The 144,179-nt window shown below is 30.8% G+C and overlaps 1 protein-coding gene across 1 annotated transcript; it reads right to left on the bottom strand.

Annotated features, from left to right (window-relative positions):
• Nucleotides 1–6,412: 6,412 nt before the first annotated feature.
• On the bottom strand, nt 6,413–117,291 carry LOC119616482 (alpha-N-acetylglucosaminidase). The gene is made up of 4 exons (XM_037972843.1): nt 117,225–117,291; nt 49,888–50,042; nt 26,358–26,758; nt 6,413–9,234 (listed from the first exon to the last, which is right to left on the bottom strand). The coding sequence occupies exons 1-4, from the start codon at nt 117,280–117,282 to the stop codon at nt 7,566–7,568; spliced, it is 2,283 nt and encodes a 760-aa protein (XP_037828771.1). The 5' UTR covers nt 117,283–117,291; the 3' UTR covers nt 6,413–7,565.
• Nucleotides 117,292–144,179: the final 26,888 nt, after the last annotated feature.

The raw sequence follows: 144,179 nt of genomic DNA on the forward strand, positions 1-144,179 counted from the left end.
GCTCTAATGGCTAAAATTAACACAGGTAAATTACATATAGCTTTAATCCAGGAACCTTGGACGATTTGCAACAAGGTTTCTGGATTAAATTACGTAAATTTCCAACTTTTCTACGCTGACACAGGGTCTCGCCCGAGAACATGTATCTTATGTCACAAGAACTTATGTTTTCTCCTTTCAACAGGATTATCAACATCGGATGCAACGGTGCTGAAGCAAGGTCGTGGCAACATATTCCTTGCATCTGTTTACCTGCCCTTCGATTCTCCGACACTACCACCAACGTCGGATCTGATGAAACTGGTTGAAGAGGCACAAAGGAATAATAAGAAAATTGTAATAGGTTGTGATGCCAACTCCCACCATGTAGCTTGGGGTAGTACAAACACCAATCGCAGGGGACAAGCCCTCATGGATTTCCTTAATACTAAAGACTTGATAACATTGAACTTAGGTAATAAAGCTACCTTCGTCAATAGAATCAGAGAAGAAGTATTAGATATAACTATATGTTCAAAGAGCTTATAAACGAAATTCAAGATTGGAGAGTTTCGGACGAGCACTCCTTTTCTGGCCATCGGTACATAAGATTCAAAATACTAAGGCCACCACCAAAGCCGATAAAGTTTCGGAATAAGTCTAAAACTAATTGGACAATGTTCGGGACCTTACTAAAGAACCGTTTAGGTCAGGACACTTTTCAATGTCGAAATAAAGAGGATATAGATGCCAAAGTGGAAACGTTCACAAGCGCCTTGGTTGAATCGTTCGAGGACAGCTGCCCTCTGCGAGAGCGAAGATCTGCCCAGGAGAAACCCTGGGTAACTGGGGAGATCCGGAACGGCGTAAAAAGACCGCAGTATACTGGGATGAATATCGTAATAATCTTGATGAATATAAGAAAATCGTTCGAAAAGCCAAACGAGACTCCTGGAAACTTTTCTGTGAACAGGTAGACAGCGTAAATGACGTATCGAAGATAAAAAATTCCTATCCAAAACTCATATCCAACCGGAATCTATGATCAATGACACGGGCAGGAGGCTGGAGGATATGGAGGAGACAATGAAACTCCTAATGGACTCTCATTTCCCACCCGGTATATCGAATAACATAGATGAACCGATATTGGTGGAAGGGGAGGGTAACACGGAAATAGTTATTACATCTGACATGGTTAAAGGGGCAATCAAGAGCTTTGCTCCCTATAAAGCTGCAGGGACGGATGGCATTTTCCCGGCACTCTTACAGATGGAGGCGGGACTGGTTTCCGTACATCTGTCACAGATATTTACTGCATGCTTAAAATTGACATATACCCCAGTTAAATGGCAGGATGCAAGGGTAATATTTATACCCAAACCAGGGAAACCTAGCTATGCGACACCTAAGACCTATCGACCGATAAGTCTTACGTCCTTCCTACTTAAAACCTTGGAACGGATAGTCGATAGCACGGTTAAAAGCAGTATACCAAAGACCTTAAATATAAGCAGCATGCTTATGTAAAGGGACGATCGGTGGAAACCGCTTTAAACGAAGTCGTCCACTACATAGGTGAATCTTTCGATAGCAAACTGTATACACTGGTGGTATGCATTGACATCGAAGGCGCCTTCAATAACGTGCACACTGATACCCTTATCCAATCCCTAGACCAGTTTTATGTTGACCGGGTGCTCCGTAACTGGATCAACTACATGCTAAGGAACAGATGGATAAGCTGCGAGATGTACGATATAACTATCAGGAAAAAGGTATTCCGCGGTATACCACAGGGTGGCATTTTGTCACCTTTACTTTGGGTTACCACGATTATTAGCCTCCTAAGGACCCTAACCGAGAAAGGACTTAGACCTGTCTGCTATGCAGACGATGTCGTAATACTTTTAAAGGGAAAGGATCCAAATTACTTGTGTAGAAGAGCTGAGGAGGCTCTGAATACGGCCTGGAGCTGGGCTCAACCGAGAGGCCTCAATGTCAACCCGGCAAAAATGTAAATCTGTCTTTTCACAAGAAAGACAAAAATTTCTACGTATACTGAACCTTGCTTCCTGGGCAAGAAGATACCGGTGACAGACAAAGTTAAGTACTTAGGTGTAATACTTGACCGGAAATTAAAATGGAGACACCACATAGAGGATAGGATCAACAAGGCACATCGGTGCTGGGCGATATGTAGGAGAACCATAGGCATAAAATGGGGTCTTAGTCCTACTATGACAAATTGGCTTTATAAAAGTGTAATTAGACCAATTCTAGCTTATGCTTCAATAATCTGGTGGACTGCTTTGGACAAAAAGTGTAATATCAAACTACTACAGAGAGTTCAGCGTACATGCTGCTTAGTTATAAGTGGTGCCATGTGTACTACTTCAACCAAGGCTCTGGAAACGTTGCTAGATATTCCACCCATTGAAACATATATAAGATATGAGGCTGCGCTTACAGCCGAACGGCTCTTTACTTTAGGCGAACTGGCCAAAAACGGTTATAGGACACGTCATCAATGTATACTGGACACATTGGAAGGTTATACACATTCATCGGACGTGCCTGATCGCATACCAGACACAGAATATGTCGGAAACTTTGAAACGCTAATCCCAGATAAAATGTCTTGGTCAAGCGGAACATTGGAGCAAACCAGTAGGAATCCGTTGCTACACGGGTGGCTCTAAATTAGGGGACAAAGTGGGCCTGCGGTTCTATATTGAAGACACAGAAACAAATATACCACCGTTTACCTAATCATAACACAAGCTTCCAGGCAGAAGTTCGAGCAATAACGGAATGTGTAAATTGGTTTTGAATAAATATGGCGCCCACAGGGCTTAATATATTTACCGACAGCCAGAAGGCAATTAGGGCGATATCACGTGATAGAATTAAATCTAAGACCGTATTGGATTGTAAGAAAGCTTTAACTGAATACTCTTCCAGAGGTAAGGTTTACATCATATGGGTACCAGCCCAGTCGGGAGTAGTCGGCAACGAAAGGGCGAATGTAATAGCTTTAAAGGGAAGGGAGCTCGATGTAGTTAACCTGACAAACGCAAAACCATTCGACGCAACAAAAGCTGAATTAAAAATATGGATGAGAGAATCCCATAAGGCCTCTTGGAATAATGAAACGGTGGGTAGAACCACAAAATTCTATGGAGTGACCCTGATGAGAGCAAGACGAGAAATCTCCTGAAAATGAGCAAGTCTGAGGTTAGTATGATGGTACGTATTCTGAGAGGACACACAAGATTACGTGCACATCTATACAAAATTGGACGTGCTGATCCAGACGAATGTAGAGCATGTGGAGAGGACAGTGAAACTCTGGAGCACTTTCTTTGCCACTGTCAGGCATTCGTCGAAGTTAGATCCAAGTATCTTGGAAGTGATGTTATTCCTGAAATAATTCCGGTATTCGGTTAATATTATAGCACTTTTTAGCTGAGGGGACATGTCGCAGGGTTTTTTCTCCATTTTTTTTTTTTTAAATAATAAAAATAATGAACGTTTAGATGGAGACTCAAAAGTAGGGTTCTATAGTTGAAACGAAAAGTCGACTTTTTTCAGTTAGTTAAAAGTCGACTTTTTTCATTTAATTAAAAGTCGACTTTTAGACTTTTCGACAATAAGTATTTTATATATTTTTTTTGCTTTTTGACTATTTTCGACTATTTTTTGACTTTTTTCGAGTTTTTCCGACTATTTTAGAGTTTTTGCCTTTTTTTCCACTTTTTTAAAATTTCGACTATTTTTGTACAATTTTCGATTTTTCGACTTTTTTCGACTTTTCGATTTTTTTCGATTTTATTGTCGTGTGCACCCTGTAGTTAAGCTACCAAGTAAAAGAAGAAGCAGGGTAAACAGGTGGCAACTAAATAGAAAGGGGAATTTTTAGTTTAGGAAGAAAAGGATGAAAATAAACAAAAACAAAACAATTATAGAAAAAAAAATAAATGTAAAGAATTCAGTTGCTGAAAATATAAGGGCACCATATTGGCAACCGAGGTTTCTCGGTCTCTAATGACCAAAATGTCGGTCCTTTTTTTTTATTTTCTGAGTCTACTGAAGAAGGTGGAGTCCGTGGCCATCGCCTACGTAAAAAAAAGAAAACAAGAAAACCTTTTCATTGTGAAACTGTTTTATTTTTATTAAAGAAAAAATTTAAAGAATTTTTAAAAACTTAAAGCTTAAAACTAAATTAAAGTATATTTAAAACTAAAATAAAGTAAACGTAAAACTAAATAAAATCCAACTTAAACTCAATCAGCCAACGCCTAGCCACGCCATCGCCAGCTCCACTCAACGGGGAACTTCTTCGGCAGATTATCACCAACAATCCGGTGGTGCTTCAGGTACCGGGTTTTCGACTAGGAAAATTTACTTTATTGTGAGTGGGTAGGGATAGTTAGGGGCAACTAGGCTGATTAGGTTGCTACGGTTGTAGGTTTAGGCCCCTGGGAGGGAAATTACATATTGACTACTCCATCCGCCAATAATGATTATTCTTGGCCTGTAAAGGAAAAATTTAGGTAAATGTTTGGTGTATTCATCTTGTAAAAGTTTTGCTCACTTCGGGTCCCTTTCAATTTAAATACTTTTCTTTTTTTAACTTAAAAGTAAAGCTGGTATTTTATAGAATTTTTGTACCCAGGAAAAGTTGCAGTGTCGGCAAGAACCACCCCATCCGGCGAGCATCAGCCCGGCCGACCCACAACAGATGTTTCGGCATTTGTTTTGTTATCATTTTTCTCAATCCTGGCCAGTACATTATTCGATGTTGTGTTAAATATGTTTAACAAATATACTTTAATAATTTATACAAATTTGGTGAAATAACGACCAATTCATTATTAAAATATGAGTAGTTGAGAAATATTGTTATTTTTATAGTTATTTATTTAATTATTTATATTCTTTATAAAAATAACAAAAATTTAACAAGCAAATATCTAAAATTTTATTATTTTTGAATTAAATGTATTGTAAATAAAATTCAAAATATTGCAAGTGCAACACTGATTCAAGCATTCTTTATCGCACACGATCTTCACTCTTTAAGTGCAGAATTAAAATAAAGCAACTGCCAAAAATACGAACGCTTAACAAAAGAGATACCAAAAAACCCCTCAAATTACGAATCGTGCGTCTTTTGCTACTTCCCTTTCGTCTTTACCCCCTTTGCCAACAAACTCGTGTCGCATGGCTCGTGTCGCACGTTGGTGTTCCCTCAGCTAAAAGTGGTCTTACATCCTACACCCTATATATGTACAGTGAATCAATTAAGTAATTTGCCTATGTAAAATTTTATAAATTTTAAGAAAAAACTTTATCTGAACAATTATTTTTAGCAAAATAAAGCAATTTGTTTGTTGTACTTTTAAAGAATATCTTATATTTTAATTTTCTACCATAAAAATCAAAATCGTGATATTAATTAACGAGATTTTTGATAAAATGTGAACGTATTGTTAATTTTTAAGGTCAATAAAGTATTTAGCTTTTTTAGGTTTTTTATAAAATTTAATATTTTTATTACTCCTATGTATTAGAATAACATTTTTTAGATATTTTAGTAGTGCAACGACTAAGTTTGGACATTTCTTAACCGATTTAATATCCTATATACCTATAAGAATTTTTCAATATTTGACTTAACATGAAATCTATCGTTTCTTTGATTTTATTTCGAAAATAATAAGTAATTTTGAATTGGATACATGATATATTAGGAAATCAATGGATTTGGACCTAGAAAAAAATTTCAGAGGGGTATAAATATATAGATTATAACAAAAATAATCTGGGTTTTTGGTCATTTTGTATTGATAAACAAAAACTACATTACGGAAACCCCATCTATTTGGGGAGTACTGTGTGTATTTCATTTAGAATTGTATAATATTGATTCTTTTTCAATAAAGCTAACACTAAGTACCATTCTAGCCACTCTAAGTATGGGGATATCACCGTATACCACTATAGAACTATTACATGCTAGAATCTTGATATTCTACCTCATATTTTGAATGCATTATTTTATGATTAAAATACAGTAGGCGTAGTTGGATTTGGATAGTTATTTTTGATTTGAGTTCTAACTATATATAATTGTATGTATTAGCTGAAAAGTATTGCTTTTGTGGATCTTAGGTGATGAGAACCGCCTCTATTTGCAAATATCTAAATTAAGTATTTTTCTCGTACCACACGATAGTTCACTTTATATAGTTTCCAAGCAACCTAAGGTCTGTTTAGGGATCTAAATTTAAACATAGTGTTCTTTTAAGTTCGTATATGGACTTTAGGGAAGAAAAATGAGGACTTCAATGGTTTTTCCTTGGATACAAGTCGCTCTCCTTTGGCAGTTAAAGATTTTGAAAGACAACTCAATGCGTTTTTTTTTATTAATTCTTTGTGTTATTTCATCAATTTATATATTTTATATTTTTTAATGATTGATTAAACATCTCATAATTGAATTTCATTAATTTATACTTGTCCTAAAAATCTAAACAAATTTTTTATATTGGAATTGCCTCATTATTTCCCTTTAAACATTTTTGACGCAAATAACTACACAGTTTCACACAATAAGGATATTATTTTTGAAAATTACAATTGAAAAATACTTAACACGTGTCCTTTTAACAATAAAACAATAAATTCCAAAAAGCAATTAAAAAATAATTTTGAAAACCCAACGATATTAACTGGAAATTTCAATATGCAAAATACTTTATTGACGTGCAAATTCTGATGAAAAATTATAAAATGCAACAACAAATGCACCAAAATTTTTATTTTAATATTTTTTTCTTGGTTTTCCCATTCTACATAATCTCTATTTTCAATTGGAAAACATAAATTTACTTTTTACCTGTTTTTTTGAATTTTATTTATGAACAAAAAACAAAATTCTCTTAAAAAAGGTAGGCAAAAAACTTAGTTGATTCACTGTATGTAGGGTCCCCTTCAACAAAAAAAAAAAATTATGACATCTCGGCCGGATTCGGATTCAGCGCTACTCAGTGTTGAGAAAAGTATACTTTGTTCTGTGGGTTCAAATTTCTTAAATATTTGTGATGCTACGTTGTTTTGCTAAAATATTGCTTTTGATGATATATAGACACATAAAATTTTGTAATACATCTTATATTATCATTTAGTTAATCATAATAAATCAAAAATATTTTTTTTTGTTTTTCTGATGATCAACCCTAATATACATATGTATGCATTTTGAGGAGTTTAGTTGTAACGACTTTTTAAAACGGGGTTGACAATATTATTCCTGAACTTTGAGGTTTCTTTTAATAAAGTAATAAAAGATTTGGGAAAAATTCAAAATTTTGCAGCAAATTTAAATTTTTTTTCAAGTATGATCATTAGAATATTTTTTATTTTGGTCTTAAGAAAAAGTTCACTTTAAAAACTATAATTGTAAAGTAAACAATTTTTAGACATCACATTGTCCTTTAAAAAATTTTAGTCTGTATTTAAAGTTTTCCTTATTTTATTAACATTTGTTACCTTTTATATACAAGCATTACATAGTCATATTAGTCCTTTAATTGTTTTACAACGACAGGTAACAAATAATTGACATAATTCTCGTTAAGGAAAAATTCAGACCACATCGTAAAAATACGTTGTGAAATTTTATAAGTGTTGCCACTTGGTAGCGTGTGATATCTCTTTTTGTCGTAGCTAAATGGTTTCTCTATCTCTGTCAGTACTGTCTGAATAAACATTGTATTGTTGAAGGGTATGTTGTTGTTTAGACTTATATTTAACTGCTTTATGAAAAGTTGCCATCGAGGTTTGAAAAAATCTCTGACTATACCAGACCATTGTTTTGTTGCATAATCTACTATTTGTCCAGAGGGTCCCCAGAGAGTTATTTGATTTCTTGCATTAAACTCAAATTGTTCCCTTTCATTGGTTGAAGTTGCTATATTTTTCGCACTTTCTAGCCAAGGACCCAAAAGAAAGTTTTCGTGTGTGGACAGTATCAAATCCAAATCATCGAAGATACTTATCATTATTTGGGAGAGTTGGAGGAATTTATCGTTTTGTTTTTTCTTAAATGATTGAATTAAGTTGACATATATACGCTCTGCAGTTACTTGTAAAAATTGTCTTGTAATGTCTACCAGGTCGTTTTTATATATGTTATAGTGAGTATTTGGAATTGTTCCATTCAACTGAAGTAATTTAGACCAGGATTCATAAATATCAGAAGAATTATACCATGTCCACACGTTAATGCGTGTTGAGGGCCGGCGTGCTATCACATATTTACCGCGAATTTTTTTAAAGCTATAATAAGAGTATACTGAGTTCCTAAGTAATTGCCAAGCATTCCGCAACTCATTATTCACAATTCCATATTGTACATCCGCATATGAGTTAAACCACGCAGTCAGATTTATGTCGTCTTTAAGCCATGCTCGCTCCAATGCCAAAGCGTACATAACGTAGTTTTGGTTAATACCTTCCGGTGTAATTCCAACTCCAATCATAGAACTGTTTGTCATTGTGCGTGCTGTTCTTATTCCTTGATTGATAACGTTCACTGAGCCGTGCATCCCTAAAGTTCCACCGAAGTTGTGAAGCATACACCAAATAAAATAATGGCCATAAAACGAGTGTGTTCTTTCGTATTGGGGAAATTGTTCGCTTTGTAAGTCTAATACCAAAAGTCCACCCGTCGGAACTGCCGTGAGAAATGCTTCAATTAGTTTATCGGACCAAAATATATTTTTGACAAACATCCATCCTTGTAGCAACCAAATTGCTTCATTATCTACTATGTGCATAGAGTTATATATGTGATAGGCTGTCATATTTAGATATGAGGCGTCGGCGATACGAGGCTGTATTTCATTAAACGGATCTGCAAAGTAAATGTGATCGGTGCCGTAGTTGATTATAACCTTTTTTAAAAACATATTAGTTATATTTTTAAATAAAGGATCGATTGGATCTAAGAAAAGTCCGCAACAGAACGCGATTGGAAATTTATTCCAACGATCAGTAATAGAAAAGTTTGCTGTTGGATATATTTTTTTCATTGCAACTGGTAAATGTCCCGAAAAGGATGGTAATGCAACAATCATACCAAGGCTTCGTTGCTGCTGAATAATTTTTTGTTGTAAAATCATTTGCATCCTTCTGTATGCTGGCCCTAAAGGTCCGCCCCATCCACGAATATTTCCCATACGTAACCTGCAGATAAAAAAATAAATATTAAATGTATGTATTTGAATGATTTTATTTTATGTAGCTTCCTGACGTCATTAGTTCTAAAGATAAATCACTTTAAATATAAATACAAACAGTGATGTTAGGATATTTTATTCAGAAATCCCTACATTTTTTCCCCTACACTTCTTTTCTCCAGTTTTTTTATTATTAAATTTTATTTTAAATTAGCTATACCCAGTGTGCTTTGCTACCCTAAAAGCAATATGTATAAATAAAAAACCCACTTAACGATTTTGAAGATTCTTACTACAATAGTTTCCCAGATTTATAATATGTTACATATGAGATATGTCAAGCAAATTATTTCTATCTATCACCAATTTCTATCAATCTATGAAAAATTTGAATGATATAAAGTTTCCAATATACACGAAATTTTGTATTTAATTCATATATACTGTGACAAACCACCCATTGAAAGTCCGCCCGTTATGCTCTAAATGTTTACATGAATGTCAAAGTTCTTCATGTAAAATTTTAAGATATACGATATACGAATTTTTCTATTTGATTCATGTGGGGGCTTCAAGCTCCCCAGATGAAAGTCCGCACTTTTTCCTCCAAAATGTTTAGATGAATATTTAAGTTCTTCGTGCAAAATTTGAAGAATTTAGTTTCATTAGTTTCCTAGATAAACGAATTTTTATATTTAATTAATATGGGAGGTGCCGCTCCCGTTATGGGTAGTCCGCCAATTTTTTCTCAAAATGTTTAAATGGATGTTAAAGTTATTAGTGCAAAAATTGAAGATTATAACTGTAATAGTTTCCAAGATAAACGAATTTTTGTATTTAATTTATATGGGAGTTGCCACGCCCCCTAATGCTATTCCGCCTACTTTTTGTCCTAAAAAAATCATAAATAGTTTGGCATTTGGTTTAGTCCATTTCAAAATTACGGAATTTTTGACACCTATTTCGAAAAGATTGCACAAAATTATTTTTGAACATATTGTACTGAGATCAAGATTTTCAATCGAAGGTAGGCAACTGAACTGGTATTCATCCAAAAAACAAGCAGAGCTACTACAGAAAGCATTTGTTGTTGTTTTCATTACAAAAATTAGTATTTTTCGACATTATTTTCATCAGTAGTTTCCGATTTTGGAGCCCCGATGATATCTGCTAAATCTAAATATGGGGAGCAAAATTATATTGTGGAAATTGACCAATATCTAATAATAAACTTAAAACTGATTTTATTTTTAATTTCAAAGGAAAAACATGTTTTTAATTGCTAAGACCTGGTTCACACTGGAAAACTTTTGTTGAGAAACTTTTGATTTTGTGTGTGAGAGAAAGAGATCGTTGATATTTGTTTCTCTTTCTCTGACACACAAAAATCAAAAGTTTGCCAGTGTGAACCAAGTCAAAAAGATATGAAATTGAAAAAAATCCTACAATTTGACAAAAATCTTTCCTTTTTTCCTGCATGTGAAATAAAAAATAAAATCTTTACACTTGGCATCACAGCATGCAAGTCAGGGATATTGAAACAAATGCAGCAATTTTCAATGGAAATTGCTGTTTTTTTTTTGTTATGCCCATTTTTGGAGATTGATGATTTTGTTATAAATTGAAATGCATGAAAACAATTTGTTTCGATTATATTTCGTCCCTATTACATCCTGTAAAATTTTTTGAAAAACACACGGAACTCGTTACACATGAAACTAAAGTCTATTACTATTGGTACACTCAGTTCTTCATAAGCAGCTCTTATGTCCTAGACTTTAAAGTTTAAACAATAATCTATTAAAAAAGAAGAAATCTTGTATGCGATTTATACCAACCAAAAACTAGTAGATTTTGGCTTTACCTATTTGGTTTTTGTTTGAAAAGCTACTAAAATTGCTATGGTTTTCCATAAAAATTTATAACTACTTTCTAATAGTTTTTGTTAAAAACTCAATCAAAATCCAATAAAAACAAGTAAGAAGTATATATTCACTTTTGCCGAATCTTATATACCCTTCACCATAGTGTATTTAAAAAATATAAATTTTATAAAATTTCAATTTATTTAATTTTCCCGACTATATTATTATTTTAGCAATAAACAAAATAAAACACATGAAATACATAAAAAACAAAATACTCAACACAATGAAACCAATAGACATCCAAACATATGAAACGAAACAGAAAAACAAAATACACAACGCAATGAAACCAACATACATACATCCAAACACACATCTCTTTTCCAAAGCATGCAAAAAATTGTCTTTTTTTGATGAAATTTTCAGAGGTGGTCTCAGATTTTTGCTCATATCTCCGCTATTTATGGTCCGATTGTGCTGATTTTAAATAGCGTTCTTGCCGGTCGTATTTCCGATAGAATTATTAATAATTTGGATCTTGCCGATATCTGGGGTCCTCTAAAAACTGATTTCAACAAAATTACAGACGGACAGACAGAAAGACGGACATAGCTATATCAACTCCGCTACCTATAAGGATCCGGAATATATATACATACTTTATGGGGTCGGAAAATTATATTATAGAAATTACAAACGGAATGACAAACTTATATATACCCTTCTCACGAAGTTGAAGGGTATAAAAACAAAAACTAGCTCTTTTTTTATAAAAATGGATAAAATGTCAAAAAGAATGAAAGAAATTATTTTAATATTACATATTTAAATGTGTACGAATTATACTGAAAAGAAAAAAGTATATGAAGAATTTTGAGTCAAGTGACCCAACTTTAAAAATCGATGTCTTCCGATTTGAATGAAATTTGCACCAAGGTTGGTACCATATAGTAGCATATAGGAGAAAGGGATTGTCAAAGACCTAAGTCCCCTGTCAAAAACCTAACTGGTAAGAATGTATTAGTAGAAGCACGAAAATAAACACAGTTGTTCGAAAGGTACTATATAATTAAATGTATTTTTGATACGTTATTTTTTGTATGTTATTACAGGGAGTTCATATACTAGTGAATGAAAATATTAGTTAATTAATTTTTTTCAGAAGATATTTCATCTTAAAACATATTATAAACACGACTTTTTGTTATTTTTTCTGCACTAATGGAAAAAGAAAAAAAATTATGTGAAATATTTTTTTTCATTTTCAATACGAAAATAAAATAATAAATATTAAGTTTAAGTGATAAGAAAAACTATTAAGTGCTAATATCCTCGCAATTTCGCGAAGAAAATTTGAAGTTTTGTGAGTACATTTAGTTCTCTCAAGTGTGTTTTATTCTCTCAGAACTCGTCTGTGTGAAGATAATAACAAATTTTGTTTGACAACCCCTTCAGTTTCGCCTATATCCCTACTATATGGTTGGTACTATGGGATAGTAGACTAGACACAAACTTTCAGCTCTATCTCAAGAACTGCCGGAGTTGGACATTTTGTATGACCAAAAGGGTTTTATTTATTTTTATTTTTTTACATATTGGTCCTAGCAAAAATTGTCCAAAGGAGTTCAGATAGCTATTAAAATTAAAATTAAATTAAATTAAAAAATTTTGGAACGAATGTGTTACACTCATTTGAATAAAACCCTGTATGACCAAAATGTCTGACCTATCCAATAATCCAATCAACTTAAAGTTTATTTCACAAAAAATAAAAAGCGTTTGTGCTTTTTAATTCATTTTATTATCTTCAATGTTCAGAAATCCAGTTTACTAGACGTAATTCGTAATAATTTTCCAGTGTTCGTGAGGAATGTTATATCCGGAATAATATCACTCCAAAGATATTTGCATCTCACTTCGACTGTAGCAAAGAAAGTGCTACAGAGTTTCACTGTCCTCTACACATGCTCTACATTCGTCTGAATCTTGTATATGTTTCTACTCTTGCTCTCATTAGGCTCACCCTATAGGGATCTTGTGGTTCTACCCACCGTTTCATTATTCCAAGAGGCCTTATGAGATTTTCTCACCCATATTTTTAATTCAGCCTTCATTGCGTCGAATGGTTTTGCGATCGCCAGGTTAACTATCTCGAGCTCCCTTCCTATTTAAGCCCTTTCGTTGCCGACTAATCCCGAGTGGTCTGGTACCTATATGATGTAAATCTCACCTCTGGGAGAGTATTTATTTAAATTTACGCATTCCGTTATTGCTCGGACATCTGCCTGCAAGCTTGTGTTGTGATTAGGTAAACGGTGGTATATTTCTGTTTCTGGGTCTTCAATATAGAACACCAGCCACACATTGTTCCCCAATTTAGAACCATTCGTGTAGTAACGGGTATGTGCTCTAATGTTATGCTTGACCAAGACATTGTATCTGGGATCGGTGTTTCAACTTTTCTGACATATTCTGTATCTGGTATGCGATCGGACACGTCCGGTGATTGTTCATAACCTTACAATTTATACAGTATAACCGCTTTTGGCCAGTTCGCCTGAAGTTATAAGCCGTTCGGCTGGAAGTGTCGCCTCATATCTCATGGCACCGCTTATTACCCAAGCAGCATATACGCTGATCTCCCCGTAGTAGTTTGATATAACACTTTTTGTCCAAAAAAGTCCTCCTACATATCGCCCTATCTATGTGGTGTCTCCATTTTGAGTTCCGGTCAAGGATTACACCAAAGAACTTAACTCCGTCTGTCACAGGAATCTTCTTGCCCAGAAAACAGGGTTCAGTATACTTAGAAATTTTTGTCTCTCTTGTGAAAAGACAGATTTCCATCTTCGCCGGGTTAGCCATACAGTAGCATATAGGCGAAAGGGAATTTCAAAGACCTAAGTCCCCTGTCAAAAACCTAACTGGTGAGAAAATTTTAGTAGAAGCACAAAAATAAACGCAGTTGTTCAAAAGGTACTAAATAATAAATGTATTTTTACAACTTTTCCTTTTTCAGTTTTAATTAAAATGAAATGTCAAAGAATAAAAAATATTTTTTTCGTTTGTAAGAGAACAATAAATTTTGTTTGACAACCCTTTCGGTTTCGCCTATATAGCTACTATATGATTGAGGCCTTTCGGTTGAGCTCAAGGACGTATTCAGAACCTCCCAGCTGTTCTACACAAGTAATTTTGATCCTTTCCCTGTTTAATGTCGAAGGATTCACCTATGTAGTGGGCAACTTCATTTAACGCAGTTTCCACCGATCGTCCCTTTACATCCGCGATCGGCAGACATATACTACCACATTTTGCACTTGTATAAGTGTAAGAGCGAAAAAAACAAGTTGTACTCTCATCTTCACAACAAGGCATGCGTGGAAAACTGAAAATTAGAAATAATATTAATCTAAAACGAAACTAATATTTTTTAGTTTAATAGTAGCAAATACTTTTTTGGTCTTATTTGCACATATTTATTTTAAATATTGAAATAGAAATATGAGCTTTTTAACTAAGTTAAAAAAATACACCTATTAAGGGTAAAGATTTAACATAATTACATATATGTATATTTTGGTAAATTATTGTAATTTGATACTTAAGTTATAAGAAAAAACATTTAAAAAAGTTTATAATTCTAAAAACTACTTAATATGTAGTGTAGGTGCTAAAAAAGTACAATAATTAGAATTATCCATCCCTGCATTAATATATTTTCGTTCATTTTCATTGCAAAAGCAGGAAACGAGCAACAACACATCCTTCTTCAATAACAGCTCATATGAGACTGAATTATATTTTCTATGCGTATGAGTAGTCTGTGTTGCCGATCGTGGCTTTACATTAACCATGCCAGATGTAATAACTATTTCTGTGTTAGCCTCCCCTTCCTCCAATATCGGCCCATCTATGGTACTCGATATACCAGATTGGAAATGAGAGTCCATTAGGAGTTTCATTCTCTCCTTCTTATCCACCTGCCCGTGTGATAGATTCCGATTGGAGATGAGATTTGGATAGGAATTTTTTATCTTCGATACGTTATTTAGTATACTGAGGCCGAGTCCGGTTAAATAGTTTGCAATGTCTTTCCAAGGTTCCGGATCTTCCCTGTTACTCAGGGTTTCTCCTGGGCAGATCTCCGCTCACGGAGAGGAGTTTCTATTTTGGCGTCTATATGCTCTTTATTTCGACATTGAAAAAAATTTCTTTTAATAATATGCGTTATTTTATAATTTTATTAAATATTTTATTGATAAGCGATATAAGTTAATCCAGTAAGTCCACCATTATCAGTGATAGAGGTTTGTCATTCCGTGTGTAACACCAAGAAATATTCATCTAAGACCCTACAAAGTATATATATTCTAGGTCCTTCTCAAATTCTATATCGATTCAGCTATGTCCGTCCGTCTGTCTGTGTAAAACACGCTAAGCAAAGGAATTTAACCAAATTCATCGAAAATATTCATTATTGTTCTAAGCAGTTTGGTATTGAAAATGAGAAAAATCGGTTCAAAGCAAAAAGTTATGAGCAAAACTTTCACACTACCTCGAAAAAATACCTTTTTTACCTAATTCTTGAGTAATTTCTTTCCTCAGACTACCAAAGATAATTCGATCAATTTTGGCACACGTTATTTGTTTTGCCCAAGGATCAATTATGTTCAAACTCAAAACAATCGGTCCAAAATTTCACATAGCCCCCACACAAAGGTACATATCAGAGACCGAAAATAATTATTATCCATTTTTTGCTTAAAAAAATCAGTATGAAAGAATCGTCTTAGAAATGTTTTGAATGTACCAAAATATTTCCCAGGGCTTTTTCAATCGATTTCTTTAATAATTTTTTTTTCTTGATTTTTATAATAAAAATTTAAAATAAAAATTGATTTTTATTTTTATTCTATTTGTTTCAATAAAAAATTATTTATGTTTTTTAATAATACTCACCCAGTAATATTTATTTATTCAAACAAAAAATATAAATCAATCAATGATTTTTATTTTTCAAAACAAAGAATAAAAATCACCTGAAGAATTTTAATTTTCCAATTTTCGAATCTAATTTCTGCACAATTTCAGCAAATTTGGTCGATGATATCAGTGATAAAGAAATTTTACCAATTTTCTATTAATCTCTGTTTAAACCCGTTCATTTTTAATGTGTTTTAAAGGTAAATATCGCATAATGAGTTTTATAATTAATTTCAAAAAATAAAAATCATTGCCTGATTTTTATTTGTGCCTTATGGTTTAAAAATTAATTTTTACGAAAAAATATAAAAAATACAAATCAAAAGCACCTAGCCCCCATACAACTGAACCCGACGAATAGGGATTTTAAGTTCATAATTATGTTTATTATACACGTATCTCTACAAAAAGCTGCAAAACCAAGTTCTATACTAGCCTTGATGACTCTCATGAATTTTTAATTATAGGGTCTCATTTGACCATAGCCCCTATACAAATGTCCACAATTCTGTTCAACAATAAATGGCTTAAGTATAATTCAAGGCAAGGTACAATTCAACTTAAATGCTTTAATGAAAACTAAATCACATGTTATTTTTGTAACAGGTGTAGGGTGTTATATGGTCCGCCTCGCCCGACTATAATTTCTTACTTGTTTAATAAAAAATTCATTTTCCATTGCACTATGGTTCAAACTACCAGTTTTCCTGTTCGAAATTCAAATTTTGGAACAGTGAATATAAATAATTTTGTGATATCATCCTATTACCAATATATTCAAATTCGTAATTGATTTTTGCGAAATGCTAAACACTGTTCTACTGCACGCAGTCAAAGTCATCGTTTCAAAACATTTTTATACCCACCATCAAAAAAGATGGTGGGTATATTGATATTGTCATTCCGTTTGTAACACATCGAAAATTGGTCATAGACCCACAAAAGTATATATATTCTGGGTCCTTATTAAATTCTAAGACGATCTAGCCATGTCCGTCCGTCTGTAGGTCTGTTGAAAGCACGATAGAGTCCGAACGGAATGAACTAGGAGGTTGAAATTTTCAACAAGTACTATCTATAGATAAGATTTGTTTGGTATTGAAAATGGGCAATATTGGTCCACGTTTTCGGATAGCCCCCATACAAGAAGACCCCCGAAAAACAGCATTAACGGGCATATCTGTTTTAAAAGTACGAGTATAGCGATGAAATTCTACATAAATAAGTTTCATATGAGCCAAAATCTACCTACAAAATTTTATGAGGATCGGGCAATAATTTACCCTACCCCCTATATAAGGTCCCCTTCGGAAAATCACTATAACGCTCATTACTGGGTTAAAAATAGGAATATAGCGGTGAAATTCGACACACATAATTTTCATGCGAGTCAAAATCTCTCTACCAAATTTTATATGGATCGGTCAATAATTGACCCTACCCCCCATATAAGATCCCCTTCAGAAAATTACTTTAACGCTCATTACTGACCTAAAACTACAAGTATAGCGATGAAATTCGACATACATAAGTTCCATGCGAGCCAAAATCTGTCTATCAGATTTTATGTGGATCGGTCCATAATTGACCTTACCCCCCATATAAGGTCCCTGTCAGAAAGTGACTTTAACGCTAATTACTGATTTAAAAGTACGAGTATAGCGATGAAATTCGACACACATAAGTTCCATGCGAGCCAAAATCTCTCTATAAAATTTTATGTGGATCGCTCCATAATTGACCCTACCCCCCATATAAGGTCTCTTTCACAAAGCAACTTTAACGCTCATTACTGGCTTAGAAATACGAGTATAGCAATGACATTTTACATAAGTTAGTCTCTTACGAGCAAAATCCTCTTTAGCAAATTTTACGTGGTTAGGTCTATAACTGACCCTACATCCATATAAGGTCCCCTCAGATAATTACTTTAAAATTTTACGTGGTTAGGTCTATAACTGACCCTACATCCATATAAGGTCCCCTCAGATAATTACTTTAAAAGTAGGAGTGTAGATATGAAATTTGACATAAGTAAGTTTCTTACGAGCCAAAACCTAAAAAAACTTTTATAAGAACGTAAATCTTCCTACCGAATTAAATGCGGAAAGTGTAAACATGTTTTTTATGAAACATGTAAACATGTTTTATATGAAACAAAAAAGGTCTAAAAAATTATGAAAAACTTTCAACAATTCACCATACCTCTCATATAAGGAGAGGTTTGATGGTGGGTATATTAGATTCGGCATAGCCGAACAAAGCACTCGTACTTGTTAAAATTTTTTTCGTAGAGTCTATATTTTATCGTTATTTTTAAACGTTAATTCTGGAACGTGTGTAAATAATACTCAATAACTTAGAGGTGATAGTAGTTTATATACATATATTCTAGAAAATGATTGGAAATAATATCCCTTTACTTCAAAAAAGTCAATATTTAAAATAACCTTAAAGAAATTTAATTTGATTTTAAAATGTTAACTTCATGAAAGTTTTTAAAAAATGTTAACGTTTGTTAAACCTGAAATAAAAAGAAATGAATAACCTGAAATGTTCTAAATTAGTTTCACTTTACCCCGAATTGCGCATTTTTCGCGTTTTGAGCAATTTTATATTTTTCAGGGTGCTACCTAAGGAGCATTTTGAAATTTTATTAAAGGATGATGTCCTTATCAGACATGTGTTTATGATATCCTGATATCCATGGTGTTTGCAAGGAATTATTGAATTTAAATATCCGCATTTACGTAATTTCTTAGCAACAAAATGGAAAATTGCAGAAGGAAGGAAGCAAAATTTTAAATTAAAACTGAATTATTAATTCGGGCAGTAGAAACAGCAGCTCCTGATATCCATGGTGTTTGCAAGAAATTATTGAATTTAAAGATCCGCATTTACGTAATTTCTTAGCAAAAAAAGGGAAAATTGCAGAAGGAAGGAAGCAAAATTTTAAATTAAAACTGAATTATTAATTCGGGCAGTAGAAACAGCAGCTCGGAAGCAAAGAACCTCACGAAGCAAGAACCTCACCTAGTTATAAAAAAAATTTCGCGAGTCAGACGAGTCCTTCCAAAATGAAGAAAGTTGTGTTATATAACTGCCGGTCCACACTAGGAAACTTTTGATTTTGCGTGAGAGAGAAAGAGAAAGAATATCATTCATCTCTCTCGCGGTACGGAGTTTCTCGTACTCGGAAACTTGTTTTGTTTTGTTATTCTTCTCAATCGTACAACAGCAAATCAATGCAATTAATACGTAGTTTCTGAAACAAAAGTTTCTATGTGTGGACATTAAGGAAACTTCAAAAGAGAATTAGAAAAAGTTTCTCAACAAAAGTTTCCTAGTGTGGACCAGGTCTAAGTGTTCTTAATTGTAGTCAATGGGGTAATGCCACCAAAGGTCAATACAAAAAATAGTTTGACAAATTTGTTATGAGTTTCTATTTCATTTTTTATTTAAATTTTTTTTTAAATGTTTGTTCATTTCCTTGATCATTTTTGAGTTACTTTGAAGCTAGCCATAATATGTTAGCAAAAAGTTAACTTGTTTTTTAGTTAACTCACAAAATCTTACAAGGTACATATGTACATACATACACATTCATATATCATTCATTCAAAATTGCATAAATGTCAACTTACCACAAAACTGAGATATCGAAATTTGCATTTATTCGTTTTTATTTCGATTATTTACCAAAATTTTTACCAAAAATTAATTGATTTTATTTTAATATTCGTTTTAGTTTTCTTGTGTTATTTAAAAGTTTTTTATTTATGTAAATTATTTTTATGTTTGAAGTTTTTCAAACGATTGTATTTTCTTAATTACATCATTATCGTTTTCAATCATGAAATATATCATAATCGCCCTTTAAAATAATATATTGGTACATCGCGGAGTCAACATTATTTACATGTAATGTCATCTCAAAGTTCAATCGTTTGGCTTTAAAATAAAGGTAACCTCTGTTACATTTTCTTTGATTTTCGAGATATCAAAAATTTTATCACTTCATACTTTTTTCAGTCAGTTGTGAAGGTTAAAGCCATTTTCTGAAGGGTAGGATATAATATGACCCGGGGGTAGAATATAATATGACACGATGTAAGTCATACTTTAAAATATAATTTCTGAGTACATAAAACTATCTAAATTTCATAACGATTGCTTTCTAATCAACAAATTTAAGACTGTTCAAACCAAATTCATAGGGCGACTCTAGGTTTTCAATACCAGCCTTAAGGTCCAAACACATACAATACTTTACGAAAAACTGCGACTGACAGCTACGCAACGTAAAAATAGTGATACCTAAAAAAATATTTAATTTAAAAATGGTGCACACACAAATCACAATTATACACAACAAAAAATACAAACAATAATTTCGACAGTTTTGTTTTTGTTTTCATTTTCTCTTCTCTTTCGTACGCCAAACTTGAAGATTTTTCAACTTTTTTACTTCGTGCACAAGTTTGACGTATTGATTGTGACCGCTATCATTTAAATACAAAGTACAAAAAAATTGCATTGATGACGTATCAAAAAATGTTGTTTAAGCCCCCTTCACACGAGTACACAAGTAATATGATCTGTCAAAATTTTGTGTAGAAGAGAACGGATGGGATCGTCTAAACGCAATATGTAACGAAACCATCACACATTGAGAGAGAATACGGATGGAAAATTTGACAGTCGTATGGCTCTCTTCATTTTTTAAAATGATTCAAAAAACGAGCAAGTCGCATTAGATCAGGGATGTATTTTTATGTAAACACATAAAAAAGTGAAACAGTTGTTTCATTTTACTTTGTTATTGTTTTATACCAATCGTGTAAACACAAAAAATATGTGTTTTATTTTATTTTACTTTCTCGTCTGAAGGGCCCTTTAAAAAGTATACAGTACTTTTCGCTTATAGTCACAACCCTTAATTGCACACAAATTGAGGACTATATCGCTAAAGCCGCATGGCCACACGTCTACATTTGATCAAAACTTGTTTATGTGTTAGTAATTTATTCCAGCAATCATTGAGGAAGAAGAAGCATAAATTTCATTTTTATTTAGATTTTGCGACGGCAACATCGTTTTTTTACGCATGCTGATAAAAAGTGCATGAAAAAATTTTATGCGTTGTGTCAACACTGAAAATTTTTACCATTAATATAAATGTCATTTTTTTATTTTTTGAAATTATTTTCTTATTAATAAAAATTTTTTTTATTAAAAACCTTCGAGATAATATGTCCAAAAAAATTAATTTTTGCATAGCTATAAAATATATAAAAAAAGAAGCAAAAGGACGTAAAGCGTCTGTGCATGAAAGAGTGGTACAAGAAAAGGAATGTATTTTCGCACAAAAATTTGCTCAATGAGCTCAAATTGAGTTCTCCAAATGATTTTCGAAATTATTTACGCATGGATGGAGATACATACGATAAAATTTTAAGTTTGGTTGCCCCGAAAATTCAAAATCGAGTATGAATTTTTTTCATCCATATTTCATTTACTTGCGGCAAAAAAATGTGATGTTGTCTCACCAAAAACTAAATAAAAATGAATTTATGATTCTTCTTCTTCAATGTATGCTTCTTCTGCTTCAATTTCTGTTGAAAATCAAAAGTGTTTTGATTTTCATCAAACCAGTGCGTGTGAGTTTTTTTTCACTAACACAATCCAAAAAAATCGTGTGTGTGTAAATTTGTTTGATAGTTGCCATCACCCTTAAAGTGATTATAAACAAAATTTTTTGTATATGCCACAATTTGCTTATAAAAAAAGTCTTATATATTAATTTTTTGTGAATATAAAAAATTTTAAAATTAATGTTTGAGTGTGTGCCAAACAATAGCAATTTACTGGTAAAAGTAAATTTTTCATAGATATGAGGCGAATAAAATTTTACTAGCTCTTTGGGCTACATAAATTTCTGACAAATGAAAATAAAAAATTTACAAAACAAAACATAAATAAATGAAAAACAACAATTTTTAAATTTACAATTTGATTTTTAAATCCATTTTATATTCAAGAGAGATTTATTTATAAGTGCCGGTTTAGATTGAGACTTCTGCTCTCACAGAGTAAAGATCGTGTGCGAATATTCTCACGCATGAATTAGTGTTTGCAATAATTTAATTTTTTACATATTTCAATTAATTTAAAAATAATTTATTTTTTCGAATGTTATGAGTATTAAAATGTTATTATATCTTTAATAAAAAATATATAACTATAAGATGAACTTAAACATACAGCTTATAGTAGTAGCAAAAATATGTATTTAAAAGTATTTTAGTATTTTTTCATAAATTTTTTATATAAATATTTACTTAAATAATTGAAACAATATTTAATATAACAAATATTAAAAAAATAGATTTATTCATTTATAAAATATTTAAAACAATAAATTAAGAATTATAAAAATGGCAACTCTTACACTCATAATTTCAAAAAGCAGGCATGCCTTAAAAGTCTCAATGTAAACATTTAAGATTTTACGAAGGGCATTTAAAAGAAAATTGAGAAAGTCCATTGAAAAAGTCCTCAATGTAAAAGAGGAGTAAAATTCATAAAGGACGTAAAAAATGTTTATTTTTACTGGAAGTGTTAAATTTTCGGGATTAATCAGCGAAAATTTGCAAAATTTATCACAGCAAGAAAAGATATCGCTTGGCACAGCAAATGCTAACACCATAGGAAAATTACAATCGACCATAGAACTTTGCTATCACACGATCTTTATTAAAGAAATAAATATTATTTTCATAAATTCATTACATTAAAAAATATTGCTAATATTATTTAAAAAATCAATAATGTTTTAGCTTGAATAAAATAAAAAAAATTTGAATTTGCATCTTGTTCTAAGTCACAACGTCGCAAAATATCTACCGCATTTATTTTTTTTTTTTTTTATTTATTATTGACATTTATTGTTGTGTGGTAAAATTTTAATTTAGAAGCAGATTTACATTTTTTGTATTGAAAATTCCAACGAATTAAATTATATGAATTTTTATAAAACTCTGTATGTCTGGTGAAAATTTTAAATGCTGAAATACCTGTTCATTTTTGTTATTAATACAAATTTAGAGTTAACACATGCTTAGAGTTAGGTACTGCTGTCAAAGAGTCGGACTACTTTGGTATGTAGTTTCCAAAGTATGTATATGGTACTAGCATACCCTGGGTTCTTCGCTACCCTAACCGAAATTAAATACATACAAAATTTTGTTTACTTTTATAGAAAATTAAAATTGATTAAAAATATTTTTAATGTTTCAGTTTTTTACGTTCAATATCATGTGAATAAATTCACATTCAGTAAGAAGCTTGTATTTTTAGTTTCACTCGTTTAGCTTCCACATTATAGAAAATTTGGAAAGTTCTATTTAAAAAAAAGTACTATAAAATACATCTTATAGATTCTCATTTCATCAAAAATTTTATGTTTCTGTATTCAATATTATATAGAATTCAAAAAATTTAATTTGATGAATGAAAAAGTCCCTTTCAGTAGATTCTCATTCACTAAGGTCCCTACATTTTATATATTATATTTCTATGTTCAATATCGTAAAAATATCAAAAAGTACCATCGGAAAAACGAAAAAGTACAAAATCTCTCTCAATAAATTCTCATTTAATAAGGACCGTGTGTCATGTTACCATTATAGAGAATCCAAAAGGTACCATTTGAAGAATGTACCAAAGAATATTACTCAGTCAAGGCCATGTATGCTAATATTTATGTTCCTAGGTTGAATATTTTAGAAAATTCAAAAAGTACCATTTATGGGATAAAAAGTCTTATTCAATGAGGACCGTGTATGTGCTTTCAAAAAGTACCAAACAATTTACTTGAACTTGGTTCTATATAGGCCTTAGTACTCGAACTCCAAAATAACATATCAATAGCTTATTTTGTGCGAGTAAATAAACTACTTTTTCAAATTTTATAAAATTGGCTCAATGAGTTTGAATAAAATGAAATTTCCCATTTTTCCCTTTTTTTGTACTTTTTTTTTCCAGTGAAATAACAAAAATTTTGTTTCAACAAATATAACAGAGTTAGTCCGTAATTTAATAGGAATACTTCAATAAATCGAAAAAGTTGTCTTAATGTGCTAAAAAAAGAACCAAAAATACAGTTTTCTCCCTTTTGCACCCAAAAAGGATCGAATTTTAAAAAAGTACGAAACAGGTGTCTCCTAATTTTGGGAGATATATTCAAAATATTTACAAAAATGTATAATCCTTTTTAATTACCTACTTATTCGTAATAAAAGTAAAATTTAATTTTTAACATAAAAACAATTTAGTTTGATTAAAAATAATAAATAGTATTTTTTTAATGCAAATTTTAATGTTTTTATTAAAAAATCACGTATTTATTTTTATACATTTTTTTTGCGGATGATACCGCATACATGAAAACCCTTCAATGTTTCTGAAAAACTCCAGTCTCACATCGGCGAATTGGAAAAATGGCTTGGCAAATGGAAAATAAAAGCCAATGTAACAAAATATACTCACGTCACATTTACTTTAAGGCGAGAAAATTGATAAATATATTGGTATCTATCTTGATCGCCGTTTAACATGGACCCAAAATATTGAAGCCAATGTTACACAAATAAAATTAAAGGCTGCTCAATTGTACTGGTTGTACAATCTTCTTTTGTACAAAACATGTGGAAACAGCCGCCTCGTCTAATGTTGAAAAATGGCAAGGAATAATAATATTCGTAGGGATCTTAAATCCCTATAATACGTGAAGAGATCAAACTCTCCAGTTTCCAGGGAATCATGAACGATTGAGAAGAATGGAAACACTGGGTTTTTCCAGATAATCAAATTATTGGCTTTTGTGTTGAAATTGCAGGGGCAGTTACAACCTTTGGTTAGGTTAAGATTTTAAAACTACTTTAAATTTCTACATAAAAAAGCTTCAATAAAGTATAAATAAAATGAAAAAAATATTTAAGACTATTTCAACGAAATTTTTAATATTTTTGTGACATAAAAACCAATTGCTTATATAAATATATATAACTTTAACCCCCATTATCTCAATGTATCTCGTTAGGTTAAATTGACAGTTTTCATACAAAAAATATTTTAACCGGTAGAATATATACGGGTTAAACGATAACCGGAGTTGGAGTTAATGGGGCTAAATATTATTTTTTTTGCCAATGTTGTATAAGTAGTGAAAATTATTTTTTATGTCATTTGAAAGAAACATCACCAATTTTCTAATACTAAAAATATGACGCTACACAAGAAAAAAGAGAAACACCAAAAGCAAACAAAAAATATTAAAATGTCGGTAGAATTTTTATAAATTGAAAAACATGAATAAAAAGTTAATTTAAAATAAAAGGTAATGCTATATTTAAATATATATTTTTATTATAAATAAAATTTTAATAAATATCCCATTTTTCCTTCTTATTTTTCACATCACATACATTTCCGGGAAATATTAGAAAAAGTGAAATCTTCCTAAATGTCAAGAAGAGTAAGTGTAAACGGTCTAGATTTGCAAAAAGATTTCAAACGAAATCTACTAATCTACTTCGTGTATGTGTAAATGGGGTATTAAAACATTTTCAAACATTAGTTTGAATTTTCAGATTTTCTTTTTTAGATTCAGAGATTATTTTAGAATCATAAACATTTTTTCGAATAATTTCAAATAAGTGACTACCAAATTCAGCTTTGAAAGTTTTTGTCACCAGTAAAATACACATCAACACTTCTGTAGAATTTTCCATTAAAATACGGCATACATAATACCATATTCTGTAATAGATTTTCAACATAGTCATAGTAAGGTTGAATGGAAAATTTAAAAAATGAAGTCTTAGACTTTTTCCAATAATTTTTCTAAATAATAACCCATATACATACTTAGGTTTTATATCATAAGAAAAATCGTTTTAAACTAGTGTAATTCATAGCTGAATGTTATATTCCAGATAATTTGTTAAAATTCATTTAAGAAGAAGAGGAAGCTACCGGAAGAATGCGCATAAGAACCAGCTTTTTCCCAATAACATTTTAACATCATTTAATCTTAGTATTAAAAGATGAATATTATATTTTGTCGCAAAATTTTCCAAAGCGAAAAAAGTTTTTACAATTACTATTATTTTTTTTATAATTAGTTTAAGGTAAAGAGTAATTAATATTCGGCATAGCCGAATGTAGCACTCTAACTTGTTATTAGTTAAAATTATAATTATTAATATCTTACCATGGTAGAAATGCGGGTCCTGATATATGCGTATCAATTTCATCCTCGGTTAAACCCATTTCTAAATAGGTTTCATACCATAATTGCTCTTGTATTGGTGCTATTGTAAAACTTATACCCATCATTGCCATCCAATCAATGTGCTCAACCCACTTCGACCAATTCCACCATACGAAGCTATAACCCCACGTACAGACATTTTGATAATAAATAACAGAACTAAATGATTTTGATGTTATATTAACATAAGGCAATTCGATGTCATCTTCGATATTTATATGCTTATTGTACCAATAAATTGTTTTATGAAGATAGTACTTCAGATAGTGATGGAATCCTTTAGCTGCAGACACTGCATCGTATCCAATAATGACAATTTTATTGGTTGTTGTTTTATATATCTATTATGGAAATAAAAAGAGATACAAATATGTTACACATATTATTAAGACATACTAAAAAACGTTTTTTTGTCCACATATTCCCAATGTTATCTAGCTAAAAATCTGAAACCGGAAACCGTTTTGTTCTTTTTTTTTCAACCGACGGATTTCAAATGGTTTGTATTTACGAACTATTCGACTGGACGGTATTTTGTGTTGATAGGTATATTATCTATGAAATTTTTTATAAAATTCGAAAAGAAATAACATTCTTATATACAAGCTTTTTGTAGGTAAGCTTTATTAAAATTTAATAATTATAATAAATTTTATTTTTTTAATATAAACTTATATACATATGTATATATGTTAATGGCATAAATTTGAGTAGAAACAACGGTATTATTCACTGTATCATAATTATTTTCTCAACAACTAAAGAATGATAATTATGCAAACATATGTTAATTACAACCATTTCAAGTTGCAAATAACCATTAAATGTTATAAACGGCCCTATCTAATATTTTGAAAATTTTACAGAAGAAGTAAATAACCATTTTAACTAAAAAGTTAGAATCAATCAGCGCGACATATTTTCTTAAATTAAAATTTAGTGTCCGACCAACCGAACGTTCAGGCTCTGAAAACTTTTAAATGTGTAAAACAGAAGGTGTGCATCGTTTCCAGAGAAATTCACACAGTTTGGTTGTGTATAAAATCAAATAGAAATTTATGCATGATATTTTCAAATTTTAATATTTTTAACTCCAACACAGATAATTTCACTTATATTTTTAGTATTAGTATTAGTTTATATATTTTTAATATTAGCTAAAAATACATAATTTATGTTACATCCCTTATCACAGCATCACTCTCTGGCCCATAGTGCAATGTCCAATTATGAATAAAATTTGAAAAAAATTAGTCGACATGTACTATGAGACATAGAGCGAGTTGGAGCTAAAACGTGTAACAGCGTATAAGCGGCGTCATGAAATAACTCCCCAAAACAAAAATGAAATAAGTCCTCAAATTTGGGGACTTATTTCATTATGAAATAATTCCCCAATTTAAAAATGAAACAAGTTAGAGTGCTATATTCGGCTGAGTCGAATCTTAAATACCCTCCACCAGCTACTTTTATATTAATACTTTTTTAATTGATCAAATATTTGTAGAAATAAGTTTTCTCATGTCTTAAATAGAAGAACCCCAATTAAACAGCTTAAATCTGTTACAATTCCAAGATTTCTTGAACATTACAAACCCCATTTTCTTTTATAATTTTATAGCGCCCTAATGTATACATGTGTGTGAAAGATTTAAGGATTTTCAAAATACATATATATAATTTTGTTCTACACAAATTAATAATACAACTAGTTAAATACGGTTAAATTGCATTTAGGGGCAGGACCTAGTATGGGAGATATGACCAATTATAGACCGATCGTAAAAAATTCTTTAAGCTAAATTTCTGTACATAAAAGCTATATTTCAGTCAAATTTTGTATCTATATCGTAATTTAGTAGTAAGTAATGTGTGTTCAAGTGATTTTCTGAAGCACTGTTGCCAACTTTTTTCCCAAAAATATCGCTAAAGTCGACTGAAAAATAGCTAGAAAATAGCTAAATTCAAGACATTTTGAAAAATTTAGCGATAAATCGTCAAAATAATATTTATTATATGATTCTGAAAAGAAATAGCTAAAAAAACTAGCTAAATTTTTCAGATTTTTTATATTATTCTAAAAAGTCAGCGATTTATCGCTAAAATCTATATACATACGTAGGAATGGGATAGTGATACAAACACATCTTATAACAAACACATAAGATAATCTTTTTTTATGTTAAATATTTTCACTTTGGGTTAGGAAAAATGTCAAGTTGAGGTTAATTTCGATATGCGACCCTATACAGATTGCTTTAGAAATGTTGTAAAGATAAATTGAATTTCGAAATGCTGGCCTTTATGGATCGATCCTTTATTTTCGGCATAAGAGTAATTTTTATTTTTCCATTACAATACAATTACAAATTATATTCTAACCTAATTTACCGAGCAGGGTGACGATAACCATACGACCGTTGTAGTGTAGCAGACCAGGATCTCTGCTGGGAATCGAACCCACAACACAGGGTATACAGAGGCGTCACGAGCAAAAAACTATTTCCCTCTCTTTCGCACAAAACGAATTCAATAATTTTTTTTAGCTGTATTTTATATACCTCTTCTCACCAAACAATTTCAAAATCAAACAAAAGCTGATTTTAGACTTTTTTAAATGTCAAAAGTGACACCTCTGTATACTTTGTGCCCACAACCCCCAGACTGACAGGCTAGCACACTACCAACTAGCCTACCGGGGCACCCAAGATTATTATTATACACTCCTTTTGTGGGAAGTTTATCTGCAATATCGATATGCGGCCCTATACGCCTTAGAAATGTTGTAAATTTTTAGGACTTTATGGATCGATCCTTTCGTCACTTTTTTCCAATGTTCGCTAATTTTTAGAATTATGGTAAATTTTATTATCATATCACTCATTTACTAAAAGACTAGAATAATTAAATATTCGTTTTTTAATTGAGTACAACAAAATATACCCCTTTTAAAGTTTTTCGTATAACTTTACCTGTACGCACAAATATTTGCTCCTAATTATGTTCTTCAGAGCATTCAAAATAAGTATAATACACACAGCTAAAACTCAAATAATTTACATTGAATGCATATTTTTATATACATACATACATACATACATACATATATGTAAATATCGTCATTCGTAGCAACTTTTAAGCGATATTATCAATATATAAATGAATAAAAACTCCTTAAAATCTAAAGAAAAATCGCTAGATTTCCCGCTAATAGCTAAATCATATTTTTCCCCGCAAAATGGGATTAAAAATCGCTAGATTTGACGAGAAAATAGCTAAATTGGCAACAGTGTTCTGAAGGAACCTTGCATTAGTTTGTATACTAAACTAATATTTGTGCCAAATTTTGTATATTTGGTAATGAGTAATGTGCGTTTAAGAGATTTTCGTAAAAGGAGCTATGAACAATTATGTATATAAAGACAAAATTTCAAAATTCTGTATCTATATCATTATTTGGTAATGAATATTGTGCATTAAAGTGATTTTCTGTAGGGGACCTAGTATGAGAGCAATGATCAAATATGGAACGATCGTAAAACTATTTTATAGTGCAATTTATGTATATAAGAACAATATTTGTGCTAAATGTATGGATATCAATATTTTGTAATGAGTTATGTGCGTTGAAGTGATTTTAGGAGGAGGGAGGGAACCTTGTAAGGGAGCTATGACCAAAGATGAACCGATCGTGAAAAAATTTTGAAATAACATTTCTGTGTACAAAAATAGTATGTATGCCAAGTTTTTTATGGGTATCACTATTTGGTAATGAGTTATGTGCCTTTAAGTGTTTTTCTGAAAGAGACCTTGCATGGGAGCTATGATCAATTATGGACCGATAGGAAAACAATTTCACAGTAATATTTCTGTGTATGTGAGCAATACTTATTCCAAATTTTATATGGATATTATAATTTAGTAATGAGTTATGTGCGTTTAAGTAATTTTCGGGAGGGGACCTTGTATGATAATATTTCCATGCATATGAGCAATATTTGTACCAAATTTTATATGGATATCTTAATTTAGTAATGAGTTATGCGCGTTTAAGTGATTTTCGGGAAGGGTCCTTGTATGGGAGCTATGACCAATTATGGACCGATCCGAAAAAATTTCATAATAATATTTCTGTGCATATGAGCAATACTTATTCCGAATTTTATATGGATATCTTAATTTAGTAATGAGTTATGCGCGTTTAAGTGATTTTCGGGAAGGGTTCTTGTATGGGAGCTATGACCAATTATGGGCCGATCGGAAAAAAAAGTTCATAGTAATATTTCTGTATGTGAGAGCAATACTTGTACCAAATTTTATATGGATCTCTTAATTTAGTAATGAGTTATGTGCGTTTAAGTGATTTTCGGGAGGGGACCTTGTATGGGAGCTATGACCAATTAAAAAAAAAAAGCTTTCACAGTAATATTTCTGTGCATATGAGCAATACTTATTTCAAATTTTATATAGATGACTTAATTTAGTAATGAGTTATGCGCGTTTAAATGATTTTCGTGAAGGGTCCTTATACTTATAATACAATACTTATTCCAAATTTTATATGGATATCTTAATTTAGTAATGAGTTATGCGCGTTTAAGTGATTTTCGGGAGGGGACCTCGTTTGGGAGCTATGTCCAATTATGGACCGATCCAGAAAATTTTTTCTCTCAATGAATTCCATTGACATAAGATTTTAATTTGTAAAATTTTGTGAAGATATCGACATTCTGACGGAAGTTATTAACAAAAAACTCATTTTCCGGAAATATGTACTTTTGTATGGGAGGTATATGAAATTATGGACCGATTCTGGCAATTTTCAGCAGGAATCAAGATCTTGTGTAGAAACGAATGTGTGATGACTTTCATGAAATTATCTTGACAGACGGACGGACATAGATAAATCGACTCAGAATTTCATAAGGACCCAGAATATATATACTTTGTTCGGTCTCAGATGAATATTTCTTGGTGTTACACACGGAATGACAAACTTATATATTTTTTAAACAAATAAGATCGTAATTTAAAAACTAATTGAAATTATGGCTCAAAAAAGAAAATAATTTTTTTTTTTAACAAATCCCAGGATTAATTTTAAAAATCCCGAGTTTCTGGATATAATGTTTAATTTACATTTTCAACAATTTTTGATGATGTTATTCGCGGATTTACTTTTACCATATTGATTATTTTGCGCTCTTCTCGTTCTGATAGTCTTCTTGGTCGATCAGATCGTGGCTTGGACGTTAAAATTCCGGTTTCTTTGAAGTTGTTAATTACTCGCTTGAAAGACGAATACGTTCTTCCAATAATTTGGCCAATTTTTATTAAGATTTTCCCTTCATTCCACAATTTAATAATAACACAGACCAACGATGAAGAAACCTTGCAAATAATTTTTACTAATCCCAGTATTATTTCGTGTGCTGATCACGAATAAATAAAATATAAATGAGTAATGTTTGCTCGTAATCGATAAACTCAAAAACTACTGGACGAAACGTGACCAAATGTATATATTATATAGGGCGTGAGGAGTGTTCCTGTAAAGTTTAGTTATTGTCCGATATATAGCGAATTAGTATTAGATTTTCGCATATTACATCTTAAATACATACATATTTTTTTTTAATTTTACAGATATTAAGATTCTCATTTAGACAGTACTATAAGATATTTATTTCTGAAATTTTTTGCGTAGAACACCAAAAAGAGTGAAAAAGGAGGAACATTTTGTTACATTTGTACCAAAAATACATTTATTTCATATATTTCTTTATTAACACAATATCGCGAATAATTGTCCAAGATCTTCGCAGCACATATAAATGTAGAATATTGCAATTCTGTCAAATCTATTAAATACATTTGTAAATATGTAAACAAAGGCAGTGAATCACTGCCAGTGATATGGCTATTTTTGGAGTAGCTCCTGAAAATAATATTGACGAAATTCGTCAATATCAGATCGGGAGATACATCAGCAGCAATGAAGCTATTTAGCGCATATTTTCGTATCCGATACATGAAAGATATCCGACTGTAATGCATTTGGCTGTTCACTTAGAAAATGGACAAATAGTGTATTTTACATCAGAAAATGTTATCCAAAGATCCGCACAACCACCAGTATCAACATTAACAACATTTTTTCATTGTGTCAAAGTGATTATTTTGCAAAAACGTTATTGTATTCAGAGGTTCCACGATATTATACTTGGAACACGTCAAGTAAAGAAATCAAACGTCTTAGAAAAGGAAAAACTGTAAATGACCATACAGACATATCGAACTATGCTCCCGGAGGTACAAGAAAAACATTTTTAATTTCCCTAATATTAGCAATCGCTTCTTCTGGAATTGCAGCCACTTTATTAGATGGAGGACGAACAGCTCATTCTGCTTTAAAATTAAATCTTAAAATACATCTTGAAGACACGCCAACATGCAATATTTCAAAATCATCTGGAATGGGAAAGGTTTTCCAACAATGCACAATTATTATTTGGGATGAATGCAAAATGTCGCACAAAAAGGCTTTGGAGGCATTGGATCGAACGTTGAGAGATTTGCGTAGTAATGAAAAAATTGTTGGGGATGCTCTTATTTTATTATCAGGCGACTTTAAGCAAACATTACCTGTGATAACGCAATCAACACCAGCGGACGAGGTAAACGCATGTTTGAAAGCATCTTATTTATGGCGGTTCTCTTACTGAAAATATGGGAGTAAACTTACAAAATGATCAATCAACCCATTTATTTGCAAAACAGTTGTTGAACATTGGAAATGGAAAAGTTCCTATAGACGGAACAACAGGCTTAATAACATTACCTGTTGACTTTTGTGTTACTATTGAATCTATAGAAAATTTAATTTCAAAGGTATATCCTAAAATAATACGTAATTATACCAATCATCAATGACTCAGTGCTCGCGATATATTAGCTGCAAAAAACATAGGCGTCAATGAAATCAACCTCGAAATTCAAAACAAGATTAATGGTCAAGCTAAAAAATACAAATCAGTTGATGGCGTTGTGGATTCCAATCAAATTGTAAATTATCCAATGGAATTTTTAAATTCGCTTGATTTGCCTGGTACACCGCCTCATATTTTGGAATTAAAAATTGGTGTACCAATTATTCTTTTACGATATATGAATGTAAATCCACCACGTCTATGTAATGGGACTAGATTGGTTGTAAAACAATTGTTAAGCAATATTATTGAAGCAACTATATTAACTGGTAAATACAAAGGAGAAAACGTACTAATTCCACGTATACCAATTACATCGTCTGATATGGAATTCGAATTTAAACGTATTCAGATTCCAGTGCGTCTAGATTTTGCTATGACCATAAATAATTCGCAAGGTCAGTCGTTGGAAGTCTGTGGGTTAAATCTTGAAACTCCATGTTTTTCGCATGGTCAGCTATACGTTGGATGTTCACGTGTTGGAAAACCATCAGCACTATTCATACTGACCAATGAGGGTAAAACCAAAAATGTTGTTTATCATAAAGCATTGCAATAAATTTTAGAAAAATACAAAAGAATGACATAATTTAAAAACATTGTTGGTTTAAATATTATATTACTAAAATAAAAGTTATATTACTTAATAACAGGGCACAGCTAGTAATTAAATAAATAACTATAGAAATAACATTATTTCTCAGCTAAACTCATATTTCAATATTCAATTGGGTATTATTTCGCCAAATTTGTATAAATTATTAAAGTACATATATTTGTTAAACATTTTTAACACAATATTTAATTAACAAATATTTTAAATATAAACATATTTATTGTTAAACAAAATAATAGAAACAACATTTAAGAACCATAAATATGGCAACACTAACAAAAAAATGTCGCACGCCTTTTGAGTCTCCATCTAAACTTTCATTATTTTACGAAGAGCATTTAAAAGGGAATTAAGAAAAAACCCTGCGACATGTCCCCTCACACATCCCTTTCATATTAACAAAATATTCACTTCTAAAAATAAAATTTTTTGTCCAATTTTTAAACCATGAACATATATGGGCGCTTAATCGGGGTCGATTGTAAAATTCGGTAGAGAGATTTTGGCTTGTACAAAACTTTCTTCTGTATATCGAATTTCATAACTATACTCGCATTATTAAGCCAGTAATGTGCGTTAAAGTCATTTTCTGAAGGGGCCTAATATGGGGGGTAGGGTCAATTATGGACCGATTCTCATAACTTTCAATAGAGAGATTTATGAAACTTACTTATGTATGAATTTCAGCACTATACTCGTATTTTTAAGACAGTAGTGAGCTTTAGTCATAGAGGGGTACCTTATATGGGGAGTAGAGTCAATTATGGACGGACCGAATTTCAGCGCTAGTCTCGTATTTTTAAGCCAGTAATGAGCGTTAGTCATTTTTTTGGGGAGATCATATATCATTTATGGACCGATCCTCATAAAACTTGTTATGTATGTCTGTTAAAGCAGTTTTTCGGAGGGCCACTTGTATGGGGGCTATGCGAAAACATGAACCGATATTACTCATTTTCAATACCAAACAAACCTTAACCATAAAATTTCTGTGGAAAATTTTAACTCTCTAGCTTTTTCCGTTCGGACTCTATCGTGCTTTCAACAGACAGACGGACGGACAGACATGGCTAGATCGTCTTAGAATTTAATAAGGACCCAGAATATATATATACTTTTGTTATTCTATGATCAATATTTCGTGTGTTACAATCGGAATGACAAAATCAATATACCCCCCATCTTTTTTGATGGGGGTATATATACATATCGTCAGGTTTGACCCATACGCCAAACACTTGTTATTGAGAAAAACAAATAAGAAGGTTTATATAAACTTTTCTCAAAATTTACGTAATCGATTTTTTTTTTAATTTTCACACTTGATTTCGACATATGTTTTGAACAAAATTATAAATTTACACACCGTTATGTAAAATTGGAAAAAAGTTATTAAGATTTTAATGAAAACAAAAATTCGTGTTTTATGGTCTATATCAATTTTTTATTTTTGTTTTCCTTTTTTAGGGTCTATATCCATACAAAATGAGTATTTTTTATGCCCACCATCGAAAAAGATCCGAACGAAAATAGCTAGAAGGCTGAAATTTTTCACAAATATTTATACCCTACACCACTTTAGTGGGGAGGGTATATTGGAATTGTGCTGATGTTTGTAACATACAAAAATATTCGTCCTAGACCCACCTTAAAGTATACCAATCGGCTTAGAATCGTTTTCTGAGTCGATTAAACTTTGTGCGCAAGGTACAGGTCGCAATTTTCAAGATAATTGGATGAAATTTGGCACGTACGTTTTATTTGACCCAAGGACGAAGATATTGGTTAAAATCGGTCCATTATTTCAACTAGCCCCCATAGAACAGAACCCCCTGAAAAGGGCTTCTGAGCTCATAATTATGTTAAATATACAGATATATCGATAAAATGCGGCACAACTAAGTTTTATAGAAGTCTTGATGACCCTGCCAAATTTCATAAAGATCGGGCCCCATTTGACCCTAGCTCCCATACAAAGTCCCCTTCAGAAAATTTCTTGAATGTTCCAAATTAACTTATAAACACAAATATTGCGATGAAATTCAGCACAATAAAATATTATGTAAATATAAATATATTCACAAAATGTTATCGGGCTTGGTCCATATTTGCCCCTAGCCCCCATATAAAGCCTCTTTTAGAAAATTAATTTTTCATCCATAAATTGCTTAAATGTATCGGAACAAGGGAATATTGAAGATAAATGCTTTATTATGAAAAATAAATCACATTTAATATTCATAACTGGTGTAGGGTATCATATGGTCGGCCACGCCCGACTATACTTTCTTACTTGTTTTTATTGATGTAGGTTGCTTGGTATTGAAAATGGACAGTATCGGACAACAATTTCACCCATAGCCCCATATACATACATAAGTGTCCGCCCAGAATACAGGTTAAATAGTCAAACCTGGCTTAGAAATACCAGTATAGCGATGAAATTCAACAAAAACTAGTTTTATAGGAAGCACAAACACTCTACAAAATTTTATGAGGATCGGCCCATAAGTGACCCTGCCCTCATATATATAACAAAATGTCAGAAAAACAATTAAATACCACTTAATTAATAATTTCTTCAAAAAAAAAAACGGAGTTGGTGATGAAAATTGCATTTTTTACTTCGGCACTCAAATTATTTATGAATTGTTGTTGTTTATGTGCAAAATTTTCACTAAATTTGTAAGATGGTGTTACCAGACCAGCACATATTTTATATGTATACAAAAACTGCCAAATTATGTATGCTGAAAAATAACAATCAGTGTAATAGATCTGTCAAAATCCATATACAAATTAGGGTTCTATAAATCGACTTTCGAATAATCGAACAATCGACTTTTTGTCGAAAAAAGTCGAAAAGTCGAAGTCGACTATTTTGTTCCAAAAAAGTCGATAACTCGACTATCGTCTATGAAAAAAGTCGAAAAGTCGACTTTGTAAATAAAAGTCGAAAAGTCGAAAAGTCGGAAAGTCGAAAAAAGTCGAAAAGTCGAAAAAAGTCGAAAAGTCGAAAAAAATCGATAAGTCGAAAAAAGTCGAAGAAAGTCGAAAAAAGTCGAAAAGTCGAAAAAAGTCGAAAAATCGGAAAAAGTCGAAAAGTCGGAAAAAGTCGAAAAGTCGAAAAGTCGAAAATAGTCGAAAATTTTAAAAAAGTGGAAAAGAGGTCAAAAACTCTAAAATAGTCGGAAAAACTCGAAAAAAGTAAAAAAATAGTTGAAAAAAGTCGAAAAAAAGTCGAAATAAGTCGAAAATAGTCAAAAAGTCGTAAAAAATCGAAAAGTCGAAAAGTCGGAAAAAGTCGAAAAGTCGAAAAAAGTCGGAAAAAGTCGAAAAAGTCGAAAAAAGTCGAAAAGTCGAAAAAAGTCGGAAAAAGTCGAAAAGTCGAAAAAAGTCGGAAAAAGTCGAAAAGTCGAAAAAAGTCGGAAAAAGTCGAAAAGTCGAAAAAAGTCGGAAAAAGTCGAAAAGTCGGAAAAAGTCGAAAGGTCGAAAAGTCGACCATTTATAAAATACTAAAAGTCGAAAAGTCTAAAAGTCGACTTTTAAATAAATGAAAAAGGTCGAAAAGTCGAAAAATCGACTTTTCATAAAATGGAAAAAGTCGAAAGGTCGAAAAGTCGACTTTTAACTAAATGCAAAAAGTCTAAAAGTCGAAAAGTCGACTTTTCGTTTCAACTATAGAACCCTAATACAAATAATGTAAACAAGAGTTTTAAAAACACCTTGTTATGTGTGCTTTGATCTACGTTTTTGTTATGGCAGTGACGCAAAACAATAGTGATTAATTTGTTTTCAATTTTTGTATGAAAATTGTGGTCTATACGCCAAACAATGGCATATGGAGCAAAACAATATTTATTTAGTCTTAAAATTGTGTATATAGACCAAAGTTAACACCTGATATCTCGGAAATCGTATCAAATTTTGAAAAATGGGTTTCGGAATATGAAAGAGGATGTCCAAATTATATATAATCCACTCCTAACTCAATTTTTTTAAAAATGGTCGGTGGGTCAAACCAATAATATACTGACGATATTTTTTTTACTATTAGCTGTAAATTTTATATCTTTTTGTAGTAATTTATTTTTTATTAAAAAAATTTCATTTTAATAAGCTAACAGATGAAAAAATAATTTTCTTTTGAAAAAAATAAAAAAACAAAATTATTGGAAGTGGCTACACTTATACCTGTGTGATAGTAATAGCATACGATCTTTATGCTGTGAGAGCAGAGTAGAAATAAAGCAACTACCAAAATTACGAACGTGTGACAAAAGCAATATTGAAACAAGAAAGAACGTATAGTCGGGCGTGACCGACCATATGATACTCTACACCAGTTATGAATATTAAATGTGATTTATTTTTCATAATAAAGCATTTCCTTGTTCCGATATATTTAAGCAATTTATGGATGAAGAACTAATTTTCTGAAAGAGGCTTTATATGGGGGCTAGAGGCAAATATGGACCAAACCCGATAAAATTTTGTTTAATATTTATTTGTGCTGAATTTCATCGCGATAATTGTGTTTATAAGTTAATTTTGGACATTCAAGTAATTTTCTGAAGGGGACTTTGTATGGGAGCTAGGGTCAAATGAGGCCTGATCTTTATGAAATTTGGCAAGGTCATCAAGGATTGCATAAAACTTAGTTTTCGATATACATACATTTTGTATGGAGAGCAAAATATCGTCTTGTGCAAAGCGAATTCAGATAAGGTGGTGGCAGTTCTGCAACAACAACATTTTACATGTATTTTGTTTTTGCATTTGATTTACGTAGATGTCAAAAACCATAAGTACGGCGAATTCATTTGATGAAAAATTTTTGTAAAATGTTTATATTTTATTAAAAAATAATGATAAAGATATTAAAATTTGTGAGGAAAATATATTCTGAATTGAATAATGTTTGTTTCAAACGAAAAATTCTATTCCGGCAGATTAATTTGCAAAATTTAAGTGAGTGCCTGAAGTTAAGTAAAACTTAATTTTTTGTGAAAAATAAATATAAAAAAGTACATATTCATGAAAATATATTACGAATGAATGAATATTTGATGCGAATGGATAATTCTACTCCGGCGGAGTAATTTTCAATTTTTGGCCATAATGTAGCAGTCGCCAGATGGGTAAATACCTCATATGGGTTTTGTTATATAAAGCGTTCCGGAACAGACTTTTTTTAGTTAATCTCTTTAATTTGTTAACATTTAATAGATTTCAAAATTAAGCCATAACGTAGAAGTCAGCTGCCGCCAGCCGGGTAAATACTTCATATGCGTTTCTTAATATTAAGTGTTCCGGAAGAGATTTTTTTAATTAATCACGTTATCTACACAATTTTAATATAAAATATAAAACAATATTGTGTAATATGTTAATATTTAATAGAAAAAATATTTTTCTTAAATAACATATTTGTATACATACCAATTATGCCATTATTTAAATAAAATGATATTTGTTTACGTGATGCTTGGTATTTTCAGATTTTTTACATAAATAATTGAAAATATTATCGAAGTTTTTCTCCGTTTAACGGAAATTTTTAAATATAAAAATGTAACCAATAACAAACTTTGACAGCTACGTAAACCAGGAGAATTAAGAAAAAAATTATCAGCTGATTGAATAACACCACCTTATATGAATTCGCCTTGGTCTTGTGTTTGGCGACATTGTGGTTGAGATAGATCAAGATTAGGGTTCTATAGTTGAAACGAAAAGTCGACTTTTCGACTTTTTGCATTTAGTTAAAAGTCGACTTTTCGACCTTTCGACTTTTTCCATTTTATGAAAAGTCGATTTTTCGACTTTTCGACCTTTTTCATTTATTTAAAAGTCGACTTTTAGACTTTTCGACTTTTAGTATTTTATAAATGGTCGACTTTTCGACTTTTTCCGACTTTTCGACTTTTTCCGACTTTTCGACTTTTTCCGACTTTTTTCGACTTTTTTCGACTTTTCGACTTTTTTCGACTTTTCGACTTTTTTCGACTTTTTCCGACTTTTCGACTTTTTCCGACTTTTTGATTTTTTACGACTTTTTGACTATTTTCGATTTATTTCGACTTTTTTTCGACTATTTTTTTTCCTTTTTTCGAGTTTTTCCGACTATTTTAGAGTTTTTGACCTCTTTTCCACTTTTTTAAAATTTTCGACTCTTTTCGACTCTTTTCGACTTTTCGACTTTTTCCGACTTTTCGACTTTTTCCGACTTTTTTCGACTTTCTTCGACTTTTTTCAACTTATCGACTTTTTTCGACTTTTCAACTTTTTTCGACTTTTCGACTTTTTTCGACTTTCCGATTTTTTGACTTTTCGACTTTTATTTACAAAGTCGACTTTTCGACTTTTTTCATAGACGATAGTCGAGTTATCGACTTTTTTGGAACAAAATAGTCGACTTCGACTTTTCGACTTTTTTCGACAAAAAGTCGATTGTTCGATTATTCGAAAGTCGATTTATAGAACCCTAATCAAGATATATTAATTATAAGGTAGTGTCGTCGGCGAATTCAGAAATACAGAGCGAATTCATTTTATTTTTTATATATGGAGTTTGCCAGCACGCTGTCAAAATACATGTAAAAAAATCAAAAGTGTATTAGCAAAAAACAATCAGCTACTCCGTTAAACTACCTTATAATTAGAGTAATCGGCCCGGTTTTTAATAACCGGTTTTTTGGTTAAGTCGGTTTCGATTTTTCTGAAAAGCTCACATTTCGAATATTGAAGAAACCGGGTTTTTCTCCTCAAATAGCCGGTTTTTTTTCTAAATGTGTGTTTTCATGGATTTTAGTGTATTAAAAACTTAAAAAATATTTTCTTTTAATGTATAATTTTCTTATTTGTTTGTTCATCTGGCAAAAGCTGTTTTAAAAAAAGCTGTTTTAAAAGCCAATTACACAGTAGAATGATACTAGATCAGCCAAGCGCAGAAAGAGAGATGCTAAGAAACTGTTATTGTAGTGGTGAGCAGTGTGACCATTTTGGCATTTTTGCAGCTAGATTTAGCATTTTTTATTTTGATTTAGCTGTAAAATTTTAATTTAGCATTTTTATAAAATATTTTTAGCATTTTAAGCTTTTTTTGCAATTTTAGTATATAAACAAAAAAAGACAAATTTTTGCAAACATGATTTATATTGGAAATAGGTTTAACCGGAAAAAATCAGAATTAAATGTCTACCCAAACACAAGCAACAAGAAATATGAGAAATGTAATAATTTAGACTGTAATTCAAAATAATGCAAAAAGATTCATGAAGATAAATAACTTAAAATTACGCCAATACAAGTGAATACTTTAAAATGTTGTATTCTAAAATATTTTTCTGGAACCCAATGCTTCTTTAAATTCGAGGTGATAGAAATAATTCAAGATATTTCATATATTTTTACAAATACGTTCAGTACGCTATTTTACAAACTAATACTTTTTTTTGCTCATGGAATGAAACATATAATTTTGGAAAAGGCTATGTATGACGGTTAATTAACAAATTTTATTTTTTCCTATACGAAATAAAGAGGTTTTAATTTTTATCATCCTTCAGGAGTTCTTGTTAATTTATTGAAAATAAGTACTGAAAAAAATCAATAATATATAATTAAGACTTTCTCATCCTACTTTCTGTTCTTTTTATTTTTACCAAATTTTTAGTAATTTTGTTGTCACGTTTTTTTTTTTTTTAATTAAAAAAAAATACATAAATTTCGAAAATATTATTGACAATTTATTCCAGAATTACAAACTTACGGATTTGAATATATCTCTCAATTCATTTTATACATTCTCATATATATTTTTCCGAAAAAATCTTGGAAGTATGAGTTATAAACCTGACATCTATTCACCGAGATTTAAAATTATTTCAACGGAATTTTCAATATTTTTGTGACATGAAAAACATTTTTAAAGTGTTTTGAGGAAGACAAATAAAATTGTTTATATAAAAAAGTAAAACTAGAAATATTATACTTTTCCTTCCGAAAACACATATAGGTTTTATACCATGAGCAACTAGTGTAATTAATAGAGTTTTAATGCAATTTTTGCATTCAGAAAAATTTTAAAGTTAGAGACATTACATATTGCTAAATTTACAAAAATTTTGAAATAATTTTTAGCATTTCTGTTTATCTTAATACCACGGAACTTAATTTTTTACCCTACTCCACTATACTACGTTTGAGTATACTAATCGGTTAAGAATCATTTTCTGAATCGATTAAGCCATGTAAGTCTGACCGTCTGGTAGAGGTTGAAATTTTCAAAACAATAAGCACGTATGCTTTTTGATCCAATGACAAAACCTTTTAAAAATGGTTAAAGTCCGTCCTTTATTTTACCTAGCCCCCATACATATACAAATGTATAAAGCCTTTCTCAGAAAATTAGTTTAAATATATCGGAACCAAGGTTCAATTCAACATAAATGCTTTATTACGAAAAATAAATCAAATTTTATACTCATATGGTCAACTACGGCAGAATATACTTTCTTACTTGATATAAATTACAATGAATTTCAGTTACAAATTAATATGAATTGTTCATAAAAACATTTAAAAAATTTTAGCATTTTTTTTGGCATTTTAAAATCAATTTAGCATTTTTTCTAGCATTATTTTGGATGGGATTTAGCCGCAACATTTTTTGAGACCTGGTCACACTGGTGGTGAGAAAATACTAAAAAACACTTAGAAAAAATATTGCCTAATTACGCTTGTTATGATGAAATTTCATAACAAGTAGAATGGCAAATTTTACAGATAAAACATATTCAAAGAAAAGAAAAATGTATATCTCTTCACAAAGATAAAGTTTTTTATTTAAAATGTGTAAAAAAAGTATTTAAAATACTGTTTTTATGTGTTTTCATTCTTATGCATTAGTGAAATTTTTTGGAGTGTACGAGTTTTTGCAAGTAATTCTCTTGTTTACAAAATGTGTTGTTGTTTTTACAAATTGTTTTTGCAATTTTTGAAACAAAGCGACGTCAACCTACATTGTTGAATGCTGTTAGGCAACTGAAGATAATTTTTTGTATTTTTACGCTGTTGCTGTGAGTTTTGTTTTCGATCGGGTAGTGTACGTGTGAATTGCCGAAAATCTTCGTAATTTGAACAATATGAACGCGCAACGCTGTACTAGATAGATTAATAGGTTCTCCACAAAATTAACTTTGTTGCATTACAAAATGTTTGTCATATTTTTTATTAAACAATGGAGATAAAAAAGTACCAACTTTTTCCTGAACAAAATTATTGGTACACTTACCAACTATCTTAAAAATTTATGGTCCTAAATTTTTTTGTGAAATCGCAAATAACCAATATCAAATAGTTTTAATGAAGTGTGCCAATAATTTTGTTCAACCTAATTGGACCTTTTTTCCTTATTTTTTAAATAAATAGTAATATGATGTTAATTCTAAAATGCAACAATCTGAATTTAATGGAAAACTAGTCCCTCTATCCAGTGAAACCATTTCTTTATTAAAAATCTCTTCAGTATGACCAATAAAACAAACAAAAGTTTAATGTACTTTCTGTGCCATTAATTTAGTTTGTCAGTGTATATTCGTTATCATAATTATATGATCTCATTTCTGTTCGGTTTAGTTATGTTTTTCAATTAACTGTTTTTAGTAAATAAAAATGTTTTCTTATTATTTCTAGGCGTGTTAATATTTTTCCAAAAAACCGAAACCGGTTTATATTAAATTGCAATTTTTCGAAGAAATATTATAAACGAAATGAGAATTAAATCAACTCATTTTAGGCCACACAAAAGAGACCAACGTACATAAATTAAATACTTTATTTTATTTATTACTAGCTTTACCCAGTGTGCTTTGCTACCCTAAAAGGAATATGTATAAATAAATACCAGATTTATTATATGTTACATATGAAAGATGTCAAGCAAATTATTGCAAGTTCGCCAGTTTCTATCTATCGCCAATTTCTATCTATCTATAAAAAATTTGAATAATATAAGAGTTTCCAAGATGCACGAAATTTTGTATTTAATTCATATATGTTGTGCCAAGCCACCCGCCCGTTATGCTCTAAATGTTCACATGAATTTCAAAGTTCTCCATGTAAAATTTGAAGATTCTAGCTCTAATAGTTTCTCAGATATACGATTTTTTCTATTTGATTCATGTGGGGGCTTCAAGACCCCCCAGATGAAAGTCCGCTTTTTTTTCCTCCAAAATGTTCAGATGAATATTTAAGTTCTTCATGCGAAATTTGAAGAATTTATTTTGTAATTACTTCACGTGAGAGGCTCCAAAATTGGGGACTCTAGCTGTTATAGTTTTCTAGATATACATATTTTAATAATTAGATTTTAGTATTTACTTCATATGGGAGGTGCCACGCCCGCTTTTGCTGAACTCCCTATTTTTGTCCAAAATATTTGTATTTAAACAAAAGTTACTTGTACAAAATTTGGGGACTCTATACGTGGGACCTCGCTCATTTGAAATTTCAACATAAAAAGCAGTTATAACTCCTTCCAGACATACAGGAAGATATTGTGAAAATTTCACGAAAATCAGTTTAGCCGTTTAAACTGATTAAATAAAAAACCCACTTAACGATTTTGAAAATTCTAACTACAATATTTTTCCAGATTAACAATATGTTACATATGAGAGATGCCAAACAAATTATTGCAATTTCGCCAATTTCTATCTATCTATGAAAAATTTGTATTTAATTCATATATGTGGTGCCAAGCGCCCCATTGAAAGTCCGCCCGTTATTCTCTAAATGTTCACATGAATGTCAAAGTTCTTCATGTAAAATTTTAAGATTCTAGCTCTAATAGTTTCTCAGATATACGAATTTAATTCATGTGGGGGCTTCATGCTCCCCGGATGAAAGTCCGCCCTTTTGCCTCCAAAATATTCAGATGAATATTAAAATAATTTGTTCAAAATTTTAAGAATCTAGTTCTATTAGTTTCCCAGTTAAACGAAATTTTGTATTTAATTCATATGGGAGGTACCAAGTACTCCATTGGAAGTCCGCCCGTTATACTCTAAATGTTCAGATGAATGTCAAAGTTCTTCAAGTAAAATTTAAAGATTCTAGCTCTAATAGTTTCTCAGATATACGAATTTTTCTATTTTATTCATATGGGGGCTCTAAGCCCCCCAGATGAAGGTCCGCTCTTTTTTCTTTAAAAATGTTCAGATGAATATTAAAGTTCTTCGTGCAAAGTTTTAACGCTTGTATTTATAAAAAAATCTTATTTTGCTTTTAATGCACTCAATAGTTAAAGCACACTCTAGCCTTAAAAACCATTAATAAAATTATGATATTCATAAACTAATAATAAACGTATATTAACTATTGTGCTGATTTATGTTTAAGTTGGCAGCACTGTACAATATGGCTGTCATTTTATGTGTTAGAGTTGCGTACAATTAGGATAAAATATTCGTTGATTCGGTTTTCTTAATTTCATATTTTTGTTTATAATAGATTTTTGACAATAAAAACAAACTTTTAAGAAAAATAAATATATGTATAAATATAACATATATTTTTTATTAATATTAAAATATCCGAATAACGGATATTTTGCGACAAAATATACATCACTATGACACATTTTCTTATTTTAACTTATTTTCCTTGTAATTTTTGATAAATTTTTGCAAATATTGATAAATTTCTTTGATATTTGACTAATTTTAATGCCGGCGAATATATTTTGCATTAGTATAACACTAATCAATATAATTTACATGGTTAATTACTTTATGGCATTATATTTAACCAACAAACTTTGAAAAAGCCAAATCAAATGATTTTGTCCATCATTTGGTTGACAGACGGGCATTTCCAAATTGCCTAAAAATAGTGCTGGACAATTGGAATATTGTCAAATATTCATGCATTAATCCAATAATGCCTAGATTTGAGTTTTTTCCTCAAAATATAATCGTTTAAAAATTTTCTGGGATTTTATTTACAAATTTGTAAACGTTAAAATTAGAATTTTTAGATTTTATTTTAAAGGAAACCATAATTAGTTTTCGAAATCAACCTAAAATTACCGGAAAAATCTTTATCTGAGAAAAAAATTGTTAAAAATCAACTTATTGTTGGCTTAAAGAAGGGTCGAGCCTATAATAAAATTCTTCTAATTGTCAATGGTTTATTGAAGGTGTTTTAAGCTATTTCACGTTTATAAATACGATTTTCCTGAATTTTGCCTAAAATTGTTTAATAAACCTAAAATAAGTTTTTATAAATACAGCCGTAAGAATTTAGTTCTATTAGTTTCCCAGATAAACGAATTTTTGTATTTAATTTATATGGGAGGTACCACGCCCCCTAATGCTAGTCCGCCTACTTTTTGTCCTAAATGATCATATTGACACTAAAGTGGCTCCGACAAAATTTGAGGACTCTAACTGTTATATTATCTCAAATATACGGATTTTATATTTTCTTAATGTGGGCGTGGCTCATCGCCCACTTGAAATTTCGAAACAAAAAGTAGCCTATTACCTATTCCAGACATGCAGAAATACGCTGTGAAAATTTCAAGAAAATCGGTTCAGCCGTTTAGTAGTCTATAACGTTCAAACATACAAACAAACACACATTCATTTTTATATATATAGATAATTGACGACGTAGCCACACAGATTTTGGTTCCAACTTAGGCGCAATTTACATGAAGACTTTTCAGACGTCTGTTTTTTCCAATTCTCTTTTGAGAATCTTCCAAAAAATCATGAACATTTATACGGTGATTTTTTACATGCAACTATGCATGTCTTTTTTTGATGTTTAATTGTATAATCCTTTTTAATTACTTATTCGTAATAAAAATAAAATGAAATTTTTAACATAAAAACCATTTAATTTGATTTAAAAAAATTTAATTACACGCTATAGTATTTTTTTAATGCAAATTTTAATGTTTTCATGTAAAAAAAGACATAATTATTTTTTTACATGAGCATAATATCAACAGTACGAATGAGTTTAAAGAGGAATGTCAAAAACAATCATGAAAATCCCAAATCATGTTTCACCCAATTTACATGATGATTTTTTTCATGTTTGCCCAGACGTCTGTTTTCATGTTTGTCGATGATTGGTGGTGAGCGGGGTAGAGAAGAATGGGGGGTAAGAAAACAAACATGATTTGGGATTTTCATGATTGTTTTTGACATTCCTCTTTAAACTCATTCGTACTGTTGATATTATGCTCATGTAAAAAAATAATTATGTCTTTTTTTTACATGAAAACATTAAAATTTGCATTAAAAAAATACTATAGCGTGTTATTAAATTTTTTTTAATCAAATTAAATGGTTTTTATGTTAAAAATTTAATTTTGTTTTTATTACGAATAAGGCGCAATTTACATGAAGACTTTTCAGACGTCTGTTTTTTCCAATTCTCTTTTGAGAATCTTCCAAAAAATCATGAACATTTATACGGTGATTTTTTACATGCAACTATGCATGTCTTTTTTTGATGTTTAATTGTATGATCCTTTTTAATTACTTATTCGTAATAAAAATAAAATGAAATTTTTAACATAAAAACCATTTAATTTGATTTAAAAAAAATTTAATTACACGCTATAGTATTTTTTTAATGCAAATTTTAATGTTTTCATGTAAAAAAAAGACATAATTATTTTTTTACATGAGCATAATATCAACAGTACGAATGAGTTTAAAGAGGAATGTCAAAAACAATCATGAAAATCCCAAATCATGTTTGTTTTCTTACCCCCCATTCTTCTCTACCCCGCTCACCAGCAATCATCGACAAACATGAAAACAGACGTCTGGGCAAACATGAAAAAAATCATCGTGTAAATTGGGTGTAAGTAATTAAAAAGGATTATACAATTAAACATCAAAAAAAGACATGCATAGTTGCATGTAAAAAATCACCGTATAAATGTTGATGATTTTTTGGAAGATTCTCAAAAGAGAATTGGAAAAAACAGACATCTGAAAAGTCTTCATGTAAATTGCGCCTTTGTTTTCTTACCCCCCATTCTTCTCTACCCCGCTCACCAGCAATCATCGACAAACATGAAAACAGACGTCTGGGCAAACATGAAAAAAAATCATCGTGTAAATTGGGTGTTATAAAACTTCATTATGTCGAATTATACTGGTATTTTTAAGCGATGCAATAAAAAAGTTTGTAAGAACGTAAAGTAAAACATAAAAGTACTGTTATGACATAACTGACTTACTTATTTTATATCAATAAATAATATAAAAAGGCGAATAATATATTTATTTAAATATAATAGTTGTTTTTAAGAAATATTTGTCTATAACTGTTACCAAACAATGAAAAAAATATTAATTGAAATCAAATAGTTATGGATAAGAAATAAAATTAAAGTTAAACAAGTAAGAAAGTATAGTCGGGCTTGGCCGACTATATGATACCCTACACCAGTTATGAATATTAAATGTGATTTATTTTTCATAATAATGCATTTATCTTTAATATTACCTTGATTCCGATTTATTTAAGCAATTTATTGAAGAAAAACTTATTTTCTAAAAGAGGCTTTATATTGGGGATAGGAGCAAATGTGGACCGATCCCGATAAAATGGGCTGGATAGATTTGTATTTATATAATATTTAAATAATATATATAATATTTGTCTGTGCTAAATTTCATTGCAATAACTGTGCTAATAAATGAATTGCGGATATTCAAGTCACTTTCTGAAGGGGGCTTTGTGAAGTCCGATCATTTCGAAATTCGACAAGGTCATCAAGGCTTGTATAAAACTTAGTTGTGCGAACTTTCATCGCACAACTGTATTCCAAATTTCATCAAATTATCTTGAAAATTGCGACCTGTACTTTGATAACAACGTTTACATGGACACACGGACGGACATCGTTAAATCGACTCAGAAAGTGATTCTGAGTGGATCAGTATACTTTAAGGTGGGTATAGTACTAATATTTTAATGCGTTACAAACATCAGCACAAACGCATAATACTCTTCTCACTATAGTGGTGTAGGGTATAACTATAACAGTTACTATTTGAGAAACATATCATAAAACTTATAACTCATATGTCCTTGAATTAAAGATTACTTAAATCTAATTTTGAAGTAAATAATAATACAGCCCGTCTAAATTTTAACAATATTGAAGTCCAGGAACTAGAATATATTTTTCTAACGCACCTTTGGTTAAACTTTTTTGATTTTCCTAATTAATTAATAAATTTTATTTGTAAAATTTGTTGGAATAACTGATTGATAAAATTTTATCAATCTTAAGATTATATTCCAATTACAATAATTAATTTACGGCTAAAATATTATGCAAGTGTTGGAATGCTTATGAAAATTGTCTAAACAGGGATATTAGAATAAGCTAGGATTATATAGTTCCTTATGTTTAAAAGAAGTATCCCACTTTTTTACATTAAAGAAATAATGTAAATCAGACGACTAGATGTAAATTTATAATCTTTTAAACTGTTAAAAATCAGTTCGGGCCACCAAATTTAAACAGAAACATTAATTTTTTCAAAATAAAATAGATTTTGTTATTACAATAAAAACCCGTTTTTTTCTGAATTTGAAAAATATCAACCGGTTTTTTTCAAATGTCAACTATTCGAAAATCGGTTTTTGGAAAATGTCGAATAACCGATCACCCTAGTATCTATATAAATATGTAGTTCAAATATGTCTTTTATTGTTATATATTGTTCAACTATTCGAAAATCGGGTTTTGGAAAATGTCGAATAATCGATCACCCTAGTATCTATACAAATATGTAGTTCAAATATGTCTTTTATTTACCTGAAAGCTGCGAAATTCAAAATTTTTGTTTATATCGATTTCAAACAGTAAATCTTTTTCCAGCAGGGTCCGGTGAACCAATTCTCTGACTGCCTTCAATTGCGTTTCTTTGGGAGTTTCATTTATTAATTGCTTCGGAATTTGTACTGCAAATACTTAAAGACAAAAAACATTTATTATTAGGTCTGTTCGCGTACTTTCCGGTAAAAATATCCAGTAACTTTATGATAGAGAGTAATTTTTAATTTACTCTCAATCAAAAAAATATTCAAAAAAGTTCGCGAGTAAAAAAATTTCAAATTTTTGTTTATAAAGTAAAGTAATGCCCTTTTACTGAAATCTTAATCGCTAAAAAATACAAAAAAAAAAACAAACAATTGAAACTATGATTTTTCTTATAAATAAATGGATATTTAAAGTTAATAAAACATGTAATATCATTACAAATATATTGTTTTAAAACTTCATGTTACAAACATATTAGTAATCTAAAAATTTACACAAAATCGCTAAGAGAAAGAAAAACTAAGTGGTTTTAAAAACGCTAGATTGACAAATATTTGTTATGATTTTTCACAACGAACTCTTTTAAAAACAAAATTATAAATAAAATTATAATAAATCTAATTACAAATAATTTTTATACCCTTGAGAAGGGTATATATAAGTTTGTCATTCCGTTTGCAATTTCCAAAATATAATTTTCCGACCCCATAAAGTATATATATTCTGAATCCTTATAGATAGCGGAGTCGATTAAGCCATGTCCGTCTGTCTGTCTGTTGAAATCAGTTTTCTGAAGACCCCAGATATCTTCGGGATCCAAATCTTCAATAATTCTATCAGACATGCTTTCGAGAAGTTTCCTATTTAAAATCAGCAAAATCCGTTCATAAACAACGGAGATATAAGCAAAAATTCGAGACAACCTCTGAAAATTTCATAAAAAATAAACAACAACAACACTGCTTATTCATTGCCTTTGTATTTTGTGTTGGTTTTTTTGAGTATTTCGTTTCGTATGTTTGGATGGCTGTGTGTTTCATTGCCTTGTGTATATTGTTTTTGTTTTCTTGGTGTATTGAATTTCGTATGTTTGGATGTCTGTTGGTTTCATTGCGTTGTGTATTTTGTTTTTGTTTTTTTGTATTTCGTTTCGTATGTTTAGATGTCTGTTGGTTTTACTGCCTTGTGTATTTTGTTTTTTGTGTGTTTATATCGTTTAGCGTTGTTGTTGTTCATTATGTTTTGCTATTGCTATAATATAGTCGGGAAAATGATTTTTTAAAAACACTCTGGTGAAGGGTATATAAGATTCGGCACAGCCGAATATAGCACTCTTACTTGTTTAATATTCGTGTGTTATTTATTTAAATATTTCTTTCAAAAAATTTAAAATTTACAAATTTTCGTTTTCTTTGGTTTGTTTACGTATTCATATTTCAACCATATGTTGTGAACATATGTTGGATATTTTTACTGGGGAGAAAATATCCAGTAAAATCAAAAAATTCTCTATCAACGAACTGTCATTTTTATCGCTCTCTTACTCTCTCGTTGTATGTTTTCAAAAGTACGCGAACAGAATGCAGTAACAATTGTTGCAAATTGTTACAAATTATCGAGTACGCGAACAGACATTAGGGTGGCCCCTTTTGTATGGAGGAAAAATAAGGTGTCGATGTTCCCGACTAAAATTAAAGTTTAATTGATTATAAGATAGCGTTTCTCAAAATTTTTGTCCTGGGGACAATATTTGGCGAGCTGGATCAAAGGATAAATATGGCCTTTTTTGAGGTTTTTATGATTGTTTTTTCATATTTCTTCCAAAGGAAAGATATAAAATGTTGGTGTCATAAGAAAGGTCCTTGAGAGACGCTTTCAAAGGCACATCAATGGTAATAGTAAAAGTAATCGAAATTTTATAATTTTTCTTAAAATTTTCAGATTTTTTACATTTTAACATAGATTAATTTAATAAAATTCGTTGAATTTAATGAACAATAATCCTCAATAAAATCTACCGAAACGTTTTTTTCCGTTTTCCAAAATTCAATCTACACTATCGGACAAAATAAAGTGCAAAAGTACTCATGCTATATTCCTTCATCGAAAAATCGGTTAAATGATTATTGAATATGGAAATTTTTTTCAAAATCATTTAGTTAATATTCAATGCTACAATAATAACAATGAAACTAAATTATTGTACTCAAAATTTTTCTGTGAAACTTTTTAAATAAAAGTAAATTAATTTTTTTGTCGGACAAAATAAAGTGTAAATTTTATATATCATTATTTAAATTTCTTGCATATCAAAATTTTTTATCTATTTTGGTTCTGATTTGAATATCTGGATCTACTTAAGCCATTTTGGTAATTTTTTTCACCATTGTTATTCGCAATCGCCTTTCCTTCCCCTTGCTTTCCCCATATGATTATTTTCAAAAGAAATTCGTTTTTGATCACTATTTCATCGGAATTTTTTCATCAATTGTGGTCCAAAATTAATTTATTGGATTTAGGGCGGTGTTCTGAGCAACTTATTCCAATTTTTCAGTGTTATTTCCTACAGTAATGCTATTTTTTAACTTTATCAAGCGCTTAAGCTTATTATCTTGCCGAGATATAAAGTTGCCCAAGTCCATTTCGAAGGCACTGATCTTAAGATTTGACTGTAATATGCTCACATAGTGTTCACTAGAGCTTTCTGAATAAATTTCCCCTAGGTTCCCCACAGCTAACATTAAAAATTAAACACATACGAAGAGTCAACTGACCCATACGTTCAAACTTTCACCAACACATTTAAAAGCATTGAATTTTTTTTTTTTTCGGTTTTAGTATTTAATTTTGTATTTTTTAGCACAAATTTGCGTAGATAGTCAGATGAGTCCTAATTTGTACCGTAAAAAATTACAAAAATGGCTTAAGTAGATCCAGATATTCAAATCAGAACCAAAATTTTGATATACAAAAAATTTAAATAATGATATATAAAATTTACACTTTATTTTGTCCGACAAAAAGGTGAATTTACTTTAATTTTGGATGTTATACAGAAAAATTTTAGGTGCAATGATTCTGTTTTATTGTCATTTTTGTAGCATTGTATATAAACTAAATAAATTTTAAAAAAATAGCATATTCAGTAATCATTTAACAGATTTTTCGCTGAAAGAATATATCATGAGCACTTTTGCACTTTATTTTGTCCGATAGTGTAGATCAAATTTTATTTAAATTTATCGATGCCTGGGTACGCTACCAAAACATTGCGAAATAATGTAGACAATAACATAGAAACCGTTATTTAAAAAGCAAGCATAACTAATAAGTAGATGTTTGGGATAAATTGTGTTAATATTTCAGTTAAACTGAAAAATTTGATTGATAATAGAATGAAACCGTAAAGTGTTATATATCATTGTAAAGCTAATGAAATTACTCGTATGCTGATGTACATATTATGTACGTTAGATAAATATAGTTAGCAGAAAAACTGGGACAAAATAGAGTTTAAAATATTAAAATAAAATACAAAACATAACGAATTTCGAAAAACAGAAAAAACCATTTCGGTATGTTGTATGAGGTTTATAATGTAACAATTTCAATTAATTACATTAAATAATTCTGTGCAAAAATTTTAATAACTTAAAAATTTTCCGATAAATACGACATTTACATATAATAATTTTGGAGTTGTATACAAATTTAAAAATTGAAATCGTCTCCCAAAGATCTTTCATATGATACTAAATTTCAATATAGTTTATTTGTCAGACATGTGAAAAAAATCACAAAAACCTTAAAAAACCCCAAAACAAAAATGAAATAAGACCTCAAATTTGGGGACTTATCAGCGTTGTCAACTACTTTATACCAAAACGCGCTGTCCATTTACTCAAAACGCGCTAAAATTAAATGTAAATATAAGGTCACTAAATATATAGTACTAGTGTAACCTGGGTGCCTCGCTACCCAATGAAAATTAAGTATAAAATTTTTATTACTTTTATAGTTAAGTACTAAGTACCAAAAATCTCCCTTTTATAAATTCTCATTTTATAAGAACTGTGTGTCATTTGTTTCAGATCCCCACTGTAGAAACTTTAAAACGTTTGATTCTTGTGCGGATTCTTATTCAGTCAGAATTCTGCATGTTCAATATTATAGTACCATTTGAAGGACGAAAAAGTTTAAATTTACCCTTTTTCCCCCATGGATCCGCTCCTGTGTATGTATATCACATATAAGGCGCAATTTACATGAAGACTTTTCAGACGTCTGTTTTTTCCAATTCTCTTTTGAAAATCTTCCAAAAAATCATGAACATTTATACGGTGATTTTTTACATGCAACTATGCATGTCTTTTTTTGATGTTTAATTGTATAATCCTTTTTAATTACTTATTCGTAATAAAAATAAAATGAAATTTTTAACATAAAAACCATTTAATTTGATTTAAAAAAATTTAATTACACGCTATAGGCGCAATTTACATGAAGACTTTTCAGACGTCTGTTTTTTCCAATTCTCTTTTGAGAATCTTCCAAAAAATCATGAACATTTATACGGTGATTTTTTACATGCAACTATGCATGTCTTTTTTTGATGTTTAATTGTATAATCCTTTTTAATTACTTATTCGTAATAAAAACAAAATTAAATTTTTAACATAAAAACCATTTAATTTGATTTAAAAAAATTTAATAACACGCTATAGTATTTTTTTAATGCAAATTTTAATGTTTTCATGTAAAAAAAAGACATAATTATTTTTTTACATGAGCATAATATCAACAGTACGAATGAGTTTAAAGAGGAATGTCAAAAACAATCATGAAAATCCCAAATCATGTTTGTTTTCTTACCCCCCATTCTTCTCTACCCCGCTCACCACCAATCATCGACAAACATGAAAACAGACGTCTGGGCAAACATGAAAAAAATCATTATGTAAATTGAGTGATAGTATTTTTTTAATGCAAATTTTAATGTTTTCATGTAAAAAAAAGACATAATTATTTTTTTACATGAGCATAATATCAACAGTACGAATGAGTTTAAAGAGGAATGTCAAAAACAATCATGAAAATCCCAAATCATGTTTGTTTTCTTACCCCCCATTCTTCTCTACCCCTCTCACCACCAATCATCGACAAACATGAAAACAGACGTCTGGGCAAACATGAAAAAAATCATCGTGTAAATTGGGTGTAAAACTCAAACGACTCAAATCTGCATTCATTTGTTCCAGAAAAATTTTGCTTTCAAAAAGTACCAAACAATTTACCCGAATTTGGTCCTATATAGGCCCTAGTTCCCGAATTTCAAAATAATATACCAGTAGTTTATTTTGTGTGAGTAAATTAAATATTTTTTTATAAAAATTGGATCAATGAGTTTGAATAAAATTATATTTCCCGTATTCCCCTTTTTGGCTAAGAGTAAAAAATGCGACTTTTGTGTTGTTAAAAGGCGCTAAATCTAGCGCTAAATTGGCAACGCTGGGACTTATTTCATTATAAAATAATTCCATAATTTAAAAATGAAAAAAAGCCCCAAACGAAATGAAATAACTTCCTAAGTTAAAATGAAATAACACCCCACTTTTGGGGATTTATTTCATATGAAACAAATCCCTAATTTTAAAATGAAATAAGTTCCCATTTAAAAACAACAAATTATGGAACAAGTCGGTTTTAGTGACATTTCTAATAAAGTAGGTGGCTCATTCTTTCTTTCGAGTGGGTCTTCAAAGCATAAAACAATTCAGTTTAATCGCTTAATAAAGACGGCCAGTGGCCGGGCGCAAGGACTTTCTACTATAGGGTATGTCCAACAACGGCCTTCGGCCGGGCGCAAGGATTTTATCCTCTGGGTTACATTGGACACCGGCTTCGATAAGAATACATTCTCCTTGTATCAAAAGTGTTCGGCCTTAGGCTGGCTATTTAGGAAATCTTTATTAAGCGAAGCCGGTGTTGTCATATTATAGAGTGGTAAATCCTTGCGTCCGGCCGTAGGCCGGCTATTTAGAAAATATTTATTAAGCGAAGCCGTTGTTGGACATACCATAGAGTAGAAAGTCCTTGCGCCCGGCCGCAAGCCGACTATTAAGGGAATCTTTATTAAGCGATTAAACTGAAATGTATTAAACTTTGAAGCCCCACTCGAAAGTATGAGCGACCTACTTCTTTTAGAAATGTCTGACTTGTTCCATAATTTGTTATTTTTAAATGGGAACTTATTTCATTTTAAAATTAGGGATTTGTTTCATATGAAATAAATCCCCAAAAATGGGGTGTTATTTCATTTTAATTTAGGAAGTTATTTCATTTCGTTGGGGCTTTTTTTTTTCATTTTTAAATTGGGGAATTATTTCATAATGAAAAAAGTCCCCAATTTTAGGGAGTTATTTCATTTTTGTTTTGGGGAGTTATTTCATGACGCCCTATCAGACATATATTTCTTATTTCGTGTGACAAAAGTAATATAATGAAATAACTCCCCAAAAATATTTTTGAATTTTGAGGAATTATTTCATAATGAAATAACTCCCCATTTTAAATGTGAAATAATGCCCCAAAAAACGAATTAAATCCCCAAATTTAATTTAATATTGACTTTCAAGTTTTATTTTTTTGCTAATACACACTTTTTAAAATTGAAGCAAACATGCTTTTAAATTTTTCTTTCCATCTACTCTTTCAATTTTACAATCAAGGAATTAATTTTTGATTAATTTTAGTTGTTCTTCTGGAAAAATTATCTTGACTTAATTTTTTGTATTGTTAAATTAAAAACTATATTTAAATTAAATAATATTGTGAATACAATTAATAAATTTAATGACAATGACATTATAATTGCCAGGAACCTAAGTACGTCACAGAAGCAATTTCTAATGAATTTTGACAATTAGTTTGTGTGAAAAACTTGAAAGAAAAACTTGCAGGTGTAACTGCGGAGTTAATAAAAAATGTCATTTATGCCCTAGAAAAATTCTTCAAAGACTATTTACAGCAACTTCCCTTCACCATGAACACGGAGTTGGGAAATTAACTCTTATCTCTGTATATTGCCCTCCACGATTTACCGTGAGTAAAGAACACTTTGAAGAATTGTTTAGTACACTAGGAGATCGTTTCCTGGCATGCGGTGACTACATTGTAAACATGCATAATGTGGTTCTAGATTTATGAATCCCATAGATAGACAACTTTACAGAACTTTAGTCGACCGTAAAAACTATTTGGATTTAATATCACCTGGGGTACCTACAGTGAATCAACTAAGTTTTTTGCCTACCTTTTTAAAGAGAATTTTGTTTTTTGTTCATAAATAAAATTAAAAAAAAAAAACGGATAAAAAGTAAATTTATGTTTTCCAATTGAAAATAGAGATTGTGTAGAATGGGAAAACCAAGAAAAAAATATTAAAATAAAAATTTTGGTGCATTTGTTGTTGCATTTTTTTATTTTTCGTCAGAAATTGCACGTCAATAATCATTTTTTAAATGATTTTTTAATTGCTTTTTGGAATTTATTGTTTTATTGTTAAAAGGACACGTGTTAAGTATTTTTCAATTGTAATTTTCAAAAATCATATCCTTATTATGTGAAACTGTGTAGTTATTTGCGTTAAACATGTTTAAAGGGAAATAATGAGGCAATTCCAATATAAAAAATTAGTTTAGATTTTTAGAACAAGTATAAATCAATGAAATTCAATTATGAGATGTTTAATCAATCATTAAAAAATATAAAATAAAGAAATTGATGAAATAACACAAAGAATTATTAAAAAAATCGCACTGAGTTGTCTTTCAAAATCTTTAACTGCCAAAGGAGAGCGACTTGTATCCAAGCAAAAACCATTGAAGTCCTCTTTTATCTTCTCCAAAGTCCATATACGAACTTTAAAGAACACTATGTTTAAATTTAGACCTCTAAACAGACCTTAGGTTGCTTGGAAACAATATAAAGAGAACTATCGTGTGGTACGGGAAAAATACTTAATTTAGATATTTACAAATAGAGGCGGTTCTCAGCACCTAAGATCCACAAAAGCAATATTTTTCAGCTATTACATACACTTATATATCGTTAGAACCCAAATCAAGAATAACTATCCAAATTCAACTACGCCTACTGTATTTTATTCATAAAATAATGCATTCAAAATATGATGTAGAATATCAAGATTCTAGCATGTAATAGTTCTATAGTGGTATACGGTGATATCCCCATACTTAGAGTGGCTAGAATGGTACTTAGTGTTAGCTTTATTGAATAAGAATCAGTATTATACAATTCTAAATAAAATTCACACAGTACTCCCCAAATTGATGGACTTTCCGTAATGTAGTTTTTGTTTATCAATACAAAATGACCAAAAACTCAGATTATTTTTGTTATAATCTATAGATTTATACCCCACTAAAATTTTTTTCTAGGTCCAAATCCATTGATTTCCTAATATATCATGTATCCAATTCAAAATTACTTATTATTTTCGAAATAAAATCAAAGAAACGATAGATTTCATGTTAAGTCAAATATTGAAAAATTCTTATAGGTATATAAGATAATAAATCGGTTAAGAAATGTCCAAACTTGGTCGTTCCACTACTAAAATATCTAAAAAATTTTATTCTAATATATAGGAGTAATAAAAATATTAAATTTTATAAAATAATGCAGCAATATTAAAAAAAAGAACAAAAAAACTAAAAAAGCAAAATACTTTATGGACCTTAAAAATTAACAATACGTTCACATTTTATCAAAAATCTCGTTAATTAATATCACGATTTTACTTTTTATGGTAGAAAATTAAAATATAAGATATTCTTTAAAAAATACAACAAACAAATTACTTCATTTTGCTAAAAATAATTGTTCAGATAAAGTTTTTTCATAAAATTTATAAAATTTTACATAGGCAAATTACTTAATTGATTCACTGTACCTACCGGCCTTCGGATCCTGACCTAATAGATTTTACCATATCAGAAGACATTAATAGAAATTCAATTTCTACAGAAATGTCATACGATTTGTCTTCAGACCATTCACCCGTGATAATACCCTTTAACGAGAAAACTGCAGAACAAAGTCTAATACTGAAAATTCATATTACAAGACTGATTGCTTGAAGTATAAAAAGTATATCAATAGTCATATCCGCACTGATACCGAAGTCAGGAAAGGACTTGACGTTAGCATTCCAAAGACCTATTAGCTTACCGCCTTGTCTGTCAAAACTATTTGAAACAAGTAAAAAGTCTATATTCGCATTTTCCGATTTTTATATACCCTTCACCATAGTGTATTTAAAAATATTAAATTTATAAAATTTAAATTTATTTCGTTTTGCCGACTCTATCATTACATTAGTAATAGCAAAACAAAAGAAACAACAACAACGCTAAACGAAATAAAACACACAAAAAAAAAAAACAAAATACACATCGCAATGAAACCAACAGCATCCAAACCAGAGTGTTCAAATTGATTTCTCTTTAGAGAGATATTAATTCGAGCGAAATAAATTATTTACTTTATTGTGAATATATTTTTTTCTCTTGAGTTTAAATACAAATCTCACGAGAAATATTTAAATTTATAGAGCGGAAAATACATTTCTCTTATGAAACGAGTACAAATTAATTTCTCGGGAGTTTTATAATATTGATATAAAGTCAAAGACATATTTCTTCGCACAAGCATGCACACGCTCATCTTTTTTCGTTTTTTACGACCTCATAAACATGTACATTTTTTCATAATTTTTTTGTTTTTTACACCGCCGTAAAACCGTTTTTGGCGCACACATTTTTTGTATGTGAGAATTCTATTCATTTTGATATCTCTCGTGAGATGAATTAAAAAATCAAAATACATAGATATCGCTCATGAAGTGAACATACAAAATTAAGAGTTGAAATAAAAATACTTCTCGCGAGTTTAAAAATTATTCTCTTGAAAATGAGCTGTATAACGAAAGAAAGAAATAAATAAGATAATATTCACGAGCGCAAAAATTACCTACCCTGATCTAAACATAGGAAACAAAATACACAACAAAAACAAAATACACAACGCAATGAAACCAACATACATCCAAACATCAATATTTTTCCAATAAGCAGTGTTGTTGTTGCATATTTATCATAGCATGCAAAAAAATTTATTTTTTGATGAAATTTTCAGAGGTTGTCTCGGATGTTTGCTTATATAGCCATTATTTATGAAATGATTTTGCTGATTTTAAATAGGAAACTTCTCTGACAGAATTATTGAAGATTTGAATCCCGATGATATCTCATTTCAACAGACACACAGAGAGACAGACAGACGGAAAAAAGCCTTTGAACAAAAAAGTACTATTCAGCAGACGGAAAAAGCCTTTGAACAAAAAAAATGAGCACGCAAGCGTGTCGAGTTTGAGCAAAGGGTGCACAGTGGGGCAGAATGGAAATTTTTTGGAAATAAATCTGGCATTTCTAAACGGCTGATCCGATCTGGATAAAATTTGGCGTGAGCGTAGCCAAGGAGTATTCGAGTTTAAGTTTTGAAGATGAACCATGCCCCAGGGACGGCGCTGTGGCGGCTCAAAGTAGGGTACCTACGACATGTAAAATTTTTAAACTCGTGCCATTTTTTTGTTTTTCACCCAAATACAAAGATTTTTATATTTTGTGAAAGCGCTCGTCGAGATCTTGAAAAAACATGCTTGGACATACTACTTATCTCTTATAATATCCGAGTTATAGGCATTTAAAAATTTAGTGATACAAAATTTACCATACCTTGGTCCGCCTTTTTTTGAATACCGGGCGTAATTTTGGACCAAATGGACTCAATTTTTTCTTGTTAGTTAGACAACAAAATTTCCAATAATATACAAAAAATTTCAGATCAATATCATTTACTGATCCAAAAATATACGTTTTTTAATTTAAAAATTCAAAAAATTTTAGATTTTTGGCGTTTTTTTGCCAAAAATGTGTCTTAACTCTTTTATTAATAAAATAAAATTTTCTTTAAGAACATATAACAATTTTATAGTTTTCTAAAAGGTATCTTTACGCAGAACGCTTTGGCGTAAAAAACTTGTCCTATTTTTTGAAAATGTTGCCACTGCGTCCTTCCGAATGTGACCTATTTTTTATCAAAACTTCAACTTTGGGCGACATGTTCTAAAATCCCAAAGCTGGGATCAGAAAACTGAAAGCACTTTTGGAAACCTCAATATGTTTTCTATTTACTCCAAAAGTATTTTCCCAGCCCTGAAAGAAATGTGGACCCTATGGGCAAAAAAGTAAAAAATCCCATTTTTGGGATTTTCATTCCTATTTTTGGGAATTGCGGGATGCCCTTTGACCTTTTCAATTTTTTTTTTGCATTTTCTTATTTTAAATGACAAATTTAACAAGCGTTGAAAATTTCATTGAGTTTTGTTCATAAATAAAGATTTTGTCATATATTACATATTTGTTTAATTTCTAAAACTATGATTTATATCAAAATTTTAATAGGATCGCAGATAGCTACAACAATGTAGTCCATATTTATCCCTTAATATCATTTTTTAGTTAGATATGGAAATTCTCTACCCTTTACAAAAAATTTCAAGCCAATATCTCAATTACATTCAAAAATATGTTCATTTAAACCTGTGTCCTTTAATTTCATCTTTTTCATATTTTAGTATTAAGTATGACAGAACATATTTAAATCTTATATTTACCTATTTTCTATTTGTTTGCTTATCCTTATAATTGAAAGGTCCTATTATGCTTAAATTTTCAAAAATTTATAACTATTTTTTACCTAAATTTTTTCGACAGATCATTTCGTTCTGTTTCGTTTATGATCATGTAGGTAAAAGTATACAGGTAATGATAATTTCGATTCATTCACTAATAAGAAATATCAATGACTGAATTACAGGTTATAGTAATATAGTCCTAAATGTTAATAGGTAGACAATTTGTAATTTTTTACTTTGAAATACCTGTATCGGAAATGACAAGAATTGGTATATAAGTAAACTTCTTAGATTTTAAGTACCATATTTAATAAATCTACAATGAAGATTACATTAAACGAAGAGTTGTGTTCCGTTTTATGGAATGTATCTTCAAAAGGGCCAGAAAGAATTGAAGACATTTCAAATTATATAAAAACTACATATAGTAGAAAAGTAGACAAAACAGGCATATCAAAAATTGAAAACTTTTTGATGTAAAAAGTAAGTCTGTGGATGGAAATCAAAAGAAATTTCTATTAAAATTTTGTAGTTGGATGGAAACTACTACGGAAATCTCAACTTACAACACATCAACAGGAGCGCCTTGCAAGTCATACGAAGACTTATGTTCAAGGTCAAAAAAAAAAAAAAAAGAGGGTCACACAAAAACTTTTTTCAATCTCAAATGAGGAAATTGCTGATACATTTAACGAAATGCTGAAAAAGGAAAACCAACCTATGGATGTCGTACATATTGCAACTATTCTTCCTAATGCATCACCAAAACGACTTAAGCGAATTGTGGAAAGTATACCAACTCCAACATCACAATCAAATTTTACTGAAGAGGAAGCAATAGCGCTTATGTTGGAACTGGGTCTCAGTCGAAATAAGTACCAAATATTAAGGAAAGCTCTGCATGAAAAAGGACACAATATATTACCATCATAGAAGGCGATCTTGGAAAAAAAACAAACTATCCTACCATCACCTATTGCTGTTAATGATGTGGAAGCGTGTATTGATATATCATCTTTGCTCGAAAACACAGGATCAAGAATTGTGTCAGACTTTTCAGAAGACCAACTAAGGAAAATTCATAACTGTGATGTTGTCTTAATATGTAAGTGGGGATGTGACGGCTTATCAGCACTTCCAGAATACAAACAAGCTTGTAAAAGTCGGACATTAGCAGACTACAAAAGTGTATTTATGTCATCATTAGTGCCATTTCGAATTCGTTCATATTCCCTTAATCCATCATCGTCAAGCATCGGAATTTCATTTGAAGATATATATATATCAATACAACTCCGGGTTCAAAAAATTTTTGTAGACCCATTGGATTTGAACATATAAAGGAGTCAAAGAAAACAACAAAAGATTTAGTGGAATATTTAAAAGATGAAATAAATGCACTGGAGCCCATTTGCATAAAAATAAAGGAATTCTCTATTAACGTATCATATCAGCTAAGCTTAACAGTGATTGATGGAAAGGTCAGCAATGCCATAACAGAAACTTCTTCCTTCTGGAGATGCTGAATATGTAATGAGAAAAAGTCGCAATTCTCAAATATAAACAAAAGCAGAAGTATTAATGAAGAACACCTGTCTTTCGGAATTTCACCACTTCATGCCAGAATACGATCCTCAAATATAGAAGTGTGCCAGAGAATCTTACTAAATCAACAAAAAATAATGAAGAATTGAAAGAACTGAGAGCTGCGGAAAAGAGCAGAATCCAAGAAGAATTTAAAGTTCAGATGGGATTAAACATCGACAAACCACTTTCAAGTTGCGGTAGTACAAATGACGGTAATACGGCGAGAAGGTTTTTTCGTGATTTTGAAATTACTTCAAAAATAACTGGAATCGACAAGGAGTTGCTTCGAAGAGTTAACACTATTTTAATGGCACTGAATAGTAAATATAAAATTAATGGAAATCGATTTGGGGAATATACATCTGAAATTTCTAAATTACTTGTATCTCTGTATCCATGGAGGGAACTAACACCAACAGTACACAAAGTATTGTGTCATGGTCAAATAATAATTGAATCGAATATTCTTCCACTTGGAGAGTTAACAGAAGAAGCCCAGGAAGAGAGGAATCGAGATTTTAAGCATGTTCAACTATTCAGCTCAAGAAAATGCTCCAGGCAATCACAGAATGAAGATATTTTTAATAGTTTACTTCTATCTTCTGATCCTGTTCTTTCAACTATGCGAAAAAGATGGATTTGTTATGAAACTCTATCATCTCAAAACAAGGAAGATTTAAAGGACTTATATTACCTTCTGGATATGTATACCGATATGACAGATTATTTTATAGAAAATAAGTAGTGTTAGGAATTAACTATATAAGTAGGTTGTAAGAATTAATTGTATTATGTTTAAGATAAACATTTCAAATAAAAAAAGCTATTATACTAACTGATGATATTGTATTAAATTGTGTTTTATATTTCGGTGGGCGGGAAAGGTGGTTTGTGTGGGGTGATTTAGGTGTTGTTGTGCGTGGCTCATAATAAAATTATAACTTTTTATTGTATATACAATGTTATAGTCTTTAATAAAATAATTAACGAAATAATTTTAAAAATTGTCCAAATATTTTATTCAACACCAAATGTATGTTCTGTCATACTTAATACTAAAATATGAAAAAGATGAAATTAAAGGACACAGGTTTAAATGAACATATTTTTGAATGTAATTGAGATATTGGCTTGAAATTTTTTGTAAAGGGTCGAGAATTTCCATATCTAACTAAAAAATGATATTAAGGGATAAATATGGACTAAATTGTTGTAGCTATCTGCGATCCTATTAAAATTTTGATATAAATCATAGTTTTAGAAATTAAACAAATATGTAATATATGACAAAATCTTTATTTATGAACAAAACTCAATGAAATTTTCAACGCTTGTTAAATTTGTTTAAATTTGAAAATGCAAAAAAAAAATTGAAAAGGTCAAAGGGCATCCCGCAATTCCCAAAAATAGGAATGAAAATCCCAAAAATGGGATTTTTTACTTTTTTGCCCATAGGGTCCACATTTCTTTCACGGCTGGGAAAATACTTTTGGAGTAAATAGAAAACATATTGAGGTTTCCAAAAGTGCTTTCAGTTTTCTGATCCCAGCTTTGGGATTTTAGAACATGTCGCCCAAAGTTGAAGTTTTGATAAAAAATAGGTCACATTCGGAAGGACGCAGTGGCAACATTTTCAAAAAATAGGACAAGTTTTTTACGCCAAAGCGTTCTGCGTAAAGATACCTTTTAGAAAACTATAAAATTGTTATATGTTCTTAAAGAAAATTTTATTTTATTAATAAAAGAGTTAAGACACATTTTTGGCAAAAAAACGCCAAAAATCTAAAATTTTTTGAATTTTTAAATTAAAAAACGTATATTTTTGGATCAGTAAATGATATTGATCTGAAATTTTTTGTATATTATTGGAAATTTTGTTGTCTAACTAACAAGAAAAAATTGAGTCCATTTGGTCCAAAATTACGCCCGGTATTCAAAAAAAGGCGGACCAAGGTATGGTAAATTTTGTATCACTAAATTTTTAAATGCCTATAACTCGGATATTATAAGAGATAAGTAGTATGTCCAAGCATGTTTTTTCAAGATCTCGACGAGCGCTTTCACAAAATATAAAAATCTTTGTATTTAGGTGAAAAACAAAAAAATGGCACGAGTTTAAAAATTTTACATGTCGTAGGTACCCTACTTTGAGCCGCCACAGCGCCGTCCCTGGGGCATCTGCAGGGTTCATCTTCAAAACTTAAACTCGAATACTCCTTGGCTACGCTCACGCCAAATTTTATCCCGATCGGATCAGCCGTTTAGAAATGCCAGATTTATTTCCAAAAAATTTCCATTCTGCCCCACTGTGGGGTGGAAAGAAGAAAGGGAAGTAGCAAGACACACACGAATCGTAATTTGAGAAGTTTTTTTCGACACTGCTTAAAAATAGATTTATTCATTTATAAAATACATTTTGCGGCGAATTCATGAAATTTTTTATATATGTAGTTTGACAGCGTCGGGTTTGAGAGAGATTTTTTTTTATATAGAGTTTGACAACTTCGGGCTAAATTTCCATGGACAAAAAAACAATCAGCTGTTGAAATGACTTCACCTTATTAGTTTCGCCATGGTCTCAATGTAAACATTCAAGATTTTACGAAGGGCATTTAAAATAAAATGAGAAATGCCCAGGGGAAAAAGTCTCATGTAAAAGAGGATTTAATCTAGATACCATCTGATCTTCGAATTTGCCTAAAGGTTGAATATCCTCGCTTTTTGGGTATATATAAGTTTGTCATTTCGATTGTAATTTCTATAATATAATTTTACGACCCTATAAATTATATATATTCCGAGTTCTTATAGATAGCTATGCCCGTCTGTCTGTTTGTTGAAATCAATTTTCTGAAGACCCCAGATATCTTCGGGATCCAAATCTTCAACAATTCTCTCAGACATGCTTTTGAGAAGTTTCGTGTGTAAAATCAGCAAAATTGGTTCATAAATAACAGAAACATGAGCAAAAATCCGAAAAGCCTCTAAAAATTTCATCAAAAATTGAGATTTTTCATGCATGTTGATGCTTACCAAGGCGAATAGACTATAAGGTGAAGTCCATGGCGAAACTAATAAGGTGAAGTCATTTCAACAGCTGATTGTTTTTTGTCCATGGAAATTTAGCCCGAAGCTGTCAAACTCCATATAAAAAAAATTCTCTCTCAAACCCGACGCTGTCAAACTACATATATAAAAAATTTCATGAATTCGCCGCAAAATAAAATGACTTCACCTTATAGTCTATTCGCCTTGGTGAAGTCATTTCATTTTGCGGTGAATTCATGAAATTTTTTATATATGTAGTTTGACAGCGTCGGGTTTTAGAGAGAATTTTTTTTTATTGAGTTTGACAACTTCGGGCTAAATTTCCATGGACAAAAAACAATCAGCAGTTGAAATGACCTTATTAGTTTCGCCATGATGCTTACATTATAAACAATCAACAACACACATAATCATACGGTAAATTTTATTATTGTACTTGCTTGTTTATAAAAATAAAGCAAAGAATGTTGTTCTTTCGTTACTTTGTTTTTATAAACGTTACGAATGAAGCTCTGTGTTATTAGCTCGAAACATGAAATTAAGTATGTAAAGCCCGGATTAAGTGAGACTTTTTGGTACTTTTTCGTTCTTCAAAAGGTACTTTTAAAATTTTCTATAATATTAAACCTAGAAACCTGAAATTAAGCATGTAAAACGATTAAGTGAGAACCTATAAAATGAAACTTTTTGGTACTTTCTCATTCTACAATAAGTACGTTTTGAATTTTCTATAATATTAAACTTAGATTTTGGATTTTGTTAGAAAATGGCACTTTTTGGTACTTTTTCGTTCCTCAAAGGGTACTTTTTTATTTTTCTATAATATTGAACCTAGAAAAATTAAATTAAGTATGTAGAGCCCGGAGTGAGAACCAATAAAATGGGACTTTTTGGTATTTTTCGTTCTTCAAAAGGTACTTTTTGAATTTTCTATAATATTGAACCTAGAAAAATTAAATTAAGTGACGGAGAACATACATATAAACTGGGACTCTTTGTTACTTTTTTTTGTTACGTTAAGCTCTTCTCACAGACGAGTTCTGTGTAACTCCAACATACATGTAAGAATGCAACTCTCTCTCAAAACATTTTGCATCGGCTTGTATCTCTGGTAGACCACGCAACTTTGTCAACATTGCAACAATTAGTTGTTGCAATCTAAACTTTATGCATATCCGTTGTCTAAATGTTAACAAACGTGGTAATCTCACTATTTACAACGGATTTTGAGCATGTGGAGAGGACAGTGAAACTCTGGAGCATTTTCTTTGCCAGGCATTCGTCGAAGTTAATCCAAGTATCATGGAAGTGATGTTATTCCGGAATTAACATTCCTGACTAACACTGATTGGAAGATTCTTAGGAATTACGTTCAGGAAACTGAGTTTCTGAACACTGAAAAATAATTCATTCAGTGAACTTTTTTTCATGAAAAGGGGCGCACAACAGACCCGATAGTGGCCTATTTTTGTACAATATTTTTGGTTGGAACTCCCATTAACATAACGAGTTTATTGTTGGCAGATTGTTGCCCAAATTATATGTATGTATTTATGTACACACCTCGAAAGAATTACAAGGTACAAGAAAACAAGGCGCATAGCTTTACAACTAATTTATTTTTCATATTCTTTTAACATGTTTCTAAAAGCTCTTGGGGATGCTAAAATATACAAGTAAAAATATATTTTTTGAAATGTTTTAATTTTTATGTCGAAGATTTCATATGAAATAATTGTAAGGTACAACTTGAAAATTATGTAAAATTTTGATTTCTATGTTATTTTTTTCCAAATTTTTTCACTCAAATTGATTTTAGTGAAGACAAGTAAACTATAAAAATAAATTTTATTTTTTAATGTTATTTTTCAAAAATATTTTAAATGCTTCGAACGAACACTGACGTCTCAAGTCATAATTTTACGTATTAATATAGGAAAATTAATATAAAAGTAGGAGATTCATATCGATTATTATATTGAACATATACTACCGTTTTATAAAAAATATTTTTTTCGAAAATGTACGTCAGTTTTAGGTTTATTATATTGCATGTCATGCAGTTAAGGCCCTATTTGTAATAAATATTAAATTATAATGCAATAAATTATTGAAATTAGTTCTAAATGTAACGAAAATTGTAATTAGTATAATTTAAATTAATGTTTTTACTATTAAACATGACATTACCGCTTAAACATAACCATACTTAAATGAATTAATCATCTAAAAACGCTTTAGCTAAAACCATGCCTAGGGGAAAAATTCTGGAATATTTTACACAAAACGAGCATAAAACATTTAAATTTAGCAAATCATGTAGTTTTCAAGGTCATTTGGTAGATATGTGGAAAAATATCAAAACTTAAAATTTTGTGGAATTACTAGGTAGCGTCTGCGTATTTTTCACCTATTTTAGACTTATAACTAAATGAGGAGATTAATTTATTTTATAAAAAAGAACTTCTTAGATCATAATAAGTTAAATAAAACCTAATGTAAAATATTTTTCGTTAAAAAATACTGTCGTTAGCTAAAATATCGCCATAAAGCTATTTCTTCGTAAAGTTCGTAGGTCTTTGTATAAGTCACCAACATTTTTCGTGATAAAATTGTTTATTGAATATATATATATATGTTTATTATATATATATATATATATATATATATATATATATATATATATATATATATATATATATATATATATATATATATATATATATATATATATATATATATATATATATATATATATATATATATATATATATATATATATATATATACTGCACATACAAGTAACACACATATATATATATATATATATATATATGTGTGTGTGTTACTTGTATGTGCAATTCGTTTGTCACGCAGCTAACGACTGCCTGACTCTCTTTATTAATATTCAATAGTGACTTATGTAAACAGTAATAATGGGTTGGCATATTACTAATATATATATATATATATATATCATCTCCCCTTTTAAGAATATATACATAAGTATAATAATTATTATTTATATTTAGTTAGTTAGTTATATATATATATATATATATATATATATATATATATATATATATATATATATATATATATATATATATATATATATATATATATATATATATATATATATATATATATATATGTATATATATATATATATACATATATATATATATATATATATATATATATATATACTTAATAATATAATTTTTACTTAATTATTGGCAAAAATTGGCTTTTTCCCGAAATCCTGTACCTGAAGTCATTTCAACAGCTGATTGTTTTTTGTCCATGGAAATTTAGCCCGAAGCTGTCAAACTCCATATAAAAAAAATTCTCTCTCAAACCCGACGCTGTCAAACTGCATATATAAAAATTTCATGAATTCGCCGCAAAATGAAATGACTTCACCTTATAGTCTATTCGCCTTGGGTAAAACTATGAGAGGTATTGAGCAGAGGTCCAAGTCGTTGCAAAATTCTCGGCGGCGGCGGCTGAGCAAAAATAATTCGGCGGCGGCTAAAATCTTGCCGATGTTGTTATAATTCAAATTTTCACGGAGAAACATTTCAAAAACATCGACATTCGTGTGTGAACTATTAAATTGACAAGTCATAAGCGGGTATTTTTTTTTTTCTGTGTTACTAAGCGTACTTTTTTGTGATCGGAATATTTTTCACGAGAACCATTACAATTGGTAGTACGGAGAATTTTGTGTTAATCTTGAATTAACATAGTGCTGACCTTTTTGTGTTGGATACCTGGAGTTTCCTTGGATATTTCATTGGTCCTTACTATTGGACTGTTTCATTTTTTATTGATTTAATTATCATCTAGTTGTTTGATCATACCCTCATCTTAGCAGACCATATCAGGGTTAATCTTGGGTGATAGGCGTAGGAAGATGGAGGACGCCGGGGGCGGAGGCCCTACGGCATCAAAACGGGAGCATTCCCTGGAAAGGCAGAAAAGGCGTAAAATTGCAGATGTAGAGGATAAGTTGGAGAACGGTAAAGGTAAGGCGATTATTCCAGATAATAATGAGAACGAAGATATTTCTGACAACGAACCAAAGGGGAATACTGGCAGTAAGGAGCAGGGAGAGACAGCTGCAAATACCCCAAAATACCGTTATGATAGCAACCACAAAGGCCCTTATTTTGTTTATGTGGATTCTTACGATGCTTCTGGTGTACGTAAATATCTAAATGGTATTGCTGTATGCCGTCTTCTTATGCGATTGGAGGTTAAGGATCTAGCTGAAGTGGTGAAAATTGGTTATGGTCGCTGTAAGGTGATTTTCAATAACTACATGGAAGCTAATAACTTTGTTGACGACGTTAGAATTATGGAGAATGGTCTTTCCCCTAAGATATTCGCACATTTCGTGTCGAAGGTGGGTATTGTTTTTGATATCCCTACTGATATATTGGAGGAGGAATTTAAGGATAGCATTTCATCTCCCATTGAGGTTATAAATTGCGTTAGAATGATGAGACACACTAAAGATAAGGATGGTAAGGATGTCAAGATACCATCCAGGAATATGAAGGTCATATTTAAGGGAAATGAGATTCCCAGTGAGATTAAAATGGGATATATAAAGATACCGGTACGTCATTTTGTATCATTCTCCCAATGCTATAAGTGTTATCGATTCAACCACTTTGCAACACACTGCAAACAGAACTTTGACCTATGTCGCGATTGCTACAACAACCATGTCAGGGGAAACCCATGTGCCGAATTGGTATGTATGTGTGAACTGTAAGGGTAACCATACCCCAACGGATAAAAACTGTCCAGCCCGTATGAAGGCATTTGCAATCAAGAAGATGATGGTGATTGAAAACCTTTCATTGAAGGAGGCCCGCACCAGATTCTCGAACGTTAATACGAATCGTTTTTCTCTTCTTGATGATTACAATGAGGACTTTCCCCCGATCAAGAATAGTAAGGGCAAGGTGCCGATAGTAAATGGTCATCAGGAGGCGATGAGGGAGATTCATAAAATTTTGCCTTACGCCAAGGTGGCTAAGAACAATGGTAACAGATTGAGGGAAGAGGCAAATGCAAGAGAGACCATGAGAAAACATAAGGAGATATTAGGAGAACACTCTGTGAATTTGAATTATGGCAAACCGGCCTTCCATGGTGATTTGGCCGGTAAGGCCATTGCTTCGGAAACCCAGTCGTACATTAACCCTCGTCTTCTCTCTCAGAAGATGGAACATGATAATTCAGTGGCAGTGGATACTTTAGAAAAAGCCTCGAAGGAGGTAACGGAAGCACTTTTAGGCCTATCAAGAGGAGAGGTGGATATGAATATGATTATAAGTATTGTGAATTCCCTTAGTGATAATTTTAACAGAGGTATTAACAATATTGATGCGGACAGAGTTAACAGAATGAGATATGACAACGTTGAATACTAAATTTGAATTATAAGCAGACAAGATGAGACTATTACTGTATAATATACAAAGTCTTAAGAAGATCGGTAATAAGGAGTTACTTGAACTCTTTCTTATTAACAATAATATCGACGTTGCACTGATTACCGAAACGTGGCTGGGGGATAACTCCTGCACAAGTTTGAGGGACTTCAATTTTATCGGGAAGAGTAGATCTGATGGATTTGGTGGTGTGGGTATCTACATCAGAAAATCCATCAAATTCACGATAATAAACTTCACGACATCGAACGACACGATTATGATTTCCACGGTGAATTTAAGGAGGAAGATCAACTTCATCTGTAATTACAGTCCACCAAACATGTCAAACGTGGATTTTGGTATCGAGATGGATAGGATTTTCTCGTTGGCATCCACATTCAACGGCTGTACTCTAGTGTGCGGAGACTTCAATGCTAAGTCGAGGGGCGATAACAATGCTAAAGGTTTACTTTTGGAGAAGATAATGGAGGACTATAACTTCCGATGCCTGAATAATGGTAACCCCACTTACTCTACAGCAGATGGTCATAAATCAGCACTGGACGTGTCATTTGTAAAGGATAATCAAGGTTCGATTGATTGGAGGTCCCTGGACTCGAAAATTTGCGGTAGTAATCACTGGCCTGTATTAATTGAGATGGATGGCGTAACATGTCCTCGATTGAAAAGCAAATTATTTATGAAGGATAGATTTTTGGAGGAGGTAAGGCAGATGAGTATTGGTGAAAATATGAAGGACTTTCTGGAAAAGATTCAAAAAGGAAAGGATAAACATATCATTAAAATTGACGAGAAGAATAGGTATATACCTAAAAATTGGTGGGATGAAGAAGCGAAAAGACTATTCCGAGTGAGAAATGCTGCTAGGAGAAAATATCACCACACGCGTAGGTTTATCGATGGTGAAAATTTGGTATCAACGGAATCCGAACTTAAAAAGTACATATTCAGTTTGAAGAAGAAAGCATTTGATGATCTCTTGACGAACTTATCCGGACCGGATAGTTCCAGGGATTTGTGGCGGCGAACATCCCAGTTGAGGAAATATGGATGTGAAAAGAAAATCAGAAATTCATTTAGTGATTTTCAGAATTTGGAATACCTCAAATTGATTGGTAATGAGGTTGATGACGGTAACTTACCGACGCATATTTCCGTACCCCCTAGTTTGGCACCCACATACCAAATACCACAACTATCTTTCCGTGACTTCAATGAATTCCTATCATCTAGAAATCCAGATTCGGCTTGCGGTTTGGACGGAATCTCGTATGGGATTCTGATCAACCTTCCGATTGACGAGAAGAGAAAGCTATTTAATTGGTTGGTCAGTATATGGACTAGCTTGGAGATACCAGAAGAGTGGAGGAGGATTAGAATATGCCCAATTCTGAAACCGGGTAAGGACCCGGGGGTCATTGGTAACTATAGACCTATATGCCTACTCCCAGTTCTACTTAAAGCTTTGGAAAATCAGATTAAACTATCGTTGGAGGAATTTATTGATGAAAATGATATTTTACCATCTAGGTCATATGCATTCAGAAAGAAATACTCAACATCTCAGTGTTTAAACAGTCTGGTCTCCAAGTAGTGGCAGCTTGCCTGGATATTGAGAAAGCTTACGATAAAACAGATGTTACACTACTCTGCGAAAAACTGGATCGAATAGGAATCAACCCCCACATTACAAATTGGATAAGAAAATATTTGATGAACAGATCCTTAATAATAGGCAGACAATCGGTGCAATCCAGTAATGGATTGGCTCAGGGTAGTACCCTCTCACCCACATTGTTCAACATTTTTACAGTGGAGCTACACGCCATCAATTCGGAAAACTGCATAGTGTACCAATTTGCGGATGATTTTTTTATAGTCTGCTTTGACAGTACTTTTGACAAAGCGAAAGAACTGCTCAGGGAGAATTTGGTGAAATTCAATGAATTGTGTAGTGACCATAAGCTCTCGTTTAACTCCAGCAAATCAAACTCCATACTCTTTAATAACCGGCCGGGGAATTTAGATATTTCTATCAACTCACAGACCATTCCGCAAGTGGATTCCATACGGTATCTGGGGAGGATTGTTTCGACTAATAACTCCCCCTTGAAACATGTAAATCACGTTGTTGGAAAAGTTAGGTATTCATGTAAATTTCTGGAACTTGTCAATAACTGCAGAACGGGTATTGATCCCCAAAGGGCATTACAACTATACAGGGCATATGCACGCCCGGTTTTGGAATATGCAGTTTCGTCCTTTTCGAATCTATCGAAAAAAGCATCAAACAAAATTGGAACGTATGTGAATGGAGTGCTAAGAAGATGTTTGGGTCTTATAAGATCAACCCCAATTAATGTGATTTATCATATGGCTGCGGAACTACCCCCTTCTTATAGATTCCAACTTGGTACGGCAAAGGAAGTGGCAAAGGCGATAACTTACGATCTCCCATTAGCTGAATCATTATTGAACTCGGAAGGTGTGATCAATACGAGTGTCTCACGTATATTCCATCGGTATGATGGGATATTTAAGGATATGGGCAGATGTGAACGGATTGCAAAATCTTGTCCTGAACTGATGCTGTTTCCGGACTTCTTCAAAGAGGTTGCATCATCGAAGAAAGAGGTGGGCAGTGAGGTTATTGGAAGATTATACCTTGAAAAGGTAAACCCACTTAAGGACGAAGGTTATGAGATTATATTTACCGATGGCTCTGTAGGTCAAGATAGGACAGGATTTGCATATCATGTGCCAAGAATGGATCTTACGGTCTCCTTTGCTACCGATAAAAAACTTTCGTCAATGTCTGCGGAACTACTGGCCATTGATAGGGCTCTAGATTTTGCAGTGGAAAACAACTTTGGGTCGGTGGCGATTATGACGGACTCGAAAGCGGGTATCCTTGCATTGGAAAACCCGTCCCATCCGAATTATATCGTAAATGCTATAAGGAATAAAATACGTGTATCTAACATTGATAGAGTGGAAATCCACTATATACCAGGTCATACATGTATCGCCGGTAACATTAGAGCGGATAAAGCTGCAGGTGAGGCCTGCAGATCGGCAACACATTCACCAGTGCCATGGCCACTGCCTGACGCAATATGCCATATTGAATCTATTTTCTGGAGGGAATGGCAAGATGAGTATGACCTCAAAAGATCTGCGAAAGGAGTCAACTATGGTAAAATGTTTCCTACCACTCATCGTGAACCATGGTTCAAGAAGATTGCCTATGATCCACGGAAGGTGAAATCAAATAAGCTAAGGATGGCGAACAGTCTTCTGACAGGTCATGCCTTTTGTAATTACACGATGGCGAAGATGAACATCTGTACATCAGACAAATGTGAGAAATGTAATGTTACGGAGGACGTTTCCCATATAATTTTTGTCTGCCCCAGTCTTAATGATATTAGATCGAGATATTCCCGCATTCTTGTTCATTCGGATTTGAACAGTTTTATTGAGGTGGAAGGCGTAGAGGCTGTTTTCACGATAACGGATTTTATTGAAGAGGCTAAATTATCCCTCTGAATGAATTTTCTGTTTGAGTATTTTTACTATCATCAATTCATATTCATTTCACATCATATGACTCATCTCATTTCATTGAAATTATCCATGGTACCCTGCGGTTGATTCAACCAGAATTAGTGTTGGCTTTTTGTTTTTAACACGGCCAAATAAATCTTTAGCAGTGGTGTATATCTATCGCTGTTGCTGAAGTAACTTAAATCATCAAACAAACAAACAAACAAAAACATCGAAATTTGGGGAAATACATTGCTGAATTATATCTCGAAACAATATTTAAGCTTAATAGCAAATATAACTCATTTTTTCCACAGTCATTTATTGAAAGTCTCTGATAGTTGAAGTCAGTTTTTTTCTTATGAATACATGATCCTGAAACTATTTAGATGCAGCAGTCCTTCAAAAATTATTGGAGTATATTATGGATCATGTACTCAAATAACTTTTGCCAGCATGTATTGTGCTGCAAGCCCTTAATTATAAATTTTAAATTTCCTTTTCTTTTGGAAACTGAATCTTCTCTTAAAGTTGGCATATTTAATATACTCCTATGTGTAATAAAATTCGAATGATTTGAAATCGACCGAAAGGGTATGATGAATTTCGATCAAGAAATGGTTTTTATATACATGCAAAATGCTGCACAGACAACTATTAAAAAGAATTAGTTGAAAGAATAAATTAAAGTTATGAAAAACTTTCTACAGTTTTTCAATATCAAATAAAAAAATTGTTTTTGTCGATACCCCACAGAAAATTTTCAGAGCACTCGGAATTGTAACCAATGTTGTATGCATTACTTTGTGTTACTTATAATTTAATTTACTTGTATATAAAATCTGGATATGAAGTTTAAATTTTTAATATTTTTTTTTTGCATTACATCTTAATATACTTGTGATTAACATTGTATATGAGAACAGAAAATTAAAATATAAAAAAATCAAGTACCTTTTGGTACTTTTTTCCTCCCCATTAACGAAATACAAATTCTGTTCCAAAAAGTTGCAACATCGTATTGGGAGCCCGTTATTATGTATTCATATGTATAAGTTAATAAACCAAAAACAATGTTTTATGAAAAAAGTACCAAAAATAGGTACAATTTTCGCCCTTTAAACGTCCAAATATCCAAAAAGTACTATATTCATATTTTTATTTTTTCGTCAAGTTATGAAGGAGTCAAAAATATTTTTTGAATGTTCTCTGGTTTAAAAGATACATGGTGTGCAAAAAAAGTACCAAAATACAGTTTTTACCCGTTTATTCTCTAAAGGGGCCGAGTTTGAAAAAAGTACCAGACACCTGTCCGCTTATTTTTTAAATGAACGACTATAAGCTTTAAACTGTTTTTATATCTTTTATAGTTTGGGAGATATAAGGTTACAGAATTTACCCGTTTTTACCCCCTAATCATTCGAATTTCCAAAAATCCGTCTTAGTGGATCTATTTTGTGGGAGACCAACCTCCTGTCAAAATTTCAGCTCTTTACCTTCAACCGTTTAGGCTGTGCCATGATGAATCAGTCAGTAACGTTAGAACTTTAATTTTTTAAAATCCATTTAACAAAATTTTTTAAAGTTTGAAAATGGAGTTTTGGAGATGCTGTTAAAATAATAGCCCTTTTTTGACCACAGACTAAATAAAGTAAGCGTTATCCAATTGGAACAAAAATTCGTACTAGCACATTTATGAATCTTATAAAGATAAACATAATATTTGTTTGTAACATTTTTCAAAACTAAAAAAAATTTTCTTATATTTACTTTTATGTGTCTTCAGAATCACAAAATTCTCGAAGAAAATTTTAATAACTCAGAACTCTTTAAATCAATTTTGAGTTTTTCTATCTTTTTGGAAAGACAATTTTGTAGACATTACGATTTTGCTATAAAATGGTACAGCCTCATTTCGTGAAAAAACTATGCGCGGGCTCTTACCCTCAAAATAATTGAATAATATTTTACAGTATTCCATTTCACGTTAAAATACAACATAATTTCACTATTAGAAGTTAATCCGAGAGAATAGCCTATTTTCGACCCACCCTAATGTACAATGTATCAGGGCACACTTAGAAAGGTGACTGCATTATTACAACAATACAAAAACAACATGTATTTTGTTTTTGTACTAGAATCAGACTAATGTCAAAAATGACATAAGAAATGTAAATAAATAACATTCTTAACATGTAAACAATAACAACTTTTGACATTATGCATACTCTACACAAAAATAAAAAAATGCCATGGTATGTATGTTTAAAATTTTTCATTGCCAAATTCTAATTAAGACATACATACACACCTCGAAAGAATTATAAGGTACACCATTTTTGTTAAAAAAAAAACATAACATATTTTGATCTAAAATTTATTATGTATTATTTCATAAATTATGTGTATAAGTACAAGTTATTTGGATAAAAAATATTCAATGTAATTTTATATTTTTATACTACAACAAATAACTTAAAAAGTTTATAGGAAATAATTATAGGGTACAAGTTGTCTGTGATCTTAATATGCATTGAAATTTGTGTTTAATTCTTGTTAAGGAATGAAAAACATATAATTTATAAATGCATATATATATATATATATATATATATATATATATATATATAGTGGTGAAAAAATAATAGAAACGACTTTATTTAATGGTGAAAACTATATATATATATATATATATATATATATATATATATATATATATATATATATATATATATATATGCATTTATAAATTATATGTTTTTCATTCCTTAACAAGAATTAAACACAAATTTCAATGCATATTAAGATCACAGACAACTTGTACCCTATAATTATTTCCTATAAACTTTTTAAGTTATTTGTTGTAGTATAAAAATATAAAATTACATTGAATATTTTTTATCCAAATAACTTGTACTTATACACATAATTTATGAAATAATACATAATAAATTTTAGATCAAAATATGTTATGTTTTTTTTTTAACAAAAATGGTGTACCTTATAATTCTTTCGAGGTGTGTATGTATGTCTTAATTAGAATTTGGCAATGAAAAATTTTAAACATACATACCATGGCATTTTTTTATTTTTGTGTAGAGTATGCATAATGTCAAAAGTTGTTATTGTTTACATGTTAAGAATGTTATTTATTTACATTTCTTATGTCATTTTTGACATTAGTCTGATTCTAGTACAAAAACAAAATACATGTTGTTTTTGTATTGTTGTAATAATGCAGTCACCTTTCTAAGTGTGCCCTGATACATTGTACATTAGGGTGGGTCGAAAATAGGCTATTCTCTCGGATTAACTTCTAATAGTGAAATTATGTTGTATTTTAACGTGAAATGGAATACTGTAAAATATTATTCAATTATTTTGAGGGTAAGAGCCCGCGCATAGTTTTTTCACGAAATGAGGCTGTACCATTTTATAGCAAAATCGTAATGTCTACAAAATTGTCTTTCCAAAAAGATAGAAAAACTCAAAATTGATTTAAAGAGTTCTGAGTTATTAAAATTTTCTTCGAGAATTTTGTGATTCTGAAGACACATAAAAGTAAATATAAGAAAATTTTTTTTAGTTTTGAAAAATGTTACAAACAAATATTATGTTTATCTTTATAAGATTCATAAATGTGCTAGTACGAATTTTTGTTCCAATTGGATAACGCTTACTTTATTTAGTCTGTGGTCAAAAAAGGGCTATTATTTTAACAGCATCTCCAAAACTCCATTTTCAAACTTTAAAAAATTTTGTTAAATGGATTTTAAAAAATTAAAGTTCTAACGTTACTGACTGATTCATCATGGCACAGCCTAAACGGTTGAAGGTAAAGAGCTGAAATTTTGACAGGAGGTTGGTCTCCCACAAAATAGATCCACTAAGACGGATTTTTGGAAATTCGAATGATTAGGGGGTAAAAACGGGTAAATTCTGTAACCTTATATCTCCCAAACTATAAAAGATATAAAAACAGTTTAAAGCTTATAGTCGTTCATTTAAAAAATAAGCGGACAGGTGTCTGGTACTTTTTTCAAACTCGGCCCCTTTAGAGAATAAACGGGTAAAAACTGTATTTTGGTACTTTTTTTGCACACCATGTATCTTTTAAACCAGAGAACATTCAAAAAATATTTTTGACTCCTTCATAACTTGACGAAAAAATAAAAATATGAATATAGTACTTTTTGGATATTTGGATTGTTCTCATATACAATGTTAATCACAAGTATATTAAGATGTAATGCAAAAAAAAAATATTAAAAATTTAAACTTCATATCCAGATTTTATATACAAGTAAATTAAATTATAAGTAACACAAAGTAATGCATACAACATTGGTTACAATTCCGAGTGCTCTGAAAATTTTCTGTGGGGTATCGACAAAAACAATTTTTTTATTTGATATTGAAAAACTGTAGAAAGTTTTTCATAACTTTAATTTATTCTTTCAACTAATTCTTTTTAATAGTTGTCTGTGCAGCATTTTGCATGTATATAAAAACCATTTCTTGATCGAAATTCATCATACCCTTTCGGTCGATTTCAAATCATTCGAATTTTATTACACATAGGAGTATATTAAATATGCCAACTTTAAGAGAAGATTCAGTTTCCAAAAGAAAAGGAAATTTAAAATTTATAATTAAGGGCTTGCAGCACAATACGTGCTGGCAAAAGTTATTTGAGTACATGATCCATAATATACTCCAATAATTTTTGAAGGACTGCTGCATCTGAATAGTTTCAGGATCATGTATTCATAAGAAAAAAACTGACTTCAACTATCAGAGACTTTCAATAAATGACTGTGGAAAAAATGAGTTATATTTGCTATTAAGCTTAAATATTGTTTCGAGATATAATTCAGCAATGTATTTCCCCAAATTTCGATGTTTTTGTTTGTTTGTTTGTTTGATGATTTAAGTTACTTCAGCAACAGCGATAGATATACACCACTGCTAAAGATTTATTTGGCCGTGTTAAAAACAAAAAGCCAACACTAATTCTGGTTGATTGTTTGTTTGTTACGCTTTTACGACAAAACTACTGAAAAACTACATGAAATTTAGAATACTAATAGCTCTATTCTAAAGTGGAACAATATGCTATAAAAAATCATGATTGGACGTCACGATTCTCCTTATGCTCACTTTTAATTTTGTTATACACTTTATAATTGTTATACAAAATTTTCATTCGAGACTTACAGAAAACTTCTGAACCGATTTACATGAAATTTGGTATACCGATAGGTCTGACCTCAGGATCTGGATCGGACGCCACGCCCCTTTTCACGTCAACTTTTCGTAAAACAATTATTATGCCAAATTTAAAAAAACTACTTATCCGATTTTCATGAAATCTGTTATAAGGAATATTGTGAATGAACCGTACGACACATTACATCTTCAAAACGTATAATGCATTGTAATAAATATATATGAGACTCTTTTTTTTACACTTTCTCTACATAACTACTAAACTTGACAATAGTTCTGTCGTGGAAGGTTAGGTTAGTTTGAGGAAGAGAATGTTTAATTCATCAAATCCGAATAAATACACCTATACCACTAATTTCAGGCCTGATGTGATCTTAATGAAATTCAATTACCTTTTTCCTTCCACTTTTTGTTATATTTATAATGCTAAAGATAATAATATATACATCTTATAGTATATGAGAATTATTATTTACTTAAATTTTTAATCAAAAATTTATTTTTATTTGAAAATTCTAAAATGTTTTTGGGTATTTACCTAACTTTACGATTAGGTAAAATAAAAATCTGTAATCAATTTAATTTATTATCAAAAATCGATTTTCATCTAAAGCGTAAAATCTCCCATCTCTTCCACCGGAAAACTATTCTTATTTCAAAACCTGTAATTGGCTGTATATCCTCAAAAAAGAACTATTTTAAAACAGAATTGGATGTAGTTTACTACTATCGAAAAAATAGCATATGAAAGTTTTTTATCAAAATTATATTCTTGTAGATCCGTATATAATACTCCCATCACTTATATTTTCCACTGGAAAACTATTTTTATTTCAAAACCTGTAATCTGCTGTATATCCTCAGAAAATAACTATTTTAAATCAGAATCGGATGTAGTTTAATACGATTCTAAAATAGGGTAAATAATATATTCATATTACATTTTCACAAAAATTCGAATTTTAAATCGGCTGTGTAATATATATCGACAGTTAAATATACCATGAATAAATTATCTTGATATAAATTCGGTTGCCATTTTTTAAATGTATCTCAAATCTAAAAAACCATGAAGATACACTCCCACTCACTTAAATAGGTTCACTGTTTTGTTTACATTCAAATTAATTTTTTGCAAAAAATAATAGACTAATTGGTTATATTAAAATTTTAATTAATACCATGATGTCTTATATATCTCTAGATAGACAAACATTAGTGCAATACTTAAAAACCGATTTTTAATATTTTTTTTTTCTAAAATACTACGTTTTTGAACAACATTTTTTTGGCTCATTTGAATAGGTTCATCATCTTTAATTGACAAAAACTACAACAAAAAGCATTTTTCATGAAACTTTTTTATTTTTATAAACATTTTTACAAGGTTTTAGAAAAGATTAAGTAAGGAACATATCCGCCATTACTTGATATAACTCCGAAAATTCGAGATGATAAAAAGTTATAAAGACTCTTAAGTAATGGCAAGGCAATTTCGGTCCAAGCCTTTTAAGTTCCTTTAATTTAGGCTTCTTTTGTGTCATACTGTCTGCCCGACCTATACACATTACGATAAAACTAGATGAAAGAAATTTAAGCTCACATGTTTCATAATACGAAATTGCCCTCCACTACATCCCACATCCTCCCACATGCAAACGACTCAGGTAGAGCTCGTCCTTTTAAAAATAATAAAAATAATGGTTATATCGATCTGGACCTTCTAAATTAAAAATTTTTTCATCCGAAAAAACAAGATGTTGATATAACTTTTTATAACCATATGTTCAAGTGCAAACTAAAGAGGATTTCTCTTTACGAATGGCGATTGGAGTAGCTTTTATTAATTTTTTAATATTTCTAAAGCCTTGGCCTTTCTTACAATTCCTTTTACTGTAGCTAGGCTTGCTGTAACACCCACTTTTTCTCTAATTTTTGATACAGAATCACTTTACTTGGAGGCAAATTTTATGAAATCTCTTCTGTCCGCTTTTGTTTTGACTCTATAAGTAGTTCCATTTATGTTTTCTTAATATTCAAACTGTTTTCTTATAAAATTGCGAATAACATTCTGAACTTGCCGATTTTTTTTTTTTTTGCCAAATTCCTGTGATTTTGAACAGTTTCCAAAAACGCTTGAATTTTGTAATTTTATTCTTTAGTTAATGGCTTAACGCAACCTATTTAAAAAAATATATATTGTCTATATTCAGACACTAGAATTTGAATGTATTTTACACAATGCCAGCAGTAAACTGATTTTATTCTGAATGAACCTAATCAAGTGAGCCAAAAAAATATAGCTAAAAAACGTAGTATGTAGGAGAAAAGAATTAAAAGAAAGAAAGAATTAAAAAAGTTCATTATTTTTTGCAAAAAATTAATTTGATTGTAAACAAAACAGTGAACCTATTTAAGTGAGCGGGAGTGTATGTATTTGACTACTCATTAGAGTGTCCCGAAAGACAGCACTTTTGCAAATCATATATAGGTAGACCTCTCAAACGATACATATAAAACATTGTTCATATAAAATTTGGATAAATTCGATATGTTTTTATACTTTTCGAGAATTATCCACCAAAAATTCTGCACAACTTTTTCTGTATGTAGGGCCGTATTTATTCCAAGCTTTCCAAATTAAATAATGATTTTGAATAATTCCATTTACCATTAACAAATTCCGAAATTTTTTTAATTAGAGGAAGATGTGGATATTTTAATAAGTAAAATTTGTTGGGTATCTTTTTTGTATATCTAACGATATTTGACCTTTAAACCTTTATTTCTTCGGATTTAATAAGTGGTGTCTAAATCCAGCCAAAACTTTAGTGCGGATGCATAAAAGCTAATAAATAAAACTAATATTTTTAAACATACTTTTGTATAAATGGATGTATTTTAGAGAAACAATGATGAGACCGGTGGTTTTACTCTTTAAATAAAGAACAAATAAAAATTGTTTGTCAAATTAAAAGTTGTTTTATTTTCTCTGTCTGTTCGAAATCTTCTAATGAACCCAAATTTTTCATGATTTTGTGCAGAATTTTTCATAATCGTTTCAGAGTTTCTTCAATTGCATGTTCTTTTTCAAATAGCAAGAAAATCGCATGAATTTTTGTACGTTTAATGGTACGTATTTTTGTAGTTAATAAAATGCTCCGAAGACTCTTTACACCAGGCGCCTGCCTCCAATCGTTGAGGAATTTATCAAGCTCGGAGAATAATTAAGGGAATTACTTTGGAATCAAAAATTTCAAATTTTTTAAATACATATAAATCACTGCCTATTGAAATGGCAAGAAAGGAGTACGGTAGTCTATTAAATGAAGTTTTAATTATTTATGGTCCGTAATAATTTAATTTTTGTTACATTTAACATAAGGTCTTTAGTCGAATTAAGTCGACGTATAGAATTGATTAAAATTCTTAAGTTTCACAAGATTGATATTTGTTTCCTACAGGAAACTCGTTTTCGGACAAACTCGAAGCTACAGTTTGAAAATTATAACGTATTTAGAGATTATTCTCCTCAAGGCACGGCAGTTTTAATTGACAAAAATATTGAATCCTCTCCCGTTGCTATAAACAACTTGAAATTTCCGCACTGTTTAATATAGATACAATTATCATTCGATGGTCGCGTAAGTAGATTTCTATTAGGAAGTCTTTATATTCCGACAAATTTTTCTCAATCTGACTTGTGTTTTAGTCTCGACACTATCAAGTCACAGTCATACGATGGCTTGTTTATTGGGGGGATTTTAATTCCAGAAATATGAACTGGGGTGATTCGCTTAATAATATAAATGGTCAACATTTGTTTGACTGGTTAAACTGTCCAGGGGACAATCATACTAGAATTTGTGATATAAATCCATTATTAAGGAACAGGTCGAAATTAATCAGGCAAAAAAGTTCAATCATAGGATAAAAAAGATAAAGCCTGGTCCAAGAGCCTTTATGGAAGTATTCAACATTGTTGGTAATAGGAACTCTAAGGGATTCTCGAAGCTGATTGTTGATGATGTATTATTTGACAAGGACGCGGATAATGCACGTCAGTTCGAACAGCATTTCTCGAAAATTTACAGATTTGTTAATCCTGACAGAATGGATATTACCGAGATACCCTATACAGTTGACTCCTATCTTACTGATTGTCCTGAAACAATTCGTTCATTTACACATTCGAATAACTCTCTAAATCCTATGATTGACACACATTTCACTGATATTTCCGAAGATAGTGAAATTGTTAGGTCTTTAAATTGTAAGAAATCTTCAGGAGCTGATAACCTGTCCAACTTTATAATAATTAAAATGTTAGTTATTATTTTCAATAATAGTCTCAATAGCGGATATTTTCCTAATTTTCGAATTGATAATGCACGCCCTATCTCTATGCTATCAAATATTGGTAAATTGTTTGAGAGAATAATTCTGTTAAGGATGGAAAAATCTCAAATTCAGAATAGAATACCTAATCAACAATTTGGTTTCAAACAAGGCCATTCATCTGTTGATGTATTAGTTCATTTACACAAGGAAGTGATCTGCAACTTAAGGGACCAAAAATGTACCATTGCTTTTTCTTTGGATATTGAAAAAGCCTTCTATCAGTGTGGCCTCATTTATAAACTTATACAAATGAGATGTGACTCCTTTTTGATAAAAATGTTTGTAAGCTATTTAAAGACAGACAATTTTTTGTTCAAATGATACCAAATCTGATTTTGGTGATATTTTTAGTGGTGTTCCACAGGGAGCTATTTTAGCTCCACTACTGAAAGGGCCAAATTGTTACTGTATAAAGTGTGCATCCGCTCAGCGGTAATTTATGGTTTTCCAGTTTGGTTTTCAATATCTCCAACCGTGATGAAAGAGTTGGAGGTTTTAGAGAGAAGCTGCTTAAGACACTGCGTTAATGCGAATTATGAAAACTATGTCAAAAGATTTTCAAATAGAAAAATTTACGGAAAGGCAGATATACTGCCACTGTCTTCATATGCTCTTATCCTACTTGATAAGTTTGTAAATCGACTGGAAACCCACGATAACATTTTGATGAGAAATGTTTATGAAACACAGGTTGTATTTGACTGGTCAAACAGTATATATAACTCACCTATTGGTATTATCGGAGAGGATATTTCTACGCTGTCAAACTCAGGTCAATATTTATAATTTTTTATAAATTTTATAATTTTTGTATATATGTTGTTTAGTTTTAAGATTAGTTTTAAGTTTCTTTTGATCTCAATGTTGACGTATTAGCAGTCTACGTAAACTTTTATTATATTTATTGAGCAATATAATTTATTGTCTGATGTGAAATTCTGATGATATTTTATTGTTATATGTGAGCATGTTGCGTTATCATCTTGTATAATGTCCTCAATGTTTATTTTATTTATTAAAATAATACATATAGTTTTAAGTTTATACAAATAAAATGTTATCGTTATTTAGATCCATTGTAATCTGACTATCAAGTCTTAATAAAAGAATATTGAATACACCAGGCGCACTACAATTGAAAGTACAGTGTGACCAAATTTAAACTGAACAGTTCTTTAAATCTACTGAAATGCTGATTTCAGTATAGTTTCTCAAAAAAAGTTTCATAATTTTTTTTACAAATTAGTCAAAATTTCCTAATTTAAGCTGATTTGTAAATTTTTAAGGGACTTTTTGATCCAGAAACTGACTTTAAGTATTAAACAAAATGCAGAAATATATAATAACTAATTAAAGTTATAAGCTAAATTTTGACATCTATTTAAAAAAGGTATAGTCATTACAGAAAGAAAAATATTATTTTTACTTTTCGAAGAAACCCGGGCAACGCCGGGTACACTCAGCCAGTTTTGTTATAAATGCATAAATTGCATATTTTTGAATTTTTGTAACACAAATTGTGTTTAGTTTTCCTTGTTTTAAATATTTTTACAATAAATTTGATTTTTAAATATGTACACATTTAACATTTTTTGGTATTTATTTCAAAAACCTCTAACAAAAAATACCAGGTACCATCTCTGAAGCTATGATATTAAATTTTACAGAGTTTTAGTTATTTTTTTAAACCTACACCACTATAATAGGGAGGGTATTATGCGTTTTTGCTGACGATATACCCACCTAAAAGTATCAGCTCAGAATCACTGAGAATCTGAGACTATACATCTGTGTGTCCATATAAACCGATAACTTGACAAATTTGGCATACACATCTCTCTCACCCTAGCCCCATACAAAATTTCCTTCAGAAAGTGGCTTTTACGTCCATAGATTTCATTAAAATCTACTCAAAATCTAATAGTTTTTATACCCTACACCACTTTAGTGGGGAGGGTATATTGGATTTGTGCTGATGTTTGTAACGCACAATAATATTGGTCCTATACCCACCTTAAAGTATACCAATCGGCTTAGAATCATTTTCTGAGTCGATCTAGCTATGTCCGTCCGTCTGTCCGTCCATGTAAACCTTGTAATCAAACTACAGGTCGCAATTTTGAAGATAATTGAATGAAATTTGGCACGTGATCTTCTATTGTCCCAGGGACGAAGCCTATTGAAAATGGTTAATATCGGTCCATTATTTCACCTAGCCCCCATACAACTGAGACCCCGAATAGGGCTTGTAAACCTTGTAATCAAACTACAGGTCGCAATTTTGAAGATAATTGAATGAAATTTGGCACATGTTCTTCTATTATCCCAGCGACGAAGCCTATTGAAAATGGTTAACATCGGTCCATTTTCTCATCTAGCCCCCATACAACTGAACCCCCGAATAGGGCTTGTAAACCTTTAATTCAAACTACAGGTCGCAATTTTGAAGATAATTCAATGAAATTTGGCAGAAGATCTTCTATGGTACAGGAGACGAAGCTTATTGAAAATGGTTAACATCGGTCCATTATTTCACCTAGACCCCATACAACTGAACCCGACGAATAGGGATTTTAAGTTTATAATTATGTTTGATTATATTAATCTCGACAAAAAGCTGCAAAACCAATTTCTATACTAGCCTTGATGACTCTCATGAATTTTATAATTATAGGGTCTCATTTGACCATAGCCCCTATACAAATCCCCCTTCAAAATTTGACTTAAATGTCCACAATTTTATTCAACAATAAATGGCTTAAGTATAATTCAAGGCAAGGTGCAATTCAACTTAAATGCTTTATTATGAAAACTAAATCACATTTTATATTTGTAACAGGTGTAGGGTATTATATGGTCGGCCTCGCCCGACTATAATTTCTTGCTTGTTAGTGATGCAACTCTATTTTCCCCTAAATAATACAACAAAAATACGACGCTACACAAGAAAAAAGAGAAAAAGAAAAGTAACAAAAAAAAATTTAATGTCGACAACATTTTCATAAATTGAAAAACATGAATGAAAAGTTAATCTAAAATAAAAGGTAATGTTATATTTAAATATCTATTTTTTATTATAAATACAATTTTAATAAATATCCCATTTTCCTTCATTTTTTCATCATTATAAAAATTGGAATGGTCATTTATGCTTATATAAAGTTTAGTTTTGCCAATTATAGTGGTGTAAGGTATAAAAACCAAGTATATCAGTTAGTGTGTCATTCTGAAGCGGCCATATCCTGTGTAAAGTAAGGAAGGATGTGTGTAAGTTTGAAAGCACTTTCGAATTAAAAAATTTGCTACAAAATATATATATGTATATATATACATGGAAAGGGTCTTTCCAAAAAGATAGAAAAACTCAAAATTGGTTTAAAGAGTTCTGAGTTATTAAAATTTTCTCCGAGAATTTTGTGATTCTGAAGACACATAAAAGTAAATATAAGAAAATTTTTTTTAGTTTTGAAAAATGTTACAAACTAATATTATGTTTATCTTTATAAGATTCGTAAATGTGCTAGTACGAATTTTTGTTCCAATTGGATAACGCTTACTTTATTTAGTCTGTGGTCAAAAAAGGGCTATTATTTTAACAGCATCTCCAAAACTCCATTTTCAAACTTTAAAAAATTTTGTTAAATGGATTTTAAAAAATTAAAGTTTTCTATACTGGATGTTATCTATATATATAAAATTCTAACGTTACTGACTGATTCATCATCGCACAGCCTAAACGGTTGAAGGTAAAGAGCTGAAATTTTGACAGGAGGTTGGTCTCCCACAAAATAGATCCACTAAGACAGATTTTTGGAAATTCGAATGATTAGGGGGTAAAAACGGGTAAATTCTGTAACCTCATATCTCCCAAACTATAAAAGATATAAAAACAGTTTAAAGCTTATCGTCGTTCATTTAAAAAATAAGCGGACAGGTGTCTGGTACTTTTTTCAAACCCGGCCCCTTTAGAGAATAAACGGGTAAAAACTGTATTTTGGTACTTTTTTTGCACACCATGTATCTTTTAAACCAGAGAACATTCAAAAAATATTTTTGACTCCTTCATAACTTGACGAAAAAATAAAAATATGAATATAGTACTTTTTGGATATTTGGACGTTTAAAGGGCGAAAATTGTACCTATTTTTGGTACTTTTTTCATAAAACATTGTTTTTGGTTTATTAACTTATACATATGAATACATAATAACGGGCTCCCAATACGATGTTGCAACTTTTTGGAACAGAATTTGTATTTCGTTAATGGGGAGGAAAAAAGGTACTTGATTTTTTTATATTTTAATTTTCTGTTCTCATATACAATGTTAATCACAAGTATATTAAGATGTAATGCAAAAAAAAAATTATTAAAAATTTAAACTTCATATCCAGATTTTATATACAAGTAATTTAAATTATAAGTAACACAAAGTAAAGCACACAACATTGGTTACAATTCCGAGTGCTCTGAAAATTTTCTGTGGGGTATCGACAAAAACAATTTTTTTATTTGATATTGAAAAACTGTATAAAGTTTTTCATAACTTTAATTTATTCTTTCAACTAATTCTTTTTAATAGTTGTCTGTGCAGCATTTTGCATGTATATAAAAACCATTTCTTGATCGAAATTCATCATACCCTTTCGGTCGATTTCAAATCATTTGAATTTTATTACACATAGGAGTATATTAAATATGCCAACTTTAAGAGAAGATTCAGTTTCCAAAAGAAAAGCAAATTTAAAATTTATAATTAAGGGCTTGCAGCACAATACATGCTGGCAAAAGTTATTTGAGTACATGATCCATAATATACTCCAATAATTTTTGAAGAACTGCTGCATCTGAATCGTTGCAGGATCATGTATTCATAAGAAAAAAACTGACTTCAACTATCAGAGACTTTCAATAAATGACTGTGGAAAAAATGAGTTATATTTGCTATTAAGCTTAAATATTGTTTCGAGATATAATTCAGCAATGTATTTCCCCAAATTTCGATGTTTTTGAAATGTTTCTCCGTGAAAATTTGAATTATAACAACATCGGCAGGCTTTTAGCCGTCGCCGATTATTTTTGCTCAGCCGCCGCCGTCGAGAATTTTGCAACGACTTGGACCTCTGCTCAATACCTCTCATAGTTTTACCCAAGACGAATAGACTATAAGGTGAAGTCATTTCATTTTGCGGCGAATTCATGAAATTTTTTATATATGCAGTTTGACAGCGTCGGGTTTGAGAGAGAATTTTTTTTATATGGAGTTTGACAGCTTCGGGCTAAATTTCCATGGACAAAAAACAATCAGCTGTTGAAATGACTTCACCTTATTAGCTTCGCCATGGTTTTACCGTACCTGCGATGTGAAGTTGAAGGATTTCGGGAAAAAGCCAATTTTTGCCAATAATTAAGTAGAAATTATATTATTACCAATTGTTGCTTAATTTTGATCAAGTAAATTGCGATTATTATTTCCGAGTCCATGGAAAGTTATTTCTGATAAAATTTTCGAAATTAAAAATCATTAACCCTCTAAACACCGGGGTCAAAATCAAATTTTTTATATTTAATAATCTTCATTAAAAATAGAAAAATATTGTGTATTTAATTATGAATACATTTTGTGAAAAAAACAAAAAGTGCCATTTTCAACCTTATAAACGCATTTACTAACTTGGCGGCGATGCGCGGGCTCTTACCCTCAAAATAATTGAATAATATTTTACAGTCTTCCATTTGACGTTAAAATACAACATAATTTCACTATTAGAAGTTGATCCGAGAGAAAAGCTTATTTTCGACCCACCCTATTATACATATTTAAATCTCGCATTACAAAGAATTTTTTTCAAAACATGTTTTACAAAAATAAATATAAAAATTTTTAAAAATTCATTCTACATTAAACGTTGTCATGTAAAATGGAGAACCACGTAATCCAAACATGCATTACATCAGATTAATCTCAAGATTAATACTTTGCTAAAATTATGGTATTACATACTGCCGGTCCACACTAGGAAACTTTTTTTGGGAAACTTTTGATTTTGCGTAAGAGAGAAAGAATATCATTCATCTCTCTCGCGGTACGGAGTTTCTCGTACTCGGAAACTTGTTTTGTTTTGTTATTCTTCTCATTCGTACAACAACAAATCAATGCAATTAATACGTAGTTTCTCAAACAAAAGTTTCTATGTGTGGACAGTGTGCAGTGTTGCCATAACAGCATTTAAAGTGCAATTCTAGCACTTTTTTTCGTCGGCAGCACTTATTTTTTAGAAAAAAGTGCTAGATGCTTTTTAGCACTTTTTCGTCTTTTGCTAGAATTTTTTAGCATTAATAGTGCATTTTTTCTTCTATTTCGCACTTTTTATAATTAAAGAAGTTTAAAGTTTAATTTCTCTAGAGAAAGAAATTCCCACGACCCAAGTAGGCTTGCCAGATTTGAAATCAACAAAAAACGTACATCGTAGTTAAAAAAGCAGTACAATTGAGTAGAAAAAAGTACAATTGCTTATTTTTAAAAAATGTCAATTAAATTGTTCTAAAAACGCTATATTGATATTGGTTGTTATGATTTTTCACAACAAACTCAATTGAAAACTAATTTATGACAAATAAATTTATAATTAATCCAATTACAAATCATTTTTTAATATTCGTGTGTTATTGATTTATATTTTTTCTTTAAATAATGTGGTGTGAACATTCATATGTTTGATATCTTTTGCTGGAGAAAAAATATCCAGTAAAAAATTCTCTATCAACGAACTGTACGCGAACGGAATATAATAACAAATTGTTACAAATTACCGAGAACTCGAACTGATATATTGTTGATAGAAAAACGTTCTAAAAATCCATACAATTTTATTCTGATATTTAAATTTGTCATTTAGCTCTTTTTCATTTAAAACATATTTATTATTACAAGTCAATAACTTTCTTCCAACTTCCTCAGATACTTCATTTACGAAAAATTAGAATGGCAGGATCGTTTTTCTTTAAATCGTTTCACAGCGGGATGGATAAAGTCATCGAATGGTACATGACGGAGCATTACAGACCATTTTAACATTCAAACATGTCCTTCAGATTTAAAATTTTTTTACCCTTCACCTTCGTGAGAAGGGTATATACATATAAGTTTGTCATTCCGTTTGTAATTTTTATAATATAATTTTCCGACCCCATAAAGTATATATATTCTGGATCCTTATAGGTATCGGAGTTGATTAAGATCGCTATTTAAAATCAGCAAAATAGGTTCATAAATACATGAGCAAAAATCCGAGACAACATCTGAAAATTTCATAAAAAAGACAATTTTTTTATACTTTGATATATTAGCAACAACAACACTGCTTATTAATTGAGTATTTCGTTTCATATGTTTGGATGACTGTGTGTTTCATTGCCTTATGTATATTGTTTTTGTTTTTTGGTGTATTCAGTTTCGTATGTTTGGATGTCTGTTATACCCCATTTACACATACACGAAATCTAGTAGATTTCATTTAAAATCTTTTTTCAAATCTAGTCCGTTTACACTTACTATTCTTGACATTTAAGAAGATTTCATTTTTTCTAATATTTCTTGAAAAAGTGTATGATTTGAAAAATAAGAAGGAAAAATGGGATATTTATCAAAATTCCATTTAAAATAAAAAAATAGATATTTAATTATAACATTACCTTTTATTTTAGATTAACTTTTCATTCATGTTTTTCAATTTATAAAAATTTTGTCGACATTTTAATTTTGTTTGTTTGTTTTGTTTTCCACTTTTTTCTTGTGTAGTGCGTATTTTTTAGTATTATTTAGGAAAAAACAGAGTTGCATCACTAAAAACTATTAGATTTTGAGTAGATTTTAACGAAATCTAGTTACGAAGTAGATTTTGTTTTGTATGGGAAATCTAGTTAAAATCAAGTAGATTTGGCTCGAAATCTCACAAGTACTAGATTTCGTGTATGTGTAAATGGGGTATTAGTTTCATTGCCTTGTTAAATTGTTTTTGTTTTTTTTTAGTATTTCGTTTCGTATGTTTGGATGCCTGTGTTCATTGCTTTCTGTATATAATTTTTGTTGCTTAGTGCATTCAGTTTCGTATGTTTGGATGTCTGTTGGTTTCATTGACCTGGTCCACACTAGAAAACTTTTGTTGAGAAACTTTTTCTTAATTCTCTTTTGAAGTTTCCTTAATGTCCACACATGAAAACTTTTGTTTCAGAAACTACGTATTAATTGCATTGATTTGTTGTTGTACGAATGAGAAGAATAACAAAACAAAACAAGTTTCCGAGTACGGGAAACTCCGTACCGCGAGAGAGATGAATGACATTCATTCTCTTTCTCTCTCATGCAAAATCAAAAGTTTCCCAAAAAAAGTTTCCTAGTGTGGACCGGCAGATTGCGATGTGTATTTTGTTTTTGTTTTTTTTTTAGTATTTCGTTTGGTATGTATGTTTGTGAAACATACGAAACTGAATGCACTAAGCAACAAAAATTATATACAGAAAGCAATGAACACAGGCATCCAAACATACGAAACGAAATACTAAAAAAAAACAAAAACAATTTAACAAGGCAATGAAACTAACAGACATCCAAACATAAACAAAAGTTTCCTAGTGTGGACCAGGTCTATGCCTGTGTGTTTCATTGCCTTGTGTATATTGTTTTTGTTTCTTGGTGTATTCAGTTTCGTATGTTTGAATGTCTGTTGGTTTCATTGCATTGTGTATTTTGTTTTTTTTTTCTGTATATAGTTTCGTATATTTGGATGCTGTTGGTTTTACTGCCTTATGTATTTTGTGTCTTTATTTCGTTTAGCGTTGTTGTTCATTTTGTTTTGCTATTACTATAACAATAATATAGTCGGGAAAATGAAATAAATTTAAATTTTATGAAATTGATATTTATTAAATACACTATGGTGAAGGGTATATAAGATTCGGCACAGCCGAATATAGTACTCTTACTTGTTTTATTTCGAAAATTCATTAAAAACTTTTATTACATTGATGTCTAAATCAAATGTTAATAACTTTAAAGCATTTTTAATTAATGTATTATTTAATACATGACAAAGGCATCCAAACCTCATATCAAATGGATGAGAATTATCTATTAAGTCCTTAAATAGCGATTCTATAAGTAGAATAATTGTCTATGGTCATATTTATACCATAAAATTATGGTAAAATACAAAAAAAGTACAAAAAGAAGTACAAATACTAAAAGAAGTACTAAAAAAGTACAATTACTAAAAAAAGTACGCGTACTGCTGAAAACAGAACGTCTGGCAAGCCCAGACCCAAGTCCACTTGACCTTTTCTCCACTTACCTCTCCATCATTACCTGTACAAAACTAATTAAGAAGACATGTCATAAAGATTAAATTCAAACCATTGTTAGAATTATTAATAAAACAAATATATACTTAAGTTACTAGGTCAATAACTTAAACCTAACACAAAAGACATCAAAAACAATCGTTGATACATATTTCCCTCGCATTGTTGATAAATTCTTAACTGTAGCATTATTATTCATTATACTTCTAGGGCACAAGTTTTGTTTTTGCTCAAAATCTAGCTTTAACGTATTTGTTATTTGTATATTCATTCCTAAAAGAGCTCTCTGAGGATACACCTATACTTTTATGTGACACTATACAAAAACAAAACAAAATCTCGTATTCTTGGGCTCTAGACGAATCACTATCTTTCACTCTTGACATGAACATCGAAGGATATGTGTAAATAACCTAAAATATACAGTACATACACCTTAACTATAACACTTAACAAGATTCTTACACTTTGTTTATCACAAAACACAACTACACTTAAGACTAGCTTAACCCTGCCAGCAAATTTGAGTTTAATTTTGGATAAATGAACTAAATTTACACTATTTAGGCTCAACTCCATGTTTCTCAGTGCTAAATAAAAATATTTACAAAAACAAAATACATAATTTTTATCCCATTTTTGTAAAATTTAAGTTCGATCTAATATACCAAAAAGAAACGTAGATGATAATAATTAGATAGAATAAAAATGTATAAAAAGAACACTTTTTAATGCACTAACAAGATAATTTAAGGCAGAATTATTTTTGCTCTCAAAATTTAAAAGAAAAACTGTTTGTATATTTCAGTAAATATATTAAGTTTATAGTGATCAGTTGTGTGAATAGTAACACATTGTGAAATTTTGTAATGATTTTATTTAAAATTTAATATATAAAAAATAAATTTAATATATAATAAACATAAGTGAGAGATTAGTGAGTATAAACTATTTTAAATTATTCATAAAGTAATAGAAATAAAGAAAATGTATTATAAAGTCGCTTTTACTAAAATAGTGTAAAATTAGATAAATTTCCAGTTTCCCCATTGCTATGGCAAAACTGGAAATTTTACTAATTTTACGCACTTTTATGCTATAAAAAAGTGACTTAAAACTGAAACGAAATCGATTCAATAAGTAAGTATTAAACAGGAGGAACAGTTTCTTACCAAGGCGGTTAGTTTTCTTCCTTTCAAATTGTGCAATATTAGATGTTTTTTAGATATTTTTACCTACACGTTGTTACGTTATGTATACTATTTAGATAGCAATTGTTTGCAGGGAATAACTATTTAAAATCTTTTCCATCTATTATTTTCTTCACACTGAGTTTCTTTCTTATGTGTTGCCGATATATTTGCCTTGATTATCTTGTTGGACTTTCAATTCTTGCATAATTATAAATTGACTTCGCCTCAGCCACATTGTTTTATGCTAAGACCGATATATATTATTATTTTGAAAAACTTTTATTAGGCCACTATCAAATCTTTTTGCCAAACCTCACTATTTAAATTCTTTCATCGATTGGCTATTGTGGTTTCAGGCAAACTTCATATGTATGTATATGTATGTAAGCGTACTTATATTATTGGTTACCTGGCCATTTTAGTCTATGCGGCCTTGGTACAGGTTAACAATCATCAATTGGTGTCCCATTATGAATAGACAGGTAACCAAAATTCATTTGAAAATTTTAACTTTAAAATGTTATATTTTTTTCGTTATATTTTCATCCTGAAAATATGAAAATACAACCCTGTAATCTGCAATTCTTTGCCGCGTTGCTACACTGTAGTACAGGCGTTTCTACATCTAACATCTGACACACAACCAAACTCATAAGAAATATACAACAAGAAGAAGAAATTCACAACAAATCACATGCAAACAAACAATACCAAAAAAAAACAATAAAATATATACATATAAACGTGTCCAAATAAATATAAAAAGGTAAGTGCATACATTTAATATTTTTACATAAATAAATCATTCTCCAATTTTCAGATTAACAAAAAACACAGCCCAAACAACAACCACAAACCACAGAAAACATCAACAAACAAACTGAAACACACAAATAAACCAACCAATAAACAACAGACAAAACATAAACAAAACACAGTGCCAGCAGCTCCACTTTGGGTTTTCTTTGTTTAGGACGATTTAAAAAATCGAGGACGTCAAATTTTTTAATTATTCATTAAGAAAAAAATGCTAAAAAAGGTTAAATTCGGAAGAAAAAATTTAATATTTATATATATTTTAGTTATTTTTTATATAAACTATTTTATGGGTCTTATTCACAACACTTTAGCAAAGGTATTCTTATCGCAAAAATATTGAAAATTCAGTTAAAATAATCTTAAATCTCGGTGAATAGATGTCAGGTTTATTACTCATACTTCCAAGAGTTTTTAGGAAACCATATATGTACATATGTATGTAAATGTTAATGTAACAAATTAATTATGAGGGTTATATTCAAATACGCAAGTTTGTAATTCTGGAATAAATTGTCGAAATTAAAAAAAATTTAACAGAAAAGTTTTTCAAAAATTTGGTAAGAATAAAAAGAACTAGTATTGAAACTTTTTTCTGAGTTGATTGTTGGGTTCCAAAAAGTAGCGCAAACACCCCAAAATCGGTACTCATTTTCTCCAAATTTATCAGAACTCCTGAAGTATGATGCAAAATTAAATATAACCTTAATGAATTTTATAGGATCTTAAATGTCTCTATCATATTCCATAAGAATCGGTCTATATTATATCCAAGCGTCTATAAATAACTTGCTTAAAATCATATATAGAATCTAAAAACCCTTTCAGAATTTTATGTGGTTCGTTCATAGTTGACCCTATCTTCAGAAAATAAATTTATTCTCAATAAATTATTGAACAAACATTTTAGTATTATGATACATTCGAAAATATTATTTGTTTTAAAACATCCTTCTTAGAACTCGGTCCGTGATCCAAACCATTAAGATCGTATTCCGAAAATAAAACCGATACACTATAATAAAATTTAGCATAAATGTAATAAATGACCAACTCTTGGAAAAACGTGTTGTATCGGTGCGTATGTAAGGTTCGGCATTCCCGAACTTTACCTGTTTTTACATGTTCATACATTTTTATTTTATTGTATATTTTAAATTTTAATGAGTTTTTTTTTTTAAAGATATCAGGCTTTGGAAGATATCAGCCTTTTTAGCATGTAGTCACTACATTGTAGTGACACCAAATTCTAAACAAACCAACACTATTTTAGCATAAACATACTTATATGTTCATATATACTTATTCTTAGGGGCATTAAAAAATTTTCGAACAGGTTTTGTACCTTACCCTTTTCGATTTTGATAAAACTTGGTACACACATTCTTTGTATCAATACGAAGTTTAAAGTTCTCCAAAAATTCCAAATTCATTTTCATTTTGTTTCGATTTTATCAAGGTTAACATTTTTTAATATTTTTTTCAACAAGCATTAAATTTGACATCTTATATTTTCTAAAATATTTACCCGATTTCATTCGCTTTAGTTCCTAATTAAAACTTATGTCTTGTGGTTTGAAAATATTTTATTTAAAATACTTCAGTTTTAACGTAAGGATGATGACATCAAACAACGTCCTTTAGTCAAGAATATCTCAAAAAGGTACTTTACATTTTCTTTATTCCTTCACATAAGATTGCTTATAGTGTTTTTAATAAAATATAAAAATTTCAGAATGGGACAGTAATCCACATCATTTCCAAATTTTAATTTTTTGTTCATGAACAATTTAATATTTGTTTCAAATTTTTAAATTTATTTTTGTGGTCATCAGCAAATAAAACTATAAATTTTTAAATATCTTGAATATTATCAAATTACAAGACATAAGCTTTAATTGGGAACTATAACGATTAAAATCGGATAAACAGTTTAGAAAATATACGATGTCAAATTTAATGCTTTTTGAAAAAAATCCAAAAAATATGAACTTTAAACCTCGATAAAATCTGGACCGAAACGAATTTGAAAATTTTGAAGAACTTGAAATTCCGTATTTACATGAAAAATTTGTGTACCGAATTTCATCGAAATCGGAGAGGGTCATGTTCAAAATCATACTTTTTTCTTCGAAATTTTTTGAAATTACCTCTTATCGATTTTGTAAAGGGATATTTTAAATAGTCTTTTGCATTTTTCACATAATACGTCTCATTGAATTATGTGAAAAATTGCGACCTGTACATTATACCTGTACAGCCAGCCGCACAGACGGGTAGACATGGCTTAATCGACTTTCAAAAACTTGTTTCGAATTTACCATTTTTTTCAACGAATTCGCACTTTTTTGACCGTCATTTTGCACTTTATTCTGAGTGAGTTCTGGCAACACTGCTTCACACAGACGAGTTCTGAGAGAATAAAACACACTTGAGCATGATAAAAATATGAAGGTAGTGTCATACCTCTCTCTCAAACCAATTTTTTGAAGTTTGCTGGTATTTTTTGAAATTCGTATTTTGTAAATAAATAGAACATCGTTGCCACATATGAAAAAGGGAAAAATAGTTTCTAAGAAATTTGTGTTGTGATTGTGGAATTTATGCTAATAATTTTAAAAATAATTTAGGTCCAGTGGTAACTGTTGTCGAGCTGTCCCGATTAAAAAAAGGTATTGTTTTAGTTTGTTATTTAAATTGTATACAATGTAGATTATCATTTGAAAGGGTTTTGAAGCAATGTATAATTGTGTCCTTAGGTTTAGGTTAAGAAGGTTTATGTGCCATAGAAAGGACAACATCCACTCGGAGACCATAAGGTTCATTGTAATTCCCTTCAAAGAGACTGAAGATCCAAAGACAGAGAAACAAGAACACTAAAAGAAAATAATAATGATATAAAATATATAAAAAGGAATGATGAATTGAAACTGGTCCATTCTCATTGCGTTTTAACCCAGAAGATTTACCGAGTCAATTCCCTAATTGAAGAAACGTGAGATAATCTCCAATCGAATGATAAAAGCAGTAGACTGCGGGGGTTAAATCCCGCAATTTCTTCATGTTTGTTATGGAACCTATTCCCCAGCTATTTCAACCTAATATTCTGTGTCCTAGGATAGTGGCAAATTATATGCTCGATGACTCTAATTCCTACCCGTTAGCATGCCTATCAGAATCCTTGGAATGCGTTTACCCAGTCCTATAAGTATCTTGGTAGCCTTCACATCAAGTTCTGTCCCTAAGGTTTTTTATATTTTGCAATCCAATCTACTATTCCAGGACTGCTTAATGATGTCACTCATTACCTCGAATATTAACATCTAATAATGGTGTCCATATTAGACAATAAACTGGAAGCAAAGTACTTAAAGATTTCGTGAATGTTAAATTTTTTCACTTGAAGAAAACCGTGTATTCTTAGACCGGATGGAGCACTATTTGCAATTGCTTGATACGGACAGCAACAGACATTCAATTTGATATAGAACTTAACAGGAAGTTTATAGTTTTGATTGAATTTTTTGTACATTTATTTAAATTTTTATTGAATTTTTTTATTACATTTGTACATTTTGATTTTTAGTTTAGTTTAAATTGAATTTTATTTTTGTTTTTGATTAAAAAATAAACAAACAAAAAATGGAATTTTCAAAGTAAATGTGGTAGCTCGATTTATTAAAATACCAGCAAACGTCAGATGGTTAATATGGCGACAAAGAGAGAGAATGACACTACCTTGATATTTTTACCATGCACTTGAGAGTACTAAACGCACTCACAAAACTTAAAATTTTCTTTGCGAAATTGCGAGGATATTAGCACTTAATAGTTTTTCTTATCACTTAAACTTAATATTTATTATTTTTTGTCACACTTTTAATGTATTTAAAACCCCGAAAATAATTTAAATTTTACAAACAAAAAAAAATATTTTTTATTCTTTGATATTTCATTTTAATTAAAACTGAAGAAAGAAAAGTTGTAAATTTTTGTATTGAAAATGAAAAAAGTATTTAACATACTTTTTTTCTTTCTCCATTAGTGCAGAAAAAAAATAATAAAAAGACGTGTTTATAATATGTTTTAAGATAAAATGTCTTTTGAAAAAAATTAATTAACTAATATTTTTATTTACAAGTAGATGAAATCCCAGTAATAACACACAAAAAATAACGTATCAAAAATAAATTTATTATTTAGTACCTTTTGAACAACTGTGTTTATTTTTTTGCTTCTACTAAGGCGCAATTTACATGAAGACTTTTCAGACGTCTGTTTTTTCCAATTCTCTTTTGAGAATCTTCCAAAAAATCATGAACATTTATACGGTGATTTTTTACATGCAACTATGCATGTCTTTTTTTGATGTTTAATTGTATAATCCTTTTTAATTACTTATTCGTAATAAAAATAAAATGAAATTTTTAACATAAAAACCATTTAATTTTTATTTAAAAAAACTTAATTACACGCTATAGTATTTTTTTAATGCAAATTTTAATGTTTTCATGTAAAAAAAGACATAATTATTTTTTTACATGAGCATAATATCAACAGTACGAATGAGTTTAAAGAGGAATGTCAAAAACAATCATGAAAATCCCAAATCATGTTTGTTTTCTTACCCCCCATTCTTCTCTACCCCGCTCACCACCAATCATCGACAAACATGAAAAGAGACGTCTGGGCAAACATGAAAAAAATCATCGTGTAAATTGGGTGTAATACATTCTCACCAGTTGGGTCTTTGGCGCAATTTACATGAAGACTTTTCAGACGTCTGTTTTTTCCAATTCTCTTTTGAGAATCTTCCAAAAAATCATGAACATTTATACGGTGATTTTTTACATGCAACTATGCATGTCTTTTTTTGATGTTTAATTGTATAATCCTTTTTAATTACTTATTCGTAATAAAAACAAAATTAAATTTTTAACATAAAAACCATTTAATTTGATTTAAAAAAATTTAATAACACGCTATAGTATTTTTTTAATGCAAATTTTAATGTTTTCATGTAAAAAAAGACATAATTATTTTTTTACATGAGCATAATATCAACAGTACGAATGAGTTTAAAGAGGAATGTCAAAAACAATCATGAAAATCCCAAATCATGTTTGTTTTCTTACCCCCCATTCTTCTCTACCCCGTTCACCGCCAATCATCGACAAACATGAAAACAGACGTCTGGGCAAACATGAAAAAAAATCATCATGTAAATTGGGTGTTTGACAGGGGACTTAGGCGCAATTTACATGAAGACTTTTCAGACGTCTGTTTTTTCCAATTCTCTTTTGAGAATCTTCCAAAAAATCATGAACATTTATACGGTGATTTTTTACATGCAACTATGCATGTCTTTTTTTGATGTTTAATTGTATAATCCTTTTTAATTACTTATTCGTAATAAAAATAAAATGAAATTTTTAACATAAAAACCATTTAATTTGATTTAAAAAAATTTAATTACACGCTATAGTATTTTTTTAATGCAAATTTTAATGTTTTCATGTAAAAAAAAGACATAATTATTTTTTACATGAGCATAATATCAACAGTACGAATGAGTTTAAAGAGGAATGTCAAAAACAATCATGAAAATCCCAAATCATGTTTGTTTTCTTACCCCCCATTCTTCTCTACCCCGCTCACCACCAATCATCGACAAACATGAAAACAGACGTCTGGGCAAACATGAAAAAAAATCATCGTGTAAATTGGGTGTTAGCTCTTTGATAAATCCCTTTCGCCTATATGCTACTATATGTATTAAGTCTTAAAACTTATTAATTAACCCTTTTTGAACATATAAAGTTTGTATTTTTAGACATATTAGATAAAAAATCGACCGTTAAAAACGGTCCGATTCGAGACTGCGTCTTAATTCGGTAACGGTATCTTAGCATTATCGGTATTTTGGTATATTTCGGTAAAGGTATTTTAGCGGTAACGGTAGTGTACTAAAAAAATATTTTAGCGCTAATTTGTATGTGACTGAAATAATTAACAGTAATCATATGTCCTAAAAAAGTCAATTTCGAAGCGGTCCTATATATGGACTTTGATCATTAGATTATGTAATTGAAAGCAAGAGTGATTTTCGGTATAGGGCCTTCAATGTGGGATTGGGTCAATTATGGACCAAGATCTCCAGAATTTAAAGAAGTAATTATTTTTAATTCTACCATAATTCCATTATTATTCTAAACTTTTGGAATGATTTATTAGCTAGAAAGTGATTTTCTGTGAGAGAGAGTATATTTGCGGACCGATCCTCATAAAATCAGGATTCGTAAATATACGTCTCGGTTCCTAAAACCACTTTTTTGTGGAATTTCATCATTACACCGACATTTTAAAGCCAGTTATGAGTGTGTGGGTGAGTGGGTTTTTGGGTGCATTGTACTTCGTTCCCATAAAAACTGTTTTATTATGGTATTATTAAGTAAAGAACTTTAAAATAACACTGTGCAACAAGAAAATCTTTCCCGAATGAGACCAACAGGAAATGAAAGTATACCATCAGTAGACTAAAAACACCAAAGGGTTTAAAAAAGTTTGCTCGCGTTTTTACGAATTTAGAAATTTTGGAGAACTTTAAGTTTTGTATGTATGGAAAGATTGTGTGTACCGATTTTCATCAAAATCAGATAGGATCATATTCAAATTTTGTTTTAGACTACTCTGGAAAAATTTTCCTGGAAATAGCTTTTTACAACCCTTTTGGGAATTTGATCTATTGATTGTCTCCTTTTTTTTCCCGTTGGTCTCATTCGGGAAGGATTCGATGACCCGAAATTTGTTGCATAGTGTTATAGAATTTATAAAGTAGGAACCGATTCTAGTGGAATTTGTTGCAGAATTGAAAAGTGGGAACCTGCGTTTAATTTATATGGAAGATGCATATAATAAAAATACTTTTTAGTATTTAGTATTAAGATTTAATTAATCAAGGCTGATTTACCAACCATTTAAATTGGAGGCTCATTTGTTCATTATGGCTCTCAGTTAAATGGGTGGTAAATCAGCCTTATACCCCATTTACACATACACGAAATCTAGTACTTAAAGTGGTATTAGACAACATGTATTTTACATATGTACTGTCAAAATTTCCATCTGTAAAAGTTGTACATATCGTCTGATACATATGAAACATTGCATATGTAAAATACATGTGGAAATACATATGTAATTTTTTCGATTAGATCGTGCTCTATTTTCGTATGACAAACATAAACAAAACAGCTGTTTCGCTTTGAAATAACATTTTTTGAAAAAAAAAAATAAATAGATGAAAGAAAATGAATAAAGAACATGAAAAAGTAAATCGTATGTAAAATAACAATTTTGACATACATTCAGAATTACATATGGATAAAAAAGTGACAGTACATATGTAAAATACATGTCGTCTATTACCACCTTTATGAGATTTCGAGCCAAATCTAGTTGATTTTAACTAGATTCCCCATACAAAACAAAATATACTTCGTAACTCGATTTCGTTAAAATCTACTCAAAATCTAATTGTTTTTAGTGATGCAACTCTGTTTTTCCCTAAATAATACTAAAAAATACGACACTATACAAGAAAACAGAGAAAAACAAACAAAGAAAAAAATAAAATGTCGACAAAATTTTTATAAATTGAGAAACATGAATGAAAAGTTAATCTTAAATTTAAATATCTCTTTTTTATTATAAATAAAATTTGAATAAACATCCCATTTTTCCTTCTTATTTTTCATATCACACACTTTTTCGAGAAATATTAGAAAAAATAAAATCTTCCTAAATGCCAAGAAGAGTAACACCCAATTTACACGATGATTTTTTTTCATGTTTGCCCAGACGTCTGTTTTCATGTTTGTCGATGATTGGAGGTGAGCGGGTTAGAGAAGAATGGGGGGTAAGAAAACAAAGGCGCAATTTATATGAAGACTTTTCAGACGTCTGTTTTTTCCAATTCTCTTTTGAGAATCTTCCAAAAAATCATGAACATTTATACGGTGATTTTTTACATGCAACTATGCATGTCTTTTTTTGATGTTTAATTGTATAATCCTTTTTAATTACTTATTCGTAATAAAAACAAAATTAAATTTTTAACATAAAAACCATTTAATTTGATTTAAAAAAATTTAATAACACGCTATAGTATTTTTTTAATGCAAATTTTAATGTTTTCATGTAAAAAAAAGACATAATTATTTTTTTACATGAGCATAATATCAACAGTACGAATGAGTTTAAAGAGGAATGTCAAAAACAATCATGAAAATCCCAAATCATGTTTGTTTTCTTACCCCCCATTCTTCTCTACCCCGCTCACCACCAATCATCGACAAACATGAAAACAGACGTCTGGGCAAACATGAAAAAAATCATCATGTAAATTGGGTGAAACATGATTTAGGATTTTCATGATTGTTTTTGAAATTCCTCTTTACACTCATTCGTACTGTTAATATTATACTCATGTAAAAAAATAATTACGTGCTTTTTTTAATGAAAGCATTAAAATTTGCATTAAAAAAAATACTATTTATTATTTTTAATAAAACAAAATTGTTTTTATGTTAAAAAATTAATTTTATTCACACTAAACATCAAAAAAGACATGAAAAGTGGCATGTAAAAAGTCACCGTATAAATGTTCAAGATATTTTGGAAGATTCTCAAAAGAGAATTGGAAAAAACAGACGTCTGAAAAGTCTTCATGTAAATTGCGCCTAAGTTCTGACAACGAAGATTTTCGGCAAATTACATGTACACAGTGTTGCCACTTTGGTTATTATTAACCAAAATTGGGTATTTTTATTTTGCATGTGTACATGTGAATTATTTTTTCGTTTTGGTTATTTTTTGCAAACAATTGAACTAAATGCTGTTTGCTTTTATTCTAAAAATAAAATTAAAAAAAAACTTCTTTTATCTCTAGTTTTAAGTCAACTATGTAAATATACATATCGTCCTGTTTTGAATTTTGGTAACATGTGGATTTTTTTTACTATTCGAATTTTTTTTAATGCAATTTGTACATCTACTGGTTATACTTATGTGCACAAAGGTATTTTTCGGTATCTTAATTGGTTAGGATTTAGCAAAAGTACCTATGAGTTTTCCACATATTAAATGAGTTGATTTAAATCATAACAACACCGTAATATTATTTTATTTACACTAGTCAATCTAACACCGTGAATAATGAATCCTCTCTCTTCTTTTGGTACATCCATGAACTTAAAATCACTTCTTGGGTCGATTCAAACTCGTCCGTCCTTCCTTTAATATTTCTATTGGAACTTTTTATGTAAAAAACTCGCGATACTTGTATGAAAAAACGAAGTAGGCTGTATTTCGCATTTCGATTTTTATGGAATTTGGTGGGAATAGTCTACGTACTTAGTAGATTATGTCTTCCAAATTAAATTTAAAGTATAATTGCAACTTCTATACCTATTTGAAATTTTGCATAAACAGATACTGTGCTAATTTGCCGAAATTCTAAGATAAATGATTTAATAAGAATTAATAAAGTATTTTCTGCTAATTGATGCAAGAATAGTATCACAATATCTTTAAAGTATTAATCAACTGATATTTTTAAGTAACACAGCTAAGGAAAATGAAATTGTATTGTATACAAAAGTTGTAATAACATCTAAACTCGTACGACGAACAATAATCGCGATATATGAAATGATTTGATACTCATGACCTTTGACTTCTACTATCTCACCATGACTTTTAGTTCTTTATTTACATTTTCTAGATGATGTTGTATACTAGTTTTTATTTTACCGTCTTAAATTCTAAATTTTGGTCAATTTGTTGGAGAATTTGGATAGATTACGTTTACAAATATTGCTGAAGTTATGAATGTAATGCTAACATCCGCTACATGGTATTATAATTTAAACCCAAATTTCGAACGAAATTGCGCTAAAACGCGTCAAAAACTCAGTTGTTTTTTAAAATAAATATTAATTACATTTGTTAACGAATCCGCGAAGAGACATATATTTATTGTTGAAAACACGATAGAGTCGAAAAGAAACAAGATAGAAAACTGAAATATTTTGCCAAAATATTTTTAATTGACCCAGTTTGATTGGTATTGAAAATGCGAAATATCGGTCAACGATTTCACTTAGCCCCCATATTATGCCCTATTCAGAAAATTACTATATTGCTTAAAAAAGCATCTATAGCGATGAAATTCAATATAAAAAAGTTTTATTGGAAATGTATTTGTCAAAGTTTATGAGGATCGGTACATAATTGACTCTATCCCTCATAAAAAGTCTCCTCAGAAAATGACTTTATAGCTCATAATGTACTGCAATATAGCAACAAAATTCAACATAATCAAGTTTTAAAGGAACTAAAATATCTCTGTCAGATTTTATGAGAATTGGTCCATAATTGACCATACGTCTCATACAAGATCCCGTACAGAAAATTACATTAACGCTCATAACTGTCTTCATAATACCAGTTTAGCGACGAAATTTAACATAGTTACAAGTTCCACTTCATAAAATGAATTCGTTATTTTAATGTCCAAATGTAAACATGAAACAAATAAAAATAATTTTGTTTACTTTTTTCTTAATTTGGTTATTTTTCATTCGAATTTTGGTTAGAAAAAACATTTTGTTGTGGCAACACTGCATGTACACAACACGATCGCAGACGAACTTCTAAACAAGAGCATCAAAAATACAAATATTTTATTTAGTTGCTTGACAGCATCACAAAGTATACAGAGGTGTCACTTTTGACATTTAAAAAAGTCTAAAATCACCTTTTGTTTGATTTTGAAATTGTTTGGTGAGAAGAGGTATATAAAATACAGCTAAAAAAAAATTATTGAATTCGTTTTGTGCGAAAGAGAGGGAAATAGTTTTATGCTCGTGACGCCTCTGTATACCCTGTGACAGCATTCAGCAAAGCGGGTTTATATCGCTTTGTTGAAGAAATTGCAAACACAACTTGAAAAAACAAAAACAACTTGCTAAAACAAGAGCATAATTTACAAAAACAACGTACACCCTAAATAATTTTCTAGAATGCATAACAATGAAAGTAAATAAGTTCAACTTGTTTCATATTTTTTTGGACATTTTAATTTGAAATGTTGTTTCTATGTGAAGAAATTATCATTCTTATTTACATTGATTACATTTTGTTAATAAATTTAATCTTCAAAATTAAAAATAACCAAATATTTTTTTCAGTGCAATTTCATTGAAAAAATGCCAATAGTGTGTGTGTAGCATGATAAAAATATGAAGGTAGTGTCATTCCTCTCTCTCAAACTAATTTTTTGAAGTTTGCTGGTATTTTTTGAAATTCGTATTTTGTAAATAAATAGAACATCGTTGCCACATATGAAAAAGGGAAAAATAGTTTCTAAGAAATTTGTGTTGTGATTGTGGAATTTATGCTAATAATTTTCAAAATAATTTAGGTCAGTGGTAACTGTTGTCGAGCTGTCCCGATTAAAAAAAGGTATTGTTTTAGTTTGTTATTTAAATTGTATACAATGTAGATTATCATTTGAAAGGGGTTTGAAGCAAAATATAATTGTGTCCTTAGGTTTAGGTTAAGAAGGTTTATGTGCCATAGAAAGGACAACATCCACTCGGAGACCATAAGGTTCATTGTAATTCCCTACAAAGAGACTGAAGATCCAAAGACAGAGAAACAAGAACACTAAAAGAAAACAATAATGATATAAAATATATAAAAAGGAATGATGAATTGAAACTGGTCCATTCTCATTGCGTTTTAACCCAGAAGATTTACCGAGTCAATTCCCTAATTGAAGAAACGTGAGATAATCTCCAATCGAATGATAAAAGCAGTAGACTGCGGGGGTTAAATCCCGCAATTTCTTCATGTTTGTTATGGAACCTATTCCCCAGCCATTTCAACCTAATATTATGTGTCCTAGGATAGTGGCAAATTATATGCTCGATGACTCTAATTCCTACCCGTTAGCATGCCTATCAGAATCCTTGGAATGCGTTTACCCAGTCCAGTATCTTGGTAGCCTTCACATCAAGTTCTGTCCCTAAGGTTTTTTATATTTTGCAATCCAATCTACTATTCCAGGACTGCTTAATGATGTCACTCATTCCCTCGAATATTAACATGTAATAATGGTGTCCATATTAGACAATAAACTGGAAGCAAAGTACTTAAAGATTTCGTGAATGTTAAATTTGTTCACTTGAAGAAAACCGTGTATTCTTAGACCGGATGGAGCACTAATTGCAATTGCTTGATACGGACAGCAACAGACATTCAATTTGATATAGAACTTAACAGGAAGTTTATAGTTTTTTTTTTTTTTTTTTCATTTTAGTTATTATTTATTGAATCTTTCTTACATAGAAATTTACAATAAGTATTGAAATCTTAACCTAAACTATAACTAACGTCGTTATTGCCACTGCAATTTCAACAAAAGTTCTCGATAATTTGATTATCTGGCAAAATCCAATGTTTCCGTTCTTCTCAGTCGTCTATGACCCTCAAATGACAGCAACTCCCTGGCAAGGGGATTTGGGTGATCCATTAGTTTCGACAGGTAGGTTAAACAAGAGAGTTTGATCTCCTCGCGTATTATGGGGACATTGAGATCCCTATGAATATTACTATTGCGAATGTACCACGGGGCACCTGTTATTGACCTTAACAGTGCTGACTGCTTTCTTTGTAATTTTTCAACATTAGATGAGGAGGCTGTTCCCCACAGTTGAATGCCGTATAGCCATATCGGTTTTATAACTGTTTTGTACAAAAGCACTTTGTACTCCAAGTCTAGAGCAGACCGTGGTCCAATTAGCCAGTACAATTGAGCTGACTTTAATTTTATTTGTGTAACCTTGGCTTCAATGTGGTGAGTCCATGTTAAGCGGCGATCAAGGTGGATACCAAGATATCTCACATGGCTTTGTTCAGGAATTTTTATATTGTTTATCTGCACGGGAGGACAATTTTCCCTTCTTAAAGTAAATGTAACGTGAGTACATTTTGTAGCATTGACTTTTATTTTCCATTTGTCCAGCCATTTTTCCAATTCGCCGATGTGAAACTGGAGTTGTTCAGAAGCTATTGAAGGGTTTGCATGCATGCTTACAAAAGCGGTATCATCCGCAAATGTAGATGTGTGAGTCAGTGCGCTCGTTGGCATATCTGCAGTATATAAAATATATAGGAGCGGACCTAGAATACTCCCCTGGGGTACTCCAGCAGATATTTTTCGACGTGAAGAGATCACATCTTTAGATCTGATTTGAAAAGATCTTTCATATATGTAATTTTTAAGCAGTTTGTGAACATTCGCAGGTAGTAATGTGATGATTTTGTGTATTAGTCCATCGTGCCAGACTTTATCAAAAGCTTGAGAAATATCTATGAATAATGCAGAGCAATATTGCTTGCTCTCGAAGGCCTTCCGAATAAGAGTTGTTATTCGATGTACCTGTTCGATAGTGCTGTGCTTTCTTCTGAAACCAAACTGATGGCCAGGAATAATGCAATTATCGTTAAAGTGTACTAAAAGGCTTTCAAGCAATAACTTTTCAAAAAGTTTTGAGAATAAAGACAACAGGCTAATGGGACGGTATGATGTCACTTGAGTGACATCTTTCCCCGGTTTTGGTATCATAACAATCTCGGATACTTTCCATGAGTTAGGGAAGTATCCAGTACGTAGCATCGAGTTAAAGATGAACAAAATAATTCTCAGTGCTGAATTGGGCAGGTTACTTATCATCGTGGTAGTAATTTTATCTATACCAGGTGATTTTCCTGCCTTTAGACCTTTGATTGTCATCTTCACGGTAGAGAACCGGAATTTTATTGGGTGTGGAACCACATTATTTATAATGTTAGCACTAATAGAAGAATCTGTATCATTTTGAGTAAACACATTCTCCAAGTGATTGGCGAATGCTTCAATTTTTTCTGACGTATTTCTTGCCCATTGACCATTCTGAAGGCGTATAGGTGACTCATATGCAATAGGGCACTGCATATTTTTAACAGCTTTCCAGAGACTATATTCTGTTTTCTTAGTAGGGTCTAAGTTTTTGAGATAATTTCTCAGATTAGATTCCTTATTATCCTTTAAAGCGATGTGAAGTCTTCTTTGGCACTGATTAAGTTTAACCTTTATGTTTGGAGATCGTGATTGTTGCCATTGACGTCTGAGTGTTCTCTTTTCTTTAATAAGAGACTCAATGTTCCTAGGACATTTCGATTTTTTGAAGTCTCCCAAGGTGACTGGGGGTGTAGACACTTTGACAGCATCTTGTAAGATATCCGTAAATATATCGACAGCGAATTGTATTTCATGGTCATTCTTCAATGAAATGTTTTGTGGCAGGTGTGAGCTAACATACATTTTATACTTTAACCAGTTCGTTTTCTTGTTAGGGAAACAAGAACAATAGTTTTCCAATTTATTTGGGGTTTCTAATAACGTTAAAATTGTAGGCGAGTGGTCTGACGTGAGGTCCAATGAAGGGATCACTGAAATAAATTCTCGTTTTATATTTTTGATTACAGCAAAGTCAATTAGATCGGGAATCTTATTGAGGTCTGTAGGCCAATAGGTAGGTTGGCCACTAGATATGGCATCTAGTCTGTTGTACGATATTGCTTCTAGCAATTGTCTGCCTTTGGGAGTAATGAGGCGAGAGCCCCAAAATGTATGTTTTGCGTTATAATCACCAGCTGCTATGAATCTTGGGCCAAGAGTTTTAAAGTATTCGAGAAACTGCTCTCGATTAACATTATACCTAGGAGGACAATATATTGAAGATATTGTAACTCGACTATCATGTATATTTATAGAGGTGGCCTGGATATGGTCCTTTTTGTATTCTGGCATTGGGAAATGTCTAATATTTTTTCTCACTAAAATGGCTGTTCCACCACAGGCTCTGCCACTTGGATGTTTTGTATCGTAAGTGTAGTATCCATTAATTCTGAAACAATTCTTTAGGGTAAAGTGTGTTTCAGAGACGAGTAGTACGTCAATTTCCTGAAGTAGCAGGAATTGTTTATAGTTTTGATTGAATTTTTTGTACATTTATTTAAATTTTTATTGAATTTTTTTTATTACATTTGTACATTTTGATTTTTAGTTTAGTTTAAATTGAATTTTATTTTTGTTTTTGATTATAAAATAAACAAACAAAAAATGGGATTTTCAAAGTAAATGTGGTAGCTCGATTTATTAAAATACCAGCAAACGTCAGATGGTTAATATGGCGACAAAGAGAGAGAATGACACTACCTTGATATTTTTACCATGGTGTGTAGTGGTGATTTTTTTATCTGCCTCTCTATACGCCGGTATATGGTGTAAACGGTCTAGATTTGCAAGAGGATTTTAAATGAAATCTACTAGATTTCCTGAATGTGTAAATGGGGTATTAATTAATTAAATCATAATACTAAATACCAAAAAAATACCAAAAATTATCGTCTATCAAATGAACTGAGAGCCACAATGAACAAATGAGCCTCCAATTTAAATGGGTGGTAAATCAGAATGGATCGACTTGGATTTAGTGCCTCTTAGCTTCAATATGGCGGCGCCAAGTAAGACGTTTATCCAAGTGGATGCCATGGTATGTGACATGATCAGACTGTGGATGTTTACATTGTTTAGTGTCACTGGTGGGCAGTTCCCTCTTCTGAGTGTGAACGTGATATGCTTACTTTTAAGTTCGTTTACCTGTATTCTCCAGTTTTGTAACCACGTGTCTGAGATAATTATCAATGTTTCTTGAAGCTACATGTCGTCTGCAAATGTAGAAATAGTTAGGTCGTTACTCGTAGGCAAATCAGAGGCGTAAATTAGGTAAAGTGTTGGTACTAGTACATTTCCTTGTGGAACACCAGCATTGATTGCATAGTCCTTTGTTACATAATCGCCGTACATTACCCTGAACTGTCGATCAGAAAGGTAAGACTCTAGTAAAGCATGTGTACTAGATGGTATTTATGCCAGACCCTGTCAAAAGCTTGGGAAATATCCAGGAAGATATCCGAACTATACATTTTTTATTGAAAGGCTTTTCTAACCTCACCAGTTAATCGATTTACTTACTCGATTGTACCATGGTTCTCACGGAAACCAAATTGGTGGTCTGGCATAATGTGCTGACTGTTCAATTAATTTTTTTTTTTGGAATGCTTTTTCAAATAGTTTTGACAGACAAGACAAAGGGAAAAATTTTTTTGCTTTGTATTGGTTAAACTTTCAATGCAATTACGAATGCGAATAATGTTTAAAAATGTTTACATCTTGGAAAGTAATGGAGGTATAATATTCAAATGTTGTTCGAACAACTGTGACAGCCATGTAAACATTTGGGTAATATATTGGCGGACTAGCAATAGGGGGCATGGACCACCCATATAAATTAAATACAAAAAATCGTAAATCTAGAAACTACAACAGGTAGGACCCCTTAACATTTGTGCATGTACTTTTAGTATCAATATGAACATGTGGTTGAAGAATAAGTGGATCATGCGAAAGTTTAACATCCATATGAACATTTGGATGAGAAAATTGGTGAATTATAAATAGCGGAAATGGAAACTAAAATGGTGAGAGTTTTAAAATAGGGTCCAAAAAAATTATATTGTTTTTAGGGTAGCGAAGCATACTGGGTTTAGCTTGTAAATAAATCAATTTTATTCAATCATTCTGCCAGTGTCTTATATATATAGCTAACTATACCCAGTGTGCTTTGCTACCCTAAAAGAAATATGTATAAATAAAAATTCCACTTAATGATTTTGAAGATTCTAACTACAATAGATTTCCAGATTTATAATATGTTACATATGAGAGATGTCAAGCAAATTCGCCAGTTTCTATCTATCGCCAATTTTTATCTATCTATAAAAAATTTTAATAATTTAAAAGTTTCCAAGAATCCACGAAATTTTGTATTTAATTCATATATGTTGTGCCAAGCCACCCATTGCAAGTCCGCCCGATATGCTCTAAATGTTCGCATGAATTTCAAAGTTCTTCATGTAAAATTTGAAGATTCTGGCTCTAATAGTTTTTCAGATATACGAATTTATCTATTTGATTCATGTGGGGGGTTCAAGCTCCCCACATGAAAATCCAAAATATTCAAATGAATACTAAACTAATTTGTGGGAAATTTTAAGAATCAAGTTCTATTAGTTTCCCAGATAAACGAAATTTTATATTTAATTCATATGGGAGGTGCCAAGTTCCCCATTGAAAGTTCGCCCGTTATACTAAATGTTCAGATGAATGTCAAGATTCTTCAAGTTAAATTTGAAGATTCTAGCTCTAATTTCTCAGATAAACGAATTTTTTATTGAATTCATATGGGGGCTTCAAGCCCCACCTAATAAAAGTCCGCTTTTTTTTCTCCAAAATGTTCAGATTAATATTTAACTTCTTCGTGCAAAATTTGAAGAATTTAGTTCCATTAGTTTTCCAGATAAACGAATTGTTGTCTTTAATTAATATGGGAGGTGCCGCTCCCCTCAAGGGTAGTCCGCCAATTTATTACCCAAAATGTTTAGATGGATGTTAAAGTTATTCGTGCAAAATTTGAAGATTCTATCTGTAATAGTTTCCAAGATAAACGTATTTTTGTATTTAATTTATATGGGAGGTGACACGCCCCCTAATGCTAGTCCGCCTTCTTTTTGTCCTAAATAATAATATTGACACTAAAGTTGCTCCGACAAAATTTGAGGACTCTAACTGTTATATTATCAAAAATATACGGATTTAATATTTTCTTAATATGGGCGTGGCTCCTCGCCCACTTGGAATTTCAAAATAAAAAGTAGCCTATTACCTATTCCAGTCATACAGGAATATGCTGTGAAAATTTGAATAAAATTGGTTCAGCCCTTTAGTAGTCTATAACGTTCAAACATACAAACAAACACACATTCATTTTTATATATGTAGATAGATAACTTTTTTTTATTCGAAAACAACATTACGATTTGAAACAAGTTAGAGTGCTATATTCGGCTTTGCCGAATCTTAAATATCCTCCACCTTGAACTGGTTCCATAAATTATCAAATTATCAAATTTTCGAATTTACCTTAATATTTTACTCTTACTTTCATTACGCCTTAGAATATGCAATTCAAAACAAAACTACAGAATGTTACAGAGCGTATTAAATTTAACAAATATCAACGTATGTTAGTATTTAAAATAATTTCTATTTGTGAGAAAAATGTATGGCAATATGATCAGTTATAAAACTTATGTAATTTTGTACGGGAGGTACAATAGATTTTCAATATTGTTGATCCTATGAAAGAAAATTTAAAAAATTAGCTTTTAAATTTTTATTGTTGAACAGAATTTCGATATTTAATTTGATTTTTTTTTTAAATTTTAATTATGACAAAAAAAGATTAAATCGACCAGGAATCGAACCGGCAACGTTCAGTTAATTCTCCGTTCCATCCACTACACCACTGCGTTATTTTGTCTTTCGTTAACTAATATTTTTCATATACAAATGCCATGTTATTTTCTGTTAGTACAAAACATTGCCGCTGAATAACTTTTATTAACACTGATGTTGCTGAATAGCATAAAAATTAAACAGTTATACTTTCTCATTGTGCATATTTTATTTGATCTTGGGTTAGCAACAATTTTTTACACAAACAGGATAGAAATTTCTATGTGAACATCATTAGTTGCAAACAGTTACGAAGCTAGTTAATAGTGCAGTGAATATGACGTAGAACTAGCAACTGGGAGATTCTAAGTTCGAATCCTGTTCGTTTTGGACAGTTTTTATTTAATTTTTTGCCAAAAATAATAAATTTTTTTTATTTTCAACATAGTGGATCCCCAAACTAAGTATATGTCTGACAAAATTCAACAATAAATATTTGTGCCAAATTTTTATGGAAATCATTATTTGGTAATTAGTAATATGCGTTTAAGTGATTCTCGAAAGGGGACCTTGTATGGGAGCTACGAGAAATTACGGACCTATCGTGAAAAAAATTATAGTTAGATTTCTGTAGATAAAAGGAATATTTGTGCCAAATTTTGTATGGATATCTTTAATGAATAATATGCGTTTAAGTGATTCTCGAAAAGGGGCCTTGTATGGGAGCTACGACAAATTACGGACCGATCGTAAACAAATTTTACAGTATCATTTCTGTATATAAAAGCAATGTTTGTGCTAAAATTTGTATGGATATCTTTATTTGGTAATGAGTTATGTACGTTTAAGTGATTTTCGGAAGGGAACCTTATATGGGAGCTACGACCAATTATGGACCGATTCAGAAAATTGTTTCTTTATATGAATTCTATTGGCATAAAGCTTAATTTTGTAAAATTTTGTAAAGATATCGGCATTATAACGGAAGTTATTAACAATAAATTCATTTCTCGGAATATGTACGTTTGTATGGGAAGTATGTGGAATTGTGAACCGACTTTTTTTAAATAATGTTGATCCTGGCACCAAGAGTTATATCTGTGACAAAATTCATCAAGTTATCTGCAGTAGTTTTTGTAAAATATACAAATAAATATGTGAAAAGCACAATTTTTTCGAGGTTGTCTCAAACTTTTACTCATAACTCTGAACCTGTTTCACCGATCTTGCTGATTTTCAATACCAAACTGCTTAGGATAACAGTGAATATTTTGAGTGAATTTAATAAAGTTCCGTTGCTCCGTTTTAACGTGAGCGTGTTTTATACAAACAGACAGACGGACATATCTAGATCGACTCAGAATTTCTTAAGGACCAAGAATATATATACTCTCAAATGAATATTTCTTGTTGTTACAAACGGAATGACAAACTTATATATACCCTCTATAACCACTGATGGTGGTGGAGGGTATAAAAAAGGTTAGAAATTGTTTCATGTTCAAGGGCAGGATCCATAATAAAATTTATTCGTGTAACAACAAGTAAGAAAATATAGTCGGGCATGGTCGATGAAGTTATTTTATTTTATAAAAAGGTTTATTTATAATAATAACTTCTTTGTACAAAATTTATTTGTTGAAACAAAGACAAGTTTGAAAATAAAAAAATATAAAACTTAATTTAAAAACATAATAACATAAAGTAAATAATACAAGTTTTTAAAAGAAATAGAAGTATGTAGTGACACACTACAGTCGACAACTTGATAACCAACACCAGTGATGAGTATGCTTAAAATGTGTATTATTTTTTATAATAAATGCTGTATATAAAGTTAATTTCTAAATATTTCAACACTTTATTGATAAAAAAGTGGTTTTCAGAAGGAGGCTTTATATTGGGGAAAGGGTCAAATCTTGGGATGCCAAATATATGTATAGCGCAATCCTGATTTCGGGATCCCTTGACCCCTTGAAATCTGTCATTAGTCACCTAGCCCCCATTCAACCCTACCCCCGAATAGGGCTTTGTAGTTCATAAATAAGTTAAATGTTGTAGTGTCTCCACAAAAATCGACAGAACTTTAGTTTTATAATAAGTATAAAGCCCGATTTTCGTAAAGATCGGGACTCATTTGTCTAGATCCCATACAGAAAATAAATGAAAGTCAATAATTTTTTGTCAACAAATTGTTAAAATATTTCGGAATTAAGATAAAAAACACTTAAATGCTTTATATTAAAAAATAATCCAAATTTTAAACATACTCACTTGTCGGTATAATATAAATACATATGAATTAATTTATTTATTAAGAGTATTCGACACAGTAATATTTGTTCATTTCCGATAATGCATAAGCTGAAAATTATACATTAATATAATCTATTATTAATTCATGTACATATGAATTTATTTTGATTACCAAGCGAATTTGATAAATATATAAAGAAAATTGACACAAACAGTTCACTAGCGACCATTGTATAAAATGTACTGAACAAAAGCCCGCATACGAACTAAAAATTTGTTATTTTGCATAATCAACGTTAGTGTTGCCAGAAAATCAAATTTTAGATTTGTATTTAAAACTGGGAATGAATTATTCCGCATTTTTAATTCCCGCTTCATGCTACTAGAATGTGACGTTCATCCAATGTTTTGCGAAATTTTGTTCAAACGCCGAACAAATTATGCAAGACATATATGTACGTTGTGACCTTTTAAACATTTTTACATACAATAATAATAAGCACTCAAAAAGTAAAAATTCAAATGATTGAAATTTAATAATTAATATAATTCCAGTTTTTCTTGTCAAATAAAGAGGAAAAATATCAATATTAAAACAATTTTTCATAATAATTGATTTTTTATGTATGTGTGTGCGCTGTATGTATGCGATTTAATCACGGTGATTCATAATTCACTGGTAAATACTGAAATAATCAAATACAAGTTACTTGCAATGCCGTCCTTTTGAAATTTTACATTCTAAAATTCATTTAGTTTTCTATATAAAAAACCTCCCTATATTGTTATTGTAAAAAGTTTGGTTTTAAACAAAATAATCTCAAAAAAATTAATGTAGTTTTGATTTATAAGTGAAACCCGTGATAACAGTCACTGTTTTAAAGAACAGTAGTGATTTACAAATCACGTTCACTTAAAACGATGTTCTTTAGAAATAACTGGATCGCTCATCACTAATGTACGTACGTATTTGCACTTTAATTTAATATTTTGCTGTTTCAATTTTTCACTCAAGCCAGTTCCAATAAAAAATAGGTACGTATGCATATTTGCCTATGAAATCAAAATGACAATCAACAATGCCAGCATTTTTGTAGTCGACTACTAGAAAAATTCACTTCTAGTTTACTTTTACAGACTGACTGTAAGTTAACTACATTTTAATGAAGAGCTGTCCCAAATTTTGGTATTTAGCAAATAACCTACTTTTAAAGATTAACTGCAAGCTAACTATCATGTAATGCTACTTCTGACAATGAAAATAGGTACAAATAAGAAAATGTGCAAAGTGATGCTTATTTTGTCGCAAAATATCCGTTATTCGGATACTTTTAATAATAATTAGAAAATATATGTTATATTTATACATCTGTACCGCAATTCAGTAACTTTTTAACTACAAAATTTTGTCGTTAAATAGTAAAAATTCGTAAGTTAACAATAATTATCGTTATGTGGTATTCTGAATTATATTTCACCGATTTTTTTCGTTAAACATAACGAAAAGTATCGGCAATGTAACGACAATGTAACGACAAATAAAAAGTTCACATTAATAATTTTATATTTTAAAAATATTTCAATACAAAACTTTTGACATTCTCATATTTTTCCGATCTTTGTCGTTAAAATATTCTAAGGTCGTTAAAAAGTTACAGAATTGAAAATTCGTTAATGCAACCGATATTCATCGTTACTTTACGATATCGGTAGTTAAAATTAAAAAATTACAGAATTGCGGTACTGAACTAAATAAACATTTATTAAAGTCATATACATATAGATTTAATTTTTCTTAAAAGTTCGTTTTTATTGTCAAAAATCTATTATTAACAAAAATATGATATTAAGAAAACCGAATCAACGAATATTTTATCATAATAGTATGCAACACTAACACATAAAATGACAGCCAAACAATTCCCAGCAGTTCCACAAAGAGTCAATGCAGTCATTTACACTAATGTGTAACCACATGGTTGACCCTAATTTCTATATATTGGGTTATTCGTCACCAACGCACTCTTCGTAAACGAGAGTGAAGACAGTCGTCACTTTACTGTACCCTAGGTAAACAAGTGAGGGGACACTTAAAATAGTTTTTTTTTCATTATACTTCAGAATGTAGATATTTTACACATCAATTGGAGACACAATTGTTATTTTCCACTAAAGTCTAACCAACTGGTTGTACCCTATTTGCATGTTTTTGGTCATTTATCACGAATGTACTCTTCGTAATCGAGAGCGAAGACAGTCGCCACTTTACTGTATACCAAGTAAGCAAGAGAGTGGTAGTCGTCACTTAACAGTAAATGAGAGAGGGGACACTTAAAAAAACTTAAGAATTGAAGGTGAAGAGAAGAAGAATAAACATGATCAGTTTTATATGAGTGCAAAGACAATGAACAGTTATACTATTTCATCACTTTTTAAGTTATTTTATTTTTATGTTAGTTGACTTTAATAAGTTGTTTAAGACAGTTCTCGCGAAGAATTTTGTTGTGTGAATTTTAAAATAAGAAAATGCTTTTTAATTTAATTAAAACATAGTCAAAAGATGAGTTAAAACCAAGGACCCGAAAACTTTTTATTTTAAATATTTTTATCATATAAATATCTTTTTTGTTGAAAATAAAATTTTATTTGTTGAAAAAAAGATCAAAATAATTTTTATTTTCAAATATAAATATCCCTCATGATGAAAAACGAAAAATTTCTATTAAAATATATATCAAAAACAATTTTTATTTTCAATCATTTTCTTTTTCAATAATTTGTTTTAAATGAAAAATTTTCAATAGTTTTATATGAACATGAATCTGTATTTGTTTTCGCTTAGAAAATTTTCACAGATTTTATATGTTGTGTATGTATGTAATTAAACTAAAAGTTTTGCAAAAATTGAGATTACTCCTCAAAAGACAAGGACTGTCCCAAAACTATTACAAATATATGGAAAAAACATAATCGATTTAATATTATGATTTTGGATTAAGGACCACTTAATCCATCTACATATACATTACGTCAGAATAATCCCAAAATAATCCCTATAGGAATACATGATTCACAACATGTTCCTATATACTGTAAGCAACGGACCCTGTTGTTTTCAAAAAAATAAGCATGATCCATTCCCGCATTAGATTAAACTACTTAACGAATCATGTACTTCATTAATTTTTGCAAGAAAATTCAAATATTTGTTGTTTAATATTTTTTTCATCTGATGAAAAAAGTTGAAAATAATTTCAAACTTTACTGATAAATATCACAAACGATGAATTTGTTTTTTGTTGTTTTAAATGTAAAATAAAATATGTATTTTCAATACAAAAATATCTTGATGGATAAATATATTTTTTTAAACAGAAATGTTTGTTTTTTAATAACAAAAAATACGAAAATATTGTTTTAAAAGTATTAAAATATGGTCCTTGGTTAAAACAAAAAAACTTTAGCAGAGATTACGGAAAAAATAATCTTTCCTTAATATAACATATTATTATATTCTTTCAGAGTCATTTAGGTGTATTAATAAATTCCAAAGTATAAAAGTCCGATTTCACTGAAGATACAAATGAGCAGCAATATTTATTTAATCTAGAAATAAAAGTATTTTTTAAAAAAGATTTTTTTTATTTTTCATAATTTTTTAGAGTTATACTTCGACGAGCCGGTTATTTAACCCTACTGCAATACTTGTCCATTGGACAAGCTACTTGGGGACACTTGACTTTCCTCTAGGACACGTCAATAGCTAGTAAAGTAATTAGTAAAAGAGCTAGTAATGGGACTGACTCCCAAGAACCCATTTGGAGATTACCATCCTTTGACTACTTTTGACTACCTCTTGACAATATCATATTAGACTGTAGAGTGACGATTGACTTCCTCGTAGGACAAGCCCATGTTAAAATGGTTGGTCACCTGGATAGTCGGGTGGCTAGGGGCCACCATAAGTGGTTAGTTCGGGACTGTCCCGCCGAACTGTAGGGTAGTTAATATCCTAGCAAAAATAAAACGAAGTACTTCCAAGTAGCACTAATTGAATTTTTTACCTTCTGAGGAAGAGATGTTTAAAGACAAAATAGTTAAAGGACACTTTAGCCTTAAAAACCATTAATAAAATTGTGATATTCATAAACAAATAATACCTCGCCAAATTTCATAAAGATCGGGCCTCATTTGACCCTAGCTCCAATACAAAGCCCCTTTCAGAAAATTACTTCAATGCCCAAAATTAACTTATAAACACAAATATCGCGAAATTCAGCACAAATAAGTATTAAATAAATATTATATAAATATAAATACATTCACAAAACTATATCGGGTTTGGTCCATATTTACCTCTAGCCCCCCATCTAAAGCCTCTTTCAGAATATTAGTTTTTCATCCATAAATTGCTTAAATGTATCGGAACAAGGTAATATTGAAGACAAATAAATGCTTTATTATGAAAAATAAATCACATTTAATATTCATAACTGGTGTAGGGTATCATACATTGTGAAATTTTGATTTTGTAATAAATTGTGTTAATTTAAAATTTAATATATAAACAAGTTAGAGTGCTATATTCGGCTTTGCCGAATCTTAAATGCCCTCCACCTTGAACTGGTTTTATAAAGTATCAAATTTTATGGTTTTATTCGAATTTACCTTAACATTTTACTCTTACTTTCATTACGCCTTAGAATATGCAATTCAAAACAAAACTACAGAATGTTACAGAGCGTATTAAATTTAACAAATATTAACGTATGTTATGTATTTAAAATAATTTCTATTTGTGAGAAAAATGTATGGCAATATGATCAGTTATAAAACTTATGTAATTTTGTACGGGAGGTACAATAGATTTTCAATATTGTTGATCCTATGAAAGAAAATTTAAAAAATTTGCTTTTAAATTTTTATTGTTGAACAGAATTTCGATATTTAATTTGATTTTTTTTTTAAATTTTAATTATGACAAAAAAAGATTAAATCGACCAGGAATCGAACCGGCAACGTTCAGTTAATTCTCCGTTCCATCCACTACACCACTGCATTATTTTGTCTTTCGTTAACTAATATTTTTCATATACAAATGCCATGTTATTTTCTGTTTGTACAAAACATTGCTGCTGAATAACTTTTATTAACACTGATGTTGCTGAATAGCATAAAAATTAAACAGTTATACTTTCTCAATGTGTATATTTTATTAAACAGGAAAAAAATTTCTATGTGAACATCATTAGTTGCAAACAGTTACGAAGCTAGTTAATAGTGCAGTGAATATGACGTAGAACTAGCAACTGGGAGATTCTAAGTTTGCTAGTTCTACGTCCTGTTCGTTTTGGACAGTTTTTATTTAATTTTTTGTGAAAAATAATCAATTTTTTTTACTTCCTATGGGTGGTACAAGAAATTGTGGAGCGATTTCAATGTTCAATACAGTGGATCCCCAAACTAAGTATATGTCTGACAAAATTCAACAATAAATATTTGTGCCAAATTTTTTATGGATATCATTATTTGGTAATTAGTAATATGCGTTTAAGTGATTCTCGAAAGGGGACCTTGTATGGGAGCTACGAGAAATTACGGACCTATCGTGAAAAAAATTATAGTTAGATTTCTGTAGATAAAAGGAATATTTGTGCCAAATTTTGTATCTTTAATGAATAATATGCGTTTAAGTGATTTTCGAAAAGGGGCCTTGTATGGAAGCTACGACAAATTACGGACCGATCGTAAACAAATTTTACAGTATCATTTCTGTATATAAAAGCAATGCTTGTGCTAAAATTTGTATGGATATCTTTATTTGGTAATGAGTTATGTGCGTTTAAGTGATTTTCGGAAGGGAACCTTATATGGGAGCTACGACCAATTATGGACCGATTCAGAAAATTGTTTCTTTATATGAATTCTATTGGCATAAAACTTAATTTTGTAAAGATATCGTCATTATAACGGAAGTTATTAACAATAATATTTTGAGTGAATTTCATAAAGTTCCGTTGCTTCGACTCAGAATTTCATAAGGACCAAGAATATATATACTTTGTTGGGTCTCAGATGAATATTTCTTGTTGTTACAGACGGAATGACAAACTTATATATACCCTCTATCACCACTGATGGTGGTGGAGGGTATAAAAATAAACAACAAATTAAGCATAAAAATTGATTCTGATTGCGGCGTGCCCCAAGGATCGAAACTCGGACCAATACTCTACATCATATACGCAAATGAATTGATGAATTGTTTGAAAAAAGGCTCAACATATGCCTATGTAGACGATACTGCAATTGTGGTAGCCAATAAAAACTTGTCTAACGCAACAAAAGACATGCAGGAACAACTAAATATAGCTACAAAATGGTGCCATGACAATGGACTTATAATTAACGCGAGAAAAACAAAAATTATGCATATGAAACCCCCACATCTTCAAAATTCAAATATTATATTAAAATACCATAAGATACAATGCCTTCATAATAAATCTACAAACAACACAAATGATACTTGTACAACGCTAATAGAAAATGTCGAAATATACAAATACCTTGGAGTATATATCGATAGCAGTTTTAAAGGAAAATCCACATAGAAAATTTACAAAAGAAATTACGAAGATCAGCGTATATGCTCTTTCATTTAAGCAACTGTACCACCTACAATGTATTACTCCAAGTTTATTTCTCGCTAGCGGAATCCTATATCCGTCACGGAATAACCGCATGGGGAAATGTGAAATATAGCAGTACCCTTCAAAAAACACAAAACCAAATCTTAAAAATTTTACGGAAAAATCACCAATAGAATACAAATTATAGTAACAATATCCAACTTATTTAAAATTCTCCAACTTATTCCAATTCAACTTATTTAAAATCCTTTAATAAATAAATGAATAAATGAAAAAAGAAAAAAAAAAAAATAATAATAATAATAATAATAATAATAATAACAATAATAATAATAATAATAATAATAATAATAATAATAATAATAATAATAATAATAATAATAATAATAATAATAATAATAATAATAATAATAATAATAATAATAATAATAATAATAATAATAATAATAATAATAATAATAATAATAATAATAATAGTAATAATAATAATAATAATAATTTACAGTACCAATCACCAGACTTTTTTCGTAGTCGACTAAAAGATTGCAGAAGAGAACAAAATTCAACTCAAAATAAAAAATAAAAGTATACTAATAAAATTACCACAAACTATAAAGTATATCGTCACCTAAAACGCATACGGCCCTATCTAACATTTTTTAAATTTTACAGGAGAAGCAAAAAACTATTGAAAAGTGTGTTTCTATCAACGCGATTTATTTGTAGTAAATAAACAAATTGTTTAATAAGTTGTAATTCAGGTCTGAGTTGGGGAACAACTCTCGCGTCATCGTTTTTATTTCTTAAGGACGGTCAGGCTTGTGTTTGTTGCTGGGCTTTCGACAGAATTACTTCTCACCCCGCACTAATTTAATGCACTACTTCGTATAACTGTTCTAAGTTATGCGTTGTCTTCATTAAACGCGTGCTTTCGTTTTACCTCAGAGTGAGGTTATGTATTTAACTGGTGGAGACCATAAAATACTCACGATATAACCTGGTGGAGACCATTTAAACTCAAATATTTACTGGTGGAGACCATTAAAACTCTAAAACTTTTTTCTGGTGGAGACCATTAATACTTTTGATGAAATTAAGTCCGGATGCTCCAACTTCCTATATGAAGGTATAGGTCGGTTGGTGGGGTTTTCTCTGGACAAACGTGTGATAACCTGGCAATATGAGTGCTTAATGTACCGCCATCCTAATTAAAACCCGAAAAAAAAAAAAAAAATTGTTTAATAGTGAAACCTATCATTTGTTATGATAGTTGACAATGTCGTATATAGTGTTTATAAAAAACCGACTTTTGGAAAAACCGATTTTTCAGTTAACCGAAAATTGACCATTTCTAGAAAACCGGTTTGTCGGTTAACCGAGTATAAAAAAACCGGTTAAACCGGTTAACCGAAATGTTTGGAAATCTTTAAAAAATTATAATATTTAAATTAATTTTCAATAGGCTCCGTCTTCGTTACCATAGAAGATCATGTGCCATGGACGGACGGACATAGCTAAATCGACTCAGAAACTGATTCTAAGCCGATTGGTATACTTTAAGGTGGGTATAGGACCAATATTATTGTGCGTTACAAACATCAGCACAAACCCAATATACCCTCCCACTAAAGTGGTGTAAGCTATAAATATACGTTAGATTCATAAACCATCATCGAAGCAACAGTGTATGCAGAAAAAGTGAAAAGTATATTTGTATATTTTCTTTATTATGGTATTAATCAATAACGTTCATTTGTGTGTTTGATGTTAACAGCAATAATGTATTTATCTTAAATTTACTGTTACAGGTTGAAATAATGGCACCGTCAACGTCGAGCTTGGTTTGGAAACACTTTGAAAAAAAATGGCGATAAATCTGCAAAGTGTAAGCTGTGCGAAAAATATATAAGGACCGCTGGAAATACTTCTAACTTGATGGGTCATATTAAACACATTCACAAGGCTGCATTTTTGGTAATTGCTAATATAAAAAATCTGGAATGCAAAAATTAATAAATACAAATATTGTGAGAGTGTTAGGCGGAAATACACCAGTTGTTGCAGATTCATGTGTGCCATCTACAAGTAGTTCACTTAATGTACATTCTGTCATCATATATTGAGGTAAATGATGACACTACTACTGAATTAGTACCTTTAAAGCGTCAGAGGTCTATAAAGTTTTGACGATACTTCTTATTCCAGTGGTGACTAGGTAAAAAAATTAAAAACGCTATTATACATATATTTGAAGGTTTGAAACACCTAATAAAAGTTCTATCACCGCATTTTAAAGTTCCAAGTAGAGCAACTGTGACACGAATTTTATAATACTTTACCTAAACCGAATTTTTAAAAAATCAAACTGTTCTTGGCCTTGGATAATTACCAACTGTTTTATTTAATTTCTATATTGTTATAATGAGACTTATGCTAGTATATAATTATGCTAATTCAACATTTTACAGTATTGCTTAATTCAACATTTTACAATATTAATAATTTTAATTTCAATTCCAAGAATTGCGACCGAAAAATAATTTTGATTTTTAATTTTATTCTAATAAACCGGAAATGAATTTATGTTACAGTTTTATTTATTTATAATACTATTTATAAAGTCGTCAATTACGTCTGTATTTTTATATGTAACTTCTCCCCCTTTAGATTAGAATATTCCTGAATTCTATTAATTTTATTTTAATATGTTTATGTTTGGTTATGATTATTATAAATAAGGTAAGTATTACAATTATGATTAAAATGTTACAGCTTTATGTGATTCTTTTGTGGAAATTTAATTCTTTGATATTTCTTACATTTACTTGATGTTCTTCTTTAATTTGTTCAAATGTTATCTTATTAGCAAAATTCCATAAACTAACAATATTATTATTGTAACTATGCACAGTGGGGCAGAATGGAAATTTTTTGGAAATAAATCTGGCATTTCTAAACGGCTGATCCGATCGGGATAAAATTTGGCGTGAGCGTAGCCAAGGAGTATTCGAGTTTAAGTTTTGAAGATGAACCCTGCAGATGCCCCAGGGACGGCGCTGTGGCGGCTCAAAGTAGGGTACCTACGACATGTAAAATTTTTAAACTCGTGCCATTTTTTTGTTTTTCACCCAAATACAAAGATTTTTATATTTTGTGAAAGCGCTCGACGAGATCTTGAAAAAACATGCTTGGACATACTACTTATCTCTTATAATATCCGATTTATAGGCATTTAAAAATTTAGTGATACAAAATTTACCATACCTTGGTCCGCCTTTTTTTGAATACCGGGCGTAATTTTGGACCAAATGGACTCAATTTTTTCTTGTTAGTTAGACAACAAAATTTCCAATAATATACAAAAAATTTCAGATCAATATCGTTTACAGATCCAAAAATATACGTTTTTAATTTAAAAATTCAAAAAATTTTAGATTTTTGGCGTTTTTTTGCCAAAAATGTGTCTTAACTCTTTTATTAATAAAATAAAATTTTTATTAAGAACATATAACAATTTTATAGTTTTCTAAAATATATCTTTACGCAGAACGCTTTGGCGTAAAAAACTTGTCCTATTTTTTTAAAATGTTGCCACTGCGTCCTTCCGAATATGACCTATTTTTTATCAAAACTTCAACTTTGGGCGACATGTTCTAAAATCCCAAAGCTGGGATCAGAAAACTGAAAGCAGTTTTGGAAACCTCAATATGTTTTCTATTTACTCCAAAAGTATTTTCCCAGCCCTGAAAGAAATGTGGACCCTATGGGCAAAAAAGTAAAAAATCCCATTTTTGGGATTTTCATTCCTATTTTTGGGAATTGCGGGATGCCCTTTGACCTTTTCAATTTTTTTTTTGCATATTCTTATTTGAAATGACAAATTTAACAAGCGTTGAAAATTTCATTGAGTTTTGTTCATAAATAAAGATTTTGTCATATATTACATATTTGTTTAATTTCTAAAACTATGATTTATATCAAAATTTTAATAGGATCGCAGATAGCTACAACAATTTAGTCCATATTTATCCCTTAATATCATTTTCTAGTTAGATATGGAAATTCTCGACCCTATACAAAAAATTTCAAGCCAATATCTCAATTACATTCAAAAATATGTTCATTTAAACCTGTGTCCTTTAATTTCATCTTTTTCATATTTTAGTATTAAGTATGACAGAACATACATTTGGTGTTGAATAAAATATTTGGACAATTTTTAAAAATTATTTAGTTAATTATTTTATTATAATATTGTATATAAAATAAAAAAAAATATAATTTTATTATGAGCCACGCACAACAACACCTAAATCACCCCACACAAATTACCTTTCCCGCCCACCGAAATATAAAACACAATTTAATACAATATCATCAGTTAGTATAATAGCTTTTTTTATTTGAACTGTTTATCTTAAACATAATACAATTAATTCTTACAACCTACTTATATAGTTAATTCCTAACACTACTTATTTTCTATAAAATAATCTGTCATATCGGTATACATATCCAGAAGGTAATATAAGTCCTTTAAATCTTCCGTGTTTTGAGATGATAGAGTTTCATAACAAATCCATCTTTTTCGCATAGTTGAAAGAACAGGATCAGAAGATAGAAGTAAACTATTAAAAATATCTTCATTCTGTGATTGCCTGGAGCATTTTCTTGAGCTGAATAGTTGAACATGCTTAAAATCTCGATTCCTCGCTTCCTGGGCTTCTTCTGTTAACTCTCCAAGTGGAAGAATATTCGATTCAATTATTATTTGACCATGACACAATACTTTGTGTACTGTTGGTGTTAGTTCCCTCCATGGATACAGAGATACAAGTAATTTAGAAATTTCAGATGTATATTCCCCAAATCGATTTCCATAAATTTTATGTTTACTATTCAGTGCCATTAAAATAGTGTTAACTCTTCGAAGCAACTCCTTGTCGATTCCAGTTATTTTTGAAGTAATTTCAAAATCACGAAAAAACCTTCTCGCCGTATTACCGTCATTTGTACTACCGCAACTTGGAAGTGGTTTGTCGATGTTTAATCCCATCTGAACTTTAAATTCTTCTTGGATTCTGCTTTTTTCCGCAGCTCTCAGTTCTTTCAATTCTTCATTATTTTTTGTTGATTTAGTAAGATTCTCTGGCACACTTCTATATTTGAGGTCGTATGATATGTGTAAAAAGTAATCCAAAAATCGTATTCTGGCATGAAGTGGTGAAATTCCGAAAGACAGGACTTCTTCATTAATACTTCTGCTTTTGTTTATATTTGAGAATTGCGACTTTTTCTCATTACATATTGAGCATCTCCAGAAGGAAGAAGTTTCTGTTATGGCATTGCTGACCTTTCCATCAATCATTGTTAAGCTTAGCTGATATGATACGTTAATAGAGAATTCCTTTATTTTTATGCAATGCATTTATTTCATCTTTTAAATATTTCACTAAATCTTTTGTTGTTTTCTTTGACTATATTCAAATCCAATGGGTCTACAAAAATTTTTTGAACTCGGAGTTGTATTGATCCATATATCTTCAAATGAATTTCCGATGCTTGACGATGATGGATTAAGGGAATATGAACGAATTCGTAATGGCACTAATGATGACATAAATACACTTTTGTAGTCTGCTAATGTCCGACTTCCACAAGCTTGTTTGTATTCTGGAAGTGCTGATAAACCGTCACATCCCCACTTACACATTAAGACAATATCACAGTTATGAATTTTCCTTAGTTGGTCTTCTGAAAAGTCTGACACAATTCTTGATGCTGTGTTTTCGAGCAAAGATGATATATCAATACAAGCTTCCACATCATTAACTTTAATGTAATCTTCATTTTAGATTTATTAAATATGGTACTTAAAATAGTCTTTAATAAAATAATTAACTAAATAATTTTTAAAAATTGTCCAAATATTTTATTCAACACCAAATGTATGTTCTGTCATACTTAATACTAAAATATGAAAAATATGAAATTAAAGGAACAGGTTTAAATGAACATATTTTTGAATTTAATTGAGATATTGGCTTGAAAATTTTTGTAAAGAATCGAGAATTTCCATATCTAACTAAAAAAAGATATTAAGGGATAAATATGGACTAAATTGTTGTAGCTATCTGCGATCCTATTAAAATTTTGATATAAATCATAGTTTTAGAAATTAAACAAATATGTAATATATGACAAAATCTTTATTTATGAACAAAACTCAATGAAATTTTCAACGCTTGTTAAATTTGTCATTTCAAATAAGAAAATTGAAAAGGTCAAAGGGCATCCCGCAATTTCCAAAAATAGGAATGAAAATCCCAAAAATGGGATTTTTTACTTTTTTGCCCATAGGGTCCACATTTCTTTCAGGGCTGGGAAAATACTTTTGGAGTAAATAGAAAACATATTGAGGTTTCCAAAACTGCTTTCAGTTTTCTGATCCCAGCTTTGGGATTTTAGAACATGTCGCCCAAAGTTGAAGTTTTGATAAAAAATAGGTCATATTCGGAAGGACGCAGTGGCAACATTTTAAAAAAATAGGACAAGTTTTTTACGCCAAAGCGTTCTGCGTAAAGATATATTTTAGAAAACTATAAAATTGTTATATGTTCTTAATAAAAATTTTATTTTATTAATAAAAGAGTTAAGACACATTTTTGGCAAAAAAACGCCAAAAATCTAAAATTTTTTGAATTTTTAAATTAAAAACGTATATTTTTGGATCTGTAAACGATATTGATCTGAATTTTTTGTATATTATTGGAAATTTTGTTGTCTAACTAACAAGAAAAAATTGAGTCCATTTGGTCCAAAATTACGCCCGGTATTCAAAAAAAGGCGGACCAAGGTATGGTAAATTTTGTATCACTAAATTTTTAAATGCCTATAACTCGGATATTATAAGAGATAAGTAGTATGTCCAAGCAAGATCTCGTCGAGCGCTTTCACAAAATATAAAAATCTTTGTATTTGGGTGAAAAACAAAAAAATGGCACGAGTTTAAAAATTTTACATGTCGTAGGTACCCTACTTTGAGCCGCCACAGCGCCGTCCCTGGGGCATCTGCAGGGTTCATCTTCAAAACTTAAACTCGAATACTCCTTGGCTACGCTCACGCCAAATTTTATCCCGATCGGATCAGCCGTTTAGAAATGCCAGATTTATTTCCAAAAAATTTCCATTCTGCCCCACTGTGCTATGGAAAATTAAAGTACACGCGTTTATAGTTTACTTAACAATTAGGCTTTATTAATCTTGAACATTGTTCGGCAAAAGAAAAGATGCAAGTAAGTAATACAAAAGATCATAAAAAATGTGTATACCATAATAGAGATGTTGAAAAGAATAGATAACCAGTATCTTAGTTTTTAACAGTTACATCATTGCCATAATGGTAGTAACGAATAAAATTATAACAGTTCTCCCGCGCTTATTGGACTCCTTAGACATCAGATACATAATCATCCAAATAAGCTGGAGGACGACGAAGTCTTCGGGTTCTACGATTAACTGGGGGCTCTGATGAATGTTCTGCAACAGTTGTATTCTGTTCCTCTACTTCAGAATTTCTAGTACTATTACCGTTGTTTGATGGAACTTGAACTATATCTTGAAAATCAAATTCAGGAATTGTTGGTTTGGGGTTTTGCTCTACTTGTTCTTCGCCTTGTAAAGTTCCCTGTTGAGGTATCATTGTTGATCGTAGTTGATTAATATGACGTTTTAAAGTATGACCTTCATCCAGTTTGACTAAATAATGGAGATGACCAAACTTGTTTACGATTATTCCCAGTTTCCATAAATTTTTATTGTTAGAATAGTACCGGGCTTGTACTCTCTCTCCTACTCTTAATTGACGAGCTTTGTAAGAATCGATTGGGGTTTTGTTTTGAGTTGGAGGAGGCTTCAGTGCATCTAGTTGGATATGGATCTGACGGTTTAGGTATTGTTCTGACGGCGTTTTCCCATTTAAGAGTGATGTGGCACGTACATAATAATAATCATTATTCATTGCTTTGAGACGACTTTTTAACGTTTGAACATTACGTTCGGCTAGGCCATTAGTGGCTGGATGGCCTGGTGCGATGAACTTTTGGAGAATTCCGCGATGCGCACAAAATGATTGAAATTCACAACTGGTAAAAGTAGATGCGTTGTCGGATACAATAACGTCCGGATAACCATGACGCGCAAATAAGTCTAGCAACATTTGTATTGCTGAACTAGAAGAGGGGGCTGAAGATGTAATTCCAATTTCGGCCCATTTGGATTTAGCATCTATCACAACTAAAAAATAGTGACCTTGGAACATACCTGCATAATCAATATGGAGCCTCTGCCAGTTATGTTCTGGTTCCTCCCAGGAATGTAATTTAGCTTTGGGTGGGCTTGATTTAACACACATACATGACAGACACTGTTTTACCATACGCTCAATGTCCTTGTCAATAGATTGCCAATAAACATACCTGCGGGCTAGTTGCTTCATTTTTGATATGCCAATATGTGTTTGGTGAAGTTCAGCTAAAACCCCTTGTTGCAAGCTAGATGGTATTACTACACGCTGTCCTCTAAAAACGATGCCATTGTTGATTGTGAACATTGTATCTTCGACACGGTTATTTTGGAGGTTCAGTATTAGTGTTGACAGTTGTTGATCCTTTTTTGTTTCCATTTGAAGAGTTTTGAAATTTTGTTGAAATTTGGTGTATTGACAATTCGCAAAGTTTGTTTACTTCTTCGTTGATGGCGGTGTCTGTTAAAATTGGTGATTTTATCGGAGCCCTTGATAAGCAATCGGCAATTACGTTTTGCATATCTTTGTAGTCTTGAAAATGTCATTTTTGGTAACTTTGCGTTTTGATGAAAAATTCGGACTAAGAGTTGATTATCTGTAATGAGCGTAAACTGTTTCCCAAAAAGGTATTGATAAAAATAATTTACTTAATAAACAATTGCGAGAGCTTCACGGTCGATTTGTGAGTAGTTTTTTTCGGCATTTGTGAGTCCATCTATAACGTGAGATAATACTCCAGCAATCCCAGTTGGACTGGCGTCGCATGCTAATTGTAATGGGTACTTCGGATCAAAAGGCACTAGAACACGGTCACTAACAACTTCTTCTTTGATATTTTTAAAGGCCTTATCACAATGAATATCCCAGTTGAATTTTACATTTGCTTTCGTTAAATTTCGTAAAGGTGCTGTGATTGCTGTACAATTAGGAATAAATCGCGAATAATAAGTGATCATTCCTAAAAATCGCCTTACCTCATCAGCTGATTTCGGTCTGGGGAGATCTCTTATGGCTGCTATTTTACTTTCCAATTTCAAAATTTTGTTATGTGTTATTGTATGGCCCAAACATTTTATTTTCTCTTGAAAAAAACTACATTTCTCCTTATTTAGATGTAAATCGTAATATAATAATTGCTTTAAACATTTTGATAGATTTTCTTGACATTCGGATTTTGTTCCACCATGTACGATGATATCGTCAAAGTAAGCCTCTGTTTTTGGAATTTTTCTTAAAATTTGGTTTAAAATTCGATTGAATTCAGATGGCGCTGTTTTTATTCCAAATGATAACCTATTTACCTTATACGTCCCTCGGTGTGTTGCTATTGTTTGTATTTTGCTCGAATCCTCATCAACTGGTATATGTAGATATGCTCTGTAGAGATCTAATCCACAAAATTACCTCGAATTGCGTAAACTGTTAAAAATGTCTTGAATTTTTCGTATTGGGCTATGTGCGTCCACTAGACGTTCGTTTACTCCAACTTTATAATCAACGCATAAACGTATCCCACCATCAGCTTTGGGTATGACGACCAAAGGGGAGCAGCAATCACTGGTCTCAGTTTTTGATATTATTCCAGTTTTTTCTAATTCATCAAGTTCATGATTAACTTTTTCGACTAATGCATATGGTATCTCACGTTCTTTGGCTTAACGTCTTTACGTAGTTTGAGCGACACTGTGTATTGTTTAACACAGCCAACCTTTTGTTGGAAAATATCTTTGAATTCATTACTAATTGAACGAAATATATCAGTATCACATACATGATTAGTTGACGTATACGACTTAAAGGTAATTCTGGTTGGCCGTAGAGGTACTTTGAGGTTAAGATTTGCGTATTGATCTCTTGGCAAAAATGTATATTTGGATCCCGTGTCAACTTCAAATTTTATCGGGTTTCCTTCTATATTTATTGTAGTAAAAATTTTGTCTTTATTTGATTTGCGATTTTGTTGAAACATTTTTTTTCCTTCCAAAATTTTGTTGATTTCAGCAGATGTCGATGGATTTGTTTTATGGGCAAGCTCTTTTGAGTCGTGCTTTGCTGCTTCCATTGCAAGTGCTTTCGTTACGATTTCAGAAAAGTCACACAATTTATTTTGCAATAACTGCTCACGTATGGCATTATCGTTTATGCCACGGATAAACTGGGCTCGTAAAAAAATATTTGCCACTGATTTTTTACATTCGCAATAAAATTCACAATCACCAGTATCCTCTCGTAATTTTGCAACGTATTCTGCTATTGACATGTTTTCCTGATATTTTGATAGGAATTGATGTTGAGCTAATAGCACGTTCTGTTGTGGAGATAAATGCTGTTGTAGAAGTTGAGTTAGTGCATCATATGTTAGATGCAAGGTGCTGCAAGAGCTGTTACAATGCCAAAATTCTTTTGCCCAATCGAATTTAATAATAGACTTGCACAGTATTGTTGGTTGGCATGTATACCCTTCATTTGCGTATAATTTTCGAATCTTAGTTTATAGTTTCGAAATGATTCTTTTGTTGAATCAAGAACTTCAAAATTTGGTACTAATGCTGTATTAGTTCCAAGATTTAAAGCCCTTGAACCACTACTCTCAGAAGATGCGTTGTTCCTCATCGTCTCCAGAATTTTCTGTTGAACTTCCATAAAAGCTTTAAACTGTGCGGCATCCATTGTTTGTTTTACCTAGTCGTCGCCAATTTATTGTAACTATCGAAAAATTAAAGTACACGCGTTTATAGTTTACTTAACAATTAGGCTTTATTAATCTAATTATACGATGCTTGAACATTCTTCGGCAAAAGAAAAGATGCAAGTAAGTAATACAAATGAAGATCATAAAAAATGTGTATACCATAATAGCGATGTTGAAAACAATAGATAACCAGTATCTTAGTTTTTAACAGTTACAGCATTGCCATAATGGTAGTAACGAATAAAATTATAACAATTATTAAATATTTGTTTTTCTTCTATAGTTTCTACAATGTTTCAAAAGAGATAATCCTTTATTTTTACTGAGCAATTATTATAATTAATTAAATAGTTTCCATTTAAGATAATTTTTTCGGAATTACAAGTTTGATTTATACTTATATTAGTTGCACTTTTAACTATAATTGTCTATATCTAATTCAAATATTTCAAATTCGTTATGTTTTATTAGTTGACAATTATTTTTGATTATACAATGTGTGCTTATTTTTAAGTCTTTTAGATATTTGTGTTCTTCAAATTTATAAATTTTGTTATTAAATTCAAAAATCTTTTCAATACTATTATCTATTTCATTACTTTCATTACTTGGTATGGGTACAATTGATCTTAATTTTACTATTTCAAAGGTTTTAGGTATTTTTATGCCAAAAACTAAATGAGAATCGCTTAAAAACGTTGTTCCAATTTGTATATATTTTAATTTATCATAATTTCTATTTTGTATTTCTCTATTTCGTTAAAAGTTAAAATACTAGGATGTATCATACCATATTTTGCGGAAATAACATTATCCTGCAAATGTTTTATTTGAACATTTTTTTCTCTTTTATATAATATCATGAATTTTTCTGCTATTGTATTGTGAAAACGTTCTATGTCTGCATTACCCGTGTGACTGTTGGGTTTAGTTAAATGCAATTCAATATTTTCCTTTTGTAAAAATTCTATTATTCGGACTGCTTTGAATTCATTGTCCGCTATTATTTTTTTTTTTTTTTTGATTTTCCTATTTTTGAAAAGTGGGCTTCTAATTGCTCGATAATAGTTAAATGGTTTCTATCATTTAATGGGTAAGCCGCTCCGAATTTAGAAAAACTGTCTATTACTGTTAAAAAAATATTTCTTTTTATTACATATGTGTCTAGGTGAACAATCTCATTTTGTTCCGATGGTGTTTCTGTGAATAAAAATTTAGGTTTGATTGGGTTTCTGTCATATTTTACCTCTTGACAGATCTCACATTGGTTAATTACCAATTGAATTAATTCCATGAGTTTTGGATAGTAAATTTTGTTTCTAAGTTGGTTATAAGTTTCGATTATACCTGAATGCATGCTTTCCTTAACATGGTACAATGATATTTGCTTAACTGCTTCCACTTCTGTATCTATATCCTGTGCTCTTTTAGTACATTTAATAAACTTTATTTCTTTCTTTATAGTTTCTTTCTTGTAGTTCTGAATAAATTCCAATTTGGCCTTTTGATATATATCGCCTAAAGATTTCTCCCAGTTTCTCAAAATCGTTTTCAGAAATAAAAATAATTTGTTTACCATCTATCTCTTTGAACTCTTCTACCTTATTATTTGTTAAAATTTTTTGAGTTTTATATTTATTAACTATTTCGTCTTTAATGAAAAAATAATCTCCTAATTCTTCATCGGCTGAATGTACAGTTGCCATGGTTACATCGTTTTCTATGTAATTAATAGGGAAAGAAATTTCGCTATTACTGTTTTCACCCCCCTCGTTTTCTAAAATAGTGTCCTCACTTTTCTCAATTCTGCTTAGAAAGTCTGCTACTTTATTTTCCTTTCCTTTTAAGTATTCGATCTCAAATTGATATTCACCTAATTTTAACAACCATCTCTGGTGTCTGAGAGACATATCTTTCCCCCTGTACTTGGAATGTAAATATTTAATTGGTTGGTGATCAGTAAGAACTTTAAATTTTCTACCGTAAAGATAAGGTCTGAAATAATTGACACTCCACATTATGGCCAGAAACTCTTTATCTGTCGCAGAATAGTTTCTTTCATGGTTATTCAGAGTTCTTGAGGCGTAACATACTGGATGTCCTTCTTGTGACAACACAGCACCGATCGCATAATTGGATGCGTCTGTTGTTAATGTAAACTGTTTTTCAAAGTTAGGGAAACGTAATATTGGATGTATACTAATTAGGTTTTTTAATTTTTCAAAGGCTTCAATATAAGTAGGATCTTTAGTATTTATTTTCATTCTTTTTTTAAATACTTAGTAATTGGTTGTGCTACTTTGGCATAATCTTTTATAAACTTTCGGTAATATCCTGTAATTCCTAAAAAACTTTTGATCTGCCTTTCAGTTCTAGGTAATTCTAAATTTGGATTAGGTTTCATTCCATGTTTCGTTAAAACATGTCTCAAAAATTCCGTCTCTCTTTTTAAGAAATTACATTTATCTATTTGAATTTTTAAATTTTTCTTTTCCAGCACATCAAAGATCTCACGTATTGCATTTAAGTGTTCTTGTAGCGAGGTGCTAAATATTAGAATATCATCTAAATACACGACACAAGTTTTGTTAAAATAATCTCTTAAAATTTCGTTCATTAGCCGTTGGAATGTGGCTAGCCAAATGGCATCCTTATAAATTCATATAACCCATGTGGTGTTACAAACGCAGTTTTTTCTCTGTCTTCTTTTTTCACTAAGATCTGATAATAAACTTTTGCTAAATCTAACGTGGTAAAATATTGAGCTCTGCCTAACTTATCTAATATTGACTCAATATTTGGTAATGGAAACTTATCGTCTATAGTAACCTCATTTAACTTCCTATAATCTATTACTATGCGGTACTTTTTTTCACCAGAATTGTCCATTTTCTTAGGTACAACTATAAGTGGACTTGAATACCTGGAGTGGCTTTTCTGAATAATACCTTGTTCTTCCATTTCTTTAATTTGTTTTCTAACCTCCATTTCATGTTGTGGTGGATATTTATACATTTTTGATTTAATTTGTTGTTGTGTTGTCGTCTTTATTTCGTGCTGAATTTCAGTTGTATTTGTTAATAAATCACCCTCTTTAAAAAATAATGTCTTATATTGTTTTAACAACTTTATAATTTCCCTATGCTCTTCCTCGTTTAAATGACCTAATGCAAGTCTTTCAAAGTTTGAATCACTAATTTCAAGTGTGCATATGTGACTAGAATCGTAAGGCTTGTTCAAAAATTTGCATGTTTTTCTGTTAAGTGTTATTTCTCCTTTTTCTATATTTATTTGAGCATTCAGCGAATTTAATGTATCAAAACCTATAATAAAATCATAAAGTCTTCCTCTTAATGGTATGACTTTCCAACGTACTCTTGCATTGTCTGGTAAGTTAAATTCGTCTGGCCCTTTTGTATGTACTTCATACTTTATTGTATCTTTGTTTGTTATTGTGCTAAATGTTATTGGTCTGTTTAATTTAATTTTCATAAAGTCATCTATTTCACTGTTAATTAAACTTAAACTAGCTCCTGTATCTATTAATGCTATGTATCTTTTATTTTCAATATTCAATTCTATCTTGGGCAAACATTCTGAGGCTGCCTCATAAAAAACATGTTATTGCTTTCTTCTTCATAATTTCCTATTGGTCCCTCAGGGCTTTGCCTATCAACAATTAAGCGATCTTGGCCAACTGTGTGATTAGGGTGTCCTGCCACTTGAGAGTTACCATAATTAATCTCTAATCCTTCCCTGCTTTGCCTATCGAGTTTAAGCGATCTTGGCCAAACCTACGATTTGGGTGTCCTGCTACTTGAGGATTACAATATTTAACTTCTAATCCTTCCCGGCTTTGCCTATCGATGTTTAAGCGATCTTGTCCAAACCTACGATTAGGGTGTCCTGCTACTTGAGGATTACAAAAATTCACTTCTATATTATCTATTTCCATAGGTTCTATTCGGTTTTGTCTATGCGGATTCCAACGAACTTGGTTAGAATAAGGCTTGGGATATCCTGCTTGTTGGAATTGTCTTACGGTATTATTATTTCCTAATTCATTTTGGATTCTGTATCGTGCCGAATTATAAGAAACGTTATTATTTCTATTATTATTATTATTATTTATATTATTATTAGTATATCTATTATTGTTATTATTTATATTATTATTGTGTTTATAGTTGGCGTTGAACTGCTCTCTGTTCTGATAATTTTGGTTTTTATTAAAATTAACATTAGTATTCTTATACTTGTTCGCTTGTGAACGATTGAAAGTTCCTCGAAACCTTCTGAATTCTGGCCTAATGCAACTGTCCTCGTACCTTCTTTTCATCATTATATCTATTATGGTCCCTAAATCCAGTTCATCGTATATCTTATCTAATAATATTCCCTGCGTCATTTCCTTTGCTATGTTCGTTAATAAACTGTCCACATTAGTCAAGTCTATGCAATGATCGTCCCGATAATAAATACTTAATTCATCACTTTTATACTAAAGATTCTGTAATTCCACAGCTAGCTCACTTACGTTATTTACTCTTAGTTCATTTATCCTTCTGTAGATTTGGTGTGGCTCCACGTCTGGTCTATACCTTAACTTCAGTGTTTTCTTTATAATAGTCCAGTTATCAGGTTGCTGTACATTGATCATGACGTTCTTTGCTTCTCCTTGGATATTGCGGTAGTAGATAGCCTTTATAGCTTCCTTTTTTAGGCTTTCCTCTCCTATCGCTGATAGCAAGTACTCCACACAGCTCAAGAATGAATTTATGGTGATATCTCCAACACCCGTAAATACTGGTAAATACGATACGTTTTTTAAAATTCGGTCCAACTGGTTATATTGCTGATGTTGTTGTGACAGTTGTTGTGGCTGTTGTTGTTGTTGTAGTTCTAGGTATGCACTACGCAGCTGTTCTAGTTGCTGCTCCCGTCTTGCTAATTGTTCTAGCACTGACGTGTCTATTGCTTGAGTTGGTTCCATCCTTCTTTGGTCGAACACGGCGTTCCTTTTTATCTTGTAAGTATTTAAAATGTTGCTGGTTAAAGTTTCTTGCTCTTATTAGTAGTGTCCAATTGGCTTAAGTGTTCACTGTACTATTTGTTTCATCTAGTGGCGTCGACTTGCCTTAAATGTTCACTGCACTGTTTATTTTAGTGGTTTTTAATAATTTTTTTTTATTATTCACTGCACTTTTCATTTTAGTGGTGTCTAATTTTTTATTTTAATTATTCACTGCACTTTTTATTATTAATAATTTATAATCCTGGAGGGTCCCGTGGGATTCGCAGGATTTAGGTTAGGTTAGGTTGATAGGAGGATGTATACTACATCAAATCCGAAGAAATACACCTAGGCCACTATCGGGCCTGTTGTGCGCTCCAATTCAAGAAAGAAGAAAAAAAAAAAATTGTTCACTGAATGTATTATTTTTCCATGTTCAGAAACTCAGTTTCCTGGACGTAATTCCTAAGAATCTTCCAATCGGTGTTGGTTAAGAATGTTATTTCCGGAATAACATCACTTCCAAGATACTTGGATCTAACTTCGACGAATTCCTGACAATGGCAAAGAAAGTGCTCCAGAGTTTCACTGTCCTCTCCACATGCTCTACATTCGTCTGAATTCGCACGTCCAATTTTGTATAGATGTGCTCGTAATCCTGTGTGTCCACAGAGTACGTACCATCACACTAACCTCAGACTTGCTCATTTTGAGAAGATTTCTCGTCGTGCTCTCATCAGGGTCACCCCATAGAATCTTTGTGGTTCTACCCACCGTTTCATTATTCCAAGAGGCCTTATGGGATTCTCTCATCCACATTTTTAATTCAGCTTTTGTTGCGTCGAATGGTTTTGCGTTTGTCAGGTTAACTACATCGAGCTCCCTTCCCTTTAAAGCTATTACCAAAGTAAATTAATAAAGTAGCATCACTTGAACAGCTGACTATTTTTTTAAACTAGATAAATGAAGCAAATTGTCAAAGTTTGTTTTGAAAATTGTTAACATTGTTTACGTCGCCATTTTTAAATTGTGTTTTGCTATTTGTTAAAATTTGTGAAAAGTTGAAAAAGTGAATTAAAAGTGGTTTTAAAGTAGTTTAAAAGTGTAATAAATTGTATAATATATAATAATATAATTAAATCGTTAATATCTTTAACTTAAATGTAATATTTTTTATTTATGTTTTGTTCACATTGTTTTTCAAGGAAATTTTATTTTGACACAATCTTAAATTTTCCAAAAACAAAATACATGTGGTTGTTGTAGATGTTGTTGTACAACAAGAGATGTCGCTACTTTATTAATATACTTTGGCTATTACATTCGCCCTTTCGTTGCCGACTCCTCCCGAGTGGCCTGGTACCCATATGATGTGAACCTTACCTCTGGGAGAGTATTCAGTTAAAGCTTTCTTACAATCCAATACGGTCTTAGATTTAATTCTATCACCTGATATCGCACAAATTGCCTTCTGGCTGTCGGTAAATATATTAAGCCCTGTGGGCGCCATATTTATTCTAATCCAATTTACACATTCCGTTATTGCTCGTACTTCTGCCTGGAAGCTTGTGTTATGATTAGGTAAACGGTGGTATATTTCTGTTTCTGGGTCTTCAATATAGAACCCCAGGCCCACTTTGTCCCCTAATTTAGAGCCATCCGTGTAGCAACGGATTCCTACTGGTATTTGCTCTAATGTCCCGCTTGACCAAGACATTCTATCTGGGATTAGCGTTTCAAAGTTTCCGACATATTCAGTGTCTGGTATGCGATCAGGCACGTCCGATGAATGTGTATAACCTTCCAATGTGTCCAGTATACATTGATGACGTGTCCTATAACCGTTTTTGGCCAGTTCGCCTAAAGTAAAGAGCCGTTCGGCTGTAAGCGCAGCCTCATATCTTATATATGTTTCAATGGGTGGAATATCTAGCAACGTTTCCAGAGCCTTGGTTGAAGTAGTACACATGGCACCACTTATACTCAAACAGCATGTACGCTGAACTCCCTGTAGTAGTTTGATATTACACTTTTTGTCCAAAGCAGTCCACCAGATTATTGAAGCATAAGCTAGAATTGGTCTAATTACACTTTTATAAAGCCAATTTGTCATAGTAGGATTAAGACCCCATTTCATGCCTATGGTTCTTCTACATATCGCCCAGCACCGATGTGCCTTGTTGATCCTATCCTCTATGTGGTGTCTCCATTTTAATTTCCGGTCAAGTATTACACCTAAGTACTTAACTTTGTCTGTCACCGATATCTTCTTGCCCAGGAAGCAAGGTTCAGTATATGTAGAAATTTTTGTCTTTCTTGTGAAAAGACAGATTTCCGTCTTCGCCGGGTTAACATTGAGGCCTCTCGGTTGAGCCCAGCTCAAGGCCGTATTCAGAGCTTCCTCAGCTCTTCTACACAAGTAATTTGGATCCTTTCCCTTTAAAAGTATTACGACATCGTCTGCATAGCAGACAGGTCTAAGTCCTTTCTCGGTTAGGGTCCTTAGGAGGCTATTAATCGTGGTAACCCAGAGTAAAGGTGACAAAATGCCACCCTGTGGTATACCGCGAAATACCTTTTTCCTGATAGTTATATCGTACATCTCGCAGCTTATCCATCTGTTCCTTAGTATGTAATTGATCCAGTTACGGAGCACCCGGTCAACATAAAACTGATCTAGGGATTGGATAAGGGTATCAGTGTGCACGTTATTGAAAGCGCCTTCGATGTCAATGCATACCGCCAATGTATACAGTTTGCTATCGAAAGATTCACCTATGTAGTGGACAACTTCATTTAAAGCGGTTTCCACCGATCGTCCCTTTACATAAGCATGCTGCTTATATTTAAGGTCTTTGTATGGTATGCTGCTTTTAACCATGCTATCGACTATCCGTTCCAAGGTTTTAAGTAGGAAGGACGTAAGACTTATCGGTCGATAGGACTTAGGTGTCGCATAGCTAGGTTTCCCTGGTTTGGGTATAAATATTACCCTTGCATCCTGCCATTTCGCAGGATTTACTTTAGTTATTTATTTTTTTATTTAGGTACGTTTCACTAGATCCCCTTCACTGACATTGGGATCCTACCGACTGCGCCAATTTTATAATACTTTACTTTAACCGAATTTTTAAAAAATAAAATACAAGACTTGGAGGAGAACCAACTGTTCTTGGCCTTAGATAATTACCAACTGTTTTATTTAATTTCTATATTGTTATAATGAGACTTATGCTAGTATATAATTATGCTAATTCAACATTTTACAGTATTGCTTAATTCAACATTTTACAATATTGCTTATTAATTGATTAATTTTAATTCAATTTAATTCAATTCAATTTTAATTTCAATTCCAAGTATTGCGACCGAAAAATAATTTTGATTTTTAATTTTATTCTAAATTTATTCTAAAAAATACGAAGTATTGAAAACTAAATAACCAACAGTGGACAATATTACTTTGAAAACTGACATTTGGTCCGACTTTCAAATGCGAAGTTTTTTGGGTGTCACAACCCATTTTAGTATTGCAACTGAATTTCAGTGCATAACGTTGGGAGTATACCACCTCGATGAAAGACACACTTCTGAATATATATCAACTGTTAATACCAAGGTATTCAATGAATGGGGCTTTCCAAAAGTTAAAGTTACCGCGGTAGTAACAGACAATGCAGCCAATATGACAAAAGCTGTAGAATTGGCCTTTTGCTTTACACACACACTAAATTTAGTTGCACAAAAAGTACTAAATGTCTCAGAGTTGCAGGCAGTAGTAACTAAAATAAAAAATATTGTCACTTTCTTTAAACAAAGTTGCGTAGCAAGTGTCGAATTAAGAAAAATGACAAAAGCTGATGCAAAACTTGTCTTACTCGTTGGAATAGTACATTCTATATGATCGAAAGGTTTCTAGAACTTCGAAATGCCGTAAGTGAAATATTACTTCGACACAAAACTGTCCCGCCAATGTTGACTGGTATGGAATTATCCACATCCTCTAAACTACTTAACATATTACGGCTTTTGAGTCAGCTACAAAAAAATATCCGGTGATACATATTGCAATGGAAGCAAAGATATTCCGCAAGTTCACTGCATGGTATCGAAACTAAAAGCTCTTGAAATTGAAGAATCCTTCCTAAAAGAAATATGTACATAAAATTGCTCTTATTGAAATCAACAAGCGAATGTATGCTATCGAACATTTCTCACTTCTGGCTATTGCCACATTGTTGGATCCACGGTTAAAAAAAATACATTTTTAAGATTCACTTGTCGGGTAAATCCAAAAAATGATAATAAGAGATATAGCAGACGAAAAGTTTCGGGATGGAACTTTTCTGATGAACTCTGAGTTTATTTGCGAAGTCCGGTAAGTCTATTTAATAAAAATCCTTTAGGCAGAAGGGCAGGCAGAAAGGGTGAACAAAATATTGTTTTTGCAAAGCTTAAATAAT

Source organism: Lucilia sericata, unplaced genomic scaffold, assembly GCF_015586225.1.
Source record: "Lucilia sericata isolate MDLA Ls3-8-SP2 unplaced genomic scaffold, ASM1558622v1 Contig000074F_arrow, whole genome shotgun sequence".
Taxonomy (NCBI): Eukaryota; Metazoa; Arthropoda; class Insecta; order Diptera; family Calliphoridae; genus Lucilia; species Lucilia sericata.

What these genes read in the sequence shown, in the direction of transcription:
- LOC119616482 (XM_037972843.1), bottom strand. Translation starts at nt 117,282, where the DNA reads ATGGTCGCTAGTGAACTGTTTGTGTCAATTTTCTTTATATATTTATCA. An exon ending in TTGAATTTCGCAGCTTTCAG is followed by an intron (nt 26,759 to 49,887) that starts GTAAATAAAAGA and finishes TTTCCATAATAG; the next exon opens with ATATATAAAACAACAACCAA. An exon ending in GGACCCGCATTTCTACCATG is followed by an intron (nt 9,235 to 26,357) that starts GTAAGATATTAA and finishes TTTTATCTGCAG; the next exon opens with GTTACGTATGGGAAATATTC.